Source organism: Mustela nivalis, assembly GCF_964662115.1.
Source record: "Mustela nivalis genome assembly, chromosome: 8".
Taxonomy (NCBI): Eukaryota; Metazoa; Chordata; class Mammalia; order Carnivora; family Mustelidae; genus Mustela; species Mustela nivalis.
The window spans coordinates 40,762,523-40,884,418 of NC_139027.1; the positions used below are offsets into that span (position 1 = coordinate 40,762,523).

General features: G+C 40.8%; 2 protein-coding genes, 2 long non-coding RNA genes and 1 pseudogene across 10 annotated transcripts in view; 2 read left to right on the forward strand and 3 right to left on the reverse strand.

Annotated features, from left to right (window-relative positions):
* Window positions 1–41,776, reverse strand: part of DNAH6 (dynein axonemal heavy chain 6) — a 220,051-nt gene extending 178,275 nt beyond the window's left edge. For 3 of the 5 annotated variants that reach the window (XM_082743452.1, XM_082743450.1, XM_082743453.1), the window contains exons 1-11: window positions 41,582–41,776; window positions 39,835–40,082; window positions 32,342–32,518; window positions 28,350–28,609; window positions 13,851–14,118; window positions 7,220–7,354; window positions 7,013–7,133; window positions 5,508–5,625; window positions 4,057–4,225; window positions 1,684–1,800; window positions 1–164 (exon numbers count right to left, since the gene is read on the reverse strand). The exon at window positions 1–164 is cut by the window's left edge and continues 37 nt beyond it. In XM_082743452.1, coding sequence (XP_082599578.1) covers window positions 1–164; window positions 1,684–1,800; window positions 4,057–4,225; window positions 5,508–5,625; window positions 7,013–7,133; window positions 7,220–7,354; window positions 13,851–14,118; window positions 28,350–28,609; window positions 32,342–32,518; window positions 39,835–40,059 — 1,754 coding nt within the window. In that variant the 5' untranslated portion in view covers window positions 40,060–40,082; window positions 41,582–41,776. Of the gene's footprint in view, window positions 165–1,683; window positions 1,801–4,056; window positions 4,226–5,507; window positions 5,626–7,012; window positions 7,134–7,219; window positions 7,355–10,416; window positions 10,486–13,850; window positions 14,119–28,349; window positions 28,610–32,341; window positions 32,519–39,834; window positions 40,083–41,581 lie in introns of those variants that run through there. The other 2 variants (XM_082743451.1, XM_082743454.1) reach the window with 2 other exon arrangements.
* Window positions 8,024–8,507, reverse strand: LOC309870924 (large ribosomal subunit protein eL33 pseudogene; annotated as a pseudogene). The gene has a single exon. The product of its transcript is annotated as a large ribosomal subunit protein eL33 pseudogene (transcript).
* A 21,817-nt stretch (window positions 41,777–63,593) lies between the features above and the next one.
* On the forward strand, window positions 63,594–67,673 carry LOC309871874. Its single transcript, XR_014315539.1, has 3 exons — window positions 63,594–63,710; window positions 65,063–65,201; window positions 67,175–67,673. It is a non-coding gene; the product is annotated as an uncharacterized lncRNA (long non-coding RNA).
* Window positions 67,674–68,676: 1,003 nt separating this feature from the next.
* On the reverse strand, window positions 68,677–75,933 carry LOC309870936. Of its 2 annotated transcripts, none has more exons than XR_014314880.1 (2): window positions 75,413–75,933; window positions 68,677–69,301 (listed from the first exon to the last, which is right to left on the reverse strand). It is a non-coding gene; the product is annotated as an uncharacterized lncRNA (long non-coding RNA). The 2 variants fall into 2 exon arrangements; XR_014314881.1 differs by having other exon boundaries at window positions 73,480–75,898.
* An 86-nt stretch (window positions 75,934–76,019) lies between these two features.
* Window positions 76,020–107,628, forward strand: SUCLG1 (succinate-CoA ligase GDP/ADP-forming subunit alpha). The gene is made up of 9 exons (XM_082743543.1): window positions 76,020–76,320; window positions 85,661–85,764; window positions 91,250–91,366; window positions 95,129–95,341; window positions 95,504–95,561; window positions 98,695–98,778; window positions 100,319–100,470; window positions 105,641–105,829; window positions 107,385–107,628. Exons 1-9 carry the CDS (start codon window positions 76,224–76,226, stop codon window positions 107,409–107,411), a joined length of 1,041 nt encoding a protein of 346 aa, XP_082599669.1. The 5' UTR covers window positions 76,020–76,223; the 3' UTR covers window positions 107,412–107,628.
* The last annotated feature ends 14,268 nt before the right edge of the window (window positions 107,629–121,896 follow it).

Genomic DNA, 121,896 nt, shown 5'->3' on the forward strand with positions numbered 1-121,896 from the left:
TCATCAAATACTGCTGATAGGCTTGGCCCAGATCCACAAGTTTTTTCTTCAAGTTTGTTGTTAATGTAAGGTCTGGTAAAAGCATCAAAATATGTATCAGGTACAAGGTTAGGAACCGACAGCACAGTGTTTTGGAAATGATTAATTGCACCCGAAATACCGTCCTGTTAGACAGAAAAAAATAAACATAAATATAAACATATATGGTTGTATTTATGAATAATTTTGAATTTTTTGAAATGCTAAAATAAATAGCTCATTCAACCATAACAAATACTGTGTTGATTCTGAGTTCATACAAATCATGTGAAGGACATGAGTTTTCTCGTTAAGAAGGGACATTCAAGAGCCCACTGCCTCAGTATGGGAGCTTCTAAGGTAAGGCCCCAACCAGAGGAAACTCAGTAGTTCACTTGTCCTTATAAATATCCTAATATAAGCTATCTGATAAATTACAGAATCGTAGACTACTGAATTGGAAGCAACCTTAAAACTCATCTGCCTTCTCATTTTACAGATGCATGAATTAAACCCTAGAGCAGTAAGTGGTTTCCAGTGGTAAATAACCCATTAATTGTAAAGCCAAGAAGAGAATCTAGAAATTCTGATTACTAGTGCTTTTGTGCTACAGTATACCAGGAAACATAGACTGTGATTGGCTTACTAATCTATACACGTACACAAATCAAGAGAGCAGAATTCTAAGATGGCCCCCAAGGTACCCTCCCTCTGGTATACATGCCCTGTATAATCCCTTTCTCTTGAGTATGGAGGGACGGAAGGCCTCTGGGATGGGATGCCACTCCCACTATTAGCTACATTATGTAGAAAGTTAAAGAAACTTTGCAGATATAATTAAGGTCCCAAATCAGTTGACTTTGAGTTAATCAAAAAGGTATACCCTCAGTACACCTGAATGAATCAAGTGAAAACCCTTAAAAGAGAGATTGGGCCCTTCCCAAAGGGTATTTTTTAACTTGTCTTGAAGAAGCAAATAACCATGTTGTAAACTGCTTATAGAGTTGGCCACATGGCAAGGAACTACAGGCGGTTTCTAGCATTTAAGGGTGGTCCCATGCTCTCATCCCTCAAGGAAACAGGACCTTCAGTCCTATACTTACACCTATACAACAACTTGAGGGAACTTAGAAGTAGATCTTTTTCTAGTCAAGCCTTTAAGGAGACCTCATCACACCCAATACCCAAATGACAGCCTGGAGAAGCTCTGAAGCAGAAGTTGAGCTAAGCAGTGCCCAGACTTCTGACCCACAGAAACTGTGAGATAGCACACGGTTGTTGTTTTAAGCTGCCACATTTGTGGTTATTTGTTACACAGCAATAGATAATTTAAAAATTTTCACAGATACAGCTAAATCTACATTTTGAAATCTTAAAAGATTTTTAAAAATTGTACTTATTATAGTCAATTCAAAATTTTGTATAGCATTTGATGGTATACCTGACCAGACTCCCAGTCTGTCTCAGGTTAAAGAAAATGTGCTAAAATTTTAGGTGGTTTTTATGTAGATGCAATGCTGTGCACAGAAGAGTATTTTCCTTTCCTTCTGATCATTTCAGAGGAGGGACAACAGCAAACCTGCCCATTACTTGAGAGTAAAACAGTGCTTCATTTCCCAAAAATGTAGTTATAGAAGGATGGATGCTCTATGAAGGAACACACACCAGGAAGTCTTCCAAAGAAGGTTCAAATAGTAATGACTGGACTGTCAAAATCAGTTCTGTGAGAAACATGGGGATGAGAGACTCGTCTTCTTCCTGCTTTTCTGCTGCAGAGGCCCCCTGAAATGAGCCCATTTGCAGTGTTATAAAGATGTAAGAACCAAGGTGTAAGGTAAAAGATGTCTGTATTACAAAAAGCATGTAAAATGAAGCATATACAATTAGTTGATTTCATAAGGTTGGCCTGTCTTTCAACAAATATTACCATAGAAATTAAAAAATAAAGGCAAACATTGAAAGACTACACAATAGTATAAAACTTCCCTCCTTATGAAAATACTATCAACAAAATGGAAAGGCAAACAACAAGCTGGAAAAATATATTACTACTGAATATAGAATATAGGACATTGATAATATTTATATATATATTTATATAGAAATGTATTTGATACAGAAATTTATACTAATAATATAATGATTGATACATAAATAGACATAGACTAAATATACTAAATATACTAAAATAGAAATGTACTTAAATAGAAAAATGAGCAAAGGGCATAATCTGACATTTCCTAAAAGGAATATACAAGGATCAATAAATCTCTTCCTTGATCTCATACTCAGGATAGTTTACTCAGTAACAACATTTATTGAGTATTTCCCATGTGCCAAGCAGTGCAAGTACTCATGTTCCCACAGCAACCATATGAAGGTATCGTTATTACCCCCATGAGAAAAATAGGATCTGGAGAAGGAAAGACATTTCATTCAGGACACACTGGTTATTAAATTCCAGGCCAGCACTCAAACCCCAGTTTTTCTGACCACCTGACCTATGCTTTTATCCCTGCACTGAAGTGAATTAAAGGAATATGACAATAAAAAGCAGTGATATACTACTTTACAACCATCAGATGGACTGCAATGACAATGAATGATAATATCTATGTGTGATTCATGCTCAAACATTGCTAGGAAGGTTGTAAACTGACAAAAAACTTTTTGGAAAATTAATGCATTAGTACCAAAAGCATATTTATGACCCAAAAATTCCATATCTAGGAATTTCCTCTCAGGGGAAAAAAATCAGAGATGTGTGAAAAATGTATAGAAAAGGATGTTCTTTGCTTATTTGGAATAATAAGAAACAAAGATGTCTTTGCTTACTTGGAATATGAGAAAGTGATCAATGATTAAAAATTATTTAGCAGGTGCACAACAGTTATATTTCTATGTGAGAATATTATGTGGAAAAATATATATTGCCTTTGGGGATTTTTCACAATACATTGCTAAGTGAAAAAAAGCATGTGTTAAAGCAGTAAATGTGGTACCTTTTTCTACTTGGAAATAGTTATCTTTGGATAGTAGAGGATCCTTTTCTTTGTAGATTCCAATTTTCTTCACTTAGCATATATTACTTTTATAATTAGAAAAATAAATGTTACTTTCAAAATGTAATAGTACTGAGAAGAAGGACGAATTGAGACAAGAGAAAGAGAGAAAGTCATCAAAAGGAGAATGCAACTAAAATGCCACTTTTGGAGAAAAGGGAAATGATGGCAAAGTACATGCAGCCTTAAAACTTCACAGGTGGGTTTCCTGGGGAGGCAGTTGACAGGTGCAGGTAGGAATCTTGATGAAACCAGATACACATGTTTTGCTATGATTTTAGATACCTGGCATGAAGTTATCACCTGGAATGGAGCTAAGGGAAGCTTATTGAGAAATGTGGATATGAAATGACATGATTTCTCTCGTAGCTATACTGGAATGTAAAGATCTGTAATACTTCCTCTCAAATGTCTCAAATTACTGTGTCTCTTAAGTTCAACATTTTCAACATCCTCCCAAGAGGCTATTCACCCACAGCACAAAGGTTTGCTTCCCCAGTTTGCTTTTTCTCACCTCTAAACCTTTGCTTATCTTTCATTTATACCACCTTCCTTGCTTCTCTTGGCCAGTTCATGCACGTGATGACCCCCAAACCATAAGCTTTCTGGGGGCAAGAATCCTGTCTATGCTTTTCATCATTATATACCCAACATCCAGCATAGGGATTGGTACATTGTAGGAACTTAAGAAGTATTTGTCCAGTGTACACATGAATAGCCTTTAACAAATTCCTATGAGAAAGACAGCAACATCTAGCACAGTGGATGCCTTTCTTTATTTTCAGATACTTGATGATATCCTGATTTTAATTCTGCCATTTTGAGTACATATGGTAAGCTCTGATTGTCCTGTGAAATCTTCTAAGCATTTCTGATACTTTTTAAGTACACAGAAAATAGAATAATTTATAGTACATAGTCAGCACTCCTCAATAAATGCTGACCTATGAATTTTCTTAATTTTGTCTGAATATACCTTTTTCTCAGTGACTTCAGGCTTTTCTTCAGTAATCCATTTCTGAATGACATCTGCTGAAGGTGTTCGTTTTAGCTTGTCGGTGAGATAATTCAAAAGAGAGTTAACAGAATTTACTGTTAGGACGTGCATTGTGTTCTCAATTAGATAGTCATTGAGACGGATAAAGCTTGAAAAGAAAAAATAATACAACTTCAGTTTTCTATATTCACTACCATGAAGTGACACTAAACAAAATATTTTTGAAAGTGACACTAAACCAAATATTCAAAATTTAAAATCTAATTTCTCTTTGAATTGCCATTTATGTAATAATAGCAGAGACTTACTGTCCAAAAGAGTTATTCTTGGACATTTTTCATTTTAAAACACAAATGTATTCAAATATATAGCATCAATTTAGTTGAGTGTTCTAACTATCCAAAAGGATATTTAGTGAGCAATATTGCTGGTATGGAAAACACATCCAGCTCATCTAGCCAAAAGGGCCATAAGATTTTTAAAAGTTGCTTTAAAGAAGAAATCAGAAAATATGCAACATCTGTAACTCACATTCTAATGGTAAAGGTATGAAATCTTTGCTACTGAATAAACATTGTTTAATAGCAACTGCTAACCCAGAGATGCAGATTTTATGTTTCCTTAAATTGGGCATTTAGGATAAATGTTCATATTCTACTCAACTGAAGGCCAAGAGGCCTCTGTGACCTGTACTCTGATGATGGCCTCAGTGATTGCTCCATTGACCTCTGTTGTGAAACAAACATTATTATCATGTTATTTCATATGTAAACCAGTGCTCAGTTAAGATATATTAACTATACAGCCACCAAAGTCCGACTAAGTTAGTGGGCACTGAGTAACAGTAACAGTATTCTATAGTGCCACACAAAACTTTCCAGATAACATTTGGTGTTTTTGTTTGCAAGTTATTTGTAATGATGAGCCTTTAGAATGGTGTGAAATCCAAACTCTGGAACAATGTCAAGATCCAGCTGAGACTCTGGAGGGAAAACTTTCCACCCTAGTCTCTCAGGTGCAAAATTCACCTTAGGGAGAGGGTGGGATTTTGTGTGGCAATGCAGCGATCTGTGGTTCTTTAGTGACCAAACCGATGTAGTGGGCCCTCCAGGTGCACTGGAGGAGGCCACAACTCTTCAGGGATCTGACTTCTCCACGAAGCCTGCTCCATGCTCCAAACTGAGCTTCAGAGACCAAAGAGGAGCACTTAGCCTTGGGCACGACTTCCACTCTCCACCAGCATGACTAGCAGGAGCTGCTCTGCTGGGTGGCAGTTGGATGGGTGAGCTTCTGGGCCTGCATTCAGGTTACCAGAGCCCCCAAATCTCTCATCACCATTTGTGAATCCTTTGATGAAGGCTTTAATTTTTAATGAAACTTGAGAAGGGTGGATGTTCTAATTTTTCTTGAGAAGGAGAATAATCATTTACCATGTTAGCCTCAGGCAGTGATGTCTTTTGCTGGCCTGCTCTGTGTATGTCATTTTGTCTGAGTCCGCGTAAGCAGGCAACTCAATGAGACCTCTACTGTCTTGGGCTTTACAATAATCTAAAAACAACAGAAGATACAACGTCAAGAATTCTTGGGTAAAAATTTCATTTCTTCCACTATGGATTAAAAGATAAGTAAAATTCTACTTATGGCTGAACAATATTCCATTGTCTATACCTATACCACACCTTCTTCATTTGTTTATCGATTGATGACACTTGGGCTGCCGCCATAATCTGGCTCTTGTAAATAACGCTGCAATACACATAGGGGTGCCTCTGTCCCTTTGAATTAGTGTTTTCACATTCTTTGGGTAAATACCCGGCAGTGCAATTACTGGATGTTAGGATATTTCTATTTTTAATTTTTTGAGGAACCTCCAGACTGTTTGCCACAGTGTCTGCCCCAGTTTGCATTCCCACCAACAGTGTCCGAGCGATCCTTTTTCTCCATATCCTCGCCTACACTTGGTGTTTCTTGTGTTTTTTTAACTATTCTGACAGGTATGAGGTGATAATCTCATTATGGTTTTGATTTGCATTTCCCTGATGATGCTTAGCAAAATAAATCAGGGAAGGACAAATATGATTTCACTCATATGTGGAATTTAAGATACAAAACAAATGAACAAAGGGGAAATAAGACCAAAAAACATTCTTAACTATAGAGAACAAACAGATGGTTATGTGGAGAAATGAGTGGATGAATGAGGAAAATATGTGAAGGGGATTAAAAGTACACTTATCACAATGAGCACTGAATAATGCATAGAATTGTTGAATCACTACATTGTATGTCTGGAAACTAATATAACACTGTATGTTAACCACATTGGCATTAAAAGGGGAAAAAAGATAAATTAAAAAACAAATGTTTAGTTAATGAGATATTTCAAACTCTAGAAAACACCTCAGTTCTCCAAAAGAATTACACATCAAAGGATTTCAACTCAACAAAGGACTGCAGACAGTTCATTAACATTCCCCTTACTCAGATTTGATCTGTATACCATGCTATCTCTTTCCCAGGAACACCTCCACGCTCCTTTTCCCCCCTGAATTTTAGTTATTCTTTTACAGTTCATGTCACCTGGGGCCAACTTGAGATCCACCCAGTTGCTTAATTTTAACAAACCTATTGTCTGTATTGGTAGATTGGACATACCTTTAAACAAGAGGCCCTGATTCCTTTATAAAATGCTTATGAAATGAAGGTTCTGTAACCAGTTTAAAATATTATATATAAGAATTGGTAATGCAAGTAAAATTCCGCATTCACCGTGTTTTCCCCTTCTACAATATATACTGAATTTGTAATGTATCAAGTAGACATTTGGAAGAACTAAAAAAGATAGGATCATTATTTAAACTTAAGAAAAGTAGAAAAAGGTCATTTTTCAGAAAGCCATAACTTCTGATCTATCAAAGTGGTTTCCCCTTCATACCATCACCGGGTTTATGCAGACAGTCATCAGGAATAAATCCCGCAGCATGAAGAGCATTTTGACAAGCCTTCCTGACCACATTTTTTGCCTCATTTCGAAATTCTTCTAGGTGCTCTATCACCTAGACATTGATGAATATGTATAATTAGCAATAGCAAAGCAGCAACAATAGGAAAAAATCTTGAAGCTATAGACAAAATTCCTTACCTCTTCTAACCGTATGATTTGTGCAACTTTAAATTCTTGCAGGGTGTAGGTGTGACATTTTTCAATATGACAAAGTCCCATAAAACTTAAATGATAGCATAAATCATTTATCTTAAGAAGAGCTGGTCGCAAATACTGCATGAAAATAAAAATTTGTCATTGTTTAGTTAAAGAAAGCCCTGTCTTTTGGAAGAATAAAAATACTTGGAAAGCAAGAATTGTTATGAAGGAAAATAAATAGCTCTATGTGTTAACTGTAGCTACAACTCCAAAGTATATACATTAAACAGGAACCCTTCTGAACTTTTTCTAAACGCATTCTTTGCTTTTTTCTTTGATTTAAATTCAAGTAGACAACAAATAGTATATCATTGGTTTCAGATGTAGAGTTCAATAATTCCTCAGTTGTATACAATACCCAGGGCTCATCACATCATATGCCCTTTTTAATGCCCATCACGCAGTTACCCCAACCCCTCTTTCCTCCAGAAACACTTAGTTCATTTCCTATAGTTAAGAGTCTCCCATGGTTTGTCTCCCTCTCTGATTACATCTTAATTTTCCCTTCCTTCCCCTATGATCCTCTGTGCTATTTCTTACAATCCACATGTGAGTGAACCATATAATTGTTTTTCTCTAATCAGTAAGTATTCATCTTTCTGATGGCTGTGTAATATTCCATTGTATTTGTATGTATACATATATGCATATACACACTTACATATATGTATATATACATACACATATATACACTTACACATACTTCTTTATCCATAAAAGCATTCTTTGAATTATCAGATTTAATTTGTTTGAATTCTTACTTTTCCTTTTTTTTTTTTTTTTTTTTACAAGAGAACAAATCTACACCTTTATTTACTTTTCATTAAATTTAAATCCTTGAGGGGTACAGCATCACACGGATTCTGTGGCCAATGGCTTTAGCAGGAAGGTTGCTTCGGAATTTGGCACGAACCATGCCGCTGTTTCCATGAGCACGAGTTACTTTTCCCCAGATTACTCTGGTTTTGTTTGGTTTGCCACCAGGAGTCACTGTGTTGTTCTTTGCTTTGTACACGTAAGCACGTCTCTTGCCTAGATAGAATTCCGTTTCATCTCGAGCATATACACCTTCGATTTTAAGAAGAGCTGTGTGCTCCCTCTGGTTGCAGAGACCCCGCTTATAGCCAGCAAAAATGGCCTTGGACCACAGCCTTCCCGACATTATTCCGCGTTTTAGAGGAGTCCTGTTCCCAGCAGGCCTCCACAAGCCCCAATATGGCGGAAAAAGTTACTTTTCCTTTTGAACATGTATCTTTTAGCTATGAAATTGAGGGCAAGTAAAGGAGGGCTGAGGAATCTCTTAAATTTCACTATGTTTGATGAATGGCTACTACAAGATTCATTGTGTTATCTTAAGGACTTTACAAACTCCAGTCATCCTGGTAATGGAGGGGCCTATCTACTGACCTACAAGGCTATGACATAGGACAAAGAGCACTTTGAATTTAAAATTTTTTTAAGTTAAATTTTTTAACTTTAAATCTTCAGGAGTGACAAGTTGCTGAAAAAGAAAATTCAGTCACCATTAAGAACCTATTTATGGGGCACCTGAGTGGTTTAGTATGTTAAGCACCCAGCTCTTGATTTCCACTCAGGTCATAATCTCTGGATCCTGGGACTGGGCTCTGAGTAAGGCTCCACACTCACTGAGGTGTCCTCTTGAAATTTTCCCCTTCTGCCCCTCCCCCCCACTCCCTCTTTCTCTCTCTCAAATAAATAAATTTTAAAATTAAAAAAAAAACCAACCTATTTATCTGTGTGCTGGAATAATGAGTGGAAGTGTTTGTAAAATTATGTTACATAATATTAACTTAATCTTTCTCTATGCTACCATCATGGGTCAGAGTTCTAGGCTGTTGGCTTCTAAGACACATTTTTTTTTTAAGTCTTTTTTATTTTTTATTTGACGGAGAGAAACCAGTGAGAGAGGGACACACGCAGGGGGAGTGGGAGAGGGAGAAGCAGACTTCCTGCTGAGCGGGGAGCCTGATGTGGGGCTTGATCCCAGAACCCTGGGATCATGACCTGAGCCAAAGGCAGACACTTAACAACTGAGCCACCCAGGTGCCCCAAAAGACACATGTTCTAACAATGTTCCCTGATCATTCACCCGCATTTGTAATCTAATCAAATGAGTAGCAGTCACATTGAAAGAGTTAACTATTTTTATGTGATTCTGATTTATGTTATGTACACCACATTATTAGACTCTTTTTTGTCTTTCCCAAACAGGACAAACAACAGTTACTCAGACCAACATGAAACAGTGCTTTATTTATTCGAAGTGCAAATAAAAGGAAGTTGTAATTAGTAGGTCCTACATGAAGAGTTTCATGAAAAAACATCTAGGAGGCCAGATAGCCCCTTAAGGTTTAGCTCATAGAAGAATTTGCATGATAAAAAAAGAAGCAAAAGTTTAGGGACTAAGTCTAAGAACTGAAAAAAGATACTACATAAATTAACATGAGTATAGGAGTAGGCAGGAGAATGCCATCAAAACTGGACAGGGAAGGCAAGGAAGTCCAGGGTACTCTGGAGAAAGTCCTTGAACCAAAATTAAAGTTCTATTCAGTACAGGGACAAAGCGCAAGAATCCAGGTGGAGAGCAAAATTGATATTGATGGTCTGTCAAAATGTGAGAGGACTTTGACAATGGAAATTTTCTGGAAGAAAAAATGTGTAATATAAGAAATTACTTTGGTTCCACTTAAATATCATCTGGCTCTCTGCATCCAGGACAGTTGTGAGAGCAATTGTGAATACGAGAGAGACTGTGGGTGTTTTGTTCCCCCCACCCCACCCCCATTGTTTTTTCTATCAGTAAATTTCAGATAGAATCTCGGGCTCATTCTCAGGCTGCTAAATCTACAGACCTGTTGCAGGTGATAAGGATTACACATTATGTTAAGTTGTTAGCAAGAGTGTAAGAAGAAGAACTTGTCACTTTGATGGTGGGTTTCAGAATGTAGACTGAGAAGCTATCATTTTTGTCTGTCCTGGACAGACCTACAGACCTACCTCCAATTCTTTTGGGGGAAGGAATCCCTCTTTCTTTTGGGAAACATGTTACCATGTGACTTTGTTTTCCTTTCCCCTCAGAGGAATGAGGAATAGGCACAAACCCAGGCCTGACTTACCAGTGTGCCTGGCTGTGCAAGGATTAGTTCAGGATTGAACACGTGACCAAGCTGAGCCAATCATGTTCTCTCCAGCACCTCCAGCAAGAGATACTCTTCTCACTCAAAGAGCCAGTTATGACTAGAGCTCATGTATGAGCCCAAGTGAGAAAGAAACAGAGAAATACAGAACTGAAAGATGAAGAGAAAGAGGAAAAAATAAAGATGAAAAGATATTATTTGAACTTCTGAATTCAACCAAGCACTCTTTGAACTTCCTCACTCTTTGAACTTCCTCATTATATGAGCTTTTGTTTGTTGTTGTTGCTGCTGAAGCTCACTGAAACGGAGTTTCTGCCAGTTGCATTGAAATGAGTGTTAATATTTTCAGAGGTAGAAAATCATTATTAATCTTGGGGTTGGTTATGTATTCTATATATGTACTATATATTTATATATATATATATATATATGAGATGAAAAATCCAAAACAAAATTAAGAAAACAATTCCACTTACAATAGTAACAAAAACATAAAATATTTATGAATAAATTTAACAAATAAAGTGTAAAACATACTCTGAAAATTATAAAACATTGTTGAAAGAATTGAAGACCTGAATAAATGGGAAGGCATTTTATGTTCATAGACAAGAAGTTAATATTGTTAAGATAGCAATACTCTCTAAATCATTCTGTAGATTTAAAGTAATCCTTACCAAGATCCCAACCTGCTTCTTTGAGAAATTGACATGATTATCTTAAAATTCATGTGGAAATTCAATAAGCCCAGAAGATGTACACTCCCGATTTCAAAACTTAAAATGCAGATCATCAAAATTAAGAACTCTTGTGCTTCAAATGATACCATCAAGAAAGTGAAAAGACAACCCACAAAATGGGATAAAATGTTTGCAAGTCATATAACTGATAAGGGACTTAGATCCAGACTATATAAATAACTCTTAGAATTCAACAGTAAAATAAAAATAACCCAATTAAGAAATGGGTAAAGTATCTGAATATACAGTTCTCCAGATAAGATATATAAATGGTCAGTAGGCACATGAAAAGAGGTTCACCATCATTAGCCATTACAGAAAGAGAAGTCAAAGCCACAGTGAGATACCACTTCACAAGCAGCAGGAATGACTATAATGAGAAAGATGTAATGGTGAAAACAGAGACAAACCAAAGCGCTCATTTGCTGCTGGTGGGAATTTAAAATCGTGCAGTAGCTTTGAAAAATTGCTTTGCAGGTCCTCAAAAGGTTAAACATACAGTTACTGGTGACTCAGTAATTGTACTCTTAGGCATATACCCAGGAGAAATGAAAATATACACTCAGACAAAAACTTGTACACAAATGTTCATAGCAGTATTAGCCAAAAAGTGGAAGTAATCCAAATAACCATCAAAAATAGATGGGTGGATACATAAAATATGTATGTCCCTACAATGGCATATTATTTGTCATAAAAAGAAGTGCTATGCCATAACATAGATGAACATTGAACACATTATCCTAAGTGAAAAAAGCCAGCCACAAAGAACCACATATTGTACGGTTCCATTTATATGAGATGTACAGAATAAGCCAATAAAGACAAAAAGTAGATTAGTGGCTGCCTAGAGCTGGGGAGGGGATTGGGAGGAGTTAGGGAGAAATGTAGAGTGATCACTACTGAATAACAGGCTTTCTTTTTGGAGTGATGGAAGTGTTCTAAAATTGTGGTAATGGTTAATCAACTCTATGACTATAATAAAACCACTGAATGGTATACTTTAAATGGGAGAATCATACAATACAATAATTATATTTCAATAAAGTTGTTAAAAGGAAACATAGGCACAGATGTCATTAAGTTTTGTTACTAAAAAAAAAAAATCATGAAAAGAAATATTTAAAGGATCCACATTATTTCCCTTACACCTAGTCTAGGCCAATCAGCCCTCCTAATTAATAGTAAATATAAGAGTAATAGTAAGTGTGTAGGTAATTATAGCATCTAATAGATATTTAAACCAACACAATGGGTCTGTTATTTAGGTCAATCTAAGTTTAAATGGATGAGAAATTTCTAGTCTGCTAGGGTTACATTTAAGAGAAGAAATTATCAAGGTCAAAGCACTGTTGGTATAAATGGTGGACAGAGAGAGGGACAACCTCAGCACCTAAGAGAACAAGCCTTAAGGACCAATAGAGGTATTCTCAGAGACAAATACAAGACAAATACAAAATATTATTTTATATACCTAGTAACAAACTTACGGCATGTATAGTACCCAAGACATGATGAAAGATAAAAGGTAGTGAAAAGGTAGTAAAATAGATTCAAATGATTGATGGATCCTTAAGGAAATTAGAGGTCTAGAAGTTGAACTTGATACCAAGGAGGACTAGAATATTTTCTACAATCCAGAATCCTTGATGAGATGGATGATTGAGATAGTATCTCTCATACATTTGTTTTGCACTAATATCTACGTTAGTCTTATTCCTTTAATGTTCTTTTATTATGTGACTGACATCTTGATAATGATCTTTTGGAGTAACATATGAAAGTGGAAGAAATGAGCAGTAAGAAGCAAACTTGAGGCTTCTGATTCCAGAGGGTGGTGACTCAGTGTCAGAGAAATAGACAGCGAAGGATCATGACAGTAATGGTGATTCCAGTTCGCTCCCAGGGGCCAAGTAGAAAACTTGCAATGCAAGTTCAAAGTCAGTGGGTGGGTAGAGATTTAAAATACAGTCACATACAGTTTAACAGTTCTTTTTCCATGATTACGCCATCCTGCAAGTAAATATTAAAACTGTCCCTTCTGTCTGAGTCCATGGTAGAGGAAAGCATAGGATTCATTGGGAGGTACTGGCCCATGAAAACAACCCCCAGATTATTTTGGACCATAGAGTCCAGAGTCACTCAAAAATGAAAGGAGGTAATAAGGGTTGTCAGCCCATTCTTTTCCTAATCAACAGCAAAGGGGGCCACAAATCCAAACCCCTGAGGCTGTTTCTAACTGAAGGACTGAAGGGGACTTGTGCAACGCTCTTATGCTTTGGCATTCTGCAATACTAGTTAAAATGTGAAAACTAGGTTAGACTGCCATGACAAGACAGAATGAAAGAATGACAAGACAGAAAGAAAATTGTGAATTCTCTTAAAAAGATGAAAGGACAGTCTATACCAATACCTGAAATAGATTCACACTTCATTTTTCCATAATTCTTTTAAAGTATGATTAATAGGGGCACCTGGGTGGCTCAGTTGGTTAAGTGGCTGCCTTCGGCTCAGGTCATGATCCCGGAGTCCTGGGATCAAGCCACATGTCTGTCTCCCTGCTCAGTGGAGAACTTCCATCTTCCTCTTCCTCTGCCTACTGCTCTATCTGTGCTAGCTCTCTGTCAAATAAATAAAATCTTTTTTAAAAAGGTATGATTAATAAATACGTACATTATTAACGATGAACAGATTTTTTTGTAGAGATTTTCGACACCCACTGATTTTCTTGGAACGGACATTCTTCTTCCACACGTTAAAAGCCTTCCATTTCCGGAAAAGCGCAAATATGGGAATCTTAGTGAGTTCTCTGTGATATAGATACTCCTGTTCCCATCGATCAATGTCGATATATTCAATGTCCTCATTATAAATATGCGTTACTGCTTTTTTGCTAATGGTATAGTAGTCAAGTTTATTGATGTTCTCATAACTTACAACTCTATGAATAAAAATAGAGAAAAGTGAATAAAAGTATTCAATACAAAATTAAGCAATTGCATTACTTTTGTGTTCTAAAGAGATAAAACATTTCTGAAAAAACAAATATTATTTAAAACTTTTAAAATTTTTAGATTGAATATTCAGGAAAAGAAGGGGGAAAATGCTTTTAAAAAAATAGTTGAGAAGGGCCATCTGTACCCCAATGTTTATAGCAGCAATAGCCACGGTCGCCAAACTATGGAAAGAACCAAGATGCCATTCAACGGACAAATGGATAAGAAAGATGTGGTCCATATACACTATGGAGTATTATGCCTCCATCAGAAAGGATGAATACCCAACTTTTGTAGCAACATGGATGGGACTGGAAGAGATTATGCTGAGTGAAATAAGTCAAGCAGAGAGTCAATTACCATATGGTTTCACTTATTTGTGGAGCATAACAAATAGCATGGAGGACATGGGGAGTTAGGAGAAGGGAGTGGAGGGAAATTGGAAGGGGAGGTGAATCATGAGAGACTATGGACTCTGAAAAACAATCTGAGGTGTTTGAAGTGGCAGGGGGGTGGGAGGTTGGGGTACCAGGTGGTGGGTATTATAGAGGGCACGGATTGCATGGAGCACTGGGTGTGGTAAAAAAAATAATGAATACTGTTCTCTGAAAAAAAAAAAAAATAGTTGGACTTATTTTAGACCTTAAAGATTTCATAACTTTGGCAAGATCCTTTACAATCTCCGTTACATAATTTTTACAGAAACAAGTCAATTACAGATTTTTTAAATGTAATAGCCCTATATGAAGGCTATCTGAAAATAAATTATTATTATTAGCTCTTTAGAAACTATTCAATAATAATGGTATAGGGGTTTTACATTACCCAGTATTGAGAGAACTATGAGAAAGAACAAAGCAAGAAAAGATGAATTAGATAAGATTAGAATCAAGACCCAGATTTAGAAAAAAAGTGCCCAATTTGTCACAGAATAATTATCGTCAAGACATTGTTTATTTCAAGATATTCCTCTTTCAACTGTCATTAAGGGCATTCCTCAACCTCCTGCGTAACAGAAACAGATCAAATAAGGAAGAAAAGCAAGAGAAATAAAGACAGGAGTAAAGACAGGAGAAGGAAATGAAGTAATAAGAATAGAAAGGGCTGATTCTTTAAAATTTTTTAAAACAAGTATTGCCTACAGGCACAAAGGTTTTTTTGTAATTTTAGCTGTAACATTAAAATACTGGGTGCAACTTAAATATTAGTAATACAAATGTGAAACATATTGTGATATAGCAAGTTACTAAAATATATTTTTAAAGGAAGGAAAATAAAATTCATAAAGGTTCTCTGATACTTTAGGAAAAGCTAATAGACTGCAAAAACAAAACCCCAAATTGTTTTTATGTTAAAACTATGCAAAAATTATATGCACTGGGGCACCTGGGTGACTCAGTACTTAAGCATCTGCCTTCCGCTCAGTTCATGATCCCAGAGTTTTGGTTGCAATGGAGCCCTGCATAGGGCTCCCTGTTCAGCGGGGAGCCTACATATCCCTCTCCCACTCTCCCTACATGTGTTCCCCCTCTCACTGCCTCTCTCTCTGTCAAATAAATAAATAAAATCTTTAAAAAAAATTATATGTACTAACATATTTTTGCTGTACTCCAGCGAAAATCAACTGTTTCCCTTGTCTATGTTCTCTCCTGATCCTTAGCTCTGCATTTTGAACCTAGAGTTCATGGCCCTTTAGTATAGCCTTTGGGTCACCTGGAAAATCCCTGAAATTGTTGTATGTATACAAATTTATGTACTTATGCATGATAACTTTTTCAGAAACTGGGACAAGATTCTCATATATTTTGGGTCTGTCAATCAAAAAATTAAAAACCATTGGAATAAATCGCTTTTAGTTTTTAACATCTATTTTTGTTTAATAATACTGAATAAGAAAAAATATTTTTATAATTAGAGCATACAGGACCAGAATGGAAAAAAAGCAAAAACCAAAACCCCAAGCCAAGGCCTATTCATGTGAGCACAGAAGGAGGGCGTGGGGTGTTACTTAAGTGCTGTTAGAGAAAAACATCAACTTGCTCAGCTTTTATGAATCTAATTCCACTGACTCTTTGTGTTCCAATTAACATATCACATCAGAACTGTCTGGGAAAATGCCAGGTATTACGTGTTGTAGGTGAGGTAAACAAAAATAATTTTTTTCCTTTTTTCTTTGCCTGTAGCTAAAGATAGAATTAGGACATTCCTAGGGTAATTCTCTAAAAAATGTGAAATTTTAACTTGTCTCCGAAACTATAGTCAACTTCAGATGTTTCATTAATATCAGTTATCAAACCAACTTAAAGACAAATCATGTCTAGAAATTTTGCTTTGCATTGGTCTATCTGCTAATAAAGACCCTTCTAGAAGGTGGCAGGTGTTGTCCATGATGTTGAATTCTAACTTATTGGTGATCGGTTCCACTTAGAAATCTTTTTTATTTACAGTTTACTATCTAAGATCCTTACTCTTGAGCGCCTATACCTCTTCCTCTACTACATATTTCTACTCTGCATAGAACAAAAGAACACACGCTAGTCTTTTTCAAATACTGAATCACCAGCATCAGAATCATCTGGGGTGCTTATTAAGAATCTAGATTTCTGGGTCCAACACAGAATCAGAATCTTTTTAAGTATGAGACTCGAGATTCTAGTTAAACAAGCACCCCAGATGATTCTGATACACAGGAACATTTGTGAACAACCAAACTTTATTTGAAAACAATCAACAAAAACAAGGTGGTCACAAGGTGAGCTCTCTTTTCACTTGAATTGAGAATCATCACATTTGATGGCCAAAATTAACAAGACAGGAAACGTGTGTTGGAGAGGATGTGGAGAAAGGGGAACCCTCTTACACTGTTGGTGGGAATGCAAGTTGGTGCAGCCACTTTGGAAAACAGTGTGGAGACTCCTTAAGAAATTAAAAATAGAGCTTCCCTATGACCCTGCAGTTGCACTATGGGTATTTAACCCAGAGATACAGATGTAGTGAAAAGAAGGCCATCTGTACCCCAATGTTTATAGCAGCAATGGCCACAGTCGGCAAACTGTGGAAAGAACCAAGATACCCTTCAACGGACAAATGGATAAGGAAGATGTGGTCCATATACACTATGGAGTATTATGCCTCCATCAGAAAGGATGAATACCCAACTTTTGTTAACAACAGGGACAGGAGAGATTATGCTGAATGAAATAAGTCAAGCAGAGAGAGTCAAGTATCGTATGGTTTCACTTATTTGTGGAGCATAAGAAATAACATGGAGGACATGGGGAGATGGAGAGGAGAAGGGAGTTGAGGGAAATTGGAAGGGGAGATGAACCATGAGAGACTATGGACTCTGAAAAACAATCTGAGGGTTTTGAAGGGGCGGGGGGTGGGAAGTTGGGCCAGCCTAGTGGTGGGTATTGTGGAGGACACGTATTGCATGGAGCACTGGGTGTGGTGCATAAACTAAATTCTAGTACACTGAAAAGTAATTAAAAAGTAAAAGTAATTAAAAAATAAAAAATTTTTAAAAAGGGAAAAAAAAGAAAATCATCACATTTGTGTGCTCCCACCCCAGCCTGGGAGTATATCTCATGGTTTCCTCCAGAGACATAGGTCTCACCCCACTTTTTTCTAACCCTCCTGGCTTTTGGCTACTTTTTCACCTGCATTGAAAAATGTGCAGAACTTCTCTTTAACTTGTAGAAAGCGTCCCTCTATAGAATGCTTTTTCTTGATCCTGCTGCCCATTTAACTTAAAATCGTATGTATTCCTCTTTGTCTTAAACTTCCTTTACAATGGTGTGTATTGAAGGGCCATATCCCTCCCATCCATTCCTTCCCAAAGTTTCCAAAAACCGATTTTGTTTTTCATAACTCTAATAAAATTCTTCTCTCACAGATGGGCAGGGACTTCCTTCAAGCCCAGTTCTGCTGGCAGATATAAGGGGCAAGCAGGGTCAAGGAAAGCTTTGCAAAAATTAAGAGGGCCTATGCACAGTTCTCTGTAATCTTCTTCTTAGACTTTCCAGTTTGTTACTGAGGGGGTTACTCTGCAAATACGCTGCTTGGGCCTCTGCTCTCCCCCCGCCACACACACACTTGGCCTCCGACCACACATCCATTCTGGAAGCTTATCCACTGCACTTCACCTATGCAGACAACTGCCTACTCAGCATTGCTTGGCATCCAGGATTCAGCCTTCAACTTCAGCTGCTTCTTGGATAGTTGCTTAGGATTTTTCTTTCATCAAAGCCTTTCTTTCAGGAAATAGTACAAAAATTTACTTAAAGATTTAAAAAGAGCACCTGGGTGGCTCAGTGGGTTAAAGCCTCCACCTTTGGTTCAGGTCAGATCTCAGGGTCCTGGGATGGAGCCCCGCATAAGGCTCTCTGTTCTGCGGGGAACCCACTTCCCTCTCTCACTCTGCCTGCCTCTCTGCCTACTTGTGATCTCTCTCTCTCAAATCAAATATTTTTAAAAAATAAAAAAATAAAAAGAGAACTTCATTTGTTCAAGTGCTGTGCTATAAAACTCCTACTTTGCTGATAAACCAGATGGCTTTCTGTATTTTACTAGGAAAAAAAAAATCAGGGGTGTATTCTTGCTGTTCAATGTAGAATCAGGTCAACTTATTTTACTGTAGAACCTGTATCTGTCCATCTAAAATGAAACTTGGACTCCAAGGCTTCAAAAGCAGCTATGTCTTATTTGAAAGAATCATATGGAATAAGGGAATTACACGATCCTGTGGTAGTTCATAAAATGTCCTTAGTTCTCATTTCAGTTTTAACTCAAACTGTACCTACTAGGGTTCTAAAAAATGTTAGTTTCTTCTCCTAGAATTCCTTGATTTTCCAAAACAATAAGATCTCGATGGGAGTTGTTATTTAAAATGGGAGTTCTATCTGTGACTGAAAATGTTCCAGTTCATCTTTAAACCAGTCTACCAAGACAAATGGTGCAGAAACATGGTTTGTCTCCTGCTCAGAACTTTAAAGAACCTCCTTATATCATCAAATCCAAATTATTCTGCCAGGTGTTTTGTCATTCTCCTCTTGCTTTATATTAGTTCCTTCTTTGTCTCACAAATTGCCCTTTTTCATCGGGCTAATTTATCATATCCCCCTTAGGCCATGTTTGAATGCATACATGTCTTTCTTTTTTCTTCCTATCTCTTTCAAATTTCTGATTTCTATATGCAAAAAAGTAATTACCTACTTTAAGGTAGTGAGATGTATTGAATAAGTTCATATGGGCCTAAGCAAATCTAAATTCTCTTATTATTTTCATAATTACATAGTTTTATTGTTATAATTTCAGCATATTTATTGGGTAAAGGTAAGCAAGCAACTGCCTGAAAAGAAATTAGCCAATTTCCTATGTTCTATAATTATAAACCTCAATTTATTTGCTGATGTTCAATATCATGAATCAGCAGGGGTTTAGATCTAACCTAAACTAGAGAAGAGAAATGGTTTACTTGGCTTCTGATTTGATTAACCAGAAATGATGAAATATCTGATAAGGAAATCCTTTTTGCCTAGAAAATTAAACAAAAGCATATCTAAGAAGAAACTTCCAAATTTCTGTAAAAAGAGAGTGCTCTAGGACCAGTGCTTCTCAGTATGGGGTCCCTGGAACAGCAGAATCAGCATCTCTGGGAACTGCAATTTCCCAGGCTACCTTCCCCACCTACAGAATCAGAAACTCCAGTGGTTTGCCACTCTGTTTTAACAAGTCCTGTAGGGCTTGCTTGAGAACCCCAAGTCCATGGTGTGCAATACTGAGTTGAATACTGGAATAATCTGGTGAGTTTTAAAGAAATACTGTTGCTCAAGCTCCACCACAAATCAATTAAATAATGTCTTGGAGCAGGGCCAGGGTGATTCTCATTAATAACCAAGGCTGAAAACCACTATTCTATGTTCTAAAAATTTTTGCATGAAATCAAATTATTACCTATTAAATTGCCATAGCTCCAGAATAGTGCCAGGACATGTATACGTGTGTTTGAAAGAAGGGTAAGGAGACAATATGAAGCTGAGCATTTTCGATGAGCCCAAGTGAAAATATGAGGGGCTTTTAATGTTTCCACGTGCTGACTAAAATTTGACTCATCAGATTTATTTATTTATTTATTGGCACACACACACACACACACACACACACAGAGGGCAGGAAGTTGCAGAAGGAGAGGGAGAAGCAGGCTCCCCATTGAGTAGGGAACACGACTAAGGGCTCAATCCCAGGACCCCAGGATCACGACCCAAGCTGAAGGCAAACACCTCACCTACTGAGCCACCCAGGCACCCTGTGACTCATCAAATTTAAATTTCTTCATGGACTAGCCCAGAAAACTGTTGTTGTGTTAGGCAAACTGGCAAGGTTCCTGATAACGTGGCTTCAAAATGATCTGTTATTACATAGCACATATATAACTCACAATAAAGTTTTTTGTAATTATGACTTCGCACAGAAACCACAGTGCTGCCATTGGAGAAAGTACCAAGCTGGCATCTGTGTTTTCTGTTCTAGGCCACTAAACAGGTAATCTTCCTGAAAGGACAGGATAATTTTAGTTTGAAATTTTTAAAGCTTCCTTAAAAAAATACTTTCAACCTAATAGGCTTAGGAACCATCTGAGAACCAACTTGATCATTTAGAAAGTAATATGGCTTGATCCAATGTAGCTGATTATATGGTCCTTCTATAATTATGTTTCACAGAGTCCTAATCACTGCATATGTCCCTCAAGAAGTAGTGTGGTGGCTCCACAGAACAGAAATGCATAATTAGCATTATTTAACTCAACCCCAGCACTACTGACATTTTGGGTCAGATAACTCTTTGCTGTGTGAGGCCGTCCTGTGCACTGTGAGCTGGTTAGCAGCCTCCCTGGCCTCTTCCCACCTGCTACCAGTAGCACCATCATCTCCAGTTACGACAAACAAAAATTTCTGCAAACATCACCAAATGTCTCCTGGGGGTGGGGTGGGGGGACAAAATCTCCCAGGTTGAGAACCAGTGATTTAATTTAATGTTTCTTAATTTCATATGATAACAATAATGTTTTAAAACCATCTATGTATTATTACCACTTATATAAAATGCTCCTGGAAATACACATTGGGAAACACTCTGGTAGAAGAAATATTGTGTCCTCTTTCTTGGCTTTCTATGGACCCTAAAAATGCTGGGATTTGGGGAGGGCTCTGCCATACATTCTGACGTGTCCTCTAAATTCTAATGGCTTTAAAATCAACATTGCAAAAAGAGGACAGAATCATAGAGTTGAAAGGTGGGAGTAGAAGACATTATTTTGAATTTCTATTTATAAATCATAAAACAATATCTATAAATATATAAATACTATGGTATTTACCATAGTCCTTCATACATTTGTACCTCAATTTCCTTACCTTTCAACTACAGAGAATACCCTTCTAATGAGATTCTTTTGAGGAAGAAATAACACTGATGTACAGAAAGCACAGTACAGCCTAGCATAGCATGTGTGACTCAAACAGCAGGGGCAGTTGTCATTATGAAGATGAGTACATTGGACATAGTGTGTGAGAGGCTGGGTTCTAAAGTCTGACTACATGGGTTTGAATCCTAGTACCACAATTTACTAGCTGTCTCAACTTGGTCAAGTTACTTTAACTCTGCCTCAGTTTCATCAATTGTAAAATGAATACATTAATATTACCTACCTTTAGAGTTGGCATGAGGATTAAATGAATTAATACATATGAGTAATTGGGAAATTTTGGTATCTGCTAAGAGTTGGTTGGTATATGTAGTATCGTGGTACAGTATCCACCCATCAATTGCAAAAGTCTGGTTACCACTATGGCCTTATAGAAGCACCCACAGTTCCTTATCAGTGTGATCAAGATTCTATTTCAATTACCAAAATAAAAAAATAGCAAAATATGGGCATATATAAATAAAATAACAGGAAGATGAGAGGTTTTACAGATATGGAAAAGAAGCCCACATCTACTAGGGAGGAAATCGTCAGACACCAACAGTGGCTCCTCTTTCATGAGTACAAAAAAGAAATACTTAAATATTGCCCCACCAGTGGGTCTTCTTAGCTTCGGCTAAATGCTCAGGTTAATAAAATTTCCATGGGCTCTATTTGGCATGGCTCTACTTAGAAGGGCATAGGGTAGGAACTACTTCTCACCATCAGGGCAGCATCAGAACTCTCTTTTTCCACGGGGCTACTTGCAGGAATCTAGCAGCCACCCAGGAGCTACCCTCTCCCTAGATGACCACTCAGATGCAAGGACACAAGCTCCACACTGGGTGGGTATGGAAGCCTGGCTTCAAAGCTTCATTACCAACAGGAGCCAGTATCTCTTACAGTAACTCTATAAACATAGATTTCAGGATTCCTGCAAGAGACATGCCTACTAAAAGAGTTATTTGAGAGAAAGACAGAGAGAGAGAGAGAGAGAGAGAGAGCGAGCAAACACGGGAGAGGCAGAGGAAGAGAGAATCTCAAACAGACTCCCACCAAGCACAGAGCCAAACGCAGGACTCAGTATCAGGACCCCAAGATCATGACCTGAGCTGAAACCAAGAGTCAGATGTTTAACTGACGGAGCCATCCAGGCACCTTGAATTTATTTACTTTTCTAAGATGTATTTATTTTTAGAGAGAGAGTGCACACAAGAGCAGGGGGCAGGGCAAAGGAAGAAGGACAGAGAGGATCTCAAGCCAACTCCCCACTGACTGGGAGGCTCTGTCACAAACCATGACCTGAGCTGAAACCAAGTCGGACACACAGCCAACTGAACCACCTAGGTGCCCCTAGAATTCATTTAGTCTCTCCCAATGTGTATATAATTTATAAATCAGGGGCCATTTTTATCAGAAGCAATGTTGCTTAAAAATAACAAACATTCTACTCTGATTGGGATACCAGTGAAACAGAGCTTTATAGTTAACTAAGCTCAGATTCTCGTACAGAGGAAATTGCTCTACAGTCCCCTAGAGCAACACTTCTAAAGCTACATGTCCTTACATACCCATACAAAGGTAACATTCTATAACACACACCAGTGAAGACATTAATTATAAGTTCTTTATATTAGAATAAGAAAAATAACATACAAGGTATTCAGGGAAATATTCAATACTGAATTTGATAAAACTTCCAAATAAAGCATAGCTGATAAGCAACCACACCTGGGACTAAACTCTTTTGAAGTAGCCCCCTGAATTTCTAATCTAGACATGATGAGTGGTCTGTTCAAATTCTTGACATGCACCACTACTGAGAAACTTTGTTTACAGAAACAGTAGACAAAAAAATGGCAGATGATTTATTGCTTTGTCTTTTATGGTTGGAAACTCCCTTTTATATTAACTAGAATTTGGATAATTCGTTCTCTTGAAATTGAGAACCAAATGTACCACCATTCTTTAATTCTAATAGCCTTCCCTTTTCCCTTTTGATAGTGCATTGTTGAAACTTCTTGTGAAATGCAAGTTGACTTAAAATTCAAACATTCCATATCAAGTATTTCAGAAACAACGGTGAAGCAATCTCTGAAACACAGAGATCTTTTCTTTAGGCTTAAATCCCTAAATTGTACACTAGATCGTACACTACAAATCAATAGAGAAGCATTTTAAGTATTGTTTTTCCAAAGCTGAATTCCAAGATGTTTTGAATTCTTAATCTTTGTCAGTACATGTTGACACATTTCCAAGCAGATCCCTAATTTTTTATTACGTTCATTCAGGTGCTCAAATGTCAATGAAGTAATCCAGTTATGAAACCAAGAGCTATACACTAAACCTGCACAGTTAAATTGTTTGCAAAATACTTTCGAATTCGTGACAAAAGTTTTCCTTTGGATCATCAATGCATTTAAATCTGAAACAACAAAAAATGGTATTGTGCTCATATTTTTTGTTATGTCTTGGACTTTATTGTAGTCACAATTTTGATATTTAATTTGAAATTCACAACTGCAAGGAAACATTCACCTATGGGCATTCCTTTGCAAATAAAATAATTTATTACTTGAATGTAAGATTGTCAGAATAAACTCTAGATGTAATGTATATTTTTAAGAAGCATTTCCATAATGTCTCATTTGCCTTAACTATTTCATTGCCAGCAGCGTCCCCCCGCCAACAACAAAGTTCTTCCAAACATTTCACTTTTGTGATTCTACATAGTATTGTTATCTAGCAGTTACTACTTACTATAGGTTCATCAATATTCAATAAAACTCCTTTTCTGCAATAAAATGTCCTGGAGTGTGTTAATTAATTTCTGTTATCTGATATGTTGATCTGGTAGTCGTATTTTTTTTGTCAGGTTTATTGGGGTACAATTTACAGAGTAAAATTCCCTCTTTTTTTTCTTTTCTTTTCTTTTTTTCTTTTTCTTTCTTTCCTTAATGTCCATCACTCAGTTACCCCAGCTACTAGTAGTATTTTTGATAGGTTTCCTTTGCTATTCTGGTAACAAATAGAATCAAGAAAATGTCCATATAGGCTATTAAAATTGCAATTATGCAATAGTGAGTTTTTCTGACATTAGATATTAATTGTGTGTTCTTCCATTCCTAGCTTAAGTCTATTGATGAGATGTTAATCTAAAAACAAAATTTGGTTTCATATTTTGTTCTTCAAAATGCCTCAAAAAGTTCAAATCCTTTTCTGGGTACAGTGAATATCTTTTGGTAAGGTGTTGATACAACTTCCTTGGAACTACTGATTCATTTGATAACATTTCCATACAAAGAGGTGTTTAGGCAAAGGATAGAAACACTACTGTGATTCACAAATCCAAGTTTGAGATCATTCTAATTATGTTGCCTAGTTTACAATCTTTTTCCTTTTAACCACTGTGTTTATCTTATAGTTCCCATAATTTTCTAGCTTTAGCAATAAATTCTCAGAGAAAGACATAACTAAATGTAAATAGGTCTATGAATTAGAATAATTAATATTATAAAATGTTCATACTACTCAAAGCATTGTACAGATTCAGTACAATCCCTATTAAAATTCCAAAGGCATTTTTCACAGAATTGGAACAAACAGTCCTAAAATTTGTAAGAAACCACAACAGAATCCAGATAGCCCCAGCAATCTGAGACAAAGCAAAACTGGAGATATGCTCCCTAATTTCAAACAATATTACAAAAGCTAAACTAATCAAACCAGTATAGTATTGGCATAAAAGCAGACACACAGATCAAGAGGACAGAATAAGGAATCCAGAGATAAAACCTGTATATATGGTCAATTATTTTATTACAAAGGAGCCAAGAATATACAGTGCAGAAAGAACGTTGTGTTCAGTAAATGGTGCTGGGAAAACTGGACAGCTACATGCAAAAGAATGAAACTGGATCACCATCTAACATCATACACAAAACTGAATCAACATGGATTAAGGACTTGAACACAAAACCTGAAACCAGAAAACTCCTAGAAGAAAACATAAGTGGTAAACTCCTTGAGACTGGTCTTGGTGATGATTTTTTGGATTTAACACCAAAAACACAGGCAACAAAAGCTAAAATAAACAAGTGGGACTACATCAAATTGAAGACCTTCTGCGCAGTGAGGGAAATCATCAAAATGAAAAGGCAATCTACTGAAAGGGAGGAGATATTTGCAAATCATATATCTGATAAAGGATTGATATCCAAAATAGATAAGGAACTCATACAACTCAATAACAAAAAGTGAAAGGATCCAATTAGAAAATGGACAGAGGATCTGTATAGCTATTTTTCCAAAGAAGACAACAGGCACATGAAAATATGGTCAACATCACTAATCATCTGGGAAACGCAAACCAAACCACAATGAGGTATCATATGACACCTGTCAGACTGGCTCTTATCAAAAGACAAGAAATAATAGGTGTTGGCAAGGATGTGGAGAAAAGGGAACCCTCCTACACTGCTGGTAGGAATGTAAACTGGTATGAGTACTAAGGAAAACAACATGAAGTTTCCTCAAAAAACTAAAAATAGAGCTACCATATGATCCAGGAAATTCACTACTAGATATCTATCTGAAGAAAACAAAAACACTAATTCAAAAAGATATATGTCCCCTTATGTTAACTGCAGCATTACTTACAATAGCCAAGATCTGAAAGCAATCCCGAGTGTCCATTAAAGAAGATAAAGAAGATGTGGTGTGTGTGTGTGTGTGACTTTTCTCCACTTTTCATCACTTCCACCTGGTTCATCTCTCACCTGGATAGCCATCAAATTGGTCTACCTGTTTCAGCCCTTGCTTCTCAAAACTCTAATCTCTACACAGCAATTAGAGCAGTCCTTTTCAAAAATGTAACTCAGATCATAACACTTCTCTGCTTGAAGTCTGGCTATGGTTCTCCACTTTTCTCAGAGTAAAAGCTAATGTTCATACTATGGCTGGAAAGCCCCTTCATGATCTGCACCCTAGTTTCATTCACTCTACTATGGTCACATGAGCCTTCTCTTTTCTTCCTGTCTATACCAGGTATGCTCCTGCCTTAGGATATTTGTATTCACTTTCCTGCTGTCTGGAATGTTCATTTCCCCCCACCAGCACATCATTCACTCCTTCTCCTTCCATTCCTTACTCAAATGGCAACTTGTCAATGAGGCCCACTCTGATATCTCAGTTAATTCACAACTTCTTCCCTAGAACTCCCAATCTCCTTCACCCTACTCTCTTTTTTTCTCTAATACTTATCACCATCTAGCGTTCTCTGTAATTTACTCAGATACTGTGTTTATTATTGTCTCCTTCCACTAAAATGTAAGCTTCATGAGGGCAGCGATTTTGATCTGGATGGTTCAATAACGTATCTCTAGTACCTAGAACAGTTAATGCTACAGAGTGGGTAATCGGTGCATTTTTGCCGAATGACTGGATTCTTACAATCGTCTCTGTTCTTTCTTCAAATTATCTCACTCTAATTAAGCTCTTTGAGATTTATAGTAAATCTACCTTTTAAAAATTTTACTAAAATGTTATTCTTCTCTCCCTCTTTTTTCCAGAAGGAGAGAGGTCCTCGGTGTTACCTAAGTCAAAACTACAGTGCTGCATAAGGGAGAATAAGAGAATTCTTAAGAATTCTTTATCTTCCCGGGGCACCTGGGTGGCTCAGTGGGTTAAAGCCTCTGCCTTCGGCTCAGGTCATGATCCCAGGGTCCTGGGATGGAGCCCCGCATCGGGCTCTCTGCTCATCAGGGAGACTGCTTCCTCCTCTCTCTCTCTCTGCCTGCCTCTCCGCCTACTTGTGATCTCTGCCTGTCAAATAAATAAATAAAATCTTAAAAAAAAAAAAAAAAAGAATTCTTTATCTTCCCATGTAGCAGAGAATGGGAATTTGGTGGTAAAGCTAAACTACTGTCACCTTCCCAGGAAAGACTATCTTGACAGCTGTTATCAATCCAACTAAACAACAATGGAGGAAAGCCAGTATTATCTTTAAAGTAATTCATCGGGGCACCTGGGTGGCTTAGTCAGTTAAATGTCTGCTTTGGGCTCAAGTCATGATCCCAGGTCCTGGGATCCAGCCCTGTGTCCCTCCCTGCTCAGTGGGGAGCCTGCTTCTACCTTCATCCCCCTTATACTCTCTCTTACTATCTCTCTCTCTCAAATAAATAAAATCTTTTTAAAGACTCATATTTGTATGATTCTTCTAATTATTTCAACTACAAATGTATTTAATAATAATACAGTATATGTGAGTGTGTGTTACTAATCTGTATAAATACCTTAAGTTATCAAGCTCCTTCCATTTCTAAAAAAATCTTTATCTCTACTAAGGGAAGTTGAAACAACATATAAAGCAAATCATGTACCTACTTTTTGTATCCTGCCATCTTCTTTTCTCAGTAATCACAAAATATCAAAATTATCTTTGGAATACTGGTTAACAGTAGATGACACTATATAATATAAACATAGAAGAAGCACAACAGTGCACTACTCTGTAAAATAATGTCTACAAGGAAAGGAAAGCTAAATGGAAAAAATAAGTAATAGTATTGTGATCAAAATTCATTTGTCATTTGATGATAACCAAATTTATATTTGACATTTATCATTAATGCCCAGCCAATTTGGGCTACATTTGAAATCTTAATTGAAACTGTTACTGTTTAATACATTGTTTTATAAAAGAGAACTCACCTGAGATTATATGTATCATAATCAATGGAAGATGTTGGCACTGCAGGGATCATGTAAAGAAATCCAAGATGTTCATTTTCACGTATTATTTTAATGATTTGCAAGGGATTACAAATGTTGGCTTTAATGACTTCTTCCCGGTCATGGAAAACGTACTTAGGGTATGCTGAGGAACTAGTCCCATAGAGACCTCTTCTTCCAATACCGGCATGGGACTGTTTAGCAGAGGGAGTGAACAACTCAGTAGAGGGCCGCTGGGTCTAAACAAAGCCAATTTTTTAAAATATGAATTTTTGCAAAAAACAAAGTATAAAAAAAAGATAAAGTATTAACCTCAAGCACTAGTTGCCATACTGTTTGACATGTTTGGGTTCAATGGCAAACATTTTTGAACAGAAAAATTCAAATTATTATAAGGTAGAGTTATATTCCTTCCCAGTACTCCTTATCCAGGTGTCCATCCCCTTTCTCAACCCCTCAGCATCGCTCCCATTGCCACCTTCTCTCCTTTAATTCTGTGTTTATTACATCAAAACACTACCAGCTCTCTGGGGTTCTCGGGAGCCCAGCACTCGACCTGCTCAGTTGCTTTGCATCCATCTTGACTATGGCCTCTCCCTTCAACCTCCTCACCTAGTTCTGAGGACCTTTATGCTTTTCAGTGAGTGAAATCTTAAACAGCCATTATTATGGCTCATAATAAAATCCTTTTTAGTGAATGTAAGGGGTAGTTACATTGAGTATTGGGGATCATTATATAATAATAGCCTTGCGACACCTGGGTGGCTCAGTTGGTTGGACAACTGCCTTCGGCTCAGGTCATGATCCCAGAGTCCCGTGATCGAGTCCCGCATCGGGCTCCCAACTCCACAGGGACTCTGCTTCTCTCTCTGACCTTCTCCTCACTCATGTTCTCTCTCACTGTATCTCTCTCTCAAATAAATAAATAAAATCTTTAAAAAAAAAATAGCCTTGCAGAAGCCTACATGCTACAAACTCATGATTGTCTGCTCTGTAGACCAGTGCTTCTCACATTAAAATGTCCGTGTGAATTCCCTAGGTGTCCTGTTAAAATGCAGATTCTATCATCAGTCTGGGGTGGAGCCTGAGATCCCTGAGATCCCTCATTTCTAACCTGCTCCCAGTTGCTGCGGATGCTGTGGACCACCACTGGAGCACCAAAGCTAAGTCCCCACCATGGTCACACACTTGAACTTTGCTCTAATCCCCCCGTTCCACTGTCTGTGCTCTCAGTGCCATTCACACTCCTTTGTTCCTCCCCCCAGCAAACGCTGGGGCAGCATCATATATACCCCCTCATCCCACAGAGAAGGTTGATAACCACATTTCAGGAAATTTGACACTAACTTCAACTGTTACTACCTGGTCCCACCAGTAGGGGAGCAACTGGCATCCTGACAAAAGAATCACCATGGCAGACCTGCTTTTTTGCATAACTGATCTAAATATATAAATGATACCTTTATTGCCCTCTGAGCATAACTAACAGAGGCTGCCATTTGTTTTTTTTTGAGATTTTATTTATTTGATAGAATAAGAACACACAAGCAGGGGGAGTGGCAGAGGGAGAGGGAGAAGCAGGCTCCTCACTGAGGACTTGATCCTAGGACCCTGGGATCATGACCCAAGCCAATGGCAGATGCTTAACTGACTGAGCCACCCAGGAGCGCTGGGGCTACCATTCTAAGAGAGACTGATAAGCACAATCCCTATGAAACAACATCCCCAGAAAGGTTGTATTCATAGATCCCATCTTTCTCCCTCATTAAATACACCCCAATGAATAGGAGTTTCAGATAAAAATCCTATGAAGTTTAGAGCTGAAGAAAATACATCTTTGAACTCAAAAGATACAATGTGCTTTTTCAACTTAATGGCCAGAGGCAGCAGCAACAACACTGTTTTCTTATATAAAAGAATAGGCCAAACCAGATACCCTTAAACCAGAGAAAATACACATTGCCTTCTCCCAATGTTTCAACAAGGGCTGAAGTCAACTTTAATATTTTTATGGGACTAGAGTATTAATATTTTTAACAGAAAATGCATGTATTTTCTTTATTAAACCCTTCAAAAGTTTTAGTGTCTTCTAAGTATAAGATTTCTTCAACAATAGGCCTATATATTTTCATCTGAGTTCTTATTTCCAGTTATGTAACTCAGTGCAAAGATATGATTCAATTTAAGCAGCCTTACAAGTTCAGATTTTGTGGGGGAGGTAGAAAAAGAGTGAAAGAAGTATGTATGTATGTATGTGTGTGTGTATTTAAAGATTTTATTTATTTATTTGAAAGAGAGAGTGTACACACTCAAGCAGGCACATGAGTTGAGGGAGGGGCAAAGGGAGAGGGAGAAGCAGACTCCCCACTAAGCAGGAAGCCTAACACAGGGCTCAATCCCAGGACCCTGAGATCACGACCTGAGCCAAAGGCAGATGCTTAACCGAGTGAGCCACCCAGAAACCCCACGAAGCATTTATTTATAAAGTATGGAACATTTATAAAAGTAGTGTTCTCTATGCTGGATGTCCAGTCCAATTTGTTAAGTCAATCTTCCTTATTTACCAGAAGCAAAGCCTTCAACTGTCTTCTTTTATCTCCCAGGGAGTCCTCACTGGTATATTTCCATTCTAAACTCGTTCTGAGAAATCAATATCCCCCCAAAATGACCCTCTTTTCAGAATAAATACCCTTTTCTTTTTATATGGAATATCCATTTCCTCTATGTTTCCGTATAACCCCTAACTTTTACTGAATTATTCACTTAACTACAACTATAACCAGGTATAACACACAATTTAACATTCCCTTTTAGCCCTCTCCCTTCATCCCAAATGTGCATAATTTCATTCCTCTCCTTTAAATTGAAGATCATGATGCTGACTTTATACCAAATAAACTAATTTATGGGCAATCAGAACTTTCTTGGCCCTACTTAAGATAGCTTGCTCTCCTTCCCTGTTTTAGAGAAACAAAATTAATTGAGGCTTTATAATTTCATACAATTGATCGTTTAATATTCTTTGAGGGTGATCTCACCCACACCCACTTTGAGTCTCCTTCCATCAGCTTCTCAGACCCACCGTTCTCCCACCTGATCTGCCTTATTAACTTTCCATCCATCCCTCCAAGCCTAGTGCCATTCACTAGAGCGGCATTTCCTCCACTGACCCTTCCCTTCACCACCAGGGGCAAGCATTCCTTTCTATTCAGTTCGTCACAGTTTATACTTTAAATGACCAACGAGAGCTCAGACTGCACCTCACTGAGTCTGAGCGCTTACAGAGATTCTGCCGTCTTCAAGGTGGAACCTGTCTTCACCTGTTCCTCTCTGCTACTGTAGCCCAAAGCCTGAAAGACGCTAGCACTGAAATGTTCAACGGGTCTCAAAGGATCCTCTCAAAAAGCTCGGAGAATTCTCAGCTCTGTTGGCATTTTTACCATGACTGTGTCCACATTTTCTTCTGCTTCTATTCCTCTGTTTAATTATCCACAGCTATTTACAGAGAGCTGTGCTCTTGGTGATTTCTCCCCAGAGCTACTACACACTTATTCCTTTCAAGGCAGCATGCCACTCTACAGCTCGCCAATCACAGAAGCTGTCTTTCTAGCTAGTTTAGTTTCTATTTTATTGCCTTCACCAAGGTCTTCAAAGATTGTCATTTTGGGTAATAATGATGTAAACTTCACAAAAGGTAAAATAAAATTCAAAACACTATTATGTCTTCTTTAATATGCAAGACAAGATCAGAGGACACTGAACAGATGGTGCAAGTTTTCCTTTATGATTTTCCTCTACTGCCTAAATTTTCCTGGAAGAAGAACTGAGAAGTACGGTATTCCCCAAACACATTGTGCAAACCTGAGAGAGAAGAATTTTGCAACTATTCTTATGAATTATAAGAATGTTAGCAATATTATAGGAAACTAAAATTAAAGTGAAAGGCTCAATTAAGTTCTTTAATAATATACCTTTATTTTCTTTGCCGCAGGGTCTTGGTGCTCAGGATACTGAATAGATACTTTGGAAGAACCTCTTCCTTCACTGCTTCTTGGAGATTTTGTGATTCCAGAAGTGAGTAACTGAAGTCGGTTCTGCTCATATATGTATTCTGGCCTCTTACGATCTTGGTACGCTTTTAGCACTGGCTTTTGGGAATAAAGAGACATGTTAATCTTTTTAATATTAACATAAGCTTGTCTTATTCTTTGGACTCTATTCCTGTTGGAAACTGATCTTCCTGGACTAAATTCCTATCAAAGTCACAAACATTGTGGTATTATCATCATGGTCTGGCCACAGTCTATCACTACACTAAGACTTTTCTATTTGGTTTCTATCGATTCTGTCCCTTAATGACCAATGAGTACTTCTAGGAGTAAGGTTCCGACAGAAAAGGCTCAGAAGCATGAAATCACATATGCAATAATTGGGCATTACAAGCCCCCACCATTCACTACAACAGTTATTGTGAGAAGAACTGCACAATCCTCACACTCTACCCAAAAGTCATTAATCAATTTCCATAGCTACAACTGATTGAACTTCAGATTAAGGCAATTAAAATCCAGCATTCAACATGATACACTATGCAAGGAATTCACCATAATGGCTTTACATTTCTAAGCATCATGAGTTTAGCATGATAGCTAATCTCTTACAACTAGAGTGAGAAAAAAATGGAGTAAGCATAGGAATCAGCTGTTTAAATTACATTTGGTTTTGGCTAAAAATCCCTCTTGAGCCATTCACTGAAGAACGGGAAAAAAACTACATAAATGGAGGCGGGAGGATCTCAGCTATATAGCAGTGTAGAAAAGAAACACAGACCAGACCATAAGGTAAGAAGGGGGAGAAAAGCTTCTGCACAGCGGGTGAAACCGTCTACAAAGTGAGAAGGCAATCTACCAAGTGGAAGAAAGCATTTGCAAATAATATAGTGATGGGGGTTAAGACACAAAATATATAAAGAACTCATACAACTCAACAGCAAAAAACAAAATAATCCAATTTTTAAAATGGGCAGAGGATCTCTATAGACACTTTTTCCAAAGAAGACATACAGATGGCCAGCAAGTATATGAGAAGATGCTCAACATCACTAATCATCAGAGAAATGCAAATCAAAGCCACAATGAGATACCACCTTACACCTGTCAGAATGGCTGTTAACAAAAAGATAAGAAACAAGTGTTTGTGAGAATGTGGAGAAAATTCAAGAATTCCTTTACAATTTACTTTTAAATAACAAAGCAACAAGCGTATATATATATATAAAGAGAGAAAGAAAGCAAATATGGCAAAAAATTAACAATTTTTGAATCTAGGTAGATGGTACATAAGTATTCATTTTACTATTATTTCAACTTTTTTGTATATTTGAAACTTCTTATAGTAAAACACTGGGAGAGGGCGCCTGGGTGGCTCAGTTGGTTGGACGACTGCCTTAGGCTCAGGTCATGATCCTGGAGTCCCAGGATCGAGTCCCACATCGGGCTCCCAGCTCCATGGGAAGTCTGCTTCTCCCTCTGACCTTCTCCTCATTCATGTTCTCTCTCACTGTCTCTCTTTCAAATAAATAAATAAAATCTTTTTAAAAAAAAAAACACTGGGAGAAATTGAATTTTTCAAATAAACTGGCAAAAATACAAAAAATTAGATTATTGTTTATTTTTGTAGATGATTTTGTTGTTTACCTAAAACACTTGAGAAAATAAACAAAAAGCTAGCACAAAATTAGCATCCAGATATAAAACCTGTTTATAAATTTATTAAGTAAGTAAGTAACACTCATGGTCATGGAAGAAAAAGCAAACAAATAAAATTCTATTTTGTTCTTTACTTGAAAAATTAATTACAATAAAAGTCAATTTTAAGTTAACCTATAAACTTAGTATGATCCTGATAGGATGTCTTAGAGATTAGACAATCTGACCCTAAATTTAATACATAAAAATCAATTAAAAAGAATAGCCACAAAAGTTCTGGGTGGGGAGAAGAGTCATCAATGAACACCAGCTCTGCCAGATATTAAAATGTTTTACAACTACAGGGGGCGCCTGGGTGGCTCAGTGGGTTAAAGACTGCCTTCGGCTCAGGTCATGATCCCACTGCCTTCGGCTCAGGTCATGATCCCATTGCCTTCGGCTCAGGTCATGATCCCACTGCCTTCGGCTCAGGTCATGATCCCAGGGTCCTGGAATCGAGCCCCACGTCAGGCTCTCTGCTCTGCAGGGAGCCTGCTTCCTCCTCTCTCTCTCTCTCTGCCTGCCTCTCTGCCTACTTGTGACCTCTGTCTGTCAAATAAATAAATAAAATCTTTAAAAAAAATGTTTTACAACTACAATAATTAAGACTATGTATTCTGGACACATGAATAGGAAAACAGATCAATGAATCAGAATAGAAAGTCCAGTAATGGATTCCAAAATATTAAAGGGAACTGAATCTATAATAAAGGTGATAATTTTAGGAAAATGATATTATTCAGTAATTAATAATGAAATAGCTGGGTAACTGTTAGGAAAAAAGTTGGATCCTCTCATTCATTTCACTGGGAAAAATTCTGAATAGATCAAAGATCTAAATTTAAAATAACAAAAATAATAAAAATAATCCTGAAGTAATTTTCAAAGAGAAGTATCTATGACATCACTAGATAATTTTATCTCTAAAGTCTTGCTAAATGGAGTACCTATGTATTACACAATACTCAGAAGATATAAATTAATCAATTACATTAAAATTAGGAAAACTTGAAATTTTTATCATGCCTACCACAGATAAGGTCTTATTTCCTAATATATGAAGCACTCATGCAAATCAATAAGAAAAATACCAACAACCCAATTAGAAAATAAGACATGAAGATTCATATATGTCACAGACAGAAAAACAATAACTCCTAAACATATGGAGAGATGTTCAACCTTATTCAAAAAAGAAATTTAAATTAAAACTACTCTGAGATAGCATTTTTTTCTACTACTGAAGCAACATTTACTAACCAAAATTACAAACGTACATGTGTTTTGAGTTGGCAATCCCATCTCTAGGAAGTCTGCCTACAGATAGATCACATGTATGAGGTGACAGATGTCCAAGATTATTCACTGTAACACTGTTGTCATAAAAATATATTTTAAAAACCTAATCTATAAATTTGGGTCTTGCTAAATAAATTATGGCATATTCATCTGTGATAGGATATTATGATCTATGAAGAAAATTGGTATTAAAAAACTTTTTGGGGGCGCCTGGGTGGCTCAGTGGGTTAAAGCCTCTGTTTTCAGCTCAGGTCCTGATATGAGGGTCCTAATCTCAGCAGGGAGCCTGCTTCTTCCTCTCTATCTGCCTGTCTCTCTGCATACTTGTGATCTCGGCCTGTCAAAATAAATAAATAAAATATTTAAAACAAAAACCTTTTGAACTGAAATGAAATGACCTCCAGGCTATGTATTAAATGAAGAAAGCAAGGGGCAGGAAAGTTTGTTTAGCATGCTAGTTTTAGGGTTATACGGCATAATACATCTCTGAAAGCATACATAACATATGCTTTTCATTCGACTGGTTGCCTCTAAAGAAGGAACCTGGATGGATGAGGGACAGTGGAAGAAAATAGACTTTAACTGTGCAACTTCTGTACATTTTAAAATGAATTACTTATCTAAGAAGGACAAATTTTAAATTTTATATGGAAGGATAACTATCTAAAACAGAGAATATACACAAAATAGGAATAGTGAGGAAGCAGTTGCCTTCTACTTATCAAAATTATGTTAAAAAACCACTGTGACCAAAACAATGTGGCTAGATCAGTAGAAAGAAGAATCAAGAATCTGTAAGTAGGTCTCAAAGGATATGAGAATTTTATACATGATAAAGGTGATGTTTTAATTTAGTAGGAAAAACGTGGTGCTTACAAAACATTTCGAAGAAAGTGAAATTAGTCCCTTTCCTCACATCAAATTTAAAAGTTCACATGAATGAAAGCTTTAAACGTAAAGCATAAAAATAAAGAATTGTAAAATGGGAGAAAATGTGGGGAAATGCTGTCAACAGAATGAGTATAAAATGGTGGTCAATGGAGAGAAAACAAAAGCCCAATACAAACAGAACGCTGCAATTCGGATAAGAACAGGACCCATTAACACAAGTCACATGGAGAGATGATTAGCAGCAGCCCATGTGAGGATGCAGTTTCAGCCTTCCCAATCAGGCAAAGAAAAAAGCTAGAAGATGGTGCAGGAAAACCTAGGAAAGGGTAAAAGTGAAATTTAACTTAGGCTGCACATAAGCACCGGTTTGGGAAACTGGTCCCCAAGTAAAATGTGTTTGAATCAAATCAAATTACATAGATATACTTTTTGCTCTTCAGCTCCACAAAACCAATCATGGAACTCTATCCCAAAAGAATCTAAGCACCAGTTGGGATGGATAATACAATGATTTTGCTGAACCACTGTAAATATTTGCAGAACAAACTTGCCAAAAGAGAATGAATGAATAAATTATGGATTATTCATGCAATGTGGGATAGGCAACTATTAAAAAGAATGTTACAGAAATATCATCTGAAGGGCCTCTGGGTGGCTCAGTCGGTTAAGCCTCTGACTCTTGATTTTGGCTCAGGTCATTATCTCAGGGTCATGATATTGCGCCTGGCTGGGTATGGAGCCTGCTTGGGACTCTCTTTTTCTCTCTCTCCACACCTGTACCAACCCCACCACCTACTCCTTGCCACACACTCGCACTCTCTCTAAAAAAAGAAATAAATATCATCTGACCTCGAAGAATGTATACTTAGGTGTAAAGAGCAACACGTAGAGTACTATATTTATATGTTTTAGGACAAATGTCCAGAAGTCTAAATATGTATTTTGTGTGTGTTCATCCATTTGTATAAAACTGAACGTGGGGAAAAGCAAGAAGTGATATATACTAGGTTGTTGTTATCTGTAAATACCATAGACAAAGGGTTCAGAGAGGGGAGAATTGTTAGGGGGAAATGTGGAAGAAGAACAGAAAAGGGAAAGGGAGCGAGAGAGAGGAAGGGAGAGAAAGGAGGAATGAGGGGGAAGGGGTAGGAAGAGAAGAAGAGGAAAATGAAGGGGAGGAAGAGAAAGGGTAGCAATCATGAAAAGAACATACCACAGTATTAACTCTATACAAACCAAACTACAGATACCTGTACACAAGAAATACATCACTTGAAAACAAAGCTACTTTCTCTCTGCATGATGGAAATTCAGGTCATTTTCACTTTATTCCTTATTATTTTTAGTACTGTATGAATTACCATATTTATGAATTAGTATATTGCTCTAGTCATCTATTATTAGTACCTAACAAACAGCCCCAAACTTAATAACTTAAAAAACACCTCCATTTATATTGCTCAAAAATCTACAGTTTAGGCAGAACTCACTGGGGACAGCTTGCCCCTGCTCTTCAGAGCATCAGCTAAGACAGCACAAAGGTTGGGGACTGGAATCAGCCAATGGCTCGTCCATTCACATGTGTGGCAGGTGATATGGGCTATAGTCAGGGACTTGTTCAGATGACATCTTAAGAAGAACTTTGTAGTCAAACAAACTTACGTAGTCTTGCCATTTGTTTCCACCACATTCCCTGTATTATTTTCTTAATAACATCTATCATTACATGACATTATTCAATCTATTTATTTAGGGTTACTAGCATGTCAATAGGAATCTTGTCTGCTTTGTTCATTGCTATATTCCCAGAGCATGGCCCAAAGCCTGGCGCATAGTGGGTACATAATAAATATTCAATATACACAAATTAGTTGCACTGAAGACAAATAGAACAACTTTAATCATAAAGGGTTAATGGCACACTTTTGCCAAGTGAAGGTAAATATGTTACAAAGAAATAAATGTGAAAGGTTTCAAAGTCCATGGGAGAAAAAGAATAGGTAGACCCTGATGCCCCACACATGTAATGCAGGCACACAGAATGAACTACCTAAAAGAGACAACAGAGGTCAGTGCCATAAGGTAACCTAAAAATAAAAATAACAGATCAGAACTATGGATGCTCAAGAATGTTTTCCTTCAAAAGGAATGAATACTGAAGTTTGAGAAACAATGGAGTAAGGATTAATATTCATAATACATATTTTTTTTCAAAACTCATAAACTGACAGGGGAAAAGGTAAGCAATCTGATTTTTAAAAATATTTTATTTATTTATTTGACAGAGAGGGAGAGAGATCACAAGTAGGCAGAGAGAGAGAGAGGGAAGCAGGCTCCCTGCTGAACAGAGAGCCCAATTCAGGACTTGATCCCAGAACCCTGAAATCATGACCTGAGTTGAAGGCAGAAGCTTAACCCACTGAGCCACCCAGGCGCCCCCTGAGCAATATTTTTCAAAATGAAAAATGTACTTCAGAAGTCCAAGAACTATACAATGACACTTCTAGGAATCTATCTTTATATGTACAAAAGCAAGGCCATTCGATGCAGCATTATCTGTAACCACAAAACAAAACAATAACAAAACAAATAGCCAATAAGCTGGACTCCCATCAAGAGGGCACCAGTTAATGGATATACAGTACGGCACACCCATGCAACAATACGGTGCCACTGTTAGAAAAGATAGCTCATTATGCATGCATTAGAAAAAGTTCTGTATGTTTATTTCACTTTGAAAATCGGTACATATTGCATAATCTTATTTTTAATTTTTAATTTTTTATTAACGTATAATGTATTATTAGCCCCAGGGGTACAGGTCTGTGAATGGCCAGGTTTACACATTTCACAGCACTCACCATAGCACATACCTTCCCCAATATCCATAACCCAACCACCCTGCATAATCTTATTTTAAAGTTATATATGTCTATACAGACACACACACACACTTGAAAAAACATATAAACAGCCTAAAGCGCAAACACTAACAACAGTAAGTAATATCCCAGGGTGCAACTGATAACCTTCACTTCTCACTTCATGCACATTCACTGCTCCTTTCCATGGATTTAGAATTATCCAAGAGCACAAATGGATTCTTAAAATTAAGTATTTCCAGACATGCACAAAAACTTTCATTTATTACTTTATTACTTTAGAAGTAATAAATGGATATATGTATAGAACCTATATATTACTCTTCCTAATATCTCAAAGAGCCTTACAACTTAAGACAATTATCTGTACTGTACATAATTCTAGAGAGAATTTATCTGCTAGAAAACTTTGTTCACCACTGTATCTCCCATCTTGAATAGTGCCTACAGCTAGTTTTGTTTTGTTGTTGTTGTTGTTGTTGTTGTTTTAATAAATGTTTACAGTGTTTACAGCTTCAAAAGGCTTAACTTTTGGGTTTTCATTCCTTCTTTGTTAATTAAGAGTCTGGAAATGACCAGTTCTATAGGAATTTTTCAACTTCCTGTGTAGCCAAAAGTGGCTAAAATGCTGGTTTTTGAACTTACCAGAGGCTCTAGTTTTATAGGCTGCTGTCGTTTTCTTGTTTTTTCTTGTGCTTTTGTATTGTGCTTAAATGTCAGGAATTGTGTGTCAAATTCATTTTCGGTGGGTACTACAAAACTCAGTCTACCCTTTGCTGCTATACTGTTCAGTCTTGCAAGGGTAGGGTTTTCCACCTGCTCTTCAATATTTTTTAGTTTGACATCCTCCTCTGGGGTGTGAAAAGCCATTCTCACTCCTGGAAAGACAGGGTCTGCAAAAGAAAAATTAAAGGTAGAGCAAAAGAACTGTGGAAGTGGGACTCGTGGATTTGACTTAAGAACTGTGGAAGTGGGACTCGTGGATTTGACTTAAGAACTAGGGAATGCTCACCCCGAAAGAAAACCCACAAAGTTACCCATTTCTTCCAAACTAAGGACTTGAATCAGAGAAATGAAAATGGCTGGTCTTCAAGTAGCTGGGGTGGGATCCAGGAATTTACATTTCTTTTTTTTTTTTTTAATTTTTATCTATTTTTAAAATTTCTTTTCATTGTTCCAGAATTCACTGTTTATGCACCACACCCAGTGCTCCATGCAATACGTGCCCTCCATAATACCCACCACCAGGCTCACCCAACCTCCCCCCGCCCAAAATCCTCAGATTGTTTTTCAGAGTCCCATGGTTCATCTCCCCCTGAAAAACCCAACTTTTGTATCAATGTGGACAGGACTGGAGGAGATTATGCTGAGTGAAATAAGTCAAGCACAGAGAGTCAATTATCACATGGTTTTGCTTATTTGTGGAGCATAAGAAATAACACGGAGGACATGGGGAAATGGAGGGAAGGAATTTGCATTTCTAACAAGTTCTTAGATGCTGCAGATGCCACTGATTAGGGGTCATACTGGTCTAGATTTCAAAGGAAGAAAAGAATTGCAATTGATATTGAGATGATTTTCATGCTGTGCATGCAAAATATCTTCAGGGGAGCTGGTTCATGTGCAGGTAATTTTAATGCAGGCAACCTGAGCCTAGGTACTCTAAAACCAAAAACCCAAACCCAAAACCCAAACAAGAAACAACCAAAGGGAAAAATAGGAGTTGACGACTAAATCTTAAAACACTGCTCCTGGAGCTTTCATATGCATGAGAAAATTGTTAAAATGCACATTCTGATTCATGACACTAGAACTAGGAGCCTAGTAGTGGTCTTGCATCCTCACCACCACGCCCACCCCACCAGACAGGTGGAGATACTTTCCTTCAAAGCAGTACCATAGCACATACGGCCTTGAAACAGGTGTCAGCAGGCCGAGGTTTTAGTCTAGATCTGTGCTGGCTCATCAGAATCTCCTATGCAATTTTAATTTTCCAAGTAGCCATATTAAAAAAAAAAAAAAAAAAGAAACTGGTGAAGTAAATTTTTAATAATGTGCTTTATTTAACGTATCCAAAATATTCTCATTTCAACATGTAATTAATATAAAACTTATTAATGTTTTATTTCATTGTTCGGTACATCTTAGACTTCACATTTAGAGAAGACTCAACTCAGACTCGCCACTTAACGGCCACTGACTATCATATCGAGCAGATCTTGGACAAGTCTCCTGAAACATCTATTCATCACTTTCCAGCCCTCTAAAAGGATAAGTAGGTAGTAAAGGGCCACTTTCTCTGCTTCTCTGAGCCTTATCCTATGCGTTCCGAAAGCCAAGCGGACTTTGGAAGTCGGAGTCTGGCCCCACAGCTCTATTCCTCAGCACTCACCAAGTCAGCCGAGGTGGCTGTAGCGACAGCCGCCGCTGCCGAGGGTCTCCAGAGACAGCAAAGCCAGGGCTGTTAGTAGAAAGCTGACTGTAGCCGTCCGGAATGTTTGCTGTTGCCTAGCAGCCACCAGGCCTCTACCGACGTGCAATGCGCCTGTGCGCGACCTGTCGCCACGGCAACGCCTCAGCCAACCGCAGCTCTGAGTCCCTGAGCCCGCCGGCCAATTGAGCCAATCAATGCCTCCGAAATATTCTTTCGCCGCTGGTTGGTGGAGAACACCCAGTCCACCTGCGTGGTCGCCCCTCTGCGCAGGCAATTGAACACTGCTTGGGCTGCCGGCAGAACGGTCAAAGGAGGTGGCCAGCTCTTCATTTTTGCGGGAATCTTTTGTTTCTTTTCAGGAGGCACGAGACTGACCTGACGGTTCCTTTAATTTAACTTTTCCTAAGTTAGAAGAATCAAGAATCTCCGGAGAGGGAAGTGCCTTGTGCAGACAGTTCGAGTTCCGCTCTCGAAAGGGGCAGGGGAGTGACCGTCCAGCATCTCTGTCCCACCCACCGGCCTCCTCCCCGGAGCGTCTATGGGTCAAGGAACGTGGGCTGTTCTTCCCCTCAAACTCCTGCGTGACCTTTCAAGGAATGTTCTTTTCCACCTGGAGAGTAACCTAGTGTCAGGCACAGCAGGAGCGCATGTTACTTAGTACCAACGCAGACTCTGGATCTTGTTCTGGCATTTAGGGCCACCTAATTAAGTCCCTGAAAGATTGCTGCTAATGCTTTGTGGGGGGGACCCCTCCGAAGCCCGATCCAGGTTACTTTCTGAAGATGTCTTATCCCAGTTGGTGATAGGGGCAGCGGCACTTTCACCTGCCTTGAGGAAATGTTACACCAGATGGAAGAGTCCTGGTTTTCAGCCTCCGTCCAAAATGAGTGATCACAGCTGGAACTTACCGTCTTTTGTGCTTTTTGCCCCGCCCCCCACCATTTTTTTTTTTTTTAACCTTGATATTTGTTTCTTGCTTTGAATCCCAACCGTATCTGAAGTGCTTATCTCATACAACCTGCATTTTCTCAATCTTAGCGTATCCAGGTAGGTACTTTACATGCTAGATACAGGGTAGGGAATCACGTATCAATAGAACTGAGATGGAGATTGCAGACCACTTAATCCAGCTCCTCCATTTGATTAATAAGGACTAAGACCCAGAGAGAGCAAGTGATTTACTCCAGGTGAGACAGCTAGTCATGGCAGAGACAAGACTTAGAATACAGATCTCCTAATCCCTAACCAGATACAGGAAACAGCAAGGGAGTAACTTCAGTTTAGAAACAAATAAAAAGCACCTCAAATAGTAATTCACAAGAGATGAAAGTTACACACAAAGCCAATCAGAGCCAATAAAATACAATAATTTATACTAGTAATCAAAAAAAATTTAAAGCCAACCCAATACATCAAAACATAAAATTGGAATATACAGCGTTAGATACATTTATAAAATGATTTTCATTTCAGATGTGCAATGAATATTCTTTTTTTAAAGGAAGAATAGAATTTATTTTATTTTTTAAGATTTTATTTATTTATTTGAAAGACAGAGATCACAAGTAGGCAGAAAGGCAGGCAGAGAGAGAGGAAGGGAAGCAGGTTCCCTGCTGAGCAGAAAGCCCGATGTGGGGCTCCGTCCCAGGACGCTGGGATCATGACCTGAGCCGAAGGCAGAGGCTTTAACCCACTGAGCCACCCAGGCGCCCCTGCAATGGATCTTCTAATCGTTTCCCTTCAACATTTATGTAGTCGAGATGATGGCCATTGCTTCTCAGCCCCAGAATTTTTTTTTTTTTTAAGTTGATGAAGGTGACTGTATTCTAATGTTACCTTATGCAGCAGAGAACACTCTAAGAGCCAAGGAAAGTGAGAGCTGGAAGACATTGACACACAGAGTTTAGTAAGGGAATTGCTATATTAGAACCTACTTATCAAAACTTTCCAAGGTTATTTTTTAATGTGGTGAGATATTATTATCAACTTAATATTTACTAAATTAGTGCAGATGAGAATTTTATGTATATCTTGTTAACTTTTTTCATAGTTACTATAAATAATAATCATTACAATTTACTGGATGCTCTCTATGTGCCAAGTATTATGTTAGGTACTTTGCATTTGTTCTCTCAAATAATTCCAATGAGCCTGAAATTTTCATGTCATAGCTGAAGAACTAGGCTATGAAAGATTTACAAGAACTAGGTTACAAAAGGTCACATCTTTAACAATGAAAGTGGTTAAAATTTATTGAGCATTCAGTTTAAGATTTATATTCTGGGCGCTTTGTGAAGTACTTATCACCATTATACTAATCATTGCAACAGCTTAATATGATTTTAGTATTATTGTACCTATTCCATTAATAGGGAAATTGATGTTTAAAAACATTAGGTGACTTACCCAAATCACTCCAGAGGCAGTAAGTGACCGAGGTGAGATACAAATTCAGATCTATCAACTTAAATAGTTAAATTTCTGAAAGATTGTGGAGCAAGAATATTGAGTCAGGGAATTCTTCTCCTGGCTCTATGGTGGACAATATTCTGAAAAATTCCTAAAGCAAAACACTCATATATTTGGATCAATTCCAAGGCACAGTATTTTAACTGTACTACAGAGATTACAGAAATAAGGGAAACCTCGAGGGTAAAAACAACAACAACAATAATTTAAAAAACCACAATGAAATGAAAACAGAAGTAGAAAGGAAGCTGCATCACTGAGGACTGTGGTGATTTGAAAAAATAAAAGTAGAGCAAGGGTAGCAGGGCCGGTGCTGTGATGGAATCCTGGATCTGGGCAGAGCACTCTTGCTTATCTCCCCTGCTTTCAAACCACTGCTCACTAACTCTCAAGGAGTAGGATGCCTTTGGCCTTAAAGTCAGGATGCTGGGGGCACCTGGGTGGCTCAGTGGGTTAAGCCTCAGGTCATGATCTCAGGGTCCTGGGGACCGCATCAGGCTCTCTGCTCAACAGGGAGCTTGCTTCCTCTCTCTCTGTCTTTCTGCCTGCCTCTCTGCCTACTTGTGATCTCTGTCAAATAAATAAATAAAATCTTTAAAAAAATTAAAAAGTCAGGATGTTTTCCACAACCTTATAAAACTACCCAGTAGAAAACCAATTTCTCTGAAGTTTTGAATTTGAGCAGACTTCTTGTATCAGTCAATCTGTCTTTCAGAATTTTTAGATCAAACACATGTAAAAGGAATCAGACACATGGTAGTGCTTTATACACAGTAACAAGTCTTTTTTTTTTTTTTTAATGTTCTCTTAATAAGCAGGAAGTTAGGGGCCAGGTAGCTCCGAAAAGGTTTGGTTGAAACTCTAAGACCAGATGATGACCAGTGATGATGCCAAAGAAGCAAGGAGAAAGATCCTGTTAGTATGCCAGCCCAGCGCTTCAGGAGGGGTGGAGGAAATATCCCAGCTCTAGTATCTGGTCTCTGAGTGACCTTTGGGGAGTGCGGAATACAGCATAGAGGATCTGGACAAGTTGTTTTATTCATTTGAGGACCTGATTGGTGGTCTTGTGCAAGTTCAGTTACAAACATCTACCTGGTATATAGGAACATTGCTATACACAGCAAACACAGCCTGGAGTTCACAGTGAGAAACAGCAGGCCTAGAAAGAAACAGGCTTTATTATAGGGAGGTGGGGAGAGTTTGAAAGCCAGGAGCCATGTGGCTTTCCAAGGATTCATCATTGGGTCTGTGAGCACAATTCTAATGTCATATTCTACTCGTTTCCCCAGATAGCCTTATCATCCCTAACAGATCCCTCCTTGTTTATTTGTAACCCAACATTAGACTTCTAGTTATTCAATAATGCTTTTATTGCTAAATTATAGTTATAGTAGACACTCATAAAAACACATTACTGTCTTAATTTTCGGAGCTTATAAAAAGCCAGCTTGCCATCTTGTTTTTATTGTTCCAAATATTCCCTAATAGCTTGTGATAGAGAATCCTGGGCTTAAAATTCTGGGTTGATAATCCCATTTACAACTAAATTTCAGAGAGGTAAATTTACTCTCCCAAGGACATACAGCCAACAAATTGCCAAATAAATGGGAATACAGTCTCCACATGACCCAGGCATCAATTCCTAAGTATTTCCCAAGAGAAATGAAAGACTTGTGTGTGAATGTTCCTAGCAACTTTATCTGTAATAGCCAAAGCCTAGAAAGCAATCCAAATGTCTACCAGCAGCTGAGTAGATAGGCAAATTTTGATATGTCCATACCTTGGAATACTACCCAGCATAGAAAGGAACAAACTAATGTATTCAACACTCATTGAGTTTGACAAACATTATACTGAGCAAAACAAGCCAGACACAAAAGAGTACCTATTGTCTTACAATTACATGAATCTCCAGGAAAAATAAATTTAATTTATAGTGACGGGAAATAGATCAGTTGTTGCCTGGAGCTAGGACTGGGGTATAGGCTTGGTAATGGGGACAAAGAAATTTTTTGGAGTGATGGAAATGTTTTATATCTTGGTTATTTGGGCAGTTGCAGGGGTGTATAAGCTCGTCAAAACTCATGGAACAGTAAATCTTAGAATGTGTGCATTTTATTGTATGTAAATTATAAGTCAATAAAATTGAATTACAAATTATATGCTAGTGTTACATTTCAAAAGCTCAAGTAAGGCTTTCTAGATATACAGATTTCCAGGCTTCACACCAGACTTGGTTTATAAGAATCTTAGTAATTGGCATCCAAATGCTTAAAAATCCCTATAGATGAATCAAATGAATGTGTTTGTTTAAGAATCATATCTGCCAGTGAAAATGTATGAAGATTAAAAGAGTTCAATTACATTAAATTAAATAGTCAGGTCTTAAACAGTTTGCATAACATGATCATATTTCTATAAGCACAGAATGTATATCAGCAACTATCTGGAATCTAGACATAAATGTTTATGAGATTCACAGGTATTTTCTGTTATGCCCTTTGCTTTTCTGTATATTTAAAAATAAAAAACATATACTGCGTTTGTATTTTTATTTTATTTTATTTATTTTGTATTTTTAAAATTTGCACAAGAAAATATAAGCACTTGGGGGGGTATGAACCTGCCTGGAGGCCAGGGCAAGGGGATCAGGAACACTCCTGGAGGCTTTAGCTTTCTGCAAAAAGACAAGCACCCTATTCCATGCAGATGGAAGGAACGTGGGAGGGAGTGCATTAGGTAAATTGGCCTGTTTGGGTTCGATTTCTTCTCTTTCTCTCTGAAGCAGGAGGTAGGTCAGCTGCTGAGATGGATGGAGGTGGGAGTGCTAGAGGCTCCGTATAATTTATATGGGGAGATGGGATGGGAGGGAGTTAGCCTTGGCTGAAGTTTAACTTCAAGGTCTGTGAACTGCTTAAACCTGTATTCATATTGGGTGGGTGTATGTTTGTTGATAGCTGTCAGATTCTCAAAGGAGACTGTGACCAGTGGCCTGTCTGAGCTGGAAACTATACGCTTTCCAAGTGTAGGTCACTGGCAGCCTTTATCACCATCTTGTGGTCAAATGAATGTACTGCCAAAGGAGGTTTCCAACCAGAGATTATGAATCAGTGCAGTCGTTTATCTTAGATCTAGGAGGGACTTGAGGCATTCTGTGATCTAATGTTCCACAAATTATGAGAATTAATAATTACTACACAGTCTTCCTCCAAAATGTTAAACCTGGGTTAACTACGCACGAGTAAGAAGACCTCGCTAACCCCAGATAATTAAAGATCTTTACGGAAGTAATCTCTGAGCCAGTGTTGAATGCTTTTGAAAGGCCAAGAGCAGTGGTCCTTAAACTTAGCTGTGTATTAGGACCACTGGGAGAGCTTTGAAAACCGCTGATGCCCAGGCCACACTCATGCTAACTGAAGTCTCTGAGTGAGACACCCAGGCATCATTACCTTTTTTCCCCCCTTAGTGCCCCTTCCCCAGGTGATTTCAATGTACACTAAGTCTGGAAGCCTCAGCCATTGCTTGAAATAGCCTTGAATACCTTGAAATAGCCTTGCGATTTCAATGTGATCCACAAACCCGCAGCCTTGGTGGCATCACGTGGGAGCTTGTTAGCTATGCAGAATCTCCGGTCCTGCCCCAGAGCTCCAGAATCAGCCTGCGTTTTAATAATTCCCAGGTGGTGTGTTACATAGTAAATCTGAGTAGTGCTGTTAGAGAGAACAGAATGGGTGTCTGGTAGCCCTACTGGATACACAAGGCAGGAATGGTGTCAGAAAGACAGGCTTGTCACTTTTTATCAGTTCCAGTTACCGAAAATATACGACTTCTATGCCATGGTTGGAAAGTTCTAATTGTCCAAAAATTCTTTTCTAAGTAGATGACAAAAATCTACCTTCTTGCCTGTTCTGCTAACTGCTCCTATGATCTCTTCAAATACTTGAAGGCAGAAATGTTTTTCCTTCAATCTTCCTTCTTTGAATTCCTCTCTCCCAATCTTCCAGTCTCCTTAGTCTATGTAGGATATGTTTACAGGACGCCTAGTAATTCTACCTGAAAAATGGCTCTCAGAACTGCAGGTGAGTTTCTAGATGTGGTGTGACACAATGAGCATAGAAGGAAAATGACATTCCTCTATCTAGAAATTCTATTAATGCTTCCTTTTTCTTCCTGGAAATCAGACATTGGTCAGGATTTTGGTTAAATGGTGAATAATAGAGAAGCTATATTCAGCAAACAAATTAATGCCGTTGGTCCCAGAACCTCAGGTCATTTACACATTTACATGTGACTGTTGACAGTGTCCTGAGCTCAGAGAGACCACCATAGGAGTCTGAGGCTGAGGGGGTTGGGGCCTGTGCTCCCACTTCCCTAAGACCACATTCTTCAGCAGAGACAGCTCTACCCTCAGTGTGGCTATGGGGAGGTCATGGGGGGGGGGGGATTTGGGGGACATACCAAACTCCTCCTGCTTCCTCTGATCTCAGTTCTAGAACTGTGAAAAATCAATATCTACTGTTCAATAAGATTATGGTAGTTTGTCACAGCAGCCTGGGCTCACTAAGCCACCCCTTGATCCATCTTTGGGCCTGAAGCTGTTGTGTCTACCAAGGCTATCCCATGTCAACTTCTTCTTGGACCATTTGTCTCACTTGCATAGTAGATCTTCTGGCATTTATAACGATGACATTAACTTTTTTTTTAAGTTTTTGTTTTGTTTTGTTTTTAACTTTTTAAAAGTTTTTTTTTAAGTTGTGTGTGTTTTTTTTTTAAATCTCTACACCCAACATCCAACGTGAGGCTTGAACTCACAACCCCAAGTTCAAGAGTCAGCACATTCCACAGACTGAGTCAGTCAGGGGCCCCACCCCTTAACTCTACAACGCTCACTCCAGGAATTTAAATCACCTGGGCCTGGCCAATGTTCTTATCAGAGTTCAAATTGGCACAATATTTTGAAGAAAATCTTTGCAGACTTTCTTGATTTTTTTTAAATTATGTATACCCTTTGGAGATGGTTTCTCTTTCAGAAATCTACCTTAAGAATATTTGACCTTAAAAATATTTGACCAATGGCACACAGATTTGTATTAAAGCCACATTTAAATTAAATATAATACTGAAACTATGGTACACATTAAATTGGTGTTGCCACTAAAACAATGAAGCAAAGCTGTATGTATGACATGGGGAAATGTACTCAAAATATCATATTAAGTAAAAATACAAGTTTCAGAATATTATGCACAGTGTTATCCCATTTTGTTAAAAAAGGCATGTGGCATGAAGTCCATACATATAATATAAAATTTGTATATGTGTATTGTCTCTATATAGTTGTGATATTGTGATTTATAATAAGAATTTATATATTTATATATAAGTGATAAGTGTTTCATAATAAGAAATATATATATTTCATGTATGTATATATGTGTGTGTGTGTGTGTGTGTGTGTGTGTGTATTTGGTCTTCACCCACTCTGTCACAGAGCTCCTTAAACCTTTACAATTTCCTAAGTAAAATTGTAAAGGTTTAGTTCCGCTAAAGGAACTTTTAAGTCTCACCTTCTCCCACCCCCTTACCTTCCTCACCTTAGTCAACTCCCCCTCCCCCCGCAACACCTGGGGAAGGTAGGAGGGGCTGGAGGTTGAATTAATTGCCAATGGCCAATAATTTAATCAATCACGTCTATGTAGTAAAACCTCCTATGTAGTAAAACCTCCTATGTAGTAAAACCTTCAAAACCTGAAAGGACAGGGTTTAGAGAGCTCTCTGGTTAGCGAACACTTGGAGATTTGGAGTGGGTGGCATGCTCAGAGAGAGAAAAGGAAGCTCTGCATGCTTTCTCCTTTCCTTGCCCTGGGCATCCCTTCCATCTGGCTGTTCCTGAGGTGCATCCTTTTATAATAAACTGGTAGTTTAGTAAGTAAAATGTTTCTCTGAGTTAGGTGAGTTGCTCCAGCAAACTAACTGAACTTCAGGAAGGGGTCATTGTGTAAGGGCCTACTTAGCCAGAGGGAGCCATTTTGTTGTTTATGCAGTAAAGTTAGATTGACCCTGCCCCTCCCAGAGGAACTTACTTAAAAGCAAGTTTGGGAAACCAGTCCCAGGTAGCAAAGCCCAAATACAAGGGCGGGTCAGGCCAGGTAGAGACATCCAATCAGTGGGGCATGCATACTGTCTCCCTAGCTACCAAGGAGAGTGGGCCCCACCTTTTGGGCGCCAATTCTGACCAAGGTGATAGACTAATTCAAATATCTACTGGGTAAATTGAAATTCAATTGGCCACCTGTGTGTGACCGAGCAGGACTGTGCAGTTTTCTCTGTGTGTTGCAATCTCATTGGCCCCCTGTGTGTGGCCAGGCTCAACCACATGGCCTTCGCTCTGTAAAAGTTAGTCTGTGAGGCTGGGAGGGGTCGCCTCTTTGTAAGAGACGGCCTTGGCCAGTCGGTTTGATTCTCAATGCTTGGCGCGAAATAAAGCTTTGCTTGAACTTCGCTTTGTATCAGTCTTGCTCCTTTGATCACTGACCCATTTTGGGGGGACCTATCAATTGGTACCTCCAGGGTATAGCTGGTCTATCAAGGGCACAGTGATAACGTGGGCCTGTGGCTAGAGCCCAGGTGGGGATTGAGCTGTCTTGTGGGACTGAGTCCTTAACCTGAGGGATCTGTCACATTGACAGGTAAATAGTGTCAGAATTGTGATGAATCAAGGGACACCCATGGATGTCCCAGAATTCTGTGTTGGTGTGGGATTTCTCCCAACAAATCCATACACACTGGAATTGGGACCGGAATCTTGAGAGTGTAGAAGAGAGGTTAGCAAACACTGTCTGATGGGTAAAATCCAAATGGCTGCCTGTTTTTAAAAATAAAGTGCTATTGGCCTATAGCCACACTCATTTATTTACATATTTTCTATGGCTGCTTTTGTAGTATAAGCATTGAGTAGGGCAAGTCTTCAGGGAACTTCTCAGTGCTGTCAACTTTTGCCTCTATTGAGATTTTATAGTCTGTATCTTTTTTTTATTATTATTGTGTTAAGACAGGATGGAAATCAGTAAGCTATTATCAGAAAGAGTCTGTGAGTTGTACTTTCAAAGGGCAGAAGATAGTGACTGGCAGTGGATAACAGCAGGGAGCTCTGAGACCTACATTCCCCAAGGCACTGAGATATTTGGATAAAAAGTGTTTTAAAAAATTATTCTTGTAGACTGGAAGGCAAATGTGGCATTTTGACTATACCTAATTGCTTTCATTCCCCCCTAAAGCCCTACTAAAAGGATTTTTTCAACTTATAAACTCAGAGAAATTAGGAGAATGGGAGATGGGACAATAGCTATAAAAATCTAGACTCTGGAGGGGCACCTGGGTGGCTCAGTCATTTAACATCTCTCTTCAGCTCAGGTCATGAACCTAGGGTCCTGGGTTCAAGCCCCACATCTGGTTCCCTGCTGCACGGGAACCTGAGTCTCCCTCTCCCACTTCCCCTGCTTGTGTTCCCTCTCTTGCTATGGCTCTCATCTAAAGAAAACTAAAATCTTTAAAAAAAAATTGGACTCTGGAAAGCAGAATTATGAATAAGTGATTAAACAAACACAAAAAGGGTAGATTCTAAACAATGGTGGGGAAAGATAATAACCAACTTGATACACATTATGGATGCCCCAAGGACTCTGGAATTGCTGGTACTGGATGTTTCTGGGAATAGGGACTTGAATAAGGAGATTGCTTTTCAGGGAGTGGTCAGTTCTATGGGTTTGTTCTACCTTCCCCAATCCCAGAAGACTGGAAATTTATTCTCTGGAGTGGGTCAAACAGAAGGTCTCTAGACTAAGGAGTCTAGACTAGGTGCCTATGGGGGTGTGGTATCATAATGAAAATAGTGGATTACCTGAATGTGTACATGCAAGATGATGAGATCACCCAACCCTCTTTCACTACTCAACTTCCAGAATAATGGCATAGCCTGTGCAACCATCTCAATTTTCGTGGCACTGCAGATGTTCCCAGGATAGGAACTTTCAGGTTTTGGGGGATTTTTTGTGTTTTTGTTGTTGTTTTTAAAGATTTTATTTATTTGACAGAGAGAGAGAGCTCACAAATAGGCAGAGAGGTAGGCAAAGAGAGAGGGGGAAGAAGGCTCTCCACTGAGCAGAGCCCGACATGGGGCTCAATGCCAGGACCCTGAGACCATGACCCGAGCCGAAGGCAGAGGCTTAACTCACTGAGCCACCCAGGCACCCCAGGGACTTTCAGTTTTAAAACCAGGACAGTCCTGAACAAACCAGGATGAGTTAGTTATCCTAGTTTAGACACTTCCAGGCAGGAAACCAGGAGAATCATCTCTGAGGAATCTGACCAGCCTAAGGGGAAAGACCTGAATATATGGAGAGGGGAGCTTCTTCCACTAAGTGGTCCAGTCAAGTCAACTTTGAGGTGAAGTTCACCATGAATAAGTCCCACCTGGGTGTGTGGAGGTTTCAGGCATGTTTTTAGACCCTCCCTTTAAGCAGACAGCTAAGGATTACTAGACAAATCATGGAAGATCTCTCACACAACAGACAGAAAGGAAAACATTCAAATAGGAAAATCAACTTGAGAGGTAAGCATATGAGTTAAGTTGGGATGATCAGAGTCTTTCTCTTGGATTGCAAAGACTGGGTCTGAGAGAGAATCCTCTCTTCCTCGCTAGCTGTGGTGCTGAGCCTGGAGCTCCTGGAGGCCATATTCCTTTCTGGACAGGGAGGGCCAAAGTTGACCACATAGAGATGGAAAATGGACTCTAAGTCTGGAATCCTAGTGGCTTTTCGTGCCAAGATCCATCATCTTTAAGGCTACTTTTGTGTTTTCCAAAGTTTGGTTGTATGAGTCAATAAACTCCAACACTTTTTTAAAAAGCATAAGTTTGAATAGATTTTCCTCATTTGCAATCAACTGGTGGGCCTCATGAATGGTATTGCTTTTTCTATGGGTTTACTTTTTTAATCTGTACTCTATATCCAGAGAGTTTCCAAGTCAACTTTCCAAGTCAACTGAGTTTCCCTGTTTAACATAAGGATTGCACAACTCATGAAGGTAAAAATACATGAAATTTCATTGAATGTGATGGACCCAGAATATGCTTACTTTTCATTATCTGTCGCAACAGGATCCTCTGGAAAATAAACTCTAGAGCAATTTGTCTGAAAGACAGATTATGTGAGCCACAAAACAAAGATGAAGGTAAAAGAAAATGCTGTGCATTGACAGTGTTTGCTTTCCACATATTAGTGAAGGGAAGAGGCTATATCCATTAGGATTGTGTTTAATAGCAGGTAACAGAAAACCACAGCAACAGTTGTTTAATTAAATAGGGTGATGGGGTGGGGCCATGGATAATAGGTGTTTCTATGATTCTCTTGGCCTTTTCATTATGATGGCAATAGGGTTACTGCAGTCTCAGCCATCATGTCCACTTTCAAGACAGAAATAAGGAAGTAAAGTCAAAGGATAGATAGATATAGATATAAATATAGATATAGATAGACATACCTATATTTATCTCTATCTATATCTACATAGATATACATATATAGAGATCTCCTTATAGTAGGAAAGCAAAAGCTTTCCCAGAGGGTTCTTTATTAGATAATACTTCTCCTTACATTTCACTGGCCAGAACTGGGGCCAAAGATTACATCTCGCTTAAATGGAGGCTGAGTGGGTAGGGAACAGGATTGTCATCAGTGACTTGGAATGATCATGATCCATTACCTCAGGCTACACCTACCCTGCCTCCCCTCCAACCCCCAGAGAGTTCTACTGACAGCAAAGAAAAGGTAGAAAGGTGCCACGTGGGAAAGTGTGCCTGCTACAGGAACCCAAGTAAGCCAAGTAAAACACTGAAAACATGGCTGGAACCGCAATGCTCTCACATGGCTGGTGGGAATCCAAAAAGGGAGTCACTTCGGAAAGCAGTCTGGTGACTTTTTACAAGTCTAAGCATCCTTCAGAGATGTGGTTAAGGATCTTGCCAGGGGAAGAAGCATCCTGGATCATCGGGGTGGGCCCATCACAGGGGTCCTTATAAGAGAGGCAGGAGGGTCAGAGTTGGAAAAAGAAGTGCTAAGAAGGCGGAGGTAGGATATGGTACACTTGGAAGATGAGAGGAAGGGTCACAAGCCAAGGACCTGTGGAAGTGACCTGTGGAAGCCAGAAAAGAAAAGGGTTCTCTTTCCAAGGCTCTGTGGGGGATACAGTGCTGCCAACACCCTGATTTTAGACTGATGACCTCCACAACAGTCAGAAAATAAACTTGTGTTGTTTTTTGGCCACTAAGTTGGAGATAATGTGTTCCTGCCACCACAGGTAACGAGTATACCTGCCTGGTATTCCTACCTTTGGGCATCTAGACCAGTTCTTGTGTTTCTGTGCTCATCTTTGTAAAGATGTCTGCATTGTTCTTCTTTTGAAGTAACACATTTATTGATGTATAATCAGTCACTAACAGTGAATAATTCAATGGTTCTTAGTACATTCACGGAATTGTGCAACAATTACCAGTCCATCCTAGAACCTTTACAAACACCTCAAAAAGAAACCCTATGTCCTTTACTACTCATCCCCATTCGACCCATTCCCTCCAGCCCTAGGCATCTACCCATCTAGTTCTGTCTCTATAGATAGGCCTATTCTGGACATCTCATATAAAAGGGATCATATACAGCATGCAGTCTTTAGGGACTGGCTTATTTCACTTTGTATGGTGTTTTCAAGGCTCACCCATGATGCAGCATGTACTTCACTTCTTTTTATTGCTGAAGAATATTCCATTGTATGGATATACCACATTTTATTTGTCTATTCATCAGCTGATAGACATGCGGGTTGTCTCCACTTTCCTGGCTATTATAAACATTCATGTTTTTATCTGGAAGAATAGGACATTCAGTTATTAACAAGCAATTATTGGGGTGCCTGGGTGGTTAGGTCAGTTGGGCATCTGCCTTCAGCTCAGGTCATGATCCCAGGGTCCTGGGATTGAGCCCCATGTTGGGCTCCCTGATCGGGGGAGTCTGCTTGTCCCTCTCCCTCTGCCCCTCACCTGACTCGTGCTCGATCTCTCACTCTCTCAAACAAATAAATAATATATTTTTTAAAAATTCCAGCTTTTATTGACTACTTGTTGTGTACATACCACAGAGGTAGGAGTGGGGGTTTGGGAGGAGGGAGAGATGTAGGAAGGCGGATACCCGGAAGAAATGTAAATATAAAATGTAGCTCTTGTCCTCTTACTAGGGGGAGAAGACAGACTAAGAATTCAAGTAATATTTAAATAACTAATGATAATCATGTGGATTATTTTCTTGGGACAATTTTCTTTTCATGTCTATTCTCCAAACTGAGTATAAAAGTGGGCTGGGGTCTTTAGAGGGTATCAGTTAACAAAGAAAACAAGAAACAGAACCCCTTTAAAAAGACAGGTTTGACCTGTATAAATATCCCAGAGGGTCATGATGTCCTAGAATAGAATGTTTGTCCCCAGAGACGTACTTTGCTCTCTGCAGTTTTCGTCATCAATAGGGACATGGTGCCAGGTCCAAAGAGCTCAGCATCAGGCTGACCTCAGCTCTCCTTGCTGACCTGGGAAAGGCAGCTGTTCTTTGCTCCCTAGCTGCTGCTTTCAATGGACTCAAATCCCGTTTGTGAAAGTCTGGCAGGATTTCATCAAGGGCAGACTTCAGGCCCCTAATTCATAGCCAGTATCATTAGCATCATTTGTTGAGTGTCTGCAAGTGCTTGGGAATTAGCAACAAATCTTTCCGGCGTTGTCTATGGCTTTAATGCAGGAAATAAATTTGGGTTCTGTCTGCACCATCCAAGGATCAGAGGCAATGGCTCATTGGCTCTGCAAGAATTGCTTTTTGTCACCCAGGGATACAATATGAACCAGACTCCATGTGGCTGTGAGGCGTGGATAACATGGCTGTTTCTCAAGCTGTCAGGGATGAGCTGGGTTTTCTCATTCATTCATTATACGGCAGAGGCAGGGCCAGATACAACTGGGGTGCCTGAATGGAGAGATTTAGCTAACGTGATAATATCCATTTACTCAGCATCTTCTATTATTGTCCACATTTGATCCTCAAAATAGTGCTGAACAATATAGGCGAGGCAGAAATGCACGTTACCGTTTGACAAATGAGGAAGTTTCATGCATACAGAAAGCTAAACCTTTAAGAGTCTTCATCCATAACAGGACCCAAATCCCAGGTCTCCTAACCCCCAGGTCATATCTGCTACTTCTGTCCTCAATGAATGAGTAAAAAAAAGAGAAATGAAAACCCGTGGGAAGCTACGGTAAAGGTCCCACCTGCGGTCCGGCTGTTGTTGGCTCCTCTGGCGCTCCCCGCTGGAGCCTGTCCAGAAAGCCTCCTTGCTCACCATTGAACTCAGCACCCTGCCTTGGTCCAGACCCGGAGGCGATCCAGAATAAATATTTGTTGAGCGAACGAGTGATAATTGGTTCTAATCATTAAATTCCTTCTCGGACACTGAATCCAGATAGTTTAGTGGAACAGGTTTCCTTCGGTATATTTGTCCTTTGTCTGCTCAATGTTTTGTTCTCATATTGCATTGGCAGTGAAAGAAAACTCCCTTCTTGCCATGGGAAAGGCAAACAGCCACGCAAACCTGGAAGATAGCCAAGTCTGCAGGGCAATAAAGGAGGCAACCCGTTTAGCTATTAACCAGCAGACAAGATAATTGAGCTAGTTATCAAACTGTAGGCACGTCCCTTTGGAGGCCCATTCCTGACTTTTTCCAGCTCAAAGTGGTGAGGCCAATTCAGGTCTTGGGCAATTACAGTGTGCTCTTCCCCTCATTCCCTCCCCTCAGTGGCACTCAGTGGCAACGGTTACAATAAGCAGCAGGCAGCTTAAGGTGTAGGAAGTGACAGAGGGCAGGCAGCCTACGGACTGAGGGGTGGAGATAGCTGGGAAGGGGTAGCCTTAGGCATTGACTATGGGATGTCAGGGTAATGTGGGAAACAAAGGCAGAAGAAAAACTATTAAAATTTCCTTACTGCTTGAAACAGGCAGAGTGACGTTCCTTTACAGACTGGATGTTAATACTTTGGCAAGGACAAAAGGCCATCTTAGCCTCCCCAACCCATGATCTTGTAAATCTACTTTAACGTATAAAAATTCTTTGGAAACTTCCTTCATCTCTACCCCCCAAGTTACATGCTGGCAATTATCCTCCAAGCATATAACCCACCCATATACATCAGAAGGGCCTCCTGACTGAGGGCTTACTAAACAGTAATAAATGATGGTTTCCTAACAATAGCTAGCCCCCTCAGGGTCCTGGAAACCTTGTTGCCGAAATACCTGGGAGGCTTGTGCTGTCCCTAACTGCCTCCCAACTTGAAAATATATAATGGGCTAGTCCTCCTGACTCCAGTACTGCCCATGGGTGCTGTCCCATGCTTTAACAAAACCACCCTTTTGCACCAACAGCAACTCAAGAATTCTTTCTTGGCCATCGGCTTCGAATCCTAACATCTTTCTTACATCAAGGGGGAGACTTCAACGGCTTCTTACATTTTCCTCAAATTTCACATTTATTTTGCTATCGTTTGAGGCTTATTCCCTACTGATGACCTCTCAAGATATCAGGGTCCTTTTACTTTATATTAAATCGAAGGTACAAGTCACAGAATTGTGAAAATGTTAGGATATGCTTAAGAGATTGAGTAGTGTAAAGATGTGTGTAGGATAAACTAATGTCTGTAATGGGAAATGAGGTAGAAAAGAGAGTTTGGGGGGAAGAGCCAGCAGTTAAGATAAAATATTTTCTTTTATCTCACCAGGTTGATATTGTGTAAAATCATGGTTTTAACTTCTTTGTTAGCACTTAGTATCTCATAAACATTTATTCTATGGTGACTGAAGGTTTTTGAACACGGAGACACATCTGTCTATGAACAAGGTGCTCTTCAGTGACTCTGCCAGCCCCTTGATCTTGGACTTCCCAGCCTCCAGACTGAGAGAAATATATTTCTCTTGTTTATAAGCTACCCAGTCTATAGTCTTCTTCTATAGTTTTCTGAACAAAGACAGTACTCTACCCCAGCCAAACAGCATGGAGAAAAAACAGGGCCCATCCCCACCCCTGTCAACAAAGGCCAAGGGGGTGACCTAAACTTCCATCCTTGCTCAAGGTCCCCCAGGCCCCCTCAAAGAAGACCTGGTGGGGAGCTGGCCCTTTCATTCCTCCTCAGTAATGATAAAAGCTCCCCCTCCCCGAAAAGCCTTGTGGGATGATGGGCTTCCACCCCCTCCCAGCAATAATGAGGCACCCTTTCCCCTCCCTTCCTGGATGGTGTCAGAATTGGTCAAGTGGGAAGCCACAACTTTCACCACCATTCCGTAGTAACATGGCATCCTGGCCTTCCTGAACTATCATCCCACTTCCTGTAAATCTGTAATTCTTTCAAAATAAAAGTTAAAACAACAACAGCAGCAACAACAAATCCAAAGACTTTGCTGTCCTCTTTCTGGTCCTCTCATGATCATGCCAGAGGACTGTATATGGGAGTTGGGGGAGGGCAGCAGAGAGAGAGAGAGAACAACCAAACATGAGCAAATTTCTAATTGTTTCCCAATTGGTAAATACTTTGAAACACTGTTTCTCTTTGCAACATTCTGTTGTCCTCAGTACCTGCTGGCCTTCCTGATGTGTGTGGCATAAAAGAGTATAAACAAGATTTTAAGTATGAACTCCTAAGAACTACTGGTCCAAAGCAGGGAGCTCCCATATGCCCCAGGCTACATGAGGATCATCGAGGGAGCTTTTTAAAAATATAAATTCCTGAGATGCCTCACGTGTGAGATTCTGATAGCTCTGATCTTGAAGAAGCATGATCTTGAGCCAATGCCCCTGTGGTTCCTATTGGCTGCAGCGGTTGCTCTGACTCAGAGCGGACAAGGTAAAGAGATGTGGGTGATGCTCCTTGATTTGTTCCATTCTAAATCTATGACTTAGGGCACGTCACTTCTCTTCACTCTCCTTGGCATATTGTTTTTGATGACTGGTTTAACCAGTTCTGATTAATTTTCAGAATAAAAGGGAATGTGAGAAGAACCTAGAGTTAGATAAACCTGTTGCCCTGGGGTGTCTGGGTGGCTCAGTGGGTTAAAGCCTCTGCCTTCAGCTCAGGTCCTGATCCCCGGGTCCTGGGATCGAGTCTGGCATTGGGCTCTCTGCTAGGCGGGGAGCCTGCTTCCTCCTCTCTCTGCCTGCCTCTCTGCCTACTTGTAATCTCTGTCTATCAAATAAATAAATAAAATCTTTAAAAAAAAAAAAAACAAAAACAAAACCTGTTGCCCTCACTGTTTTGTGTTCGCTGTCCCCCAAACCCTTCTTCCAGTCTGACACCTGCATTCTTAACTGCTTCCTCCTGGGGACTGAACGCTTGTTTCAGGGAAACAGCAGTGGAGGGTGGTACGGAAGTCCTCCCAGGCCTCTACACGGAAGCCAGAAGTTGTGCTTTTGGAACACTGTGATTGCCTCTGACAATGAGAACAAATTGACTGCAAAACCTCGAGTGCCATTCAGCCCACATCTGCCAGACCCTGAGAAGTGACACTCAGGTCTGCCCCAGGAGCTGCATCCATACACTAGCTGCTGGAAAAAAACAGGGCTGTGACTCTGGGGTTGTTACTTCCTGTCATGAGTGAGGACAACGGGGGGCTGGACAGATTCACCAGGTGGCTTCAGGCTCCAGGAAGACAACCTACGTCAGCTTCCTCAGGAGGCAACAGATTGCACTCTCTCTTATTTATTTTTTATTTTTTTTAAATTAATTTATTTATTTATTTTAAGATTTTATTTATTTATTTGACAGAGAGAGATCACAAGTAGGCAGAGAGGCAGGCAGAGAGAGAGGAAGGGAAGCAGGCTCCCTGCTGAGCAGAGAGCCCGATGTGGGGCTCGATCCCAGGACCCTGAGATCATGACCTGAGCCGAAGGCAGCGGCTTAACCCACTGAGCCACCCAGGAGCCCTATTTTTTTTTTTTTTTAAGATTTTATTTTTAAGTAATCTCTGTGCCCAACGTGGGGCTCAAAACCTACAACCCCGACATCAAGAATTACATCTCTCCCAACTGAGTCAGCCAGGCACCCCATCTTTTTAAAAATGAGTGAATCATATTCAGTAGCTTGATAACATTAAGCACGTGTCTGGTTTTATGTCACTTTCAGGATGATCCAAAACTTTTGGTCATCTATTTTATCCAGATGCATTACTTAAATGTCAGCTCCAATACCACCATAAAAACAACTAACTGGGTCAGAGGGAAGGTGAACTAACACTACCGGGGAGATTGTATGTGTCTGGAAGGGTGCCATGTGCTTTTTGTATATACTGTTTCTTCTATTCCTTATAATAAGCTTGGGAGGTAGGTGTTATCTATATTTTATATAAAAAACATATGGTTTGTGGAAGCTGTACAAGAGGGGTACTCCCCAGAGATTAAATATATGAAGGTGTGTATGTGTGTGTAAGGGGGGGCAATATTCACCTCTTCTTTATCTAGAGAAATTGCCACCTTTGTCATGTGAAAGGCAGATGCAAGAAATCACCTGGGAATTTTTGAAAACAGCTTCCCTTAGGTGGGTAGGGTGGACCTCCCTGGGATAACAGCAAGGAGGGAACAGAGGCTGGCTGAGAACAAAGCAGAAGCTGACACCCTGCAATCCCCACTCTTGGGTGGGACACCTGTGACATCTTCCAGGAATCTCTCCACTGTCTTACTGTTAATGCCTTGCTACAGGGAAAAAAACCACCTTGACAATGGCAAGGCTATTGTAGTTGCTCTTTACCAAAGAAAGTTCTTTTAAAACCTCCCTTTTTCCTTACCTCCCACAACCCCATAGTATATAATCAGCCACCCCTCACAACCCTGGTGCCCATGGTTTCTGTCCCCGTGCTTTGCTTTAATTAAGCCACCGTTTTGCACCAATGACATCTCAAGAACTCTTTCTTGGACTTTTAACCTCACAAAACAAACTGAGGGTTGCTGGGGGTTGGAAGGAGTAGGGATAGGGCTGTTGGGTTATGGACATTGGGGAGGGTATGTGCTATGGTGAGTGTTGTGAAATGTGTAAGCCTGACGATTCACAGACCTGTACCCCTGGGGCAAATAGTACATTATATGTTAATAAAAATAATTTAATAAAATAAAATAAAATAAAAATTCTTTCTTGGCATTGGCTTCGAAACTTCATGTCATCTTTCCCATATCGTTTGGCGCCTGAACGTGGGGCTTTGAGTCTTTCTATCTGATTTTGCACAGTTTCAGTGCAAAATTGGTGAGTACTTTCTCTCCTTTTCCTTTACTCTCATTTCAGGGGCTATTCAAGGAGTACGGTCTTATTGGAGCACTTTCATACCAGTTGATCAGGCTGCAATCTCTAGCCCATGGCTACTCTATGGGGAGGGGAAAGTCTGACTTTTGGCTGGAAGTTATTCCCCTGGCCAGTATGGTAGTAAGACCCAGAAACTTGATGCCTCTCTTACATAAAGTCATCTTATCTTGGGCATGGGACAGCCACCTAAATAACTAGCACGGCTGCCGATCTTGAGACTCCTGTGCTTATAAGGTTTTCTCCCGACTGATCTAATATGATTCCCTTCATATCCCCCATCTAGCCACTTCCGGCCTCAGGACCTCCATTGGGAGCCAGCTGAAACCAGTACCTGATGGAATTAAAACCCAACTGGGGGGACGCCTGGGTGGCTCAGTTGGTTGGGCAGCTGCCTTCGGCTCGGGTCATGATCCCAGCGTCCTGGGATCGAGTCCCACATTGGGCTCCTTGCTTGGTGGGGAGCCTGCTTCTCCCTCTGCCTCTGCCTGCCATTCTGTCTGCCTGTGCTCGCTCTCTCCCCCCACCTCTCTCTGATAAATAAATAAAATCTTAAAAAAAAAAAATGTAAAAAAAAAAAAAAAAAAACCCAACTGGGAACTGTTTCCTAGGGAAGTTGTCTATAAGGCCCACATGTGTTGGGATATCTCTTAGAATCATGATGGATTTCTACCTTTACTGTTTTCTGTCAATGTCCTATACTATTTAGATTACAAAATTGGTTAATACCCCCCTGTAAAACTTTTCTAGTGTTCTCCATGGGCTTAAAATGGCAGGTTCTTTAAGGCAAGGCTGGTCCATTCGCCAGCACCCATTGTAGTTTAGAATGCGATGGGAAAGCTGCGGGAGGGTGCCCTCCATCTTACAGAGGCCTTCAACAGCAGCAGTGATCATAGAGATTTTGTTAAGGGATGCCTTGGATTGCTTTGACACCAGGAACCTCTGACATATCCTGCATGTGGGATGCCACTTAGGAGTTAGGAGTTTTCTTTGGTAATGGACTCCCTCTAGCACCCTCATGGGAGTTTTTTCAGTCCCCAAGGATTCTCCCTTGGGATGCCTTGTAACCCACTGGAGACAATTCAGATTGCAAAATTTAGGGAAGTACTGATCTCCTGTAACACTGCAAGGCCTCAGTGGGATCTATCAGTTAGATCTCTTCTGCAGGAAACCGGGCAAATGGACCTGGGGTACCTTCATTGCTTATACCTAGGCCTCTGTTGCTCTACACCAGCACCCCAATGGCCTCTTGGAGAACATATTTGGCTAGTAAACTCTCTCCTGATGTTGGATGATAATTATCTAAATAAGCCTCCAACCAAACCCAGGTTGCTGGAGGAAATATATGCCATGCCTAGCAAAGGGGACTCTGACTCTCTTACTCTCTTCACTGTTCCCCCTAAGAGATGTGGGGGCTTCTCCCTCTCTCATTTCCTGGGCTGATGTCTGTCATTGGAGCCAACTGTGATTAGTCTCCCTTGGGACAGGGACCTTAAGGAATATTTCCAAGCAGCTACCAAAACTCCTTTGTTTTGGGGAAATTCCCTGTCTTCTCTGGCCCAATATGGATTGTCTATCCTGCCTTGTTGGCAGGAAAACATGGCATCTGCTCTTCTGTTGGAGTTGATGAGCTCTAGGACTGGGAAATCTTTCTTTGCCTTCTGGCAGCACGTGGCCTCTCTGCGTCCCCATCCCCTTCTCCCATTTCTGCACCACGTTGGGGCAGTCCTGCATGACCAGCTCTGTACCATCCTCGGTGCCTCAGGCACATGGCTCCCCCTCCTCTTCACACCATCACCAAAACCGCCTACTCCAGATTTCCCCACCAGTGTCTCGGGTAAAACGGGGAGGATCCGGGTAGAACATCATTCAATATTTAAACGAAGTTAGGTTTCTTGGTTTAATTAAAATAGACATGTCCTTAAAGCTACCAGCACTAAACGTGGAAATTTCATTCTGTCAAGGTTTATGGAAGGTCAAATAAGCTCATGTTATCTCTGTTGCAATTTGTTAGTAAAATGTTGACTAAAGTGATTGCTCATCAAAGTTTTTGTGGGTAATTGTTGAAATAGCTTTCAGAATCTTTGGTAACCTGAAACTTTACAGTTCTTATTGGATTAGAAATGGGATTGAATTCATTGGACATCTAGGTCTTTTCCAAATAGGGTAAAGTGCTAAAGCTCTGAGTACTGAATGTAGGTAAGTGCTTTTAATTTATTGCAAAGAACTAAGGATATTTGAGTCTGTTGGTTAAACATGTTTTGCTCAACTGATATGCAAGTCTGCTGTCTAAAAGTTTTGGTGTAGCAGTTCACAAAGGGTCACTACTTAGTCTTCACTGGAGACTAAAGTTTCTAAAGAATGCAAAATTCTACTAAATATAATTATTTAGGGAATAATAAGGGAAGCAACTCTATGTAGAAAAGTAGGAGGTATCTAAGAAAGATAAAAGGAATGGGAATGCATTTTTTAAGGTAAAAGAAAGTAATTTTGTCCTAAATAAGATGGTTGTTTGGAAAAGAAGGTAATTTTGTCCTAAATAAGATGGTTGTTTGGCATGGAACAAAAATCTGAATGCAAAAGAAAATTGTACAACGTTTGCGAAATACTTGGAAAATAATTTTAGGTGTGATCATAATGGACTAAGATTGAAATGAATGGGTTTTAAAGGAACACTCGTATAAAATTGAAATTCTCTCTGTTCAAAAGACAAGTTTTCCTGAATTGTTCATCTGCTCTGGATAAGAAAATGGGAAACCAAGTTGTTTGGTTTTTTTTCTCTTTTGTCTGCTCAGAAAACCAGTTTCTATGTTTTGTTTTTTATCAGGTCTTCCATTACTTGATTAAAACTTCTCAATATTAAAGAAGCTAAGTTTTGCTAACATCTATAGAGTCCTACATATTTGCCTTTCAAATCTTTTACTGTCACTTTGGTTAAATAAAAATGTTTTGTAATTATCTGTAATCCTATTCAGGCATGTACTATATAACTTAAAGGTTTTAAACTTTCCCAAGATTGGAATTGTAAATGAAGTCTCTCTAACTCATTAGGCCTTTTTATTTGCTTTGCTAAGTTACTCTGGAAGTACTGTTAAAGGATAAATAAGGCTTAGGAGGTTAACTTGGGGTAAGTGCTATAACTATCCTAGAAATGGCAATTCCTAAAGTTTCAGTGTAAGGTCACCACTTGATATTGAAGTGTTAGGGATTAGAGAAATAATCACATTTCCTTGCCAGCTATACTGTAAACTCTAATGTCATCAGATCTTTAACTAAGTCCATTCTGAGCTTTTTGTCATTGATAATTGTTTGAATTCTCTTGTAAAATGAGATTCATCTTCAAGGAGATTCATAAAAAGGGATTCAAGGCAAATACAGGTTCTTTAAATTACTTTTTAAATAAAACTGAAATGGCTTACAATTTCCAGAACTAAAACTGCATTCAAACTAAACAAGAAACAGTAACACAGGATTAACTGAATTGGAAAAAATTGAGTTTTTTGTGACTCTGATTTAAAACATTGCTGATTCTCTATTGTTTGCTCCTCTAGGCTAAGGAACCTTTAAGATCTGTGACTTACAGAAATGTGAAAATACTCTGTTTACAAATGTGAAAATACTCATTTGTAAACAGATCAAAGCATTCAACCTTTCTCTCTACCTGAACTCTCTGAAATTCAAAAGATCTCAGTAAGTATGCTTCTGTGGCAGTCATAGCCATTTGCATAAGTTTAATAAGAATCTATTCTTCTTATAACAGGACACCATTGGAAACATTGGTTATTTTATCAAGGCTTTGACAGGAATGTCATACTTCAGAGACATGCATAGACTCGGATATGACCAAACAGCTTTAAGGAACTAAGGTTGACTTTATGAAACCTGAAGTCATAAAGTCCCTTGGAAATGTTGGCCTGATACCTGGCCTAAGACTTCCCAGCAGCCTCACCAGCTGAGTAAAGAATGTCACTTCCTGGCAGGTGCTGGAAACTTAAGATACTTTGGGAATCTCAGTAAAGAGAAATCTGCCCAACTCTACAGGGATTGCAGGCAAGTACCTGCTTGGCTTCTGGCCTGGAGAGGCTACTAAAAGTTCAACCTAGAGATTCCTTATAAAAAGTTCCAGCAAAGCAGATTCTAAAAGATCTATATGATTAATCACTCTTTTGCTAAGCTTATGTAAATAATTATGCCAAGTTTGTTAAAATTGTGCTTGTTTGGCAAACAAATTAGTCTTGATTTGGCTATCTCTGGAAATGAAGGGTTAGAGAGGAAAAAAATTGTTTCAATAACACACTTTGTGGATGTTAAATTCTAGTTCTGATTGTCTTTAAATGCTTATTGTTTACCTAAAGCTAGACAACTTGAGGTAAACTTCAGAGAAATTGCCACAATAGCTCATAGACCATCTTTTACTTTACATTCTGTGGGGATAATAACAGCACCCCATGGGCATATGATTATTTGAACAACTCGAAATGGGATTGATTCCCCAAAAGCTGTATAACTCCACTAGCACCTTGACCAATTCTATGTGGCTGGAATGACAAAAATCCTTCCCTGAAAGCCAGAGCATACCCCACTCCAAAGGGTTAACTATGGGCTTGTGGAGCTAATAGATTGGATGACCCCACTTTCCTGGTGATTGGACTGGATGGTGACTTGGGGATGCTCTTATCTCTTGACAAGTCTTCCCCCATTTGCCAGTGATTCCTCCTTAATTAAAACTAGTGGCAGTAGTTTCATGGGAAGGGATAAGAAAAGCTGGGTATGTTATGGTCTAATAGACTGAGGCCAAAGCCCTATTGGCAAATATGTCTGCCCCAAGAGCAGAGTTAATAATGCCCAGCTGTGCTTTGCAATTGGCAAGAGCCTTAAATATTTATACTGACTCCAACTATGGGACTATTATCAAGCCACAACTCCCCAATCAAATATGGGCCTAAAATTATTGCACGTTCAAAGAATGGCCCTCCAAAACTGAGTAGCCCTTGAAATCCTGACTACACTTCAAAGAGCCCCAGTATTATATGGCTGGCTCCTGGCTGGGACCTAATGGCTATGGCACTCTAACTTGAGGCCATGGCTTCCCCCAGCCTGGACAGGCCACTGTACTCTGGGTTTTGCCTGGATGCACAGGCACTTTATTAAAACCATTACTAACCCAGCTAACTTTCCAAATTTAAAACAGTGGTGGGCACAGTTTGTGTTACATTGGTGTAATCACCTAGCATCCATCTCTGTTACCTCTTTGAAACTGGAGAATGTTGTTTGACACATAGAAACTCTTAATTACATGGTCAAAGCCCTAAATGAAACTCAGAGCATCTCTCCACTAAATAATAAAGTAACATAAATGTGTGAAATCGTTCTACATAATTGAATGGCATTAAATGTTCAATTGTTTCACAAGGTGAAACTTGGGCTAGCATAAAAACAGGATGCTGTGCATACAGTCAGGTTACCACAAAATACTTCTGGGTTTCTGACTGACATGAATACTTAAAATGGAGCTTTAAATATTTCCCCTTCAGGGATTGCTCTAAACTCTTGGACTGGAGGAAAATTATCAAAGGTCAACTATCAGAGCTCTCTCTTATTCAGACTTCTCTTTTCTCAGTTACAATATTAACCTTACTCTGTTATTTCCATTGTCTCCTTAGTGCTAAGACTCCTTCACTGACCTAACTTCCAGATTTGACAGCATTGGATTCACCTGCCTTGCCCTTTTGTAACCCCAGTATTGACCTATAGGTAGGGACATCTCTATGCCCTATTTCAGCAGGAAGATATCACAGAAAATGAGACCTTCTACCTTCAACAGCCTTAAAGATTTCAGGGTCAATTTGTTCAGGGGGTTAATGAGCTAGCTAACAGAAGGATGGCTGAAGACAAAGCAGAAGCTGACACCCTGCAACCCCCACTCCTTGGTGGGACTCATGTGACATCTTCCAGGAATCTCCCCACTGTCTTAATGTTAATGCCTTGCTACAGGGGAAAAACAACCTTGACAATGGCAAGGCCATGTAGGTGCTTTTTAGCAAATGAAAGTGCCTCCCCCAACCCCATTGTATATATCAGCCACCCTGCACAACCCAGGTGCAGCTCTTTCTACCCATGGGTCCTGTCTCTGTGCTTTAATAAACCATTTTGCACCAAGGATTTCAGCCGTTGACTTTGAACTCTAAGTAAGTCATCTTTCTCTACATCAAAGGGATGTGACCTCTCTTAAGAGGAAGGTGGAGAGGAGGGACAACTGGGAATTGGGGGTGACCAGAAGCAGAGGATGGTGGATCTGCAAGGTGGGCTAGTCTTCAACCAGTACTCCAGGATCACTGGGACACTGCTTGATAGGAGAAGGAGGCTTAGCAGTCAGTGTTGCCTGAAAACATGGACTGCAGCAGCCTGGACAGCTGTCACCTAGTTCTGTCAGAAACAGCCAGCTGGGTCATTTCCTGCTCCCTTCAGACTGTCGCAAGCATCAAGAAGAACAGAATGTCAGATCTCCTTGCTGTTTTCTGCATATTGGGAGTGAAGCAGAGCATACGAGTCACTCCTTGAACTTCATTAAAAATAAATGAGAAATCTGAGATTCAGAGAGCAATGAGGTGGTAATTCCAGGCTGATACTGCTGTGTGTGCCACGGCAGACATATGAGCTCTGGACGGGGATGGTGAAGCCTGTGTATATTCTGTTCCATGTTTGTGAGCTGTTCCCCTTCACCAGAACTAGGTGGACATGAGTAATGAACTTTGAGGGTTGAGTTTTCTGCTGGATAGAAACTATATCTCTACCAGACAAAAATATTAAAGTTAATGGAGAGCTTTGCATAGTCTGTCCTAATCACATTTCATCCATAAAAAACCAAAACTCAATTTTTTTTTTCTGGTTATAAAAATGTTAACCTTGGAGAACACTTAAAAGATACTGAAAAGAATAAATCCCAAAGTAGAAATTATCTGCAAAATTTATAACGAACAAGTATATTGTTTTTGCTTTAACCATGAAAGAAGTTAAATAAAGGTTCATCTTTCTAGAGAATGAAGTAATAATTTGGAGGGCATGTTAGAAAATGTTCTAGAATGAATTGGAAGGTGTGCGTCCTTGTGGGCCCATGTAAATCCTTTAAACTTCTGTCAGGATATCAGACTTGAAAGCCCAACACTTTTTTTTTTTTTAAGATTTTATTTATTTATTTGACAGACAGAGATCAAAAGTAGGCAGAGAAGCAGGCAGAGAGAGAGGAGGAAGCAGGCTCCCTGCTGAGCAGAGAGCCCAATGTGGGGCTGGATCTCAGGACCCTGGAATCATGACCTGAGCCAAAGGCAGAGGCTTTAACCCACTGAGCTATGCAGGTGCCCCAAAGCCTAACACTCTTACTCACTGCACAAATCTATGAGGCCCCAGTGAAAAAGGTAATCTTCAAAGCCCCAGGTGATTTAAATGTTGACCAGAGATGAGTGTTGAAGCCTGAGCCAGAGTTGCCTAATTTGGTAGCTGTTTTTTTTTTTTTTTTTTTTTTTTTTTTAATGGAGTGCTTTGTCTTCTGGGAACATGGGTCACTCTCTCCCACCTTAGAGTCCTTTCTCAGGCAACTAACAGCTTCCCAAGAATCCTTTCCTCTCTTTTCCTTTCTATAGGCCTCAGTCTTCTTTCCTTTTAATACCAATTCCTGGGATTCCTCGCCCCTTTACCAGGCTACAGAGTGGGACACACGTCACAACATCTTCAGCTACACACCAGAGTCTCAGGGAATCTTGTTCTCTCCTAGTATCTTGGGTTTTCATCTGCTACAAAAATAAATAAATAAATAAATAAATAAATAAATAAATAAATTAAACAATACACACACAGAGAACTTCCAGAAGATGTACTTGAAGAAAAAAAGTTACTCTAGAAGGATCAGAAGCTGGTGGAAAAAGAGCTTTCCTATGATTCCAGAAATTCTCAATGCGAATCACTCATTCATGTGAAGACACTGGCAGTCTGTGTTAAAATGTACAACAAACATGTAATTTTGGGAGGGACTATCAAACTAGGCCAAAGTCCTAGGGTATTTCATCCCTAGGAGACAGCATGACCCTGAGAAACAGGGCACTGTTTGCGCAAGTTCTTAGAGCTGGTGAGAGAATGGCTGGATCCAGCACTGGGCATTGGGAGAGCACTGCCTCCCTAGGGAAAAGGAGAGGGGTCAGCCTTGGAAAGAAGGGGGAAAGAGCGACACTCAAACCGAGCTGTTTTTTTCATGGTTTTGCTGAGGACTGACCTTTGCTTGCTTATCAGACTTTCTCCTGGAAGGGACATCTGGTAGACACTGTGATGCACCATCCAGATGCCCCTTTAGTGAAAGACACGCTGCCCTCCCAACAGGGAGTGCTGTTGGTAGTCTTCAGCTGCCTCCAGCTCCCCACAACCTTTTCAGGAATTTCCTGAACATAGGCGGGTGCCTCAACCTACCCTATGATCATACCCTTCCCAGGGCTGTTCACACCTTGGTGAACCCCGACCATCTTGTCTAATTCAGGGCAACTCTGAAGGGCACTGGCCAAGATGTGATCGAACCTGCACAAAGCTCGACCAATCTTGCCAACCTTGCTCTCTTCCCTTCTGCAAGAGTTGGACCCCAGGATACTCTTGCACAGGGTGTTCAGGCTCTGCAACAAGTCTGGGGGAAAGAAATTATATTTGGAAACCATTTCCTCTAAAGGGGAGGTCAAAGCTCTTGACACTCCTGAAAGAATCCAGTGCAGATGAGACCTCCCTTTTGCAGGTGCTGAGAGGAACAGTCATTCAAAGAAGTGTAAGAAGCTTTCAGGAGGGCCCTGCAAGTGCAATTCAGAAAGTTATTTGTCCCTAAGACAGCCAAGGTGGCAGTGCCCACCCTGTAAAAGGGAAAGAACCTTTGCTCAAATCAGCTGGTGGTGCTAGTTAGCTGGTTCGTTCTTAGAATTGCGCTGTGTGATTCTGCCTCTCTTTGAAATTGCACTTGAGATGAAAATAATCCCATCTTTCTCACTGATTTTTTGTAGTCCTCCAAGAGCTGAAGCTTTGTCTGGGGTCAAGTGTTTCTGATTTGTGTTGTACCATCTTCCATAAGTAAGGCCAAGGATACAAGCTCCTATTCACTGCATTTGTTTTATGAAGGGATTAGTCATACCTACAGTGGTGCCTGAGAGCTCAGCCTGGCTCTTCAGGGTCTCTTGGCTACAGTACGTTTCTCTGGAAGTGTGCTTGTATCACCGAGGATGAAGCAGCTTTTCTCCTTTTGGAAGGTGGCTGGAAGTTTTGTTTTTCCCCAGAAAGATGTTGGCAGAACTAGGCCAAGACCTCCATTCCTATGTTGAGACCTGCTCCCCAATATGAAGGTATGAGGAGGTGGGACTTTTGGGAGATAATTAGGTCATGAGGGTGGAACCCCATGACTGGGATCAGGGTCCTTATAAAAGGGGCCTCAGAGCACTGTCTTGCCCCCCTTCTTGCTCTGAAGAGGACAGCCCAGAAGAGGGTCCTCACCAGACCCTGACCATGCAGGCACCCTGATTGATCTTGGACGTCCAGCCTTCAGAACCGTGAGAAATAAATTTCTGTTGTTTATAAAGTACTCGGTCTGTGGTACTTTGTCACAGCACCCTGAACTAAGGCCTTAGAGAAGGTTCCTTTTATTCATTCCCACACGGCAGAGTCAGAATGCCTAGGTGAATACACACAAAGCTTTGGCATATCCACCTTGTAGCAGGAAGGTAATGTGTGATACTAATACTTTTCCTTCCAGTAGCTCCTTCTATTCTTTGACCCTTTTCTCCCTGGTATTTCTAAGCCTTCCCCTCACCAATTTCTTTTTGGCCTTCTCAGTCCATTGCCCCAGGAAAGGAATGTGTACCTAAAACTCCCCGAGAATGACAGAAACAACTTAGATTAAGGCCAAAAAGTGTGAATTAATATTTCCAAGACCAGAAAAGGGATCCCAGGCTAGGAAAGAGGCAGGGAGCAGGAGAGCTGAGGTGTTGATTCCCCCTTGCCTCCCTGCTTGAAGGTGAAGAAAGAATCCTAAAATGATTATGGGAAGCAAGATGTATTAGTGTGTCCAGGTTGCTATAAAGAAATATTACAGACTGGGTGGTTTAAACAACAGAAATTTCTTTCTCATGGTTCTGAGTTCTGAAAGTCCAAGATCAAGGTGCTGGCTAATTTGTTTCCTGGTAAGAGTTCTGCTGGCTTGCAGATGGCTGCTTTCTCACTACGTCCTCACATGGTGGAAAGAAAGAACTCTTTGGTATTTCTTTTTAGAAGAACACTAATAATATTGGTGTTTAATCCTAACTTACTTAATTTAATCCTAATTACTTCCTTACTCTAAATATAGTCAAACTGGGGGTTAGGACTTCAAAATATGAATTTGGGGGGTGGGGAGATAACTTGGTCCATAACTCAGGAACTTGTTGCCCCCAACAAAGAGAGAAAGAGATAGATGGAGAGGCAGAGAGAGAAAGCAAGCTGACTGGTTATAAAATTCTGCTAAACAGTGTGTCCAGGCAAGCACGGATATTTGCTGTGGTTTCACATGGAACAAGAGGGGCTGAGTGCTTCTCATGTATCTGAGAAGAGTGAAATACCAACTGAGTATTACTCCCACCTTAAAAGACCACCAGAGACGTGAGTCAAAGCCAAGCAGCAAGGGTCGTTTATTGCAGGTTCGAACCTGGACCTCTGCGCCGCTCGTTGCCGGTAACGCGGAGAGGTCCAGAGCTGGGTTGGTGCAGGGTTTTTATAGACAGATACAAACAAGTTTCGGGTAGGGCTGAGCTGATTGGTTGACAGTTTGAATAGGTATACTTGGCGTCAGTGGATTGGGTCAGGGGACCCGCGCAGGAAAGCAGGGGTCCACGCAAAAAGCAGACAAAGGGTCTGCGTGAAAGCAGACAAAGCAATCTTACGGAAGCAGAACTGGCCGGTTAGCCCGCGCGCACGAAAAAGCAAGCGTTCATACAGAAGCCAAACTAGCTGGTTAACAGGATAAAAATGCACTTCTAGCCAGGGGGGTTCTTTTGGTCTTTCAAGAGCCCATAGACGGCTGATAGAGCCAGACCAAAAGGAATGCTGCAAGTAGGGGGAAGGCATGATATAGCAGTAGCAGAGAACAAGATAGAAGGATGCACGTATTAGGGGCTGCCTGTGTAGATGGAGGATCAAATGCTTCTTCTACTTCATTCACCTTACCCCAGCAGAAATCCAAATTTAGGTAAAACTCTGGTGAAAGGAGATGGATTTGAAATCCTGGCAGAATGGGGGCTCAGAATAAAATGAAGGTAAAATACAGAACTACAACTCCTCTTGTACATATATATTTAAAAAAAAAAACCAAACGTATTTTGTTTATCAGGTAGAGAATCTACCAGAGTCTTGGTCAGATTCTCTTTCTGCTTGGATTATAAATACCAGTGACTACAGCTGATTTATTTCCTTAAAAACAAGGCAAATGAGAGACTTTGTTCCAGTAGATAGAAGCTCTTTCCTTAGCTCAGATCTCTCAAGATTCTTGGTTGCAAAGAGCGGAGACCACTTCAGGTTAAGTTAAGCAGAAAAAGACACTGCCATGGGGTAGTAAGCATAGACACTAACTGTCTTGACTGCTGGTCTCCTGACTCCCCCACCAGCCTTGTTCTTGAGTCCCAATTGTCCCCTTTTCCTCCCACATTAGCAGCCACATAGAAGGGTGAAGTGGGGGAGTAAGAGGATGGATGTATGCGTGCATATGTGCAAAATGGATCTGGAAGTATACGCAAGAAATTGGGTAATATGGATTTCACCCAGGGTGAACTGGATGGTGGGGAAACAGGTAGAAGGAAGACTTTTTATTATATAAATTTTTGTAACTTTTGATTTTTTTATTCATTGGAAAGATAGCCCACTTTAAAAATGAATAATTCTAAGTCCTTGTTCAGTCCAATTCAAAACATAAATCTTATACCTAATTCAAAGCTCCTTACACGTTCTGAAGACTGGCAGGATCTGTGGCTCCACAACCTGCAGCTGGGAAGGAGTCAAGGTCTGTTTTCTCCTCCTTTTACTCTTCCTCATCTTCACTTTCCTTGCTCTTGGCTCCAGCAGTGGACGGGTAAGCTTTGGATAAAATCTCTTAAATGGTGCAATTGGAGGTTCCCGCTGGTCCTTACACTCTGATATGCTGGCTCTTTGTGGGTTTTTCAGTGGCTCCTCGCCTCCCCACCCTGTGTAGGAAATTCCATCTGCACAGTATCCTGATGAGTTATGTGCTCTTTGGCTGATCTCTTGTAAAACCTCCCCCACTATTGTCACCCTCCTGTCCCTGGGGGATCTTTCATGGTCTTTTATGCTATAGTCCCTTGCGGCAGCAGAGGGTTCTTAGAGGGAAGCTCGGATTTCTTTCCTGGAATCAATCGAATATTACACATCTTGCCATACCAAACAATGCCCTTCCTACAAACAAGGGCTGCTTCAGCCAGCCTCCTGCCTTGAGTTCTCCAGGCAGTAAACAGGCATTAGTCTTTACGTGTAGGTCTGAAATCAAACTCAAGATTTCCTGAGTACTCTGACTATATCTGCTCTGGGGCACTGAGGTAGGCTCATGGATTTCTGGGGTTCTGTGGGGATTTATCTCAGATTTCATGCCAGTCCTTTTTGTAAGGAGCCTCTGCCACCAACTTTTCTGGGAGTGAGGGGAGAGGGGAACATTCGGGGACCACTCATGACTCTGCATTCCCTCGTTCAATGAATTCAGTCTTTTGCTTATTTGAGTTGTTAGAGTATGAGTATAAGAATTCAAAGACAAGTCTGACCTGCTCTTATTAAAATCCGGAGGGGGCTAGCTCTTAGGCTGCCCACCTTAGAATGCAGAGTTCTAATGGCCTGTTGCCCTCAGCTTTGGGGCTTTAGCCAAAGTTTTGTTACAAATGGAAATGTCCTAGTTTACATCTGGTTACTCATATCGCTAAAAACTTCAAAATAACATTCTGCCACGTAAAGAAAGTTCTTATCTTTAATAACTACCATTTTACTGAACGTTTATAAGGTACAAAGAATTTTACATATTAATGCATTAACTACTCACAACACTATTATGATATAGGGATTTTCATGCCCATCTCAGTGAGAAAACCTGAGACCCATAGGTCCCATAGGCCGACATCAGAATTGGAATTTGAATCCAGATCTGTTTGACTTCAAAATCAAACTGCATATAAAAATGAGTAGTACAATTAGCGTCTACTGCTATTGTCTCCCACCAGCGAGCTACAGAATTACGGTGGAAGTATAGTTATTGTGAGTAATTGATCACAATAGGCCCATCAAACATCATGTGTGGATTCAATAAATAGATGTATATGCTATTTCTTATCTATCACTTCAACAAATAATGCTCAGCAAAGGAGTTCTCTTTTTGTGCCAGGTGGGGATACATCAGGGTACCAAACAAGCTAAAATCCCTGTTCTTGTGGAAATAAAAATGTTAAAATCATAGCAGAAATTACATTTTTTTTTGTCATCACACATTTTACTAATTAACTAAAACTGAAAATATGACTTATCATGTGAAGGCTCAGAAAGAACTTTGCCACTGAAAATGAGTCTTCATACTGGGCCCATGTGGAAGCCACTGATAGTATTTAAATAAATGATTGCAAGGACACGATACATTAGATGAAGGAGGGATTTGTGAGTAGTCAAGTCCAAGCCGGCACTGACAATATCTGGGTCATAGAAGAAATATTAGGCAATCTCCACTGGGTAATCCCTTTTATACATCAAACAGCTCAGTGTAAATTATAATTACTACTTCAGTCAATTAGAATAATAATTCCACTGATGAAAATGATGAGGAATCTCAGGAACATGGTTGGAGGCAGGGAGATGGATTACTTTACCTCGTGTTTACCCTTTGATTCTGGGACTCTGAGGTTCCTTCTAAAGCTCTTACAGCAGTGACCTTTGGTTTAAACAGGGAGCAGTCATATTTGATCTGTAACTTCAGTCATCCAAGATCCCAGGAAAAAAGTGACTCATTCATTTAGTGCTACTTAAAAGCTGTATCATGGCTTGTTTAACCAAAAGATCCGTATTCCAAGAAATTAAGTGACAGTAAGGTAGCTTTTGGTCTTTCTCATCACTTCTTATCTTCACGGGATAATAGCGCTGTTACCGTGGGTAATTCTTCCAGGTCCTCACAGCGGGGGCCGGTAAGCAGTATTAGCCTCTCCACATGCCAGCCGAGCTAAATGGAAGAGCAGATTGGTTTAGAAACACGCAGGGTTCTGCACTGCTCTTCCCATCTCGCCACGACTTCCTCATTCCTCTTGCCACCCCATCCCCGCGGCACGAGTACCCGCTTTGCGGCTCGCTCCGCCTCCCGCAAGCCTCCACTTAAACTACAACCAGGTCGAAGCCATCAAACTACATTTCCCATAATGCTTAAGCGCTGACGGGCCTCGCATGGGGTTTTCCCTAAGCTGCCGTTGTAATTAATGTTAGATCATAGCCACATTTCCGCGGAACGGCCGTGTTATCGTCTACTTCTTCGTTTAGATATCTTTTTCCCCCTCCACGTGCGATCTCTAATGTTCGGCGAAGAGGTCTCTGTGGCGGGAAATTCATTCAGGCGACTGCTATGGCCACCCATTTCCTCTTGGAACCTCGGTCCCTGCCAGGTCCTCGGGGGCTTGGGAGTGTCATTGGTGGATGACCGCAGCTCCTGCTGCTGTCGCTGTCACCGCGACCATGGCCTCTGGCAGCAGCGGCATGGCTGTCGCCCGCCTTCTATCGCGCTCCTTCCTCCGTGAGTCCAGCCGAGACTCTCTTTTCCAGGCCTCTGCGAGTTCCTGGCCTCGCCGGACCCAACATCCTGGTCCAGGCCGCGGCTGGGCCCTCTGGGGCCGGACCTCGGTGGGGGCCTGGGAGGCGCGAGAGTGCGGCCCCAAGTCGGGGACCACCTGGGGTGGAAGTGGCTTTGCTGGATTTGTAGGGTGGGACATGACCTGGGCAGCTGGGTTAAGTGGCGTGGCCGAGCCAAGATTCGGGTGTGGGAGCCCTGTAGACTTGGGGGCATGCTCTGCCCCCCCGCGATGATGAATGGCCGGATGGGGGCGGCGTCTAGACTGTCCCTGTTTGGGAGTGAGAGGTGAGGTGGTCCAGGATTAACTCAGCTGGGAGAGTGAGTGTCTGGATTGAGGGGTAGGAGGAGGAATGTCTTAGTAGCACATTGGGAGAAGAGGGTAAGGCTGTCCCTTAGTTTTTGTTTTGTTTTCCCCTGCAAATTGTAGACTAAGCAGAAAGGTGGGTTCTGCACCCCAGAGTGAGCATAGCCCAGAATACTCCTACAAGTTTAGGGTTGGCTGGGACTTTAACCAACTGTTTGCAGTGTCTCCACCAGGGGTGTGAACCCCTCACTCCCTGAAAACTTAATACCCAAGGTTGCTAGTTTTTGAATAACGCTGTTAAAAATTCTTGCTATGTTCAAAGTCTTATTTGTTAGGTAAGATGTATAGAAAGAGACTTTGGAATCAAACCAAATCATATTTGAAGTCTGGCTAACCCCTTACAGTCTGTGTAATAACCCTGGGACTTTTCTTAATGGTGACCAGCCATTAGTTGTCAGATGCTTCCAGACATGAGATGTTAAAAAGTGAAAAAATGCACATCTTAGAAAGGGTGCAGTACAGGATAATCAGGGTTCACTGTACAGAATAGTTGAAACAATTTACATAAGGCACATGGGATGTAATACACACTCAACTAAAGTTAGTTTTCTTTCTTCCTTTCTTACACTTTACTCCTGATTCTGTTTGTACTGAATATTGGACAGATTTCATTCATTTCTTGAGAAGATCACATTCCAAAAGTGTGCCAGGATAAGTATGCACTCAGTAGTTGCACTTACTTAACTCGACAACATGAGGACAGACCTCTGGCTAGATAACTTTGGCAAGTAGGAAAAAATTGGGTTTATTTAGGAAAGTTTTCTCAAGATTCTTACTGTATAATTAAAGGACTCTTGAAGGTGTCCTAGGCGGAAGGTTGAAAAGGGATTAGTTACAGCCAGGTCATTCTCGCCTGGGGTCCTGCTTATCAGATTTTCTGAAGAATCCTAGCCTCAGATAGGTCTGCTGTCTTAGGAGGAGAATCTAGCAAAGTGTCTAAAGAATCAGGATCTTTAATCTGCCCTTAGCGGTCCTTTTCTCAGAGCTGGAAGTTCTTTTTTCTTAGACTGTCAGGACCACAAGACCTTAAAGGATCATCTAGTTTAGCTTTCTGTTGCTGGAGTGTATCCTAGTCATGTGATTAATCTGTTATTAAGGGTTGGAGAGGTCTGAGATCTGAACCAAGTTATCTCCTGTATTTATGCAAGACTATAGTGTTTAATGCAGAAAAACCTCTAAATCCTCGAAATCTTCTGTTTCTCATGCCACATGTTTAAGCCCATTTCCACTCCCACTAGAAAAACAGCCACAACAATATCACCTTATAAACTTTTTTAAAAGGTGGTCACAAATTATTTAGGCTCTAAGATTAGTAATAGACCTGCAGATGGCTAGCAAATTTTGTTTCCTCTGTTATCTTAAGTTTCAGTTGATGGTACATTTGTGCTAAAGGTCACAAGTGTTGCAATATTGATTTGAGTTAGGAAAAACGAAAAACAAGAACAAAACTCAAACATTTGTAGATGTCTTACAGAGCCCTGTTGGAATGTTTAGAAATTTTGGAGCCAAAAATTTGGCTTGGTTTTATTGTTTACGAAACCTGTTACATAGTTTCTGAAAACCAAACCAAACTAGTTTTATAGTTTATGAAAAAAGGGAGAGTCCAGTTGAAGTAGGGAGAGAAAATAAAATGAAAACTAAGGAAGATTTCTTCCATGAGAAAGTTTAAGGATTTTATAAGCACGCTTGAAGTTGAGATAGTAAAGCTTTTCAAGAAATATAAAGCTAGGCAAGCTCATTTCAAACATAAGCTGGGGGCAGGGGATTAAAAAAATTAATAATAATAAACATAAGCCAGGAATTCCTATAAATTAGATCTTATAAGTGGGGAATAAGAGCCAGTATTTTTGAGTCTCCAAGTTATGGTGTTTTAATGTCAGAACCTTCTAATCCAGCTGGTCCCATATCTGTTTGGCAAACGAGAAATAAACCCAGAACGTTTCCTGGCCAATGTCAGAATGGGTATTAGAGCTCTGGTCTTCTAACTCTGCAGTATTCTTTCTACTAGTATGTGCTGTGTGATACTGTGAGTCTCCTTTTCTGAAGTTCTAGTCTTTCTTTTTCTTTTTAGTTCTTTTTTTCCTTTTTGGCCACCTTGTTTTGTTCAGGTGACTACCCTGCTCAAAGTTACCACCTGCCTTTTCCATGTGTTTGCCAAGTTGTGTAAGCCACTTTTGAAATCAGGCATTTAGAAGTGTAGTTGGGCAAAAGGGGCCCTCAACGGTGATGTTTCTGATACTGCTGTCTGTTGCTGTTACATCTAAGGACCAAATCTCTGTTTCAGAAATACAAAATAGTCTTGATCTGAATGTACCAGTGCAACCATGAGAAAGCAATTCGACTTTCTCACCTCAAACTCATTCTGTAGGAACATAATTGGGGGTGTTCAAAATAATTTTTGTAAGCATAGAAGAACAATTTCATTTTACCAGAGGACAGGAATGTTGCTATTGACCCATTTTTTTTTTCTTTCTAACATTTCTAAAATTGGATATTTCTTATAATTGATGGTATACAGTAAATTGGCAGCATTTTTTCTTTCTTGCTAGTATTTATTAGTACTTAAGTGGTATTTTAGATTTGATGAAATATGGCACGTTGGGCCAGCTTAGCTTAATTTGTAAGTATATATTAAATGAATATATAATTTTGCATTTGAACAGTGGATTCTTTGGGGTTTGGGAGTAAGTGGCTGCTGAGTTACTCTGCTATAAGGTTCTATAGGTAGGAACCGTGATGTCCTATATATATTATGTATATATAATATATGTAATTAATGAATAACCATTTATTGATGAGTGCATGCATGGACACAAGGACACAGTTTGCGGGGTGACTTTGGAAGAGGAGTATTTTCATGAACAGAGATTCAGATTACTGATTGGGAGCATGGTCCTGATCATACAAGGCTATGATTTGAGTCACATCTGCGCATGTGCTCTCTGGCCCGACCTCCCGTCATGCATCCCACAGCCATCTTCTAAATGCTGTGGTTGCTCTCTTTGGGGAGGAGGACTCAGCATGTGGCTAATGGATACAAATTTATCACCCTTCTTGAAGGCACGTCTCTCACATTACTCAGCCTGTTTCTCTCATAGCCTTTGTTACAGTTTGCAACTTCTGTAGTTTGTGTTTCTTTGTTTACTGTTTAGCTGTCTTAGAGGGTAGGATGCTTCATGTGGGTAGGACCTGAGTCCATCTTGTTTGCTCCTGAATTCCTAGTACTAGGCAGATAGCTTGGCACAAAGAACACCTCGAAGCAGTATGGTCTTTTCATTCTGCATTGGTAATCATAATGATAATAGAGAGCTAATAATGAAATAGCACTCGCCGTACCCTAGGCATTGTTCTATGTGCTTTTTATATTATCAACTCATTTAATTCTCATATTGCCAATGAGGTACATAGTATTACTATCCCCATTTTTTTTTTACAGGGAGGCTGCTCCTTTAAAAATGTTATGGTTAAAATTTACAAGTATGTCTGTACACACTACATGTAGACATGGATTAATATATTTATTGATAAACAGGATATGCATGAGGAGATATATAAAATAAATCATTGGATTTTTTTTTTTTAGAGGGAGAGGGTGAGAGAGAGAAGGAGGGGAAGAGCAAAGGCAAAAGGGAAGGAATTTTAAGCAGGCTCCATGCTCAGAGCAGAGCCGGACATGGGACTCCATCTCACAACCCTGAGATTTGATTGAATGGAAATCAAGAGTCGGATGCTTAACTGATTGAATCACCCAGGTGCCCCAACATTGGACTTATTTTAAAATATGAATCATATGTTCTTTCTTTTTAGGAAATAGTTTTACCTTTGTGTTCATGTAGGATGTGCATCCGATATTGGGAGCATACCAGTTACTTTGCTACCCAGTTTACCCAATCATAATCTCATAGCAATCACAGAATAGTGGTGCTGTTATGGGCAGCTACTCCATTTATAGAAGGGAAAACTGAGGTTAAGGGAGATCAAAAGATTTGTTTCAGGTCAATGGTTGGTGAGCAGCAGAGTAAAAACTCAGGCCCAGGCCTGTCTGATTCTTCAGAGCAGTTCTCAGATGCTCCCGGGATACAGTCCCAGGGTTAGGCCTTCGTTTCTAAGAATTTGAAGAGAAGGTGACACCACCACCTTCCCTGGAGGTGACCCAAGATGTGGCAGCTATGGCCTTCATTGGGAAATTCTTCCTAGTGTCCAGCCTCAGGCCTTCCCGCTGCCCTAATAAATGCTCATTTTCTTAGTTAAGTTAGAGATCTCATCATCTGTTGATTTATCATTTGTCTGTCTTTAGTTTTGTTTCTTGTTCATGACCTTTATTCTGTTTTTCTGTAAGGCTTTGGGCTCTACCTTGGTGGTGCTTCCTGTTGCCCAAGTTATTTCCTTGTCTGTTAAATATTATGAGAAGACTCTTCGTGGTCTGTTACTGCCTTAACTCTCCTATTGTGAAATAGTCCAGTTGTGTTACATTAGTACTTCTGGATTTTATTTATTTATTTTTTTTAAATGTTAGTATGGAGTTTGTAATGGATTAAGATAAGAGCTTTGAGGACTGCTAATAGCATTTAGGGCTGGACTTCTGTACAATCTTCATAATAATTTCAGGGAAGCCTATGATCCAAAAATGGATGTAGGTTTTTCTCCTAAGTGGGAAAAAAAGAGATGGAACTTAGGACATTCTGCTTTTTATAAGTGTGCTTTTTATAGACTGTCCTGAGATTCAGTGAATCATTTTTTGTACTCCAACTCTGTAAGTCACTGTACCATATGGGAGACACCATGGTATACAAGACATGGGCCTTATAGTCATTCCATTTACAGTTAGAAATTCTAGAGTATATAGATGATACTTGAAATAATCATGAACTAAATTTAACCTTAAATAATTTTCTTAGAAGTAATGCAGTAAAGGGAGTAACAAAATGTGTGCATCCCCCCACTTACGGCGTGTGGCATAAGTGCTATATACCACATGGAAGTGTTTTCAGGTTCCATTCTTCTTAATCTCAGATCCCTTAAACACCCCTCATTATATTCACAAGTCAGGAATGTCATGTGAAGATTTAAAGATTCCTCACTGTGCAGTGTTTTATTTAAATATGAACTTATATGAATTAATGCTAGTGAAATTCTCAGGGAGATGTTGAGTACATTGACTCTGTCATTGAAATGTGAGAGATATTTGCAAAATGGTTTGACCATTATTGTATGCCCTATGTTCTGGATTTTAACTTTATGGAATAATTTATTCTAGATACTTGGTAGTTAGAGCATCTTTTAGCGGTAGACAGACGATTGAAGATTTGCACTGTAAATCAGTTTGCATTCTTCAGCAGAACTGGAAGAGGCTATTTTTCATTACTTAGGGCATTTGGTTTGGGTGGGGAGGAAATCATGTGGGGAAAGAAAATGCAAAGAGCTGGTCTGACAGATTTAATGTTTATAGCAGCTAGGGGCTTGTGCTCTACCAGCCCACTTGAAAGAGAGCTGGGCTGGGCGCCTAGGTGGCTCAGGGGTTAAAGCCTCTGCCTTCGCTAGAAGGGTTCTGGGCTCTAGCAGGGTTCTGGGCTCTAGGCTCGAGCGCCACCTCAGGCTTTCTGCCCAGCAGGGAGCCTGCCTCCCTCCCCCACCCCTCTCTCTGCCTGACTCTGCCTACTTGTGATCTCTGTTTGTCAAATAAATAAATAAAATCTTAAAAAGAAAGAAAGAAAGAAAGAGAATGGAGGGGGGTAGATTGTGGGAGGGAAGGTGAAGAGGTGCAGGGGTGGGGTTGAGGACAGGTTGCTTTCATGGGGAGCCTGCAATCTGTGATTCTGGATTTTGGATATTATAAAGTAGGGAAGAATGAGGAGAATGATGCAAGTAACTTAGAATTTGGTGGCTTCGACTTGGAATGTAAGCATATTTTGCATTATTTCTATCTCAGAGCTGTAGAGGCGGCAGAAATTAAGGTGAGGAGAATTACAGTGTACTACAGCCAGTCTGTGTGGGTTAGGTCTTCCTTCCTCACAGTCGCGGTAGCTGGGAGAGTGCGCTTGGTGTAAGATCCAGGGCCAAGACACGTTCGTCGGGTGTGAGGCGAGTTTCTGGGATTAAAAGACCATTTGTGGTGATTATAGAGTACCATCATGGCTTGCTGGGAGTGCCTCAGGTTTTCCTTTGGGTTTCAGAGGACATTTTTTTCATAAAGATTTTATTTATTTATTAGGAGAGAGAGAGAATGCACAGGAGTGAGGGAGGGACAAAGAAAGAGGGGGACGGAGAAACAAACACTCTACTGGGCAGGGAGCCCTATGAGGGGCTTGATCCCAGGACCCTGAGATCATGACCTGAGCTGAAGGCAGATGCTGCACTGACTGAGCCACCCAGGTGTCCCAGAGTGTATATGCCCCAAATGTCCAAGACTTATTCCTGCCACAGTACTTTTCATACTGTGCGCTTATGGCCTGTTTTATATCAGTTCAGGTGGATTGTGAATTCCTTGAGGACTGAGATTCTCTTATTCAACACTTTATCCTTGATACTTGACTTTGTGGCTTGGCATAGGTGTTCCCCGATGGCTGATTGAATAAAAAATTGATGACAACTCAGGAAACTGGAATATGTGCTTGACTATTCTAGCAACCTCTCATTTTAGTACCAGTGATACCTGGTCTGGCAGCATATACATTTCTTGTCAGGCCCAAATATGATCAGAAATTTCTTATGTTTGAATATAGATTTTGGGTTTGGCCCAAAGTGATGAGAGAGTATTAATTCCAGCTCACTGCAGCTGTAGATGGGAGATCACATGCACATGCGCACACACATGCACACGGCAAGTCTCCCTAGTTGGCTTCCCAAAGGTTTAGACTGTCAGGGTCACTGCATAGTCTGAGCAGTACCAAAGGGGTAGGAAACTGGAAGGTGAATTGCTAGTCATCACACTTCCTGATGCAGTTTTTATGGGCACTAGAGATCTTGGGTTCAGAAGCCCTGAGCTCCACAGGGTTGATCCAGTAGGTCTGGAGTAGGAGTAGGAAAAGAGAGTGATCTTAGTTCTGCTATTGAGTCATGCTTTATGGATGTAGGCAGACCTGCTTTTTCTCAGGGTGACCAGGCCACCCCTGCCTCTGTGGAAGGAGAGGTGAACTGATTGATCCTTTCTTAAGACTGAGTATAAGAATACTTGTGGAGGCCCAACCTTCAAAAAGCAAGGGTTTCCTTTTAACAAGTGTGGGCTCCAGATATCTTAAGATTGGATCTTATAATCAAATCTGCTATCCTGTCTGAAAACTTCTGATAGATGGACCATGTGTTGAAGATTCCAGGAATAGGAAGGACTGGTGGAACAGATTCTGCCAGGAATAGCGGCAGAAATACTTCCACAAGTATAGTGATTGTGGGTCTCTAGCTGGGAGAAGTGGGAGCCACAGGCAAGAATGAGCCTTAAGTAGCAGCACTGGCTGGGGTGGGCCCTGACACCGTAAATTCTCTTTGTAGTGCCTGCTGTGCCAGGGTTCAGGTGCTTAGCTGTGCCTACTGTGGCAGGACTTGACCCTCAGTGCCCTCTCATGGCTCCCTGTTCAGCATAATCTAGTCTGAGAAAGCAGCTGTCTATTACCCAGCAGATCCGTATGCACACAGAAAACTCCTTTTCCCCTTGGTAAGAGCAAAATCCTGGCCTGTCTCTTTCCTAGAGGTTCAGGACATTCCAAAATTCAGAGTTAGAAGCAGACATTAACTTGGGAGTTGAAGACAACTCAAGAGATGCCTGGAGGGCCAGATGCAATCAATTATGGAACCTAAGTTCTGAGGATTTAGGAGGGCATGAGGCAGTGATTCAAGATAGAAAGCTTGAATGGACCCTGGACAAATATGTGATGAGACGTTCTTTTCTGGAGCTAGCTTTTATGGGCTACCTCAGTGGTAGGAAGAAGGCCTGACACTTTGAAAGGGTCAGGGATGGGCCACACAGACAGCAAGTTGGACCTGAAATGAAGGTCTAAAAGTAGTCAGAAAGTAGCCCACAATTTTAATTCATCTATGCCCTACTTTTAACTGACTGTTGAAATACTGTGAGCTGTTATGAATACATAGATTTCTCAGTTTTTGTTGAGGTAAGTTGCTGAAGATAAGTTAGATGTTTATTACATGTTTTTCCCTTCATCTATTTATTTTATTTTCCCTATCTCATCTTTATGTAAGGTCTGGTGTCTTACATCAGAAGATATCAAATTAAGTAACTTTGGATTATATATTAGACAAGCTTTATCTTTGATTTAAGGTTTAATCTTAATATTTAATGTTAACGTTTAATATAGTTTTGGGGAATGAGTTGCAGAATGGTTCCTACAAGTTCTCCCAACAAAGTGTACCTCTTAGCTTACGTATTATATGCGGATGTTGAGCTTAAACAGGTTGGGTAAAGGGTGCCCACTGGGCTTAGAAGAGCATGTAGCTCTTGATCTTGGGGTTGCGAGTTTGAGTCCCACATTGGGTGTAGAGATTACTAAGAAGATAAATAAACTTAAAAAAAAAAAAAAGGTTGCGTAAAATGGGCAAAGGGTGTGGCTGTTTAGCAAACATAGTTAGTACAAGTGATACCTAGTTTGCCATCCCTGGATTAAATTTGAGTCATTTGTCTTTGAGCCCCAGTTTTCCTTCTGAGGAATGACAGTTATAAACTTAAGCTTTTCTTTATACATTTAGAACAAGCTGCATGATTGTTCTTGGTAAAGAGGGTGTTCTGGAAAATAGAAAGGTGTTTTTTTTTTTGTTTCTCTCTTTCTGTAGTCTTCGTGTCTAATCTGAAGTTGCCATGACCACAAGGTAGCCTCTGTATGAGAAGATTTTTTTTTTTTTGTCACTGAGTTGAGTTCATGGTCCGAAAGTTTGAAGAAAATTATAATGTGTCATGTTTTCTTTACTTTTCAGTGCAACAGAATGGAATTCGGCATTGTTCCTATGTAGCTTCCCGGAAGCATCTCTATATTGATAAAAATACGAAAGTTATTTGCCAGGGTTTCACTGGTAAGCAGGTATGTGTCAAGATGTTTTATAAAGATGCATATTACAGATACAGAAACATTAAACTATTTTCTGTTTTTTTTTAATAATCACAAAAGTTATATGATTGTTGCAGAAGAGTATACAGTACAGTGATGGAGTTGCATCTTAGGCGGGGGTTTGGTGTGATAGTCAGCCTGTAAGATGAAAATTGTGTTTAAACTTATCTTGAAAATCCCTTCCTACAAGCACATTATGTTGGAAACTCAGATACTCTCTTTCAGCAAGTTTCACACCACTGGTTTTCCTCCAGCTTTGTAGTACATTACCATTTGTTTAATTAAAAACTAGGTAAAATGAATGGCTTGTGTCCTGTTAAACACAGGATGGTGTGGGGAAATGCTCCAGCCCAGTCAGGCGCATGGGAACCGAGACACACAGAAGAAGCAGCACGCTGACTTGTCTCATCTTATACTTTCTCTGGCCAAATGGTCTTTGAGGGGACTAGCAAGCAAAATTGCCTGAAGTATTTTAACTTGTTCTCATTCATTTATATTCATTGTCTCTCCCTATCCCTACTTACATCACAGAATTTGCTAAGTTCTAAATATATTTGCAATGTGATTCCACAATAAAATGCAACATAAGAGTGTCCTTTCCCTCCTTCCTATCATGTTACTCCATAATGTATATGCTACATTTATATATAATCTATAAAATAGATTCATAAAAGAAAAATTGCATCTCAAGGTTCTGTGTATTTAGAACTTTAATAGCTATCACTAGGTTACCCTTTAAAACATTTGTACAGATTTGTAGTTCCACCAAAGTAGATGTGGATTTTTTTTTTAAAACAAAGGAATACTACCAAATCAATTAGAAGATAGCCATGAGCCTTAACCCAGAGTATCCCTTTCATTATTAAAAGAAGACATGGCAAAATAAAAACAGTTCATGATTTTTTGGTGTGATTTAAAAGTTAATGATTTTTCTGTAATTAAAAGAATTTTCAGGGCATCTGGGTGGCTCAGTGGGTTAAGCCTCTGCCTTTGGTTCAGGTCATGGTCTCAGGGTCCTGGGACTGGCCCCGCATTGGGCTCTCTGCTCAGCAGGGAGCCTGCTTCCCTCTCTCTCTGCCTGCCTCTCTGCCTACTTGTGGTCTTTGTCAAATAAATAAATATACTCTTTAAAAAAAAATAATAATAATTTTCATGTCCATTCTGTGGTATTTGGGTATATCCATTCTCTGCTCCTTGCAGAGCAGGAGTCTGCAAGTTTATTCTGGAAAAGGACCAGATGAAAATGTTAGGCTTGGTAGGCCATGCTGTATCAACGACCCAAAAGCACTGTAGCAGCAAAAGCAGCCATAGACAGTATGTCAGTGAATGGTGATTGCGTACCAGTAAAACGGTTTCTAAAACCAGTGGCAGGCTAGACCTTTAGGCCATAGTTTTCCAAACTTTGATCTATAGGATAATACCTAAATATCCAAACTTCTGTAACTTTTGTTTTTAAATTGCTTTAAAATTCTACAAGGGTTTTTTTTTTTTTTTTAAATGAATTTGGTTGGAAGGTTGTTTCATATAAAATGTCCTTTCACTTTTTTACTTCTTTCTGAAGTAATTGGACATAATACTGTGTTATTTTTCTGAAATAACTGGATCTTCTTCTGTTCCTCTACTATCTTAAAAAAAAAAAAAAAAAAGGAACACCCAAAACTTTGAAATTTTGTTCATAGGTAAAATTGGTTTCATTATTTTGATAGCCATATATTTTATCAGTATCACTTCCACATCTGTATATTCTAAAGAAAATTGATGCTCATTTAAGATTTGAAGTACATTGTATCCTTTGCCAATTAAAATCATAGTCCCTTTTTGATTATATATTGTGTTAGCGTATAATCAAGTGTTTTGATTAATTCAAATTCCTCACATAAGTTTATTATATATGTTGTTTTGTTTGTTTGCTAAATTTTATATGATCCTGTGACATCTTAACCTCTGATCTTTTTTTAAAAGAGCCATTGCCCAGAGGCGCCTGGGTGGCTCAGTGGGTTAAACCTCTGCCTTCAGCTCAGGTCATGATCTCAGGGTCTGGGATCGAGCCCCGCGTCAGGCTCTCTGCTCAGTGGGGAGCCTGCTTCCCCCACCTCTCTTTGCCTGCCTCTCTGCCTACTTGTGATCTCTCTTGCTCCGTCAAATAAATAAATAAATCTTTGAAAAAAAAAAAAAAAGAGCCATTGCCCATGGTGTAAGCAATATTTGGAACTGTTCCTGCTTCCTGATTTAAGTGGTGGTTTGCCTAAATACTGAAATCCAAGGTTGGTTTCAGTGTCTTTCAGTTACCTGCAAGTACATTGTTTCTCATTCACTGTTTTTAAATTTAATTAATTGGGAGTTTTACTTGTCTCAGATTTGTGAGTTAAGATTGTATTAGTATAGAGATAACAGTAAGGTCTGAAATTTAGGGTTTATTTTCACAAGAAATCTACATTGTATCTTTTTAGTTCTTTTATTTGGTGTATACATTGTTCCCCATATGAATGAGGAATATTTGTATTTTGGAGTAGATTTCAATAATGCAGGCTTCCAGTGGGTGGAATTTCTTGTATTGGCTTTAAGATGGTTTGAGCTGCTGAAAGTATCTATGTTCGTAACTGGTGATGATAGGAAAACTAAGGAAAATAAACTTACTAACAGGAAATTTCTTTGTTTACCTTGTTTACTGTTATATTAGGACTAAAAAATTGGTCCATTTGAATTTATCTAACAAAGTAGTGATCTAGGGCAGTGCTTCTCAAACTGTCTGGAATGAAAGACCAGTTCAGTTGTCTGTTTGCTTTTAATTTCCAATATAATGCAGATCAATATTTTTTGCAAAATACAGTAAAAGTTGCAGCAATATTATATTGCTATAAAAGTTTGCAAACATTCTCTTTTATTTTGTTTTAATTAATTTAAATTTTCTCTTATTTTTTCATTTTTTATTCTTGTTTTTTTGTATTCTTTTTTGTAATTTTTTATTCTTTTTCTTTTTGTGTTTATCTCACTGCAGATCTGCAGGGTTCTACAGATTACACTTTGAATAGCACCACTTAAAGAGAGAGCATTGGCTTGGGTTCTTTTCAAAACTCCATCATTAACTTTAGACAAGTTAGTTAACATGCTTGAGGCTAAGTTTCCTGTTTTGAAAAACGGAGAAGTTGAATCAGGAAATTTCTGAAGTCCCTCTTAGCCCCGACTATTAGGCCTTCAATAGAACTTGAGTTGTTGGGTTTGCATTTTGAGGTCCCTATAGAATGACCACGTAGCCATTCAGTTTCAACAATTGCTTATTGAATGTCTACTATATGTCACGTGTTGGGTTAGGTACCACCTCTCAGTGTACAAAGTAGACAGAATCACTTCCTTCGTGTAATTTACATTTTAGTGGTGGGAGGGAAAGAAACATACCAACAAAATCAACCAACAGAGCATACCACAAAATTATGTATATTAGAAAGTATAAATGCTGTGGAAAAAATAAACCAGAGGTAGAGATGTGTGACTGTGTGCAGAGGTGTGATCAGGATGGGGAAGGGGGAATTTTATGTTAGGTGGTCAGGGAAACCCTGACCTTAGTCAAGATCTAAGGGAAATGCAGGAGTAAAATAGCGGATATGAAGGGAAGTGCATTCAAGGCAAAAGAGATAGCAAGGCCCGGAGGCAGGACTGTGCCTGTTGTGTGTGGAAGTCATAAGACCAGGGTGAGTGGAGTGAAATGAGCAGCAGGAGAACAGTAAATGAGGCCAGGCAGTTAAGGAGTTTTGATGTGAGGATGTAGGCTGAATATTGACTTAGGAGTCAGTATAAGGAGTTTGGCTTTTACTGTGAAAGAAGTGGAAAGCCCCTGGACAGTTATGATCAGAGGAATGATCCGATCTTGCTTATGTCTTAACAGCATTACTCTGGCTGCTGTGTTGAGAAAGATGAAAGGGAGCCAGGGGCAGTATTCTGTCAAGAGTTGATGATGACTTAGACCAGCATGGTAGCAGTAGAAGGGATTGAGACATTGTCAGTTATATTTTGAAGGTAGTGCAATAGTGTGCCTGATGGGAGATAGAGAATCAAAGATAGCTTCAGTGTTTTTGTTCTGAACATCTGTTAAGAGTGGAATTGTCATTAACCAAGATGGGGTGGAGTGTGGGGAGGAATGATTGGGAATTTGGTTTTGGGCACATTAAGTTTGAGATGCCTGCTAGTTCTCCAAGTGGAGATGTGACATAGGCAGTCGAGAGTGTGAGTTTAGAGCTCAAGGCAAAGGTCCAGGCTGGGTATGGGTGTGTGTGTGTGTGTGCGCGCGCGCGCGTGTGTGTGTGCGCGCGTGTATGAGAAGGGTCGCCATATGAATGATGTTTATTGCCCTGATAGGGGATGGGTTCACCAAGGGTATAAATTTATATGAAAAAGAGAAGTCTGAGGAGAGAAAAAGAAAAGAGGAAAACCAGGGGAAGCCTAGTGAAAAATAATCTTTCAATTTGTGGAGATATTTGGGGTTATCACAACAGCTGGTAGGGGTGGAGAGAAAGGCATGGTACTGGAATCTACTGAGTAGGGGCCAGGGATGCTGCTAAACCTCATACAAAGCGCAGGACAAGCTCCCATAACAATGAATCCGTGTGACCAATTGTCTGTAGAGCCGAGGTTGAGGAGGGAGAGTGATGGACAGCAAACTATAGGCTATCGGCCGGGCAGCATTAAAAGCTCACCTAAAGTTAGTGATCATTGATTTAAAGTGAGACCAGTTATCCTGTTCTGTTTTCTCTCCAGCTTCTACTTGGCTGCACATCCGCAGTCTTACTTAGAGTAGGTAGGGGACTGGATTTAACCAAGATTGTGGTTTTGCCAGATGTGGAAGTTGAAGTGAGAGAGAACCAAGGTTGTTGTGGATTTATAATGACTGCCAATGGATTTTAAGCTGTGGATGTGAGGACATCAGGAGTTGACAGAGGAACAGTGAAAAGGAGGGATTTTTAAGTAAACACATGGGTGTTTCTGACCGTCAGCCATATTTGAAGATGGAATGAAAAAGATCCTCCTTTATTTTTTATTTTTTAAAGATTTATTTATTTATTTGACAGAGTGAGAGAGAGATCACAAAGAGGCAGAGAGGCAAGCAGAGGGGAGGCAGGCCCCCTCCTGAGCAGAGAGCCCGATGTGGGGCTCTATCCTCGGACCCTGAGATCATGATCTGAGCTGAAGGCAGAGGCTTAACCCACTGAGCCACCTAGGTGCCCCAAAATATTCTCCTTTAAAAAAGAAAAGCAAAACCAAAACCTCCTATTTTGGCTTTGCAGAGGAGTGTATTGTTTCAAGGTTCAAAGCTGGGTTTAGCAGGTTGTTGAGACTGCTATATGTATGCATCTATCACATTCTGTGAAATAGTTAACCTATTTGTTTTTCTCTTCCAGGTTGCTGAAGATTGCCTTCTGGCTTCCCAGCCTGTCTTTTCTCATGTTGTGTTTTTTCCCCATAGGGCACCTTTCATAGCCAGCAGGCATTGGATTATGGCACCCAGTTGGTCGGAGGAACCACTCCAGGGAAAGGAGGCCAGACACATCTGGGCTTACCAGTCTTTAATACTGTGAAGGAGGTAATTAATGGTACTGAGTTTGCTAAGCAAAGAAAAGCAGGAGAAGAGCAAGCATACTTTGTTGTCGTGGTTAATTTTTTTCTTTTTAAGATTTTATTTATTTATGTGACAGAGAGTGAGAGGCTGGGAGAGAGGGAACACAAGCAGGGGAAGTGGAACGGGGAGGAAGCAGGCTTCCCGCTGAGCAGGCAGCCTGATTCTGTACTCATGCCAGGTCTCCAGGATCATGACCTAAGCTAAAGGCAGCCGCTTAATAACTGAGCCACCCAGGTGCCCCAGAGCAAGCATACTTTGAATAGAGATTTTAATTGTGTCCCTTCTGGGAGAGTCACTTGCGATTTTAAAATCCAGTAATGTAATAAGAAATTTGAATGTATAAAGAAATTTGAATCCCAGTAAAAACCTCTGGGTTTACTTTAGTCACACAGACTCAGGATGCCTTCCCCTCGCCTGTGTCCTTTTGTTGGGCATAGTTCCACTGTGAAGAGAAGAAGTTCTGTAGCTTGGCTTCCATTTAGCTTCTTCTCCTTTCCTTACTCTTTCTTTTTCCAGGATGTTAGCAGTGCACATGTCAGCATCCAGCCTCTAACACTGACTGAGAACAGACTGTGTTCCAGGCCCTGTGCCAGGTGTTTCATAGACACTGCTTCATTGAGGCCTCCCCTTGACCCCCTCAGGTGCAAGTGCTATCCCTCTTCCCATTTTAAAGACAAGGGTACTGTAAACTCAGTTCATAGCTGCCCATCGTTCATAGCTGCGAAGTGGCAGATAGCATGGCTCAGTGTAAGTAGGATGGTGATTCTGCCTGAAAAAAACTGAGCTGTGAAGTCAGTCAGACAAGTCACAGAGCTCTAGTCTCTTCCCCAAACTGCTGATCTCTTATTACTTTTTTTTTTTTTTTTTTTTTTTTGACCTGAGCCGAAGGCAGCGACTTAATCCACTGAGCCACCCAGGCGCCTCTCTTAGTACTTTTTAAAGTTGTTTTTTTTATTTTGAAGATCCAAGTAGGCAGAGAGAGAGGAGGAAGCAGGCTCCCTGCTGAGCAGAGAGCCTGGATGGCTCAGTGGGTTAAAACCTCTGCCTTCAGCTCAGGTCATGATCCCAGGGTCCTGGGGTCCTGGGTCCAGGCCCTGTGCCAGGTGTTTCATAGACACTGCTTCATTGAGGCCTCCCCTTGACCCCCTCAGGTGCAAGTGCTATCCCTCTTCCCACCCAGGATCCCAGGACCCTGGGATCATGACCTGAGCTGAAGGCAGAGGTTTTAACCCACTGAGCCATCCAGGTGCCCCACTTTTTAAAGTATTTTGAACAAAATTTAATTATGTTACAAAATTAATAATGTGCTTATTGTAAATTCTTAGATGATATAAATATATGTAAAGTTAAATTTTATGGTGCTTTCCATGTCTCAGATTTTGCCTTTCTAGAGAGCTTGTGTAAGCTCCGTGTGTATTCCTTCACTCTCTTTCTACACTTGCATGAATATATAGAAAAATAATCGTATTATAAAAGAAACTGTGGTACAAAGTCTTGTCTATGTAATAAAAAAGAATCTAGGAAATAAACTTAGTACTTGGGACTGATGTATTGATGATAAAAGAGGTATCCCGCCCCCTCTTCTTAAACATAGTTTTAAGGCATGTTTTAAAGTATCACTTTTTTAAAAAATACAAATTTATAGACTCAATAACTTTTTTTAGAATACTAACTTCGGATTGAAGTTAATTTGTATTCTTGATCCTAAAATGTGGGAAAAAACCCAAATATTCAAATGCGGAATTTTCATTTTGCTTTAAACTTGAAAATAGAGTGTACTATATGTGTGGATGTATGTTCTAAGTGTACTGTATTTTAAAGACTAAAATAATAAAAATTAAAATCGTATGTTCTGTAAAAGAATCATTTAAAGTCTTTTTGCTTTAACATTTGGGTGTTTCCCCACACCCTGTAAGTTTTCCTGTGACTGCCTTCATGACCTCAAAATAGAGCTGTTTTCATAATTCCTCTAGGTAGATTTGACTTTTTCATGAGCCTTTTTTACTTTCTTTTAAAGAAAGTTTTTGTTGCTAAGCAACTCATTTATTATTCATCATGACTCAAATGGATATGACATTGGCAGTATTTTGTAAGTTCTCTGACAGATACTATATTTCTCACCTGTTTAGCACTTACAAAAAGCTTTCCGAATGATTAGAAATGCTTTCTTTAAGACATTCAGAAAGCTTTTCTGAGTCCAGTATCGCTTGTTAGCACAGACCCCGTTGCCGTAGTTAGCTTCTGGCAGTATTTGTAGCCTTAAGAGGTGGAAGACTGTAGGATCTATTTTCCAAAAAAAAATACCTACATGCCTATGATCTGACTCCTTTTGCTTCCAACCTACGTTTTATTTTATTTTATTTTTTTTGTACCCTCTTCTCTGTTACCACATTGAATAGAGTTTAAATATTATTTTTAACCTCTGGCATCATTTGTTGATGATGTGACTCTGTTCTTCTGTCAGTGTCAAGATCCCCCTTTTTAACAGAGCTGATGTAGAGAAAGCTCCTTGGTCTCTGGGGATGGGGAGTCATTCAGGGATGATTCTGAAAGTCACTGTCTTTTACTTCTGCCCCTTCTAGTTGTACCTGTATGCTCCATAGCTTAGTATTTTTCCATTGTAAAATCCCATGACACAGCCTTCCTAAAGGTTTTGATTTCTATCTTGATTAAGTTATATTTTAACATTTATAGGGAGGCAGCCTGCTGTCACTGAAAAGAACAGACATTTTGGAATCAGAGATACTTAGATCTGAATCTTGGCTCTGCCACTCACTTCCTAGCTATGTGACCTTGTGTAAGTTATTTACTGTCTTTTGGCCACAGCATCTTGATTTGTAGATGGGATTACTAAGCATACAGGGTGGTGGTGAGGCCTTAACAAGACCTATCTTGAGCCGTTCTCTCAGAGACCAGGTACTGTCTCTCTTGGAGAGTCAGAGATCACTGACAATATCTGTCTTCAAGGAGCTTCCATTAAATTGGAGGAGACGAAACCACACATAGAGGTGGGGAGAAGGAAACATTATATTGATACACGGAGAGAACCATGGTCAAACCGGTGGCCTTAAGTGCTTTGCATTTGTTGGGGGGTGATGTAGAGTAGACACTAATGCTTATTTGGCCCACATTCTCATTCTGTGGCCATTTATGCATTTGTACTTTAGTTCATTTTTAATTAACGTGTTTAGAATAAAAGTTGTGAGCATAAAAACCACATCATTTTTGACGTCTCTTGATGATATTATCAAGTATGATATGTTTTGAAGAGTTGTTTGAGAGCTGAGTTCTGAGGCTCGGCAGCTTACTCATCCCTTTTCTCCTGGGGAGGTATAGGGTCGTTGGTACTGAACAGGTGATATGATGTCTTGTAGGGCAACAAAAATAAACATGGCCACAGGAATGAGAGGACACAAACGCACATCAGCCCTGCTTTCAGGTTTCCTGATGTGCCATCGCCTGAGGGAACGGGGTGTCACGGAACCTTTCAATTCAGACTGGCAGTCCACAGGGTGGGGGGCAGAAAGGAGGCCCTGAGGCTCTGCTTGGTTCCGCTCTTTTCTGACAGTGCAGTGAACTTGCTAATGGGAAGAATGAAGACATCCAATGTCTCCTGGTGGTGCCCTTTCCTGATCCCAAGATGTTATTAAAATCATGGTATTGAATGCAATTTTACAGTGTTTACAACTTAACCCATAATAAAGGGCTTCATGGTTAATGTTTCAGGCCAAAGAAAAGACAGGAGCGACAGCTTCTGTCATATATGTTCCTCCTCCTTTCGCTGCTGCTGCCATCAGTGAAGCCGTCGAAGCGGAAGTACCCTTGGTCGTGTGCATTACTGAAGGTATCCCACAGCAGGACATGGTACGGGTCAAGCACAAACTATTGCGCCAGGGAAAGACGAGGCTGATTGGGCCTAACTGCCCTGGAATCATCAATGTAAGTGTCACAAACCAAAATAGACCTGGACTTAGGTTTTCAGAAGGCTAACTAGCTTTCAGTCAGGCCAAGTGTGTTTGTGTGTATGACCTGTTAGTTACTGGTTGTTGTGTTTTTTTTTTTTCCATCATTTTTCTGAAACACTGATTTCCTTTCCTTCAGCCTGGAGAATGCAAAATCGGCATCATGCCTGGCCATATTCACAAGAAAGGAAGAATTGGTATGTTTCTTATAGATTAAAAAAAAAAAATTCTTTGCTCTAAGCTCAAAATTCACCAAGAGAATTTGTGACAGTGCAAATGTAATTTATTTTAATTAACCGTAGTGGAATTTACCAGGGAGGTCTGTAGTGAATCAGTTCTCTATCCTGCGTTGGATGAGATTAAGAATCCATAATAATTCTGCAGAGTCACTGAAGAATTTTTTTGGAGTTTTTGAAGATTCTTTTCCTGCTCAGCATGTTTCTTCCATGTGTTCGCATGTATTGGTAGTTTATTTCACTTTACTGCTAAGTAATACTATGTTGTGTGATTCTGCCACAGTTTGTTCATTCTCCTGTTGATGAGCATTTGGGTGGTTCCAAGGTTTGAATCATTATGAATAAGGCTAAGGTGACAATTGTGTAGAGGTCTTTCAGTGGACACATGTTCATTTCTCTTGGGTAAAATTCTTAAGAATGGAATCACTAAGTCATAGGTTTGACGTATGTGTAGCTCTTTAAGAAATCGCCCAGTAGGGGTACCTGGGTGGCTCAGTGGGTTAAAACCTCTGCCTTTGGCTCAGGTCATGATCCCAGGGTCCTGGGATTGAGCCTCATTGAGCCCCTGCTTACTCCTCTCTCTCTACCTGCCTCTATGCCTACTTGTGATCTTTGTCAAATAAATAAATAAATAAATAAATGAAATTGCCCAGTAGTTCTGTGAAGTGGCTATTCATTTTACATTTCCACCATCAGTGTATGAACGTTCCAGTCCACATCTTTACAAACATTTAGTATTCGCAGTCTTTATTTTTAGCCATTCTGCTAGGAGTGAAATGTTGTCTCATGGTTTTCATTTGACTTTCCCTGGCAACTAAATATGTAGAGCACTGTCTCGTGTGCTTATAGGCTATTTATATAGCTTCTTTTGTGAATTATCAGTTCAAGTTTTTTGCACATTTTTTATTGGATTGTCTTTTTATTGTTGATTGTAGTGAGGGCTTCCATAAATATTCTGGGTGTAAGTCCTTTGTAAGTATATATACATGCTTTGAATATTTTTATTGTTCATCTTTCTATAATCTGGTCTTTCAGTGACTTTGCCTTGTCGGATATTACAAACTTTCTCAAAATGTCTAGTGAAAATTCTTGTTTAGTTCCTCAAGGAAATAATCAAATTAACATCGTGGGGATGAAGAGGAGCTCATTATCGTCTGGCATAGATGAATGTCCTGGTGCATCTGGGTGGCTCAGAGGGTTAAGTTTCTGCCTTCGGCTCAGGTCATTATCTCAGGGTCCTGGGATAGAGTCCTGCATTGGGCTCTCTGCTCAGCGGGGAGTCTGCTTCCCCTTTTCTCTCTGCATGCCTCTTTGCCTACTTGTGATCTCTCTCTGTCAGATACATAAATAAAATCTTAAAAAAAAAATAGTTTTAGAAAAATAAAGTCCTGACTGACTACTTCTCTTTCATCGACTTGGCTGGCATGTTGGGGTGCCTCAGTGTAGCCTCCTAAGTGTGGAGGTCTAGGAATCCCTTTGGCCTTTGCCTATGTGAGTGAGGGTGGAGGCACAGTTATTTTCTGTAGTGTTAAGTTAGTATAGAGTGGTTATTATCTCAAAAGTTTTCTGTTTTGGGGTGCCTGGGTGGCTCAGTTGGTTAAGCGTCTTAACCTTGAGCATCTGCCTTCAGCTCAGGTCATGATCCTGGGGTCCTGGGATCGAGCCCCACATCAAACTCCCTGCTCAGTGGGGAATCTACTTTTCCCTCTCTGCCTGCCGCTCTACCTACTTGTGCTCTTTCTCTGTCTCCAATAAATAAATAAAATCTTAAAAAAAAAAAAAGTTTTCTGTTTTGCTAGGTTGTCCTTGGTTCTTTTGCTAGAGTGAGCAGGCATTTGGGGTAAACTTTTTTCCTGTACCCTTCTGTTTGTGGGATGCTGGCTTCTTTCGCTCTGTATCTGGGATGCATGAAGCAAAAGAAAACTCAGGGAACTCACCAGTGTTTCATTCCTCGAGTCTCGAGGTCCCTAGCCACTTGGCCTCCTTTCATCTCTTAGTGATTTCTTGTATTTATTTTACATAGAATGCCCAAGGTTTTTAGTTGTACTTTCAGGAAGAAGAGAGGAAGGTAATTCTACTTTTCAGAAGCAGAAGTATCCTTATTAATAGGTATTTTTAAGTGCTAGCCTCTTACTATAGATACTTTAAGAATGACAGGAGTAATCTACCCTAAAAACATGACTGTCTTTACTTTCAGTGTATGCAGTTTGCATTTATGTAATTTACATATCATTTATATAATCACATGAAAGCCCCTTAGAAGAATGATAACGTCCTGGTATTCACTGGTTATTACATTGATCCATCACCAGACTAGAATAAATAAAATAGTTGTTTTTCCCAGTAATCTAAGATGTTGAGTGGACACCTAGACCATAATCGTACCATAAGAGTCAAGTAGGAAGAGTGGAAAGGAGACTAGACAATCATACACAAGATGTACAACTAGGAAATTACCAACTATACTTTGTTTAAACAAAGCTAAATGTACTGAATGCATAGGTAGGTAGGTAATCCTACCCAACCTTCTCAGTTATGAAATGAGAAGTTGTAAGGAGACAGTGTGTAGATGGAGAGAAAGCTCAGACGATAAGGCAGAACTGATGAATGAGGCAGATGGGGGATGGTGGTAGTGATGGTCATTTGTCATGAATTAGGGTCCAGTGATTGAATGACTTTAAAACGATTGGAATTAGGTTTTGCTTAAGAGGAAGGTTGTACTTCATTGAAGGGTTTTCAGCTTTGAGCCATTCAGGTAAGTATTGAGCTCCTTCTGTGTAGGATCTATGTTAAGTACTGTGAACACAGGAATGGGGAGAAGCAGTATTGTTCTAAGAGAGCAATCGAACAGCATTCCATAGGGTACTAGCAGTGCCGAGATACACACACGTCTTTCAGTTTGATCAGTTGGTGCAGACAGTCTGGTTACATACACTCGAATTCATAGTGAGAAGCTAGGTATTTATGCACTGATCTTACACTTGTTGATTTGGATGACAAATTGTGGAATGGATTCTTTTATATACTTGTATCTATAACATGATAGACTATGATAGGGACACAATCTAATATTTTAAAATTCTCTTCCTTTAAGGTATTGTGTCCAGATCTGGCACCCTTACTTATGAAGCAGTTCACCAAACGACACAAGTTGGATTGGGGCAGTCTTTGTGCGTTGGTGAGATATTTTTGATAGAATCATGTTATTATAATGCAGTAACTTCATTGAATGAGTACAGTAATAATTATTGTTTTGGTTATTTGCAGGAGGTTTTGATAACCATTTTATTAAAAAAGATGTTAAGATCTTAAATTTATTTAGCCTCAGTATGAGGCACCATCCTTTATTTTTAAGATTCATGGTCTAAGGCTTGACTTGCATGTTGTGGAACAAGCATCGTGGGACACGTGCCCTGAAGAGCCTTGGTGCCTGAAAACGTCACTTCCTTCGCTTGTTATGAAGAAATGTTTCTTCATGTTAGGGCTTTGATTACTATAATTATCATTGTTCCTATAAGCTATCATTCAGTGCTTCCTAGTTACTGAATTCTTTGCCATTTGTTATCTTTTTCTTAAGGCAACCCTGAGGCACCTGTGAGCTGAGAAGTTGTACTATTACAGCTTTAGTTGTGAGAAAAATCTACAGTTGAGATCCCCAGAACTTCTCTTTTTGCTACATTATATTGCCTACCACTTTTAAAAGTTGCTAGAAGTGAGGCAGATTTCTCATTTTTATAAATATAGCTTCAAATTTTTAGAATAACTGTTAAAAGACTTTCAAAAGTAGCTTCTCATATAGTAAAATATGAAATAAAGCCCTGGACTCTTTTTATTAGGATTTAGACCCATAAAATCAATATTGGAAATAGTAATTGAGCTTCTCTATGTACAAAGTATAATCTTAGCCACAGAGTAACTTAGTGTGATGGAGAATAAGGAAAGGTTTGGAACAGAATTGCAAAATTCATATTCTCCAGCTTCTGTCTTTAATTTGTAAATTGCTGATACTAATGCTTATTTCACAGAGAGGCTGGAAGAATTAGGAAGTGACAGGTCTAAAATGTGCTGGGGCGTGTACTTGATATACAGTTGGCACTCAATAAATGCTGCTACTCTTCCTCAGCTTAGTTCTTCAGAGGTGCATTGAGAGGTAGGAAATCAATCCTGCCTTAAATGTGTGTGTTTGTGGTCTCACTCACCCTGGATCTAAGGGAAGAGGGGACAGTGTACACTCAACTCTGTCTTACATTGGGACTTGTGTCTTAAAACTTGCGTGTGGTTTATCTGCAATGCGCCACATCTTATAGTTACTTTGTGCAAAGACATTTGTAAAATGTTTAAATAGAGAAGAGACGATTTTCCTTGCTTGCAACATAGACACACTTTTTCTTAAAATGCCCATTTTAAAAGAGTTGTTTGGGATTAATTTCATGGGAGAAAGGAAGCTTGACAAAAGAGCAAAAACAAAAAGAAGCTTGTCTTTGTGAATATCTGAAATCAGCTACGATTTAGCATTCATGTAATAATTAGGAACAGAAATAAACGTAGCACTTTGTGATTTTTTGAAAATATTAAATGCAAGAGTGATGATGCATTTTAAAACATTGGTGAGAGTGGTAGACAAAGTAAGAAATGAGTTGAAACAACATTTCTTGGCCTAATTTGTAAGATTTATCCTTAAATTTTCAGCTGATGTTGGTATTCTTTGACTTTTTCAGGCATTGGAGGTGATCCTTTTAATGGCACAGATTTTATTGACTGCCTTGAAATCTTCCTGAATGATCCAGCCACAGAAGGCATCATATTAATTGGTGAAATTGGTGGTAATGCAGAAGAAAATGCTGCAGAATTTTTGAAGCAACATAATTCAGTAAGTTTGGGTTTGGGTTTGGAAAAATATAGCTCTTCACACACAGTTGGCACTTGGTGCGCTTGTCAGGGCCGTGCTGCTGTTGAATCTCAATCTCCTGCCGTGGCTTTCGCAGAGGCTACTGGCCGCCTCCGTTCCTTCTTCCTCCTCCCTGTCTTCTTGGTCTTTCTTCTGTTTGTTCTCATCTTAATTTTTCCCTGGATGTACTTTCCGTGGCCGGTTCCTTTAGTGTGAATGGTATAAACATCATACTTCATGTAGTTTCCAAGGCAGAAATCTCAGAAGCATCTTTTACTTCTCTCTCTTCTGTTTCCACCTGTTTACCAAGCTCTATCCTCAGTAGTATGTTGAGAATCAGAGCGTTGTCTGTAATTCATCCCTCTGCTCTGGTTTGAGCTGCCGTCTTCTATCCCCTGGACCAGGTCAGTAGTTTCTTCTGAAAATCTCAACTCCCGTTGCTCAGCCACCACCTTTTCCTTCTCTCTGAGGCCATCGTGCTCCGGCCACCCAGATCATCTGCCCTTCTGAAACACAGACATGGGCGCCTCTTACCACCGGGTTTTAAACCGTGACAGTTTCCCATCACACGTAGGATCAAGTGTGGACTTAGCATGGTATTCTAGTGCCTAGACACCTACCTCTCTGACTCTCTCCTTCACGTCCGTGTCCCATCTGACCTTCCAGTTGTTTTCATTCTCACTTGCCTTTGCTCATTCCCTCTGCGAGGCATGCTTAATATCCCATTCTAGCCTGTATCTGGGGCGACAGGGACTGTTGTACCCTGGTGCCCAACCCATTCCCTTCACACATTAGACACCAGTAAGTGGTGGATACAGAAAGAATAAAGTAGATTGTCAGGAGTTTGGGGTAAAATGTTACTAGAGTCTCTTAAATTCAGAGAAGCTGTAAAGTTTGAAATTCAAGTAAAAATGGACTTCTTTTTAGGAAAGATTCGGGTTAATGTGACATTATGCTATATTCAGGTAAATTTTAAAATGTATTTAGGCTCAACTCTGGATCCCTTGAGTAGCTTAGAATTTAGTGGAGAAAGCTAAGCATATATGTTTTATTTCATTTGGCACATGTTTTCCTATTCCTGGTTAGTTCCTGTGGGACAAATTTTATTTTTTTATTAACATATAATATATTATTTGCCCCAGAGGTACAGGTCTGTGAATCATCAGGCTTACACATTTCACAGCACTCACTGTACCACATACCCTACCCAGTGTCCATAACCCAGCCTCCCTAACCCTCCCCCACCCAACAACCCTCAGTATGTTGCGTGAGATTAAGTCTCTTATGGTTTGTCTCCCTCCCAATCCCATTTTATTTCATTTGTTCCCTCCCTACCCCCAATACCCCCGACCTGCCTCTTAGATTCCTCATATCAGAGTGATCATATGATAATTAACTTTTTCCGATTGACTTATTTCACTTAGCATAATACCCTCTAGTTCCGTCCATGTGGTTGCAAATAGCAAGATTTCATTTCTTTTGATGGCTGCATAGTATTTCACTGTATATATATACCACATCTTCTTTATCCATTCATCTGTTGATGGACATCTAGGTTCTTTCCATAGTTTGACTATTGTGGACATTTCTGCTATAAACATTTGGGTGCACGTGCCCCTTCAGATCAATATATTTGTATCTTTAGGGTAAATACTCAATAGTGCGATTGCTGGGTCATAGGGTAGCTCTACCTTCAGCTTTTTGAGAAACCCCCATACTGTTTTTGAGAGGCTGCACCAGCTTGCATTCCCACCAACAGTGTAGAAGGGTTCCCCTTTCTCCACATCCTTGTCAACATCTGTCATTTCCTAACTTGTTCATTTTAGCCATTCTGACTGCTGTGAGATGGTATTTCACTGTGGTTTTGATTTGGGGCGAATTTTTATTAAGGGCCCACAGTGTACAAGATTCTAGGTTGAACAGGTGACATAAAACACTTAGCACAGTCCCTGGCACAGAGTGAACACTTAGTAGTGCTATCTGCTGCCACCACTGCTGTTTTTATTGTTATCATCATTATGACAATACTTACTTGTAAAAGTGGTGTTGTTTTATCTTGACCCTTTGGGTAAGGGGTTTTGTCCTTTTATGAATAAGGCAGCTGGCACAGAGAGGTTAATGACTTGCCAGTGGTAGGTATACAGCAAATGAACCAAGGGGTGGGATCCATCCCAGGTCTGACTCATGTCTCCATTGCATCATGGAGGGCTCAGGAATCAGAATTCAGGATTCTGGAATCAGAGTACAGGGATTCTGATTCAGAAATCAGATTGCAGGGATTCAGGAAAAGGGTCGCCAGCCCTGGGCCTCTGCTTGGACTATACTGACATCATCCTAACTGGTCTGTTTCTCATCATTTCTGTATCCTGTTTTCTAATCATACGTCTTCATAGTCTTTTTAATTTTATTTTTCTCTCCTTAAGAAATTTCAAGTGACTCTCCTTTGTTAATAGGACAGAATATATATTCTAGGTTCATTGAAATCTTATTTCCTTCTAGTACAGTATTCTTTTTCTGTGAGTATGCAGACAAAGGGATCAAGTAGAAATTAGTGCGATTTAAATATGGGATGTTCATAACTCTCCAGAGCCCATGAGTGAATGAGTAAGTGACTTGTAGAGTCTTCTCTTGAATTCTGTACCACTGTCAGTGCTAGGCATATGGAAATAAGTGAGAACAAAGTTCCTGTGTTCAGGGATTTCATAGTTTGGGAGGGGAACACGCAGGAAATGAGTCACAGCCGCTGTTCTTAGTGTAATAGTAGTACCTTGTCAAAGGCACAGCTTTGACATCCCTGCACAGAAGATGGTCTTCACAAGGGTGTTTGTGGAGACGGTGGGAAGAAGAGTCAGAAGGCTTATGGGGGAAGAGGAGGCTTGATCCAGGTCTCAAAGTTAAGTAGAAATTGGCTAGGTGTCCAGAGAACATTCTCTGCAGAGGAGCAGAGGTGGAGCAGCCTGGAATTACTGGAAGACAAAGAGCAGGGAGAAATGGTGGGAGATGAGGCTGGAGTCAGCATTGTCAGCCCACGCCGAACCTGGCATGCTGGCACCGTACCACAGAGCTGGGCAGTGGAAGCAACTGTTCTAGATCGTTCACTGGCACATAGAGTTAGAAAAACAAAACCAAACCAATTTCCTTTAAGAATGTCCTTGATGAAGCAGTAAAAGTATTAATTTTATTAAATCCTAACCCATGAGTCCGTATTTTGTGATGAAGTGGGAGGTAAAGCACCTTCCCAATTTGAGCTGTGAACTAGCTGTGTTTTTCATGGAACACCATTTACTCTCAGGAAATTGGCAAGCAAACTAGTTGTTCAGACTGGGGTATTTGGCAGACCTTTTCTCAAAAACGAACAGAATGAACCTGCCATAGCAAGGAAAACTATTTACAGTATTTATTGACTGATAAAATTTGAGCTATCAAGTGAATATTCATAAATCAGAAAAGTTGTTTCTGCCACTGAACTTGATCACTTCCTCCTACTAAAGACTTTGAACCTGATAATGATGGCTATGATTTGTTGATATTGAATAATGAAATGTATCAACATTTAGAAGATGTGCATAACTTAGTAAACCTGTATTTTTCATCTGACTAATGAATGTTAGAAAATCATTATAGGTAAAAGATACATTCAATGGATTTTAAAATAGCAAAGGACAGAAAGTTCATTGCTGTAGTTTCAGATTCCAACATTGCAACTAACCCTAAGAAATTACGACTTGAAGAGGTTTGTGTCGTATCAATGAAGAATATCCACAGGCTATTAAAATTCTTCTCCTTTTCAAACCACGTATGTGTTTGAGTCCAGATTTTCTCTTAGTTCAGCCTAGTGAATATAGATTGAATGCGGAGGTGAACCATGAGAGACTATGGACTCTGAAAAACAGGGGGGGTGGGATGTCGGGGTACCAGGTTGTGGGTATTATAGAGGGCACAGACTGCATGGAGCACTGGGTGTGGTACAAAAACAATGAATACTGTTATGCTGAAAATAAATTTAAAAAAATTTAAAAAAAAGATCAGAATCCATTTGCCTTTTGTTAAATTTGACATTCAAGAATTAGAAAAATGTAAAATAATACCACACTTCTTACTAGAATGTTTTTAAAAATGGTTTTAAGTTTTTATTAAAAAAATTTTTTTTTAAATTTTTATTTATTTAACAGAGAGACAGATCACAAGTAGGCAGAGAGGCAGGCAGAGAGAGAGAGATAGGAGGAAGCAGTCTCCCGGCTGAGGAGAGAGCCCGATGCAGGGCTCAATCCCAGGACCCTGAGATCATGACCCAAGCTGAAGGCAGAGGCCTAACCCACTGAGCCACCCAGGCGCCCCAATATATTATTTCTTTAACTGTATTTTAAGTCTAGAGCACAGGAATCCTTATATTTCCCATGTGGCTTTTTATTTTTAGTCTCAGAGTCTAGTATAGTGCTCTTTATCTACATAGAGGTTGCATATTAGAATGGATTTTTATTAAATAAAACTAGTCCTGATCTTCCTTAGACTTCGTAGAACTTCAGAGGAGAGGGGAACCCTTGGCCATCATTCTGGTTTAGCTATTTCATTTCATAGATGAGGAATCAGAGGTTTACAGAGCTGATGTGCCTTGTCCAAGGTCAACAAGCTTTAGTCAATAGCAAACTGAATCTGGTGACTTCCAGTCCTGCATCTTTTCTAGTATGCCTTACCACCTCATCTTTTTCCTTCTAGCAAATTTATTATGGGTAAACTAATAATGAATTAAGACATAAATTCAGGTTGAAATAAAACAACCTAATCTAGTGTCTTAAGTCATTATTATCACAAATTACATAACATGTTTTAAAGTGTGTGTTTTTTTTGTTTTTGTTTTTGTTTTTTTCAAATAGAAGAATCACATATATGTTGGTAAAATAGCTTGTGGCCAGTGAAGTTGACTTTTAATATCTAGACAGAAACGTTGCTCAGGATTGTTTCCCCGAGTTCATATGAAAAGTTAAGTCATCTCAAAGGTGAATGCAGTGGTTTCAATTATAGCTTCATGTGTGTGTGTGGATTTTCTCAGTGAGGATGAGTGGTGGGCCATGCCCACCCTTTCAGAGTTGTGAATTTGTAGTCCAGTTTTGGGCAACTTCTTCATCAGAATGTTTAAAATATCACTTTCCAGGGTCCCAAGGCCAAGCCTGTGGTGTCCTTCATCGCTGGTTTAACTGCTCCTCCTGGCAGGAGAATGGGTCATGCAGGGGCGATTATTGCTGGAGGAAAAGGTGGAGCCAAAGAAAAGATCTCTGCCCTCCAGAGTGCGGGCGTTGTGGTCAGCATGTCTCCTGCGCAGCTGGGAACCACCATCTACAAGGTGAGCTCTTAACAGTGGCCTGAGTGCTCTGAAGTAACAGGCATTGTAGCGCGGGCCACACTGGATGCCCAGAAACCGTGGTCCTTTCTTCTGGGCCTTACTGTTTCTTTCTTTCTGATGTGCAGCTTAACAGTCTCTGGCAGCTCCATTCATGTCCCAGGGCCCTAATTGGGCATGACCAGGAATAACGTTCTGATTTTAAAGAACTTAACTTCTTTCAATTTTGGAATTTGCTCTTTTGTGAGGGGCAAAATATGATCTACAAGACCGTATATCAGAGGCCATAAGTGCCATGAATTCCATCTGGGGGGAGTGTGGAGCATTGCCTTGCATTTCATTTTTCTCATTGAGGGCCTTTGGGATAGTAGCTACCCTGATCTCATAGGTTTCTGTTTCTAGGGAGAGGGGCTGAGTGACAAGAAATGAAACCTGGGTGATGAGGGCGTTGATGGGGGTGTTGATGGGGAGCGGGGAAGGGATATCAAAAGAGGAAGGTAGGGGTTTCCAGCCTGTAGCTTCTGGCCCTGGCTGTGTTGGGATGCCATTGTTTGCAGGATGGAAGAGCAACTTCTTAACTGTAAGCTTTGCTTTTCCTTTTTTAATAGAACATAATAGTTTAAAATGTTCTGAATGACTAGGTATCCTCTATAATCTCTTTGCAATGAGTTTTAGCCTGTCTCTAAGTGATCATTTAAGGCTCTCTTTCTTTTTATTTTTATGACGGTTATAGCTTTGACAAAAAAGCAAAGCAGAAACCAGACATAAGCATGTTGAGATCAGGCACAACAAATTGTATCCCAGGAGGGAACCATGTTTTGGCTCCATCTTTTTTGCCCTTGCCTCGCTTCTTGTTTTACTGAATCTTTGCCTGATCCTGTCTTTTGAAATAAGACATTATGTGCCATAGTTCTGGGTGGTTAGTGAGTGTGTGGGGCGGGATGGGGGCAGGAAAAGGGTGAAGCAATTTCTTTCCTTCAATTTGGACACATGCATTACCATTTGGCTCCAGTAAGTGGCAGCAGGCAACTACATATCGGTCGTATTCTGATTTCAGTCTAGAGCGATGTGATTTTCAGTATTGTTTCCTTTTCAGATGTTTCTGAGGTGCTTGACATTCTGTTCAAATCTTAACTGAATCGGCATTTAGTCTCTTGGAGAAACTAAGCAAAGCTGTTTCCATTGCCTTATTAAAAAGTCCAGTGTGGTTCATGTGTGGCCTTTTAGGGTTTGCTTAAGTAGTCAAGTTTGTCAGCTCTTAATAATAATACTGCCGCAGAAAAACAAGTACAGTTCACAGCCTCTCGAGCTCTGTGTTTGGGAGACATAAAGTAGAGGCTGTATATCTAGGTTCGTGAAATTCCAGCTGACACAGCCCAATGTGAAGCTGTTCTGTTGTTTTCAAGCACCCTCAGCCTGGTACATTTCACTTCTGTAATTTTTGGTTGTTCAAAGGATCCTAAAGATAAGAGGTTTCAGAATCACTTTGACCGGGAATGATATTTGAATCTTAAATCTTTTTATCCTCTCTCTCTTCTCTGCCTTTCTCTTTCTGAAGGAGTTTGAAAAGAGGAAGATGCTATGAAAAAGGAAACAAGAAGTTCCCTAAACCTATGGAATGAATCATTATGGAAATATGAAGCAGCAGCGGTTTGCTTCTGTTGTCCCTAATTGTCAGCCCGTGTGCCTGTCGCTGGTCTGTCAGTAGCAGGAAGCCAAAATAAGGTTCAGACTGTCCTAAATTGAGATGTTTCCACCTCATTATGTAACAGACAGCCAATAAACCTACCATTTGATTTGAATATGCCTTTGCAGCTTTCCAGTGTTCCGACGAGGCGGGGAAGAGGGAGAGTGGGAGAAACGGAGGTGTGTGGGGGGAGCTGTGTGGGGTTTGATGGGCTCTGTAGAGAACAGCATAACTTGAGAGAGAATGAAGCTGTAAAAATGTCAGGGTGGCGGCGGTCTCCTTATCTCAGACGTCGAGTGACTTTAGTTCTCTTCGGAATCCTCGATTTCTAATGGGTCTGGCTAACGGCACTGTATTGCAGGGCAGGATTTTTGTTTTTGTTTTGTTTTGTTTTTTTTAAAGATTTTATTTATTTATTTGACAGCGAGAGATCACAAGTAGGCAGAGAGGCAGGCAGAGAGAGAGGAGGAAGCAGGCTCCCCGCTGAGCAGAGAGCCTGATGCGGGACTCAATCCCAGGACTCTGAGATCATGACCTGAGCCGAGGGCAGAGGCTTTAGCCCACTGAGCCACCCACGTGCCCCCAAAGGGCAGTTTTGAGGATTAGAGCACGTAATAAGCAGTTTCATTGTTGTCCACGCCGCCAGCAGCAGCAGCCCCAGCTGGACTCCAGGCAGAAGCTCACCTGTGTTTCAGCTGAGACATGGAAGGTTGCAGTAGTGCTGTGTTTTTCTGTGGTTCTGCAGAGGGCTGTCCCCTTCCCCCTCCAGAGCCTGCTATTCTTTGCTTGAGATTTAAGACATCTGCTGCCAAAAACCCCAGGAAAATGGTTAGCCATGCTACTTTGGTTTAAAAGGGAGCTTGTTAACAAGAAGCAATTCCAGTGGATAGTCTCAAATTGTGTAACTACCCTGAAGGAAACAAACATAGGATTAGGGAGAAGGCTCTGAAGAAAGACTGTCTGGGAGAGGCCTTCCCGGGGAGAGGCAATGAGTTGGGATCTGGAGGCTGGGAAGGTACCAGTCACGCAGCAGGCCGAGTGCCCAGGCAGGGGCAGCAGGAGGGGAAGAGCTCACTTTGAGGAGGTAAAGGAGTGCTGCATCTCCCGGGGCAGTGAGCCCTGGGAGGGGCTGGAGGAGAGTTTGGGGGGCAGGGGAGACAGGTGCTTTTGGAATTCCCATGACCATGCTCGGGCTGCTGAGGGCACAAAGGGATTCTGCCTGGCCCAAGGGACACATGGCGACGCGCTTTGGGTCTGATGGTCCTCAGTTCCTGCTCAGAGCTGTTCCCTCATCTTGAAAGTGGGGATGATAAGCCCCATCCCACAGGGTACCTCATGGGATATGTGAGGCTGCTCTTCACGCGGTGGGCTTGCCTGGGGCTTGGCATTGCTCCTAAACTGAACCTGCCTCCTGTTGTGCTGAGTGAGGGCAGCCCAGGCTGACACCCATGGCCAGGGAGGAAGGCACTTACTGTCTTCTTGGTTGACACCCCCACCCCAAGGTCCCTACGAGGTAAACATCACCTTCTTTTGTCTAACAGGCTTTGTGATAGGAACACAATCCAGGTGAGGGGCAGGTGACCCTACCGGAAGAGATGCTTTTGAGTGTCCACTCCTGATTTCAGGCAGCTCTAGGCCTGGCTCAGCCCTGTCCTGTCCCCTGAACATCTACCCCAAGACAACATCTCTTGCCTTACAGCTCTGTTCCTGTTGCCTATACCAGCAAGCTCAGTGCCTTCTCAACCCTTTCTTCTCTCTCCCAGCCCCATCCTCCCCATCCCACACCTCTCCATCCCTCCCAGGGCCTTGTGAAACCACTTCCTCCTGACCACCTTCCCCCTCTGGCCACTGCCACCACCTCTGGTCCCAGCAGCTCAAGCAGCAACAGGAGAGACACTTGGGTTCTGTTTCCTCTGACTTCATTATTACCAAGCCAGGAATGAAAGTCCTACTCAAGACCTGAGTGCATTTTCTTTCTTTTTTTTTTTTTTTTGAAAGAGAAGGGAGAGGGAGAATCTTAAGCAGTCTCCATGCCCAACACGGAGCCCACGCGGGGCTCAATCTCAAGACCCTGAGATTGTGACCTGAGCCAAAATGAGCAGTCAGACGCCTAACTGACTGAGCCACCCAGGCACTCTGCCAGTCTGTTTTTAAAAACTATTGTTACAGAAACTTTGAAGCATTTATAAAACAATTATGATAAAATAAGGAGCCCCTTCTACCCATCACCCAGCTTTGGAAATGATCAGCATTCTGCTCTTATCCTGCTATTGTTCTATGAGCTGTACCTCCAGTCATGCCTTCCCGCAATGCCCCCAGTGCTATTGTTACAGTTGTTTTGTGAAGGCAAGATGTACTTATGCTGAAACAGATAAATCTTAACCAAAGACATCTGACAAATGGATGGAACTGTGAAACTACATCCTTCTCATGACACAGAACGTTTCCAACCTCCCAGAAGTTTCCATTCTAGCCTACCCAATCGGTGTACTGTATTCTTCTTATATTACTTGTGTCTGTCCTAGACATTTATATGAAGGGAGTCTTTAGTGCACCGTCTTTTATGTTGGCCTCTTTCATTCAGCATAATTTCTGTGATGTTCACTGGGCCAGTGCATGGGTCCACGGTTCATTCCCACTTACTGCTGCTCTTTACTCCCTTGCCTGGATATGCCACAATATGTTCCTTTTCCCTCTATTTTCTGGAATGGACCAGGGTGAAGAAATGTGCCATCGACAAAGCTAGAGAATTAAAATGAGAAGAGATCTTGAAGGCCAAGTTAATAATTTTTAAAAAAAGATTTTATGTATTTACTAGAGAGAGAGAGAATGTTTAAAGCACGAGTGGGAGAAGGAGAAACAGGCTTCCCCCGATGTGGTGCTTGGTCCCAGGACGCTGGGATCATGACCTGAGCTGAAGGTAGATGCTTAACTGACTGAGCTACCCAGGTACCCCCAAGTTAAGACTTTTGCACTGTATTCCAAGAACAGTGAAAGCTCTTGAAGAGTTTGAAGTAGCAGCATCTGCATTTTTGAGAAAGCTTTCTGGCTCCCATGTGGATGCAGGAGAGCAATCAGCAGTTCATTGCATTAATGCCGCTGAGGGCTGGTGGTTTCTTGGGCCAGAATGGTGGCAGGAGAGAGAGAGAGAGATGAGGATGGCTGTGCTTGGGTCTGAGAGATCTGTGAGGAGTGAACTGGACAATACCTGTGAGTCATTGGACTTACGGGAGGAAGGATGAGAGATGAGACATCCAGTTGGTTTCCAGCTTGAGCAGCGAGACATCTGAGGCCCTGGCTTGATAGAAAAGGAGGAAACTTGGGGCGCCTGGGTGGCTCAGTGGGTTAAAGCCTCTGCCTTCGGCTCAGGTCATGATCCCAGGGTCCTGGGATTGAGCCCCGCATCGGGCTCTCTGCTCAGCAGAGAGCCTGCTTCCTCCATTCTCTCTGCCTGCCTTTCTGCCTACTTGTGATCTCTGTCTGTCAAATAAATAAATAAATCTTAAAAATAAAAAAAAGGAGGAAACTTGAGATGAAGTGTTGAATTTGACATTTCCTCCAGGTGACAAGGTCAGGTAAGCTACGGTCCATGCGAGTTCTGGGCACCCTGGCTTGTCTTTGTGCAGGAATCACATAAGCTACAGGAATGATGATGAGTATCTAGGGAAACAGAAGAGAAGGTCAGGACCACCCCGTCTCTGAGCATTTCCACGCCATCCGGAGGTCAGACTCAGATGGAGCTCGAGCGTACCAACGGCACAAAGAATGGTACAGTGTGCCTTCTAGAAGACACGGCCGTAACTGAAGGTCCTTTCTGATGCTAAAGCCTGCTGTGCAGAGTTCAGACTCCCAAGACTTGTTGGGGAGTGGGAACTCAGTGATCATCCCATGAGTGCAGCCCTTCAGATCACACGTCTTTATGAGAATTTTCAAGGGAAAATTGAGCTGACGTTGTGAAGGTTCCAAATGTCCTTTGGAACCCGTGGATGGCAAATGCCAACTCTGACATATAAGGGGGCACCCAGGAGGGCTTTATCATCCTGGACTGTACTTTTGAGAGGAACAGAAACATTTTCTGTGGAGCTATGAGAGTTTACCAGGCTTTGCCTCTGTTTTCAAAGTGGCATTCGTTGTAGATGTTACTTTTTTTTTTTTTTTTAAGATTTTTATTTATTATTTGACAGACATATCACAAGTAGACAGAGAGGCAGGCAGGGGCGGGGGGGTGGGTGGAAGCAGGCTCCCCGCTGAGCAGAGAGCCCGACGTGGAGCTCGATCCCAGGACCCTGGGATCATGACCTGAGCCGAAGGCAGAGGCTTTAACCCACTGAGCCACCCAGGTGCCCTTAGATGTTACATATTTGAATTGCAAGGCCTGGGCTGGGGAGTAGGGCAATAAGGAGGCAGGGCCATGTGGAGAATTTGGAAAATGATAAGAAATTAGTACTGATATAACAGAAAGCAGTTGGGACTTTTTTTCCAAGGAAAAACTGAGCGGTAAATGGATGATAAGGTTCATTGGAAATGATGACCATTTCTGACCCTAGATCCCTTGTTGAATTCAATAAATGCTGTGTCCTCTGCCCAGAAATACATACCCTCACATACTGTGGTCTCCATATTAGAGCCCTGTGTGTGTGTGTCTGTGTATTTTTTATTTTTTGCATTTGTATTTTAATGTTAAGCTTTTGGAGAAGGAACTTTACATGAAAATTAGAGAGTTCATTGTGCCCTTCCTCCTTGAAACCAGTCTATCCTAAGCAATCAACTCTTAAACTGCTGCCTAGAAAGTTGAGCATGATTGCCATTGGCAAGCCCCTTGACAGCCCCTTTGCTTGTTTCTGACCAGGCTGGTTCATTTGGTCCTGTCTTCTCCGGGTCCTGACCTTTCGGCCCTGCATCTTCTACCTTGATTCCTGGTTTGCTCCTGCACGGGGCATTAGAGCTTGTTCTCTCATGTATTTGAACGTTGGCTCCCTTCAGTGGATTTTGGCTTGGGTATCCCTGTGCCTTTTAGCACTCTGCCCCCTGGGTGGTCTCTGGGAGGTGGCTGACAGATGGCACATTCAAAAATAAAGTGCCCTGGGATCAGAAAGAGTGAGAAGCCATTACCACCTTTATGCCTGATTAGCAATGAGAGGAAGCTGTTTTCCCAAGGTGAGACCAGTAGCTCTGTGAGAGTGCCTGGGCTTGAGGAGGGGACCAGTCAGTCAAGACCTGACATGGTAGAAATGAGGGGAATGAATGCCTTGATCTCACACCCCTTCTGTCCTCTTGTCTCCTGCCAGTATGAGGACTAGCTCGACCCAACTAAAAAGCAGGGGTGGGCAAACCCTGATGATGCCATGCATAGGGCAGCCTCCTGGGGCCACAGAGCAGAGCTGAGCAGGGCAGAGAAGGGTGGAGAAGGGATATGGAGAGGTCCATGGAGAATCATGATTTTATCCGCCGTGGCTTCACACTTGGATAATATCCCAGCCAGGGCAGCTGCAAGTCCGTTTGGGGGAAAATTGGCATCAGGTATGGTGGCAGATCAGCATGGGCACATTTGGGACAACAACGGACACCCCCAGGGAAACCTTTAGTGGAATTTAAATTTTTACCCTAAGTAGTATTCCCCAGGCAGGGGGGAATAGTTATTTGTGTGCTCCCTAGGGTGTGGAAAGATAAAGGGGCATTTTTGGTGGGTAGACCATGGTATGAGGTTTGGTGAGTGTCCCGTGAGACACATGAAGTAAGCTTTAGGATGTTCAAGGAAGGGAGGCTGTCGGGGCAGATGAGCACCCTGGGGCCTGGGAGGTGAACGGCCTGGGACCCAGGAGGGGAGAGGACACAAGGCTGGGCCAATGCAGTGTTTGCAGAGAGCCTAGGACTCCTGCTCTGTGGTTTCCCAGCATCAGGAGGCAACGGTGCAGCTGTGAACTCCTTGGTCCCAGGCTGCTCTCTGGTTCTCCGGAAATCCCCTGGCATGGTACAGTTTGCTCAGAGTGTGGCAGGCAGGACAGGACTTGTACCTGAGGCTCCAAGGCAGGTGACCCTGGCCCAGGAAGAATTCCCTTCATGGGGGTTCCAGACAGTTTGTCATTGTCCCCTGTCTCCCAGATGACACAGAGCTGCTGTACAGAAAAGATCTGAAGAAAGATTGACCTAGCCTCATTTTGCAGGTGGGAGAGCTGATGAATGATTTTAGGCCTAAAATCACAACCAAGTTGGTGGCAAAAGCAAAATTTGGAATTTGGAATGGGTTGTCCTCCAGAATCCCAGGACTGGGCCTCACTCAAGGGGTGTGAGGAGGGCATCAGAGCTGGTCATCACAAAGTGGTTGGAGGTGATCGGAGGTGCTTAGAATAGACAGCATTTTCAAGGAATCTGCACACACAGAAATAGGTATTCAAACAGTGTGAATACAGTGGTGGTGGTGGCCCTCCTTCCTTGAGTTTTTATATATTCTACAAGTGGGATAGGCTCAGCCTAGCAGGGGGCACGATCCGAGAGTGGTCTATGGCTTTCAGATGGAGTAAAGCTGGAGAATCAGGCAGGAGTGAAAACCTTGTTTTTGGCTTCAGTGTCACAGAGCTAGACTCGTCTCACTAATGTGCTGACCACAGCCCATGGGGATGGATGATTCCAGGTGGACTTGGCAGCTTTCAGATAAGCCTCCAGAAAGGGAACCATGCTTCCTCATCAATTTCACTTTATCAAGAATCCCATCAGGGGCGCCTGGGTGGCTCAGTGGGTTAAAGCCTCTGCCTTTGGCTTGGGTCATGATCCCAGGGTCCTGGGATGGAGCCCCGCATCGTGTTCTCTGCTCAGCAGGGAGCCTGCTTCCTCCTCTCTCTCTGCCTGCCCCTCTGCCTACTTGTGATCTCTGTGTGTCAAATAAATAAACATAATCTTTAAAAAAAAAAAAAAAGAATCCCATCAAACTCTGTGGGCCTTGGTGTCTGGTGTTTGCTCTCTCAGATCTAGAATCGAGATTCAAAATTGCTCAAAATCAAAAGCTTGGTAAGGTATGCTGTAATCCATGGGAAAATTGAGCTGATGTTGTGAAGGTCCGTGCGGATGGCTCTTATTCCAGTAAAGGAGTTCTATCTTTTCATACCATTTTTGCTCATTAGTATTCTGATACGGGAAGGAGAGCATTCTCGGCTGCTGAATTAACAACATCTTGATATGCAAGAACTTTCATTTTGACACCGGGGAAGTACTGAGATCCTTAGTGTGATCTGGTTGGTCTTTGGTGATGGCTAGCACTGATCCAGAGAAGAGTGTGAGAGAGGCTGGTGACAGGTTTCTGGTGATGGAGTGGGAATGAGGAGATAAGAACCTGAAGGGAGTAGGAATCATCTATAAACAGCACCCATGACTGGACAGAGCAAAGCCAGTTTATGATAGTGTTGGTCAAGTTAGAACTTTCCTGCTCTCCTACTCTGACGCTGGAAATGTGAGAAACAGCAGCTGCCAAGTGTGGAAGATGGTGGGGAGGGGGTGGGGGAGGAAAGAACCCAACTGTGCCCTGTCCCTGCCACCTGACTTTCTGACTGAGGCAGGCCCTGGGCCCCGCTGGAGGCTGGGCTGAGGTGGGGAGTGGGAGTAGGGATAGTGACGGTCAAAGAGGTGAGAAGCTTGACCTCTGAATGGACATTATTATTACTTGGAATTGGAAATACTAAATTCTGAAGCGGTTGGCAATTTAAATTAGGATTAGGATTTTGAATATTCTTTGTGGGAATCAGTAAGTCGTTACAGTTAAGAGAAATAAGTAGCCCTCTGTTAGTTTCCCAGGACTGCCACAACAAATGACCACAAACTGGGCAGGAATACAAGAGGAATTTATTCTCTCACAATTCTGGAGGCCGGAGTCCAAAATCAAGATGTCAGCAGGTCCGCAACCCCTCCAGAGGCTCTGGGGGACAGTCATCAGCTTGAGGAGGCTGTTGGGGTTTGTTGGGTTTCCTTGGCAGTTAGGACTCCTCTGGATAATCCAGGATAATCTCTTCATCTCTTTATTCAGCCTTCACTTAATCACCTAAGCAAAGACACTTTTTCCAAGCCAGGTAGTATTCGCAGATCCCTAGAATTAGGATGCAGACATCTTTTCAGGGGAGTAGGGCACCATTCGATCCATGACACCTCCCAAAGTTGGTTGTGTTCATGTTCCATGATTCACACTCATTCCGTGCGGTGGCGGGACTGGGACACAGAGAAGCCAGTGCCTGGTGTGCAGGTCTGAATCGCACTTTATTCCAAGCTCTAGGAAGGATCTCCAGGGATGGGATCAGGCACATTCTTTTAGCAGGAGGGAGACAAGATTCAGGGTTTATTGGGTGCCCTGTGGGAGGATGCTGGAAGTGGTAGTTGTCTCTTCTTTTTAGAAAACTCTCGATGGAATGCAGACAGGGTCATCAGCTGAAAGTAAAGGGGAGGCAGAATTGTTGGAGCTTTGAAGAACAGGGAGAACGCGTGAACTGTCCTCAGGAGACTAGTAAAGCAACCAGTTTGGGTCTTCATCACACTTCAGCTAAGTGTTCATAATTGTTCCCTGCCACAGATCTCTCTACTGTCTTTATCTTCACGCCTCCCCTTCTTTGTTTTGTTCAACAACCTTCAATCAATCCTTCGTTAACACAATGGAGGTGAAAGTCCATAGCCTGGTAAGACCCACGACAACGTGGACTCCGACCATTCTCCTGTTCCTAGATCTGTTTGAGTGATTCCTCCTCAGCTAAGCCGGGAGGAGGCTGTTTTTTGGGGTTATTTATTTTTTTTCCTGTAATGAACCACATAGTAAATATTTTAGGCTTTGCCAGCAACAGTCTCTGTTGTGACTCCCCAACTCTGCTGTTGCCGTGAGAAAGTCAGAAACAATACTGCATGAACGAGCGTGGCTGTCTTCCAATCACTGTATCTGCCGGCTCTGAAATTTGAATTTCATAGAATTTTCATGTGTCACGAAAGATTTCTTTGACGGTTTTTCAACCATCCAAAAATGTATAACCCTTTCTTTGCTTGCAGCCCTTACAAAAACACGGCAGTCCTGGATTTGGCCAGTGACTGACCTAAACCATGTATATTCTTTCATTCACTCGGACCACCCCTCCTGCCCCAAATCCATCTTCTTACAAGTCTACATCTGTCCTTTATTTTAACCTTAGTGCTTTCCACTCCTTTTCCTTAGAGTTCTTCAATCTCCCATTTGCCCCAAAGCTCTTAGGGATTCTGCATGGTATTTGACTTTCTGCAGCCCAAATTGTCTGTGCTTCTCATGATGTTCAGCTAGGTCTATTATTTGTCTTTTCTCTATCTACCTTATGCCTCCCAAGCAGACTGTATATTTCTGGAGGGCGGGCAGAACTAGCATTTTATGTCTCCATGTGTCTCATGGAGTCATGCCCTACACCTACTTGGTGTTCAATAAATATTCAAGAAGAAAAAAGGTACTTTTTAGCCCCTACTCTGTTGGGCTCAATGGGATTGTTTTATGCACTAAGTTCAGAAATAAAAAGCCAAACCCCAGCAAAATTGCTTCCTTTTGCATTCTTCATTTTGATGATGTCTCTAAGGTGTGGTTTCCTAGATTCTTTATGCCCCTAATATAGTCCAAATTACCTTATATTTCTGTTGTCTCTAATAGATAGGAGGTGACATGTAAGGGTACAGAGCCCCCGGTCACCTAGAGTCATATACCAAAACCTGTCAGTAATGTAAGGAACAGACTACATCAGATATTTTATTAAAGGCTTTTACATTGTACCAGGTAATTGTGCACCATAAAGTTAATTCACACTGGAAAGAAGCAAAAGGAATTTGGGGTGTGTTGAATGTGTGGTTCAGCCCATTTGGACAATGATTCGGATGACTCTGCCTGAAACTATGGAGTATCGTTCAGATAGGGGCATTATTTGGAGGTCATTGAACAGACGTCATTTGAGAGACTGGTACTCTGGGAAGGGAGGTTAGGGAGAAAACAGCGGATTCTGAATGTTTCAATTTCTTCACCTCAGGTATGCCCCACCGCCACTGCAGGAACATTCCACAGTCTATCTGTTGAAACTTCAGCCTGAACTTGAGATAGCCACCATGCTATTTTTGCCAAGTAGAAAATAATAATTGTTGAAGACGTGTCTCCCTCTAAAAACATTGTTCTGTTTTGTTTTGTTTTGTTTTGAAAGTAAGGGCTGACGCAGCATTTCCTCTCTTCTCTGGAAGTTCATTATTCCCTGAGGTAACTCAGGGAAGCCCACAGGCATTCAGCCTTCACCACCACAGCGAAATCCTGCTCTCAGACTTCTCTGGTGGAAAAAACAAACACCACAAACTCATGTGCAGGAATTCTGTTCCCTCTTTCCTCATTGCTTGGTACACCCATCATATACAGGGGAGCAGTTACATATGGAACCTGCAAAGATGAATGAGCAGCCGAACAGTGGTGATCACTCCCACCCATTGCTCTCATAAGGCAGTCTCTTGAGAAGACTTTGGGAGATTGTTCAACTTTTATAGGACTTTATACTTTCTGGGAGGTCATTAACCATGACCAATGAGGTCATTAGCCTAGACTTACAAAGGGACATGTAGATCTCTTACTTGAAAATTGCTCAGTCCACAAGACCAAGTGTATCTAATTCACACCTGGAGTCCAGTGTGGTATTAGGTACAAAGTAGATGTGAAATACATATGTCTCCTTGGGTCATCCTCATAACCTATTAATTACTCTATAATTTTCAATGAAAAGTGATACACTATGGGTGTGACCTAACAAATACATATATATTTGTTAAATGATCGAATGAATCTTGACCGCCCACATTATTGTTTTCTTTGGGATGCTGGCCTACATGGGAATGGGTGTGATTAAAGGGGGTGGGGTATATGCAAGTTTTAATTAGTGAGCTCCATGGGAGGCTATCCCGACTCCAGGCAATGGAGGCAGAGGACTGGAATGGAGGTTGCTGGCAGACCTCCCAAGAAGCGAATCAGACTTAAGCTTCCAGACTCTTCTCCACCACTGCCCTTCCACGGCTATGCTAGGGGCCCCGGCATCTTTCTATCCCCCTTCTCGTATTCTCTTCCTTATGGCTTCAAAAGCTTCAGGCCTCGCGAAACTCAGACCTGTCCTGGGAGGTTCTCCTTAGAAAGCTTCTTTGATTTTCAGGAAACCTGTTTTGATCAACACGTATTTCCAGCCACAGTTGAAAAGACCCCACTGGAGTATTTCCCAGACTCCTCTAGCTTCCCCACTCCCCCACCTCCTCCCTACCTCACTCCCAGCAGCCACACTCCCCTTCCTTTGGTTTGTGTATGTGGTCACCCTCTTTGCCACCTCCAAGACACCTCACATCTTATTCTCTCTGTGGCCCTTGGCCCACATAAACATAACCAGCCTGAGGAGGTCCTTCCCAGCCGGTCTACAGGTCTATCCCCCAGGGCCCCTCCTTGCCCTCATTCATTCTCTTTCCAAGTAGCACCTACAGGCTTCCACCCTTGAGATCCTCACACATCCTCAGCCTACAGTGATTTGTGTGCGTCTCTCTGTCCCACCTGTCTCCCCGCAAACTCGAGGGCGGAAGTAGAGCTAACTTGTGTTCACCCACGTTTGCCGTCTTAGATGCTGCCTGGCACACAGTGTGGGCACAGTGCCTATTTAATGAATAAATGGACAGATGCTTCCACGGCATGGAGTGACAAATCACGTTGCTTTATGGCTTCGTTTTTATTTGCTTATTTTGTTTGTCTTGACATTATTATCTCTTTCACTGCACATCCCTGTTCTTAGAGGACCGTACGTTTTTTATTATTTGTGTCAGGCACATAGATGAGTGCTGAAAAATACTGTAGTAACAATTAGGAAAAACCCTCTTCTGCCTTCCCTGGTGCGGTGCAGAATCTGGCAGTGATTTTGCGACAGTTTGCTCTGAGGTACCTGGAGCCGACCTTGACTTTGCTGTCCTTGCGTTGTTTTCTGAGGGAGTAGTTGAGCCGGAGAGAGAGTCTTTGAACCACTTTGCTCTTGCTTTCTGCTTCCCTGTCCCTGTTGATGTTAGGCTTTAGAAGTAAGAGGCAAGAAATCACGAGACAAAGCATGGGGGTGGGGGTTGGTCAGAAGGAGAAGAAGACCCCCCCGCTGAGCAGGGAGCTTAACCTGGCACTGGATCCTATGACTCTAGAATCATGACCCGAGCTGAAGGCCGATGGTTAACCAACTGAGTCACCCAGGCATCCCACGTTCCCTTCACTGGCAGCCCTAAAGAGCGGCTGAAACGCCGGAGCGGTGATCTTCAAACTGCTGGGGAAGATTTGAAAGAGCACGGATGTCTGGGACCCACACCAGAACACTTACAGCAGGATCTTGGCGGTGGGTCCTCCACGGAGGTGTTTTAAAAGCTTCCAGGTGAGACAGAAAGACAAATGCTGCATAGTCTCTCTTATTTGTAGAAACTAAGAACAAAGTCAAACTCACAGAAACAGAGTAGAATGGTGGCTGCTGGTGCTGGGAGGTGGGGGACATGGGGAGGTGTTGGTCAAAGGGAACTAACTCTCAGTTTTAAGTAAGTTCTGGGGATCTAATGTGCCACCTGGGGACTGCAGTTAACAATAGTGTATTGTATACTTGAAATTTGCTGAGAGTAGGTCTCAAGCACAGAGGTAACCGGGTAAGGTGATGGACGTGTGGATTAACTTGATCTGGTGATTATCCCATAATGTATACACGTATCAAACCATTACATTGTCTACTTTGCATATATCCAGTTTTGCTTGTCAATTTAACCTCCATAAAGCTTGGGGAGAAAAAAGCCCCCATGAGATTCTTTTGTGCAGTGAGGGCTAAGAACCAGTGGCGTGGAGGAGGAAACGCAGCTAGGGATTGGCTGAAGAGGGGTTCCTAGAGTCTTGACTGTAGCAATGACAAGCCCCTGGAACCAGTCTAAGTTTTTTTTGTGACAGGCAAGCAGAGAAGCCTTGCTCCCAGAGTATAATCCGCTTCTTTTCTCACACATGTGTGGACGGAGTAACCCTCTAGAGTCCATGTGGCCTGGAAAACTTCAGAAGGGAAATTAGGTTTTGGGACCCAGAGTATCTCATTTGATTCCCTCTGCTTTTTCGGCTGCCGGTGGGGCAGGCAGGATTTATGAGGTCTGCAGTGGGGCCAAGGTGATTTGAAATTTGATTATTTGGGGTGTGAGGGTATTCAGGAGAGGAAGATCCACTTTCCAGGTGATGACGCTGTTGGTCTGGGAATCACAGTTGGGGAAGCATTGGTTTATTATCCCATGGTCATTCTGTCTTTGATTCCTAATGACTGATCACTTTGAGATAACTGAGGCATCACTGAAATGGCTTTCTCAGAGGAGAGGAGGGATAAACAGCAATCCGCCCTGCTCACTCTGCCTTTCTTCATCTCTCCACCAACTCAAGACTTGCTTCCTGGAGCCAGATTTAATTCAAGCCTAGGAGCTAGTACCAAGTGTTTGATGTGTACTTTGGCCCATAACTATTTCGGTAGATTCAATGTCTCAAATAACTCTTCAGAAAACCCAAGTGTTTTATTCTTCTGCTTCTTCTGTTTACTTATGACATTTCTTCTCCTGTAGATCTTCAACTTTATCCATCCATCCATCCATCCCTCATTAACTTACTTACTTTGGCTTGCAGTGGTGGTGGACCTGATCCTCACTATTTGACTACAGTCTGTGTCTCTCAGTTCCAGTTCTCAAAGAATATTTGATTAGCTACCCACACCCGTGGGTGAGAGATACTCTTGGGTCAGGGGCCACCTCACTCCTACCTCAAACCGTCTGATGGGAAATTGAGGTAGGCATAGATGGAGGCCCACTCAACAGGGTCATTGAACAAGGACAGGGGTCAATAAAATTTTCCCAAAAGGGCCAGACAGTAAAGAGTTTAGGCTCTGTAGGCCATATGGTCTGTGTTGCTGTTATAGCTCCCATATAAGCTGTAGACAACATATAAATAAATGGGTGTGGCTATGTTCTAATATAACTATATTTACATAAATAAGATTGGACTCTGTGTTGGGTTGGCGGCTCCGGGAATGCAGGAGAAACAATAGAAATGACCACCGGGCCGCCATTTTCCTGCCCTCCTCTCCACCCCTCCACTTCCTAGCCCTCCACTCTCCTACCATAAGGATGTATGCCCAGGTCACATCTCCACAAGTAACCTGAAAACAATGCAAGAAACCGGAACACGAAGACTCCCCCAACCCTCCAATCCCCGAATACCATACCTTCTATGGCTGTGAACCTATTCCCTGTCTTAACCCAGATAAAAGACCCACTTGACCCCCTCCTGACGCGACTTCCCTGACTCTCCTCTCTGGAGTCGTGGAACCTCGCCCAAGGGCATCTTTAATAAATCTTG

Bases quoted from the DNA above. Each gene is read 5' to 3' on its own strand.
- SUCLG1 (XM_082743543.1), top strand. From the start codon at position 76,224: ATGACCGCAGCTCCTGCTGCTGTCGCTGTCACCGCGACCATGGCCTCT. The intron at 98,779-100,318 runs GTGAGATATTTT...TGACTTTTTCAG, and splicing joins GGGGCAGTCTTTGTGCGTTG to GCATTGGAGGTGATCCTTTT. The intron at 100,471-105,640 runs GTAAGTTTGGGT...ATCACTTTCCAG, and splicing joins TTTTGAAGCAACATAATTCA to GGTCCCAAGGCCAAGCCTGT.